The following is a 144,179-nucleotide window of genomic DNA, read 5'->3' on the forward strand; positions in this document are numbered from 1 at the left end:
ATATCATCATCTGACAAGGTAAAGGAAGTGACAGCTGCATTGCCAGTAACAATATAACCCTGCAGAATATATAACTTGGCAATCTTTCTCTGCCCTTTCATCACAACGAGGGAACCTTTGAAAATCTTCAAAACCCCTCTTTCAGCTGTGTATTTGTACCCTTTTGAATCAATAGTACTCAACGAAATTAAATTTCTCTTCAATTCTGGAACATGTCATACGTCACTAAGTGTTCTGACAACTCCATCAAACATCTTAACTTTAATTGTTTCAACACCTGTAATTCTACATGAAGCATTATTTCCCATCAAAACAACACCTTCAGACACTGTTTCGTAAGTTGTAAACCAATACCGATTGGAACTCATGTGGAAGGTGCAGCCCGAATCAACGATCCACTCCTCGCTCACTTTAGAATTGTTGACAGAAGTGACTAGAAGTTCACCATCGTTGTAGTCTTCTACAACATTAGTTTTACCAAAATTTTCTGGTTGTTTTCCATTTTGATTCGCAGCCTCCCTTTTGATCTTGTTCTGTAGCTTATAGCACCCAGATTTAATGTGCCCTTTCTTCTTGCAGAAGTTACAAGTTTTACCTTTGTTTGAAGACTTCGATCTACCCTTAAATTTACCGAAAGGATTCCGTTCATGTGTCATTCCACGATCATCATCAGCATTCTGATCTTGTCTTCCACAAACAATAAGACCTTCTCCCTGAGAGTCGATTTTAACCACAAGATGTTTCATATTATCAACTGTGAGAGAATCGTGGCTACATAAAATCGTATCTCTAATGGTTGAATAAGACGGGGGCAACGAACAAAGTAGAATCAGCCCTAGATCTTCCTTATCATACTGAACCTCCATGGCCTCCAAGTTTGAGAGAATTTCTTTAAACACTGTTAAGTGTTCGTGCACAGATGTACCTTCCTCCAAACGATGAGCATAAAGACGCTGCTTCATATGCAGCTTGCAAGTTAGAGTTTTCGACATACATATTTGTTCCAACCTCTTTCATAATCCAGCGGCGGTCTTCTCCTTCATCACATCCTGCAAAATTTCGTTAGACAAATGCAGATGTAACTGTGTTAACGCCTTTCGATCCTCGCGCTTCTTCTCTTCCTCCGTTAATGTTGAAGGCATCTTATCTACCCCTAACAGGGCTTCCTCTAAGTCTATCTGTGCAAAAACTGCTTGCATCTTTATCTGTCACAATGCGAATCTGGTGTTGCGATCCAACAGCAGAATTTCATACTTTAAAGACGCCATTATCATGATTGAGATGAACAACCTAGAAGCTCAGATACCAATTTTTAAAAAATAGAACGTCGGTAATGACAATTTATCGCAAAGAAAAAGAGAGAGAAAAATAAAGAACACACAGATTTTACGTGGAAACCCTTTCGAGAAAAAAACCATGGGCAGAGGAGAAGATAATTCACTATGTCGAATTCGAATAATTACAAGAGGAGTAACTATGTCTATTTATAGGCTTGTAAAACTATATTCTAATAGGAGTGTAGTAAGATTGAAACACATTATTCTAATCAATATCAAATAGATGGAGCTTAATAAGGTTTAAAAAATCTTATTCTAAAATAAATTAAAAGAAGTGTAGTTCTATATGGATTTTATTTTTATTTTATTGTACCAATATATTTTATTTAAATAATGATTCGAACCACTTCATTCTAACAAAATTAAATTTGACATTATGGAAAAAAAAATATACGAGCATGACTCGAACCGATCATCATATAATACGTAAATCGATAGGAGGCAACACGTACCCATTGTTTTTGCATTGCCAAATGCCTAAATATGGCCAAAGGCTTTAATGCTCTTCTCAACACGTTGTTGCCAAAATTTTTAGCCTTTGCTAACGTGTAATTGATTCAGTTTCGTACTTAAGTAAATGCTAAATATTGCAATACTTGCTATTAGGATTAAAAGAAGGGTATGAAATAGAGATATTATTTTTTTAATAGTTTAATATTATATTAATAGTTTTATTTTAAATTTTAGAATTTTTATTTAGATTTAATTTTTTTAAGATGAAAGTGTTAAAAATTAATATAAAAATATTGATGTGATATTAACCTATTGAAAAAAGAATACAGATGACGTGGCGTCAATTTTTCATACTATCTATAACTTTAAATGACATAAGTAACTAAAAGTACTACTACTTTAACTAGTCAAATATTTAAAAATATTTCCTTGATAAATCAAGTGCTCTCACAAATCCAGTTAAAGCTGAGCTTAAAGTAGAAAGATAAAATCCAAAAATAATTGAATATAGATACTCCAAATATAGTACTTCCATTGTTTGAGTGTTTGATACACTGCTCGCCCTCAACATAAACAGAACACTCACCAAACCTAATTGGTTTTGTTATTTCAAATCTCTGAAACTATTTATAATGGCTTGACAATGTCATTAAAACATATATAATTCGTGTCGGATGAGAAAGTGTCTAAAAATCCTTCACCTTTATCCACAGTTCGACGATTGTTAGTTCCTCACCAGGACCGATGATGTTTTTCCATAAAAACTGGCTATGAAAATTAAATACCAACCAAATCACCACCAACATGACCGAACATGCATGCATGTTCCATATGTTGTTTTAAACCTCAAACGACACCTGGTCCACAAAATAGTCCATGTGTTTGCTTCTTCACCGAACTATATATATTTATATAATATCAAAAACAAAACAAAACCCGACACCACGAAATCCATGCATGTCATTCACTAGTGTACCAAATATGTCTACAAGCGTTACTACCGGTACCACCTTTCTTCTTCTTTTTCTCTTAGCCATGGCTACTGCCACCACTGGCTCACATTTAGAACAAGTTACGGAGGTGGTTCAAATGGCTAGGACCATGGTGGTGCAATCTAGGAACTTGGCTAAGGCTTCGATGAGCTTGTATGGGTTGCACAATACTATGCATTATCATGGTATGGGTTTGGCTGATTGTATTAAGTTGTATGATGAAAGTGAGTCTAGGCTCTCGGTTTTGCTATCCTCTCGAGGGTATACTGTCGATGATGCTCGGACGTGGTTGAGCGGCGTGCTTGCGAACCATCGGAGTTGTTCGGAAGGGTTGGGACAGAAGGATTTTGGGATTCAAGAACATGGACAGGGTCGAAATTTGACGAGTTTGGTTAGTGCAGCTTTGGCATTGTATACAATGCATGGGAAGGAAGCTGTTGTTGAGCAAGGTAATTTCTTTTAACTAATTAAATATTTGATAAATAATAATCTTAATAATATTTATAAAATATACCTTAAGATTTTTGCCCTTTAGATAAAATTTTGATTCGATGTAAGATAATATTAATAATTCGAAAATTTCTTTAGGTATAATCCATCTCCCTCAAGAAACTCTCACTAACTTTTAAGTGGGTTGAAATAAATTCATTGGTAATAAAATAAAATGTAGATAAAGTTATGTACTTTGGGTTTCGTGATTCATGCATCAATTATGGTGTTCATTTTTTGGTTAAATTGTGGTTTTAATCCCTTCACTATACTTAAAATTAAATTAATCAATAAACTAATACCGTTAATTACTCTAATTAAATAAAATACCAGCGTGGGTTTTTTCCTTAAAACACCCCTTTCAAAATACTAGCATTAGCTGGAAGGTATTTCTCGAATTAAATTATCTTTTCAAAAATAATTTAACATTTAAATTTTCAATGAAAAGATTAATTTATTTTCATTGTTTCCTGTACTTTGGCATGAAGTATTAGTCTTTAAATCTGGTTAACTATTTGGATTAACTGAATTCAAAAAATTTAAATTTTCCTTTTGCATAGAAACCTACCACTTACTAAATTACCTATTTGTTTTGTTCTCGACAGAGCTAATGCATAGACCACGACTCGGTGGGAAACTTTTAACATCATGGAACCCAACAACTTCAAAGGCTGATTTTGTCGTGTCAAAAGATGGCTCCGGCACTCACAAAACGATCAATGATGCGGTGGCCGCCGTTGCTAGGATAGGTAACAACCGTCGTCCAAGGGTAATCATTTATGTGAAAGCAGGGGTGTATAATGAGAAAGTAGACATTGACAAGAACCTTAAAAACATAATGTTGGTCGGCGATGGAATGGACAAAACAATCGTAACTGGTAACCGAAATGTTCCGGATGGTTCCACTACTTATGGCTCCGCAACATTCGGTAAGAAACTCGGGTTCAAATTTTAGATTTGATGATATTGATGGGTTTAATTCAGTTTTTTGTTTTTGTAGGTGTTTCCGGGGATGGTTTTTGGGCACGGGACGTGACATTTGTGAACACTGCCGGTCCGCATAAACATCAAGCTGTGGCATTAAGGGTAAGTTCGGACCATTCTGTGTTCTACCGCTGTAGCATCAAGGGTTACCAAGACAGTCTCTTCCTCCACTCGCTGCGACAATTTTACCGAGACTGTCACATACACGGCACAATCGATTACATATTTGGTGACGCCTCGGCCGTGTTGCAAAACTGCGACATCTTTGTCAAAAGACCGATGGACCATCAATCCAACATGGTAACGGCACAAGGGAGAGACGATCCCAACGAGAACACAGGGATTTCAATTATGGAATCCCGAGTGAGGCCAGCACCCGATTTCGATTCGGTCAAGCATTTGTTCAAGAGTTACTTAGGTAGGCCATGGAAGAAGTATTCAAGGACGGTGTTCATGAAGACGGACCTTGACGGTTTGATCGACCCCAAGGGATGGAATGAATGGAGCGGCAGCTTTGCGTTGTCAACGTTGTATTATGCGGAGTATAGGAACACAGGGAATGGTGCTTCGATCGGGAATCGAGTGAAGTGGCCCGGTTTTCATGTCTTCAACCGGGCCGAAGAGGCTAACCCTTTTACGGTAAATAGGTTCATACAAGGAGAGTTATGGATTCCGGAGACTGGTGTGCCTTTTAATTCAAGGCTTTAATTTAATGGTTTCTTATTGTAATTGTTAATGTTTTTGTGATGTGATAATAATGGCTTTAACAGTTTTAATCTAAAAATTATAGCTAAAATATTTTATGGGTTAGTTTGTATGTTATTTTAGTATTATTAATAAAAGCTTAAGAGATAATTGTGATTAATTAAGAGTTGAAGTTTAAATTAATTTTATATATTTTATATAAAGTTAAAATATGTCGTAAATACTGTTAAATTTTTAATCTTGTGATATTAATTCAATCAATAATTTAAATATAGTATAAATATAAATAGATAGTAAGACCCGATAGCCTTGCCAGTAACTGTCAAAGTGTAAATTTACTATTATATTAACATGTAATTTTTTAAAATTTGAAGAAATTACAAGATAATTTTACTATTTTGGGGACAAGATTACCCCCTACCCCATGTTGCAGGATCAATATACTGGTCACTATACAGACCAATATAATTAGATGAGCAACCCTCTGAGTAAACTCTAATGCTCCTAAAATTTATTATATATCTTGTAGAATCATCTAACCTCTAAACCCAATCTATCTTCCTATATAAGCCATCTTCAAATCCAATTCATCAAACACAATCAACACATGTATTCATCAAACACAATCAACACATTTTTTCTACAAAATAATTCAATGTAACTAAATTACTAGTAAGTTTACGTTGTAACTAAATTACTAGTAAGTTTACGTTTTAGTTACTTTAACTTTAAAAAATTACAAAATGGTCACTGAATCACTCAAAAGTTTTCATTAAGTCACTGTGCTGTTAAGTGTGTTTTTTTAAGTCTAACTTGTGAGTTTCAAGCGACGATTCAACGATCAATACGATAGATCAATGCTCATCGATGAGTAGAAGAATATGGTTTAAATCCATGTCAATCTGATGATCAAAGAAAAAAGTTATTTGGATTTTGGTTTGCAAATTCGTGACGGTCAAAGTTGTTTCATGAAAAATAGTTGAACTATATAAAAGAAGGAGAATAAGAGCTTTCTATTGTTGCAGACGGTGCAAACAGATAAGGTCATACAACAACAATTTTAACAACCCAATTACTTATATGAAAACTTTTAAATAATTTAGTGACTATTTTGTAACATTTTAAATTATGTGGCCAAAACATTAATGCACCCAAAAATAAAAGAGAAAACAAAAATAGAAAAGCCGAAGATAAAAGATAAGCCCAAAAACTATGAATTTTGAAAGCCCCAATTCCAAAAGCCCTAAAAGTCTAGAGCCTTATCTTCCTTGAGCCGACAATTAGGTATTTTTCAGACAAGATTGTACATTTTGGGCTGAAATTTCAATTTTTAAGTTAAACTCGATCGCTGGCAGATAAATAGATTGGGGAGAAATTTTATTAAGTTTTTAGGGATTTGTTTGTGGAACCCAGATTCTTTATTACTATAAAAGTTTAACCCTAATTTTCTCAACAAAAAAAATTCCCCAATTTATTTTTTCAATCACAAACAATTCAGTAATAGTTTATTGGTTCTTTCCTTTTAATTTATTTTTGAATTGAACCGGGTGGTTCAATCTTATACATAAGGTCCAATGGCTGGTGGCTCTGATGCGGCGGAGACGCTTTCATGTGCTCGTTGTAGCAATCCTGCTAGCCTTCAGTATGTTATTGTTTTCGCTTTAAAATATTATCATTTTTAGAATATCAAATTTTTTGGTGTAATTAACATTGGGTAGTTTTCAAATTTGTGAGATATTTTGAATTAGCTTGTAATTGGTTTATAGTGATTTTAAAAAAAATATATTTTGAGCATAAAAAAATGTGAATTGAGCTGTGTTTGGTTAATAGTGATGAACTTTACAATTAAGCTGAATCCGTTTGTTAATGATATAGCTTATTATCTGTAGGTGTCCTAAGTGTGTGGAGTTAAAGCTTCCTCGTGAAGGTGCTGCCTTCTGGTATGTAAATCCTTTTCTTGTAGATTTTTAATTAGTCCCTGTACTTTTCAAAAATTAAAATTTCTGTCTGATAACTGTTAAATTTATTAAGTTATGCTATTTTCAAAATTTAATGCGGCAAACATATGATGGTATATTAAATATTGTGTTAGCTTACTATTTCCACATAGTACTCTTTAAAAATCCAGTTAATGAATTAACGATTATCATTTATGTTAGTATTACAATATCAAAATTCAAAAGTATAGGGACTTAAATGATCCAATTGGAGAATATGATCTAAATCTACAACCCTATACATAGTACAGCACTAGCAATTGAATTTATCCAAATAGATTTAATTGTTACTGTTTGGGTAAGGACTAGACTAAAATTGACTAATTTGAACATCAAATTAAAGTAGGGACTAAATCCACAAATTTCACAAAGTATAGGGACTAATAGAAGAATGTAGCCCTTTTCTTCTTTAATGGTATTGTTTTTATTGACAGCACTCAGGATTGTTTCAAGGCTTCTTGGAGCTCACACAAGCCAGTTCATTTGAAGGCAAAGCTGTCTTCACTTGGTACAGATGGTGCTGGTGGACAAAACTCTGATTTAGCTAGTGAGGATTGGCTATATTGCTTGAGGAAAGGACAAAGTCGGACTCCGAAACTTCCTCCTTTTAATTGGACTGGGTACTTGTCTAAGATTGTAGTCCCTCTTTTACACTTTCTTTTTAAGCTTGGGTCCTTGTTATTTCTGATTTTTATTATTATCTTCGTTGTTCAGGTCACTTAGACCATATCCCATATCTGTCAAGCGTAATGTACCTGCTCACATTGATAAGCCTGATTGGGCTAATGATGTGAGTATTTCGAAATCAGTTCGTGTATATGGAATACTTATTAGCAATTGAGTGGGAAATTTGTTGATGAGCGACCTATTCATGAACAATTAACCTTATTTTCTCTCTTCTTTCGTGTTGGTTTTGCATTTCTAAGATATTTCTGTTCTCCTTTCAATGCAGGGAGTTCCAAAGGTTGAGCCGAACAGTGATTGGCAACATCGTGTTGAGGTAAGTTTATGCGAGTGAAATCTCTTCTTAAGCCTTAGAGAACTAATAATAAATACTTTATATGCTCCTTATGATTTTAGCTTCTTCCTTTTTTCTTATTAACTTTTGGTGTGTCTGTATGAAGATCAAGACTCCTGATCAAATTGAGAGAATGCGAGAAACATGTCGTGTAAGTTCCATCTTCCACTTGATTTTGTTTTTTGATTCACAGCCCTTTGTTCAATTTTTAGTTATATCCAGTTTTCTTTGGAATTGATTTTTAATTTTTCCCGAGTTATTTCAAGATCTCTTGGTGTTTAAATCTCTATTGCTAGATTGCAAGGGAGGTTTTGGATGCAGCTGCTCGAATGATCCGTCCTGGTGTAACAACAGATGAAATTGATCGAGTGGTTCATGAGGCTACTGTTGCTGCAGGTTTGAATGAACTTTCATTTTGCTGCATGTATTTGTGATTGTGCATCTACCTGGTTTCACCTACCTGGTTTCGCTTTATATGTAATCTCTCATGCAGGAGCTTATCCATCACCTCTCAATTATCATTTCTTCCCAAAGTCTTGTTGCACGTAAGTACTTCTATACATATTTGTTGAGTTTCTGGAGATTATTCTATTGATGGTAGAAATACCATGGAGGCCCCTGTACTAGGAGTCGGATTGTATTGTGCCCCCTTTACTCAAAAAATGGGCAAATTAGTCTCTGTACTTTAGATAAAAAAGCAAATTGGTCTTTTTTATTAAAAATTTCATCCATTTGTACGGTTAAAAACTGGCTTGATTGACAGAATAACCAGTCAGTGACATGTGGCATGCCACGTCTACCTCATGCTGACGTATAGGGACCAATTTTTAACAAAAAGACTTTAATCTAACGTACATGGACTAATATGCCCATTTTTTGAGTAGAGGGGGCAAAATGCAATCCAACTCCTAGTATAGGGGCCTGCATGGTACTTTTACCTTGTTGATTAATTAAAACATATTTCGTTTTCTTTTCCAGGTCAGTTAATGAAGTTATATGCCATGGGATTCCTGATGCAAGGTATTAGCTTTGTTCTAATTCTAGAAACTTTTACAGTGGTTACATTCATCGGTGGTATTTATCATTTACTAAGATGCGCTTGAACTGAAATCGGGTTGCCTTAGGAAACTGGAAGACGGTGATATTATAAATGTTGATGTGACTGTTTACTATAAAGGTGTTCATGGTAAGAATCTTCTCGTTTATATAATTCCAATGCCACATAGTGAAGCTCCGTACTTGATGAAGGATTGACTCATCGTGCAGGCGATTTAAACGAAACATATTTTGTGGGAAACGTAGATGAAGCATCTCGTAAGCTGGTACAGTGTACATACGAGTGCTTAGATAAAGCAATATCTATTGGTATGTGATTCATAGTCTTTTTTGTCGATGAGTTTTACATATTGTAATCTTTGCAATGGGATAGAGACTTGATTTCTGATAAATCTATTTTGGCACTCGAATTCCAGTTAAGCCTGGAGTGAGGTTTCGTGATGTTGGAGAAGTTATTAATCGCCATGCTTCAATGTCAGGGTTATCTGTGGTAATGTGTAAATTTGGTATATGCATATATATTCCGGTTCACATATCATCTCGATTACAGTTTTTGTTTACGTCGTGCTCTATCATCTTTTGTTACTATAGGTGAAATCATATTGTGGCCATGGTATTGGAGAGTTGTTCCACTGTGCCCCAAATATTCCCCATTATGGAAGTATCCTTATTAGATCAAGCTTCGCAAACCTGTTACATTTTATTTTTATGTTTAACTGTCCTAAATGCTTCATGGAAAATCGTGGTAAAAGTACCATGAGGGTCCTTGTACTAGGAGTTTTGCTCCCATTCACTTAAGCAAATTAGTCCTTGTACATTAGACCAATGAGCAAACTAATCTTACGTATAAGGACTAATTTGCCCATTTTTTGAGTAAAGGGGGTAAAATGCAATCCGGCTTCTAGTATTCCATGGTACTTTTATCGAAAATTGTCAAGACATTTAATGATTCAACTGCTTATGTAAACTGTTTCTTTTATCTGCTGCTTCTCTTAACCCGATCAGGAAATAAAGCCGTTGGGGTAATGAAAGCTGGACAGACTTTTACAATTGAACCAATGATTAATGCAGGTGACTCCCGAAGTTTAATACTTATTGACCACTTATAAATTCTTTTGTTTTACTCACTATGTCGATGGATTTTTGTCTATAGGCGTTTGGCGTGATCAAATGTGGCCTGATGGGTGGACTGCTGTGACAGCAGACGGCAAACGCAGCGCTCAGTTTGAGCATACTCTTTTGGTAACCTTCCATTTTCATTTCCATTTTGTTTGCTTAATGCAAGTAAAAGTACCTTAGAGGTCTCTATACTAGGAGTTAGATTGCATTTTGACCTTTCTACTAAAAAAAGGTAAATTAGTCTCTATATGCTAGATCAAAGAGCAAATTGTTTTTTTTTTTTGTTAAAAGTTTCATCCATTTGTATTGTTAAAAATTAGCATGGTTAACAGAGTAATTAGACAGTGACACGCATGTGTTGACATATAGAGACCGGTTTTTAACAACAAAAATGGATGAAATTTTTATCAGAAGGACCAGTTTGCTGTTTGATTTAATGTATAGGGATTAATTTACCCATTATTTTAGTATAGGGGGGCAAAATGCAATCTATTCCTAGCACAGGGTCTCCATTGTACTTTTACTGCTCTATGCATCATAGGTAGAGCTGCTATTTTCAATAAACATTCGGATTATGATCGTGTTCCTAGGGAACATTCTTGGTTGTTTTGCAATAATCTAATGATCCATGATTCCATTGGTGCAATCTTCTTCAATGCAGGTAACAGAAACTGGGGTCGAAGTTCTTACGGCTCGGCTACCATCATCGCCGGACGTGTTTCCTTGGTCAAACAAGTAATCTAATCTCAATTGTCCCATAAAATAATAGAACCCCAAGTTAAGTTAAAATCTATACATTATACTTATGGGCAAGAGATTATGCAGTGTACCCAATTTGGGGTACTCTTCGACCCTTTTTTGTTGAATGAGAGAAGAACCATACCATTTTCAATTTAAGCTTTTAATGGCAAGTTTTTAGTGTGTGATCATGTGTAAAATGGATTCATTCCCCCCTAGTTTTCTGTTTGTAACAAAGGATGATCATAATTTGGATGATGATGATTTGACGTTTGTAGACCATTATAAATTTTTCAGTTCTTTTCTACATTAATCAAGTTAGTTCACCTCACATACATATATCTCTATATAGATATATACTTTTAAAATAAGTTTTGATTGATGACATTAATTTAATTGAGTAATTACTAAAATATTTATTTATATACAAAATAAGTTACTTTATTATAAAGGTGTTTTTGTCTTTTTATGTTCTTTCTATATAAAGTCAATAATAATTCAATTACTTTAAACATTTAATTTTATCATTTCAACTAAATATTTATTTGACTTTTCATTAATTTTAATAAATATATTTACTATATAATTTTTTACTGTCCCATAATCTAGATTTCACTGTATATAAAATATATTCTTGAATTTAATAATTTTTTCAATTTTTTATCCGTATCAGTGTTGAAATTTTGCAACTTTTTGGAATTTGGCTACTTTTTAACTTAATCTTTGAATATTTTTTCCATTTCAGTTATTTTTCCCAATTTAGTTCTTTAATTTGAATTTAATAATATGATACTTTAGATTGTGTTTTATTATCATTAAAATGTTTAAAATTTTATATAAACTTTAAAAATACAAAAAATATTTAAATTATTATAATAAAACTTAAAAACTAAAAAAAAAAATTTGACGGTATAATAGAACCTTAAATGTCTTGTAATAAAATTTAAATTTAAGGATCAAATTAGAAAAATTTATAAAGTTCCAAGCTAACATGGACACAAAATCTTTTATTTGGCATTGTAATGTTGGTCCAATTAAATTTAAATTATATACTTTATAATAGCATAATTTTTCTTGAGGCGGCTAAGGTTTAAATAATTTTGTACAATATATTGGTTGGAAAATCGAGTTTAGATAATAGAACGAAAAATAAATTTAAGGAAAATTAAAGTTTTAAAATGAAATTTCAAAAAAGAAAATTAGTTGTGATATCTAAAGTAATATATACTTAATCAAAATTGTACCTTCTCGATTTATCTAAGATGAACACTTCAACCAAGTAGTCTTCTTCGTTATCCCCAAGCTCACATCTACCGACTAGTGGGGTAATTTTGTAATTTCTCTAAACTTTTGGACCAAGTTGTAAATAAGAAAAATATCTCTTTATATTGACTCAAGGCTTTCTTTATAATGAGAGAGTTTAGATAATTCAACTATTATTAAACTTAATCAATTTAATATTAAATTTTATTAAATTAATAGAATATTTATCTATAAGATAAACATTAAATTTAACTTAATATTAAGATAATCACTCTAATATTAAATTAATAAAATTCTATTAAGATAAGTATTAAATTTAATTTAATATTAAATTTAATAAAATAATAATATTTCTTAAATAGTTAATCTGAAATCAAATTCTTTGGTTGAGTCCTAATAGGAGTGTAATTCTTTCACTGCTCAATCATCGAAGACCCACACTGCCGCCAACCATTTTCCGGCCACAGGAATGCCACCTTCGTAGTCGCCAGCACCCCGAGCTAGTTCGGTTTCTACCAGTTAAATTTGGGCTAGTGACGACCCGACCAGTTCAGTCTAGCCACCGGTTGGACCATCGACCTGGTTTCACATAACAGGCCCAGTTTGATCGATTTTTGGATCTTGGTCTCGGTTTTGGGCTCCCGAGCTCATTTTACGATCTCAAGTCCAATTTTCAAGTTCAATTACCCATTAAACCAATTGTCTGACTTAAAAAGTTAATTTTCAAAAATATTATATTAATTTTAATTAATTTGATTAATTTAATTGTACTTTATCAAAATTAATTTTCCCAAAAATCACTTAGATTTTTCAAATTAACTTTTCAAGAAATTTTTTAATCAATTTCTCTAGTTGAACAATTCTTACGACTACCCAAGTTAATTCCACATCGAATAAATTGACTCAATTAAATTATTTCCAAAGTCGTAAAATTTACTTCTAATTCAAATGTAGTCCAGTCGAGCTTTTGTTGAGCTAGCGGAGGAACCAATCGGACATATAACATTAGGCTCTAGTAATTACAATTATGTTCAGAAGCATCATTTCGATTATTTACTATTACTTAATCATGAAGTCAATTCACAAGAAGTAACATGATTGAAAATTCCTTAATGTATACTATAAACAAAAGCAATTCATCCAATTGCTTTGTCCAATTACCTCGTCATGTATGTGTCACTCTTATATTTCCTTTGAGTTAAACACATTTACTAAATACAATTCTATTTTATCTCATTGTCACCATTGTGTCTTCTTAATAATTAATATGATCACTGTCAATAAATGAATGTGATAATTTGCTCGTTCAAGAACTAGCAACCCGTGACCAGGTTCCATATTTATCAATCCACACAATGTCAATGAGAGAATATTGTTAACTCTTTATGAGAGGATATCGTTATCATACACAAGTCATGTACTCAACATTCTGACTATCGGCTCGACCATCTTTAGAGCATAAGCCTCCACTTATATCAAAGCACATGAGTTATATACACATGTTCAACGACTAACTCAAAATTTAGGTAAATCACACCATGACTGTCACAAGCGAATTAATCCACAAACGAATTCAGAATTAATTAATTTTGGATTCAATTCAATGTATCATTTTGCCAATGAATACATCTATGTCTTTACCCGTGGAGTCAACTGTTCAGATAGCCAAGACTAGCCATCTCTTAAATTGAAATTGTAGACGACATAATAATCCTTCTCAATATTTGAATCAAATACTCATTTTGATTCTTTTACGAGATTACGGACTCGTATAAATTATCTATTAAAATAAGTTATCTTTCTCGTAATGTAAACATTTTTATAATGTCTTTTATCATCAACTTGAACTTAGACAATCAATAAACTAACATATACTTGTTACAATTTTACTATGCATGCAAAATATGAAAGAAAGAAGTACAAAAGACATAACATTAAAATGTAAAATTTATTCATCGTTTAAGTACATAAAACAAATAATTACATGCTTATTATAATATAGACACGTTTCCCAACATATATATTAATAACGAATTTAGATGGATGCTTCAAAAATTATATCGTTGACTTTTAAATTGAGGGGTTTTGATTTGGTAATCTTTTCATAAACATAATTGCAAATTTTAGGGACTAAAAGTTATATTAACCCAAAAAAAGTTGGTGCCCATGTACTTTGCCTTCTCTTCCTCGAATATATCAACTGAAGTCATTTCGATCGCCCTTTCACCAACCTCACTCAACTGAGTCGACTCGATCAAAAAACAACAATGGCCTCTACTTCATCTCTCACTCTGTCTCAAGCTCTCCTAGCTCGAACCATCTTTCCGATGGGTTCACCCAATCCTCCGACTACCGTGTTTCACTTCCCACCACCACTTTCTCCGGTCTCAAGCTCACTACCCCGCGCTCCCGTCGAGTCCTTCCCACGCGCTTAAACCGGAGTCTCCGAGTCCGTTCCGCTGCCGTGGAGACAATCGGCACTCCCGCCGAGACTTCCTTATTGGAAAAATCAGTCAACACGATCAGATTCTTAGCTATTGATGCTGTCGAAAAGGCTAATTCCGGTCACCCTGGGTTACCCATGGGTTGTGCTCCGATGGGTCACATTTTATACGATGAAATCATGAGGTATAATCCTAAGAACCCTTATTTTCCTTTTGTCTGCTGGTCATGGTTGTATGTTGCAATATGCTCTGCTTCACCTTGCTGGTTATGATAGTGTTCAGGTAAAGCTTTTAAACTTTGTATCCATGTCCGATTCGGTGAAAAATTGGATTTGGGTTTATTTCCTTTCAATTCTTTTTAATGTTTTGCATTTAGTACGGTGTAACGTGTAATTGAGTACATAAACTTTTATTTGTTTATGAAACTTGAATTAAATTGTGTTTCATATATATATATAAATTTATTTATTTATTTTCATATCGTATTAATAAAAAAAATTATATAATATATTAATATAATTTCCTACTTGATAATATTATTAGTAATTTGTGAAAATAGGATAAAATAAAAATTTTATTTATAAAATTGTGCCAAACTAAAATTCATATATACATTAGTTTTGATATTTATCTCTAAAAAATTGAAAAAAGAGTTGATTATTAGATTAAAGAACTAAACTTTACAGTTATTGGATTATGTTGTAGGAAGATGATTTGAAGAATTTAGAACACCAAGACATCCTGAGAATTTTGAAACACCTGGAGTTGAAGTTACAACTGGTATGTTAGAGGTCAAATTATGTTTTGGTCCCTCTACTATTAAGAAGTTTGTGATTTAGTCTTTGGAATTTGGTTTTCGCCTTTATAATATCATTTTGTTGGAAGCGGTGATTGTGTTTTTAAGAAAAATTCATATCAGTATTTTGTATAATTAATGATATTATAAACATAGAGGGACAAAATAGTACATGATTAAAATATAGGGCTAATCACAAATTTGAGCATAATAAAGAGATCAAAACCACAATTTGATACTATGTATCATATTGACATGGCATATATATATTGTTGGAAGTGTTGATTAGGTTTTAAGAACAATTCATATAGTTAAAATGTATTTAACTATTTGGATTAACTAACGATATTATAAATATAGAGGGACAAAATTATACCAGATTAAAATATAGGGACTAAAGACTAAATACTAAATTTGAGCATAATAGAGGGATCAAAACCATAATTTGATTGTAGGTTATACTTAAAAGTTATTATATATATAGAATTTTGTCAAGAAACATGTCATTGTCATAGACTCATACTATAAATAAAGCAAATGCATGTACTTATGTCACGGGGTTAGAATTTTAATCTCACAAACCGCGCGACTTTAGGTGATTTCTTTATTTCGAATCTACCTAAGTCAGTGCAACTCTCACAAAAGTGAGAATTCTTGCAGAAGTTCTTTAAGACATCGAAATATAGCGGAAGCAAACTCGAATCGAAAGAGCAACGAAGAACAAAAAAGTCAAAGGAAAATGATGCACACAAGATGTTTGAGTAGATGCTCTCAATATATTCTTTAGCTTAAAAAGAATTAAGTAATTACAAATGAAGGGAGTGCATTTATTTATAGTTGAGCTCCATTAGATCCAACGATACAGATTAAATTACATTAATTGTTGAGATTAGTTCTCATCTACAATAAGAGAGTCCTAAGGGATTTAAATTCTATGCATGTTCATTTTTTAGGATTTAAAATAATTATCTTGGTAAAATACAATTTACTAGAGTGGTTCAATTCAATTAGGATTCAAGTAGATGAGTCTTGAGTCTTTTCCACGTGATGGGTCGGTCCTGACGAGCCGAATGACCCTAAGGGAACATGAAGTGTCTAAAATATGCGCATTAGTTATGAGATCCTTTGCGCGACCCATGACATTCTCCCCTACCTGTTCTCGCAACTCCCTCATTGCATCATCGGAATGGAACTGGCCCATCTTCTCTTGGAATTATCATAGAACCTCAACAGGTTCCAAACTAGCCTAACTGTCGGGAAGTCCCTTCCATTGTACGAGGTACTCATGCCTCGACTTGTAGTACTTCCGTCAGATTACTCAGTCTGCTATGATGCACCCAACATCACAATTGTAGGAGATCTTTACTCCTATTGGTGCTCGTTCGGACTTGCTTTGATTTAGATCTTCTTGATCCTCATGGAAAGGCTTAAGCATATTGACATAGAACACCGGATGGAACTTGAGTTTTGCTAGCAACTCTAGTTTTTAGGTTACCTTGCTTGCACTTTCAGAATTCTGAAAGGTCCCTCATACCGTCACACAAGCCCCTTGTGCAAGCTAATGTGACACAAAATTAAGTGTTGTTTAGCAAGAACTGAGTTACCAACGTGATATTGTACATTTCTGTGATTCTGATAAATCCATTTCTTGTTGTGCTTACTTGCCTTATGTAAGCAAGCTCAGGCTAAGTCATTATGCTTTTGCCAGTCTTTAGCAAATCAATAAGGTACTAGATTTGGTCATTCGTAACGAGTCGCAACAACATTGGGTGTCAGTGATTGTTGCCCCATCACTATCTCGAAAGGACTCTGATTCGTGGCCCTATTCCGCTGCAAGTTATAAAAAAATTTGGGCCACATCAAACAACTTTGACCAGTCCCTCTGTGTGGAATTCACATAGTACCGAAGATAAGTCTGCAATAAAGCATTTACTCTCTTAGTTTGCCCATCAGTTTGCAGATGCATGATAGTAGAAAAGGTCAAGTCTGACCCCATCAACTTGTACAACTCTATCTAGAATCGATCACTGACAATAGATTGTGGCACCCCCAATATTTCACCACATATCTAAGGAACAAATGAGCTACCTCGTCAGTAGGGCACTCATTGGTTGCTAGAATGAAAGTTTCATACTTGGAAAATCTGTCAAACATAACAACAATACTTGCAAACCATCAGATTTAGGCAAACTAATAATAAAAACCATGGATACACTCTCTCATGGACGTTCCGGAATGGGCAAAGGCTGTAATAAATCGACTGACGTTTTCAACTCTATCTTGTCTTATTAGCACACTAGACAAGTTTTCATATAAGTCTCAACATCATCACCCATATGAGGCCAATAATAACGGTCCTCAAAAGAGCCAGAGTGCAGTGTCTACTTAGATGGCTAGCTCGAGTCATGACACTACTTTATGACTTTCTTGTAGTTTCCCATATTGAAGCACATAAAGATGATACCCCTAACTGTACAACAAATCTCCCTTGAGCCAAAATTGTATTGTTTTCCCTTTTTTTGGTAAGTTCTATCAATGTTTTGGCTGTGGGATCATTGAACAATCCCTCTTTAATGCGCTTTAATAAAAAGTTATCTGGTTGGTTGATTGCTGCAAACTCCATTTTTTAGCTTAATGCATTAGCCATTACATTGGATTTCCCCGGCTTATATTCTATGCAGAAATCAAATTCCGTCAAGAAAACCTACCAACGAGTTTGTTTGGAGGATACCTTTTTCTGAGAAGAAAATAACCATTTTCCACATTGTTTGTAAAGACCATGAATCTGAAACCTAGCAAATAGTGTCTCCATGTGTGCAAACAATGCACCATTGTGGTCATCTCTTTCTTTTGAATCGTGTACCACCATTCAGTATCATTAATACTCCTCTAATAGAATAGTTTAATGCATCCGTATGCACCTTATACGATTTGGTATAATCCGACAACGCAAGCACAAGCTTTTTTATCATCACATTTTTCACTTGATCAAAGGTTTTACGAAATTGTTCATTCCAATCCCATATCTTACTGTTCTTCAATAGGTCTGTCAAGGATGCGGTGATTTTGGAGTAGCCTTGGATGGAGCGTCAATAATAGTTTACCAACCAAGAAAAGATCACAACTCAGTTTCCTTGGTTGGTGGTTCACAACCAGCAATTGCCTAAATTTTTTCATTGTCCATCCAGACTTTTCCACATTCCACAATGTGGCCTAAGAATGGCACCTCGCGCTGAGCGAACGAGCATTTATCCTCTTTGAAAAAAGATAATTCTCTCGCAAGGCTTGGAACACTTCCCTTAAATGCTCCACATGTTGCTTAAGTAACTTGATGTAAACCACAATATTGTCAAGGTAAATAGCCACAAAAAAATCTAGAAAAGGTTGAAGTACCTTATTCATTAGGGTACAAAATTTTGTTAGAGCATTGGTTATTTTGAAGGGCATAACCAAGAACTCATACGAGCCATAACACATCACGCAAGCTGTCTTTAGCTCGTCCCCTTCGGCTACCTTGACTTGGTGGTACCCAGATCGCAAATCTAACTTGGTAAACCATATTGCACTTCCCAATTGATCAAAGAAATCTATAATGAGATGAACCGGGTACCTATTTTTCATAATAATCTTGTTTAATGCCCATAAATCAATGCACAATCTTAATAACTCATCGTGCTTTTTCTGAAACAAAATCGATGTACCAAACGGGGCTTTAAATGGTCTAATGAACCCACAATATTTTCGTAAATTTTTTAACTTTAGTGGAGAAATACAATATGGGACCTTAGCTGACGAGCTCAGATTGGGCATCAACTCAATCTTGTGACCCACCTCCCTCTTAGGTGATAATGTTTTGGGCAACTCGGCAGCCATCACATCCTAAAAAAACTTTATAATTGTACTATTTCCTTCGAAATTTCATTAATAGACTCGATAAAATCGTCGACTTTCAAGGTTTCTAAGTATGAAACTTCATCTCTGCATACCTATTTTACAAACTAGATTATCGATAATACCTTGACTTCCATACCCTTCTCTCGCTTAATTGACACTACACATCAGTGACATAGATCCAGAATGCACATGCAATCAACAAAAGGGACAAGAAGTGCATTAACTCGATCAAGGAATTTTAATCCAACCATAAAGTCATTATCATCAAGTGGTATTACCTTGATAGTTTCCTTTTCGGTCCAACTGCCAAGTTAAAGTTCAACTTATTTTGCAACACCCATTATTGGGACCCTTTTGGAACTCATTGTCTCAATCTACCCCAGTTTTCCCTCAAGCTTGAGGCCAAGATTCTAAGTAGACTCTTTAGACATGAATAGATATAAAGCGTTTGTGTCCACCAGTGCATTCAATCTTCCACCTGCCACCATGATGTCTATAAACATCAGTTCCTTTTGTTTACAACCCTTCTTGCCTTCAACAAACTCATGATTGAGTTAAACTTCAACTGTGTTTTTTTTTACTCATTATCTTCTTTGATGGCAGAAACATAGATCGTTTCAGATAATCCCTTACCATATGTGAACCTTTATAAATGAAGCATTTCAATAGCCTCTTCTTCTTTTCCCATTGCTTATCAAGTTTAGCTTTTGAACCGTTTGGTTCTTACCGTCGTCATTCCTTGTTAGTCTATCTTTTTCTCCCTCACCATTGCTTTTTGGTTTGAATTTGGGCTTGGAAGACTCAAATCTTTCTGACTTCTTAGTACCTGGCTTAAGAAGCGACTCTGCAACGGTCATGGTTTTGGTAAGTTCCTCGACTCCATGTCTTTTCAATTTCTGTTTAACCCACGGTTTTAACCTATCCATGAAAAAGAAGATGTCTTCTCACTCAAATCAGTAATTTGGAGCATCAATTCACTGAACTCCATATATTCCTGAATTGTGCCATGTTACGAAGATCAACGCAACTTAACCCAAACCTCTTTCTCCCCATATTTGGGGGTAAAATTGCTCCTTGAACTCTTTTTGGAACTCCTCTCAAGTCTCAATTTCGGTCTCAACTTGCTTTTCATCTGTGGACCTATGACACCACCGTAGAAGAGCGACATCAGTAAAATATATGAAAGTAGTATTTACCTTAGCATCATCTTTCTTGATACCCATGATACAGAAGTATTACTACATTTCTCATAAGAAGTTGTCCACTTCCCTTGCGAACATTATCCTCTTAAACTTTTTTGATTTAGGGATATTAATCTTATGGCTTAATGTCGCATTCAACACCCTTTTTCTTATAGCAACTCTTCACACCGTGAGCTCCCCCTTGAGTTCCTCGATCTTTGGGTTCAATGTTGTCACTATGGCTTCAAGAGCATTATTCTTTTCAATCAGCTTATCCATAAAATAGTGTTAAAAAGCGCTTGCAATGTGTCCACATTGAAACTAATGCCCTCTGTAAATATTCATTGAACTGCTATTTTATCGGGTCTAACTCCTCAATGTGTGTCTTCATTACCTCGAACGTTTCCTTCACTTCCCCCATGGGTTCCTCAAGATGGACCACATGACTTTCCAAAGTCGATAGCATATCCCTTGATTTGCTTCGTTTCTTTCCCCTCTCATGGGTTTTTATTGGGACATTCTACTCATCTGCTCCTTTTGACATTTCAACGTTACCTTCGTAACCTTAATTCGGATACCAACTATCACAGGACTAGAAACTTAATCTTGCAAACCATACGACCTTAGGTGATTTCTTTACTCCAAATTTGCCTACGTTAGCCTAGTTGTCGAAAAACTAAAAATTCTCATAAAAGTTCTTTAAGGCACTAAAATATAGGAAAAGCGAACACAAACCGAACGAGCAACAAAAAATAAAAAAGCCAAAGGAAAGCGATGCACACAAGATGTTTGAATAAATGCTCTCAATATATTCTTTAGCTCAGAAAGAATGAAGTGATTACAAATGAATGTGAGACTCCAGATTTAATGGTACAGACTAAATTACATCAATTACTGATATTAGTTCTCATCTACAATAAGAGTCTTAAGGGATTCAAATTGTTTACGTGTTTATCATTTAGGATTTACAATAATTATCCTGATAAAATACAATTTACTGGAGTGTTCCAATTCAACCAGGATTCAGTAGATGAGCTTTGAGTATCTTTCAAGTGATGGGCCAATCCTGACGGGCCGAATGACCCTAAGGAAACATGAAAGGTCTGAAATATGCGCATCAGTTATGGACTTCTTTGCGCGGCCCGTGACACTTATATGTGGCATATTTTCTTTTACATACAGGTCTTCTTGGTCAATGTATTGCAAATGTTGTCCAGTTGGCTCTAGCCGAGAAGCACCTAGTTGCTAGGTTCAACAAGCCTAACAATGAGATTTTTGACCACTACACGTATGATTACTTTTCGAGTTCTTACTGTTCATTGTGTTATGATATCTTCTATGGATAATAAATTGATATTTTTTTTGTAGGTATGCTATTTTAGGTGATAGTTGTCAAATGGAGGGTATTGCGAACGAAGCTTGTTCGCTTGCCGAACATTGTGGACTTGGAATGCTTATAGCTTTCTACGATGACAATCACATTTCACTCGATGGTGACACTGAAATTGCCTTTATCGAAAATGTTGATGAATGTTTTAAGGGGCATGGGTGGCATGTTATTTGGGTCAAGAATGGGAATACTGGTTACGATAAGATTCGTGCTGCTATTAAGGAAGCAAAGGCTGTCAAAGACAAGCCCACTTTAATCAAGGTTAGATATTATCTAGATGCTTGTTGAGTTTATAGTTGGAATTAAGGTCGTAAAAACTATCTTCCTATTGTTCTTTGCAGGTGACAACCACCATTAGTTATGGATCTCCGAACAAGGCAAACTCGTACAATGTTCACGGTAGTGCATTGGGTGCCATGGAAGTGGATGCTACTAGGAAAAACCTTACGTGGCCACACGAGCCATTCCATGTACCCGAAGATGTTAAAAGGTAAAGAGATTTGTAGATGTTTCAATATATACATTTGATTATGTTTTCTTGTTTGGTGTTCGAAACTTTTTTCCTGTATTTACAGGCATTGGAATCGCCATGTCCAACAGGGAGCTGCCCTTGAAGTCGAATGGAATGCAAAGTTTGCTGAATATGAGAAGAAATACAAAGATGAAGCTGCAGAGCTCAAATTAATAATCACTGGTGAACTACCAGCCAAATGGGATAAGCACTTCCAGTGAGTAACCCTCTTATTGTCTTGAGTCCTGAGTCCCGACTAAATTTAGTCAAACACTTAAATTCTTAGACAAATCTTGTTTCGTATGTAAAATGAGCCTTTTTTTGTTTACAAATTTTCAGACATATACTCCGGAGAGCCCGGCTAATGTTACCAGAAACCTCTCTCAACAAAATCTCAATGCTTTTGTAAAAGTACTCCCGGGTTTTCTTGGTGGAAGTGCAGACCTTGCTTCTTCCAACATGACATTACTCAAAATGTATGGTAATTTTCAGAAAGTCACCCCCGAGGAACGTAATCTTAGGTTTGGTGTTAGAGAACACGGAATGGGAGTCATTTGCAACAGCATTACATATCATAGCCCCGACCTTATTCCGTATTGTGCTACTTTCTTCGTTTTCATCGATTACATGATAGCTGCTATTAGGATGCCTGCATTGAGTCAAGCCAGAGTTATTTACGTTATGACACACGATTCCATTGGTAGCAGGGAAAATGGACCAACCCACCAACCAATCGAACACTTAGCTAGCTTTCGTGCAATGCCTAATGTTTTCATGCTTCGTTCAGCTGATGGAAACGAAACTGTTGGTGCATACAAAGTTACTATCCTCAATAGAAACACACCTTCCATTATCGCACTCTCTCAACGAGAACTACCCCAACCATCTAGAACTTCCATCGAGGGGGTCGAAAAAGGTGGCTACATTATATCAGACAATTTTTCAGGAAACAACCTCGACATAGTCCTAATCGGAACTGGTTCTGAATTGGAAATTGCTGTTAAAGCTGCCAACGAACTAAGGAAGGGCGAAAAAGCTGTTCGGGTCGTCTCCCTTATTTCTTGGGAACTATTCGATAATCAATCAAACGCCTACAAAGAAAGTGTTTTACCATCTAGTGTATCATCTAGGCTAAGTATTGAAGCTGGATCAACTTTCGGGTGGAAAAAGATTGTTGGATTGAAAGGGAAGGCAATTGGAATTGATTGGTTTGGGGCAAGTACACCGACAGGTAGATTATACAAAGAATTCGGTTTAACACCAGAGGTTGTTGCAGCTGCAAAGGAACTTTGCTAGGCATTATTAGGTGCTTTTTGTGGCTGTTTTTGTTTTTAATAATAAAAGGAACCATCCAAATTTCTTATGTTGCTTTTATGATTTTATATGTTTATGAATTTGTAATCCCTCTTTGAACTATTTTCAATTTGTTGGTGTCATGAGTTAATTAGATACTAACTTAATTGATAAATTATTAAATGAGTTATTTTATAATAAAGGTATTTTTGTCTTTTCATATTCTTTTTATATAAAATCAATAATAATCCAATTATAATGAGATTTGAACTCTAAACGTAATATGTTTTAAACATTTAATTTTAACATTTCAATTAAATATTCATTTGATTTTTATATTAACTTTTTTTTTGAAATTTTCAGATTGGGCTTTTTATTAATAAAATAATAAACAACATCTGTTCAAAAAAATTATACCTAAACTTAAGAAAATGACCCAAAAATATTAATCCAAAAAAATTGATACCTAAACCTAAGAAAACGACCCATTACAGATGGCCATAGTCAAACAAATATCTAGATATTATTATGGGAATCTCTAGAAACGACACTAAATGCGTCGATCCGTTGCCCAATCAAAATTTACTGAAATCTATCTTCTCCTCTTTATGTCATTTCAATGTCCTTTTGACGATTTCAATTTTCAAAACTTTCCTTGTAAATCGCTTCATTTTCTTTTTTATTTTGAAACTTTCTCTCTTCCATTCTTCATCTCCTGAAGCTTTCCTAATCTGGTTCGTACACCCCATCATACCTTGTTTGATCTTCAGCATACGCAGGGACCTCCATTTCCAGGTATATTTCCTCTCTTCTTCTTAGCGTTTCTTTTGCAAGAATATGTGCAAGATTGTTCGCAGATCTTGGTGTAGGTTGAAATCTGATATTATTTAAGCCTTTTATTTTCTGTTGGATATCATAAATATATGCCCCTACCAGTGATCGATCTTGACCCTTTGTGTTGCATTTCTTTATTATTACGAGGGAATCTCCTTCAAAGATAATTGACTGCCATCCCTTTTTCGACTCCTACTTGGACTGCTTTCCAACGGGCTATTGATTCAGCAGCAAGAGCAGAGGATATGTCTTTGTGGATTTCTGAACAAGATAAAAGAACTTTTCCTTCCGCATCTCTGGCCACAATATCTGAAGCTGACCGGTTCTGGCTCTCATTGTATGCACCGTCAAAGTTAATCTTGATGAAATCCAACTGTGGGTACCTCCATCTTTTGTTTTCTGTTATTATTACTGGGTCTCTTTTTTCAAAACCAGTTAGCTCAGTAATGTAATTGTTTATAAAATTTGTAATTTCCTTTCCATTTCTGACTTTTTCTTCGTGTACTCTTCTGTTTCAATCTCATCATATGGCCCAAAGTGTGCAGCAGAAAAGGTGACCTTGACAAGGGTTGAGCTGCTCAAACACCTAGATAAGCCACTGTACAAAGTCCGTGTTTTGATTCATCATAATATTCTGAAATGATAGTGTTATCCATACTTCTACTGTAACAGGGCATTCTCGAAATAAATGGTTCATTGTTTCAGCTCTTTCTTCACATCGGGGACAATTTGTGTTGACTGCTAGCTTCCTGTGCTGCATATTTACCTTTGTAGGCAGATAATTCCTTGAAAGCCTCCATATTGTAACCTTTATTTTTGTTGGTAGATTCAGGCTCCAAAGTTTTTTGTAGAATTTTCTGTAGATGGTTTGTAAAGCATAAGCTCTAGGATTTTCATCCGAACTCTGTAATAGTTTATAGACACTTCGGACCGTGAATTCACCCGACATTTCACCTCCCCAAATGAGAAAATCTTCATAAGGTGTTCGTGCCAGAGGGATTCGAAGGATTCTTACAGCGTCTTCTTCTGTGAAGGTACTATTTATCAGCTCATTTTTCCAAAGTCTATTATTACTGTCGATCAACTCATTAACTTTGGACTCGCGCATAGAATTGATCTCTGTTGATAATTTAAAATTAACTGAATTTGGAATCCAAGCATCATTAATAGATATACTAGTACCCGTACCCACCCTCCAACATTGTCTTTTTGTCAATAAGGCTTTAGTTGCCTAAATACTTTTCCACAAGTAGGAACAAGAATTTCCTAAATGGGAATTTAAAAAATGGTCATTTGGGAAATATTTGGCTTTAAATACTTGCGTAACAAGAGCATTCTGATTATTAATAATCCTCCATCCTTGTTTAGCTAGTAATGATATATTAAATTGAGCCATATTCTGAAAGCCCATACCTCCTTCCTCTTTAGGACTACACATTGTTTCCCATTGGCACCAATGAATTCCTTTCTTACCTTTACCTTTTTGCCACCAGAATCTAGCAAACACATTTTCAAGCTCCCCACATAGCGATTTTGGTAGCAGAAAACATGTCATAGCATAAGTTGGTATTGCTTGAAGTACTAATTTTATGAAAACCTCTTTTCCCCCATGAGATAGAAATCGTGTACTCCAATTTTCAATCCTCTGCTTAATCTTGTCCTTGAGGTTCTGAAAAGATTCTTTCTTTTGCCTTCCTACCATATTTGGGAGTCCTAAATATTTCTCTATATTTGTCGAGCGCCTTATTCCCATTTCGATCGAGATGTCCTCTTTATCCTTTTCCACTATATTAGAGCTAAAGAAGATCGTGGACTTATTATAATTCACACATTGACCGGAACAAGTCTCATACTCCTTCAAAATATCTTTTAAAATCCTTGTTCTGTTCTTTGTAGCTTCACCAAACAAAATGCAATGATCTGCAAATAGTAAGTGTGAAATTGTCGGGCTCCTTCTACTAGCCTTAACTCCTTTTATCAAACCCTCTCTTGTTGCAATCCTAAGTAAGGAAGAAAGTCATTTACTACAAATCAGAAAAAGAAAATGACTAAGTGGGTCACCTTGTTGAAGTCCTCTAGTAGGTTTGAAAACACTGCCTTTCCTCCCATTGGTCCTTTAATAATGCCAATTCAACTCTATCGTAAGCTTTACTCATGTCCAACTTTATTGCCATGAATCCTTTTTTCCCCGTTCTCTTCTGACGTAGTGTATGTAGAATTTCATAGGCTATCAACACATTGTCTGATATTAGCCTTCCTGGAACGAATGCACTTTGAGCATTATCTATACATCTTCCAATAAATTCCTGAAGACGATTGGCAATAATTTTGGCTATAATTTTATATATAACTGTGCATAGACTAATGGGTCTGAAATTAACAAGATTTATGGGATTAGAGGTCTTCGGAATAAGTATAATCTCAGTTAGGTTTAAACCTTTGAAATCCTTTCCGTTATTCAAAACTTCCAAGCAAAAGTTTTCAATATCTTTACCCACAATATGCCAATATTTTTAAAAAAATAGTGTCGGAAAGCCATCATAGCCTGGTGCTTTGGTGGGTCCTATTCTTTTTACTGCAATAAAGATCTCTTCTGCCGTATATTTTGCCAAAAGGGTTGTGTTGATGTCCGAAGAAATGCTATTATTAATGCATGTTAAAAGGTGGGATAGATTTCCTACTCCGTTAGTCGAAAATAGATTCTGAAAATAATTCGTTGCAGTCTCATTTATTTCTGATTCCTCAAAAATTTCATTTCTATCATCTGTATCCAACCTGTTTATTGTGTTGGTTCGTTTCCGCATTGAGGCATGTTTATGGAAAAATGCCTTATCCTTATCCCCTAGCTTAAGCCAATTGGCCATTGCTCTTTGTTCCCAATACATTTACTCTTTATCAATCTCCACATTCAGATGAATTTTCGTATCAATTATCTGCGCCATTATATCATCATCTCGTTCTTTCTCCATTAAATCTCCTAACTCCTTTGTGAGTCTTTCCGTCAACCCCTTTCGTATCTTCTTTATTGATTTTTCCCATTTTGACAGGTTGATCTGTAATTTTTCAATCTTTTCAAAAATAGATCCATTTGAGGACTCTCATGATTTCTTGATTTCCTCTTCAATCGATTCCTCTGTGGTCTACCATGCTTCAAATTTAAAACTTGGGATTCCTTTGAATCTGCTTTCATTAGTTGTGCTGATTAAAATGGAATAATGATCTGAAAGTGAAGACGTTAAATGATGTATCTTGCCTCTTGGAAAAAGTTCCATCCATTTTTCATTCGCAATACCCCTATCCAGTCTTTCTCTAATATTCGTTTCTGGTTGATTCCCTCTCTCCCATGTAATCCATGCTCCCGAGTAGCCCACGTCTATAAGTTGGCAATCTTTCAAGATTTCACGGAATCCTGCCATCCTTTTCTCCTCCCTCGGCTGGCCTCCCTTTTTCTCAAATGAGTACATTATTTCATTAAAATCTCAATTCACTAGCCAAGGGTGATCTTGTTCCTAACCCAAAACTCTTAGTAAATTCCATGAGGCATTTTATTTTGTGAGTAAGGTGACCCATAAAAGCCTGTGAATCTCCATTCATTATTAACACATTCTTCTTTGATCAACACATCAATATGGCTTGTTGAGAAAGTTTTAAGATTAACCTGAACCTCCTCTCTCCATGCTAGGCAAACCCCTCCTCGCGTACCCACTATTCCTACATCAAACCCATTTATAAAACCACACATCCTCCTTATTTTCTCCATACTTTTTCCATTAACTTTAGTCCCCATGAAGAAGACCAGTTGGGGATTATTTTGCTTCAGTAAAAACTGAAGTCTTCGTACTGCCCGTGGACTCCCCAATCCACGGACGTTCCAGCATATAATTTTCATTGCGTCCGGTCGGCTTGCCTTTTGGCAGCCGCCGATCTATTCTGATTGGGATTTTCTACCAACGAAATGGTTTCAACCTCCCTTATAAAATCCTGTCCACCATATCTTATCCTTTTAGTTGTATCTTCCCGAGTCTCTTTTGAACCGTAATCATCATATACAATCTCTGCCAGTTTCCTTTTTTGCGATTTACTTTCTGCTTCATAATATTTCGTCATTCCCATTGATTCAATTCTTTTCCAACTTGCTTTCCTGACTGGTTTCAGTATATCTTCATCTGTTTTACTTTTCTCTATTTTTTCCTCATTGCTTTCAACCTCATTTTGTATCTTTATCCCTGTTCCTGTTGCTGTCAACCAAAAATCTTCTTTTACTCCTTGTATCTTATCACTTCTTTTTTCACTATATGACTGCGCTTCCTGATTCTCCTCAATATTTCCTATATACGAACATTATGGTTGTAGTTTTTTTGATAGAGCATTAAACTTTAAACTCTCCCCTCCAACCAAATTTAATTCTGCTTTTAATGCCAAAGAGAAAGGTGGATCTTCTCTAATTCTGTTTTTTTCTGCAGGAATTATTTCCAAGTATTCATGGAGACAATGCCTCAATCTACCACACCCAAAACAGAATGTCGGTAGCTTTTCATACTTGAATGGGATCCAAAATTTATTCCCATTACCTATTGAAACAAATATACCCCTACGAAGGGGTTTCTGCACATTTAATTTAATTCTAAGGCGACATAACTCACCATTGATTTCAGATCTGAGAACGCCTCCAAAAGTGACTCCTATAGCATGCAAAAGATATTTTTTTATCAAATTCTGGTAGGCATGGCCCAATTTTGATCCAAAAAGAGGATGAAACAAGCCTGATTTGATCTCTCTCCATTGGTTTAGTCAATCGATCAAAGATAATTAAGTTTTTCCTGAACAACTAGGGTTGACCTTCCATAATAGTTTGTAAGTCTTCCTCCAATTCAAACACTATCAAAAAAAGGTTTTGCCCTACCGATTGAATCTCAACTTTTTTCTTTGTTTTCCAGATACTTTTCATCTGCGCCTTGAAGCTATCCAGATTGTAGGATTTCTTTGTCCAGACAGTAAAGATCAAAGTAGGTTTTCTGTTTGGTTCCACCATCGAGCTTTTAACCGATAATTGAATAAGTTCCTCTGCTAATAGGGAGATCTCGTCTCCCCCAAACCCGTCGTTGCCACCACTCTCCATCATCCCAAGCCGCAACAACCACTGTTTTCGCTAGGATACCAGGGATAGCACTCTTGGCTACTAGGGTTTATTTTTATATTAACTTTTAATAAATATATTTACTATATTATTCTTTTTACTGTTTCATAATCTAGATTCCAGTACATTAATATATAATTTTAAATCGATAATTTTTTCAATTTGATTTTTCAAATTTTTTATTCATATCAGCCTCAAAATTTGGAATTTTTTGGAATTTGGTAACTTATATTAACTTGGTCTTTAAATTTTTATTCATATTAATCTTGGAATTTAATTACTTTTTCTTTTCAATTTTATTCTTTAATTTGGATTTCGTTAAATTGTGTTTTTCGTCACTTAAGATTTTAAATTTTTATATAAACTTTAAAAATACAAAAAAAATTAAATTATTATAATAAAACTAAAAATAATAAAAGAAAACATGGCCACAAAATTAAGAATTAAGCTGAAATAAATTATCAAATTTTAGGGTTAAATATCACTTTATATAATATTTAAAATTTGCAGCAAAATTTGAAGAAATTATATAAAATTATGCAGTTTTGCAAGAAATATTGAGAAAGAGAAAATGTTGGTCATCTTCTTTGACCAACACCACCGAACAACCAAATTGAAATTTCAACAACCTTTTCTATGATGCCATTATAATGTTGGTCCAATTAAATTATAATTATTTACTTTATAATGAGGCGGCTAAGCTTTAAATAATTTTGGTATTACTAACCAATCTAGATGCTGCTTTGACCCTTAGATTGGGGGGTTTTGATTTGGTAGAAACAGATTGCTTTAGTAAAGCGGAAGTTAGAATATTGTTTAGGGACCAAATTTGAATAATAAATTTTTAGAGAGACTGAAAGAATAATTTTATTATTTCATAAATTTGTAAAGGTTTAAAAGGGTAAATATATTAAAAGGCAAGGCTTTACTTCGGACGGAAACTCATCTCTGCTTAATTATATATATCATCTTTAAATTCTTATTATTTTTCGATTTAAGGATTTAATGTATAAATAATAATAGGAATTAGGTTTTAAATTACTTTTAAACTTACAATTATTTTAATTGAGTTTTAGTATATTTATCTATTGTTTTTAATACGTAAGAATTAAAATTGCTTATGTAAATATATTCGTATTTAAAATTTGATTTATGTGTTTAATTTGATAAATTAAATTAATGAAAAAGTTAACCACTAGCGTTAAAATGAGATTGTAAGGGTCTCTCCTACCTTAACTAGTGGTCGAGAGTTGGATCCTTGTCCTGGGTATGGAGCAGCTTTAAAACTCGTTGTCAACATTTATCCCGTTAAAACTCGTTGCTCTAGTAGAATAAAAAATTTAATGAAAAATTCCATCGATGTAATATTAATATTTCAAATATTAAATTAAAATGTTTTTAAATTTAATAATTTGGTGTGATTAATTAAATAAAATGAATATAATTTACATTTCGAAAGAATTAATTAGGCTTGAAAGATAGCTTAGTGATAAAAATGGGTTAATATAACTTTCATCCCCTAAACTTGGCAATTAGGTTCATTTTAGTATTTGCACTTATTTTTTTTGGTTCACTTAGATATCCAAACTTTACAATTAAATCCATTTTGGTAAGTACAAAAGTTTGATGAGGCAGCACAATCTCAAATGGCCACATCATCAATGATGGAATCCAGATCAAAATGGACTTAGCTGTCAAGTTTAGGCACTAAAATGAACCTAATTGCTAATTTTAGGGACTAAAAGTTATGTTAACCCAAAAAAAGTTGGTGCCTATGTACTTTGCCTCCTCTTCCTCGAATATATCAATTGAACTCATTTCGATCTCCCTTTCACCAACCTCACTCAGCTGAGTCGACTCGATCAAAAAACAACAATGGCCTCTACTTCATCTCTCACTCTGTCTCAAGCTCTCCTAGCTCGAACCATCTTTTCCGATGGGTCCATCCAATCCTCCGACTACCGTGTTTCACTTCCCACCACCACTTTCTCCGGTCTCAAGCTCACTACCCCACGCTCCCGTCGAGTCCTTCCCACGCACTTAAACCGGAGTCTCCGAGTCCGTTCCGCTGCCGTGGAGACAATCGGCACTCCCGCCGAGACTTCCTTATTGGAAAAATCAGTCAACACGATCAGATTCTTAGCTATTGATGCTGTCGAAAAGGCTAATTCCGGTCACCCTGGGTTACCCATGGGTTGTGCTCCGATGGGTCACATTTTATACGATGAAATCATGAGGTATAATCCTAAGAACCCTTATTGGTTCAACCGTGATCGTTTCGTCTTGTCTGCTGGTCATGGTTGTATGTTGCAATATGCTCTGCTTCACCTTGCTGGTTATGATAGTGTTCAGGTATAGCTTTTAAACTTTTTATCCATGTCCGATTTGGTGAAAAATTGGATTTGGGTTTATTTCTTTTCAGTCCTTTTTAATGTTTTGCATGAACTGTGGTGCAATGTGTAACTACTACATAAACTTTGATTTGGTGTAATTATACATATAAAACTTGAACTTGAATTGAATTGTGGTTCGTATATATACATAAATACATTCATTTATTTTCATATTGGATTAATATAATTGTTTGTGTATATAATATATCAACATAAAATGGTGCTAATTCGATAGTGTTGTTAGTGATTTGTGAAAATAAGATCAAATCACAATTTCATGTGTAAAATTGCCCCAAATCATAGTCCTTATATGACATTACACATTATAGTTTTGATATTTATCTCTAAAAGAATTGAAAAAAGGTTGTTTATTGGATAAAGAACTAAACTTTACAGTTATTGGATTATGTTATAGGAAGATGATTTGAAGAATTTTCGTCAATGGCAAAGCAGAACACCAGGACATCCTGAGAATTTTGAAACTCCTGGAGTTGAAGTTACAACTGGTATGTGAGAGGTCAAATTATGTTTTGGTCCCTCTGCTATTAAGAAATTTGTGATTTAGTCCTTGGAATTTGATTTTCTGCCTTTATAATATCATTTTGTTGGAAGTGGTGATTGTGTTTTTAAGAAAAATTCATATCAGTATTTTGTATAATTAATGATATTATAAACATAGAGGGACAAAATAGTACATGATTAAAATATAGGGACTAAATCACAAATTGGAGCATGGCAAAGAGATGAAAACCATAATTTAATACTATGTCATCATACTGACATGGCATATATATATTGTTGGAAGTTTTGATTGTGTTTTTAAGAAAAATTCATATGGTTAAAAGTTATTTAACTATTTAGATTAATTAATGATATTATAAACATAGAGGGACAAAATTATACCAGATTAAAATATAGGGACTGGAGACTAAATACTAAATTTGAGCATAATTGAGGGATCAAAACCATAATTTGATATTATGTTATACTTCTGCAAAAGTTATTATATATATAGAATTTTGTCAAGAAACATGTCATTGTCATAGACTCGTACTATAAATAAAGCAAACATATGTACTTATATGTGGTATATTTTATTTTACATACAGGTCCTCTTGGTCAAGGTATTGCAAACGCTGTCGGGTTGGCTCTAGCCGAGAAGCACCTAGCTGCTAGGTTCAACAAGCCTGACAATGAGATTGTTGACCACTACACGTATGATTACTTCTCAAGTTTTTACGGTTCCTTGTGTTACGATATCTTGTATGGACAATAAATTGATCTTTGTTTTTGTAGGTATGCTATTTTAGGTGATGGTTGTCAAATGGAGGGTGTTGCGAACGAAGCTTGTTCGCTTGCCGGACACTGGGGACTTGGAAAGCTTATAGCTTTCTACGATGACAATCACATTTCGATCGATGGTGACACTGAAATTGCCTTTACCGAGAATGTCGAGGAACGTTTTAAGGGGCTTGGGTGGCATGTTATTTGGGTCAAGAATGGGAATACTGGTTATGATGAGATTCGTGCTGCTATTAAGGAAGCAAAGGCTGTCAAAGACAAGCCCACTTTGATCAAGGTCAGATATTATCTAGATGCTTGTTGAGTTTATAGTTGGAATTAGGGTTGTAAAAACTGTCTTCCTCTTGTTCTTTGCAGGTGACAACCACCATTGGTTATGGATCTCCAAACAAGGCAAACTCGTACAGTGTTCACGGTAGTGCATTGGGTGCCAAGGAAGTGGATGCTACTAGGAAAAACCTTGCGTGGCCACACGAGCCATTCCATGTACCCGAAGATGTTAAAGGGTAAGGGGATTTGTAGAGGTTTCAATATATGCATTTGATTATGTTTTCTTGTTTGGAGTTCGAAACTTTCTCCCCGTATTTGCAGGCATTGGAGTCGCCATGTCCAACAGGGAGCTGCCCTTGAAGCCGAATGGAATGCAAAGTTTGCTGAATACGAGAAGAAATACAAAAATGAAGCTGCAGAGCTCAAATTAATCATCACCGGTGAACCACCGGCCGGATGGGAGAAGGCACTTCCAGTGAGTACCCCTCTTATTGTCCCGAGTCCTGAGTCCTGACTAAATTTAGTCAAACACTTGAATTCTTAGACAAATCTTGCTTCGTATGTAAAATGAGCCTTTTTCTGTTTGCAAATTTCCAGACATATACTCCGGAGAGCCCCGCTGATGCTACCAGAAACCTCTCTCAACAAAATCTCAATGCTCTCGTTAAAGTACTCCCTGGTTTTCTTGGTGGAAGTGCAGACCTTGCTTCTTCCAACATGACCTTGCTCAAAATGTATGGTAATTTCCAGCAAGACACCCCTGAGGAACGTAATCTTAGGTTTGGTGTTAGAGAACACGGAATGGGAGCCATCTGCAACGGCATTGCACATCACAGCCCCGGACTTATTCCATACTGTGCTACTTTCTTCGTTTTCACCGACTACATGAGAGCTGCTATTAGAATGTCTGCATTGAGTCAAGCTGGAGTTATTTACGTTATGACCCACGATTCCATCGGTCTCGGGGAAGACGGACCAACCCACCAACCAATCGAGCACTTAGCTAGCCTCCGTGCAATGCCTAATGTTTTCATGCTTCGTCCAGCTGATGGAAACGAAACTGCCGGTGCATACAAAGTTGCTATCCTCAACAGAAACACACCCTCCATTATCGCACTCTCTCGACAAAAACTACCCCAACTACCCGGAACTTCCATCGAGGGGGTTGAAAAAGGTGGCTACATTATATCAGACAATTCTTCAGGAAACAACCCCGACATAATCCTGATCGGAACTGGTTCTGAGCTGGAAATTGCCGCTAAAGCCGCCGAAGAACTAAGGAAGGGCGGAAAAGCTGTTCGGGTCGTCTCCCTTGTTTCTTGGGAACTCTTCGATAATCAATCAGACGCCTACAAAGAAAGTGTTTTACCATCTGGTGTATCAGCTAGGGTAAGTATTGAGGCAGGATCAACTTTCGGGTGGGAAAAGATTGTGGGATCGAAAGGGAAGGCAATCGGAATCGATCGGTTCGGGGCAAGTGCACCGGCTGGTAGATTATACAAAGAATTCGGTTTAACACCAGAGGCTGTTGTTGCAGCAGCAAAGGAACTTTGCTAGGCATTGTTAGGTGCCTTTTGTGACTGTTTTTGTTTTTAATAATAAAAGGAATCATCCAATTTTCTTATGTTGCTTTGTGATTCTATGTGTATGAATTTGTAATTCCTCTTTGAACTATTTTCCCATAGTTTTTGCATCACTTGTTGCTGCTTTAAATGCTTCTATGTGGGAAAGAGTTGATAATTTTGCTTTTAAAAAAAAGGGTTAATATTACTTTTAGCCCCTGAGTTTCACAATTGGTTCCACTTTGATATTTAGGAACTTGCCAACTAAGTTTTGACGTTGTAGCACTCTAGTTTTTATATTTGTCATGTTAAAATGGACTTAACTATCAAGTTCAAGTATCAAAATTGATAAAAAATAATAGATACTAAAGTTGACTTAATTATCAAGTTCACTACTAACAATATTTTTTCCAAAGTTCAAATTTACATTATATCAAGTAATTACATTGATTATGTGATTGTAAAAGTATCAATGAGGTCTTTGTATTAAAATTTAGATTGCATTTTGCTACATCTACATAAAAATGGGCAAATTAGTCTTTATGACGTTAGATCAAAGAGTAAATTGGTCTTTCTATTAAAAATTCATCCAATTTTATTGTTAAAATTAGTCTTTGTACATCAAAATAGGATACATGTGATATGTCAAATACAACTGTCTCGATTATTTTATCGGTCATATCAATTTTAATAGAAAAATAAAATTTTTAAACAAAATATCAATTTATATAAAGGACAACTTACCTATTTTTGAGTTAAAAGAAATAAAATAAAAAGAATATCCCAATATAAAGTCACGATACTTTTACCACTACCAGCATAATGAAGCAAACTTTGGTTATTTGCACGCTTTAAAAATTAAACAATTCCCATATCTACCTACCCACCCGCCCACCCACCCAAATCTCAATCTATAAAGATGTCGAAAATTAAAATTAAAATTAAAATTAAAATAAATCATAAAAAAACTGGGATCTAAAATGAATCCAAATTAAAATTGGGGTTATATCAATAGTACCTGTAGTGTGGACCCATTAAGACAACAATTAAAATTGAGGGGGTTTGGTGAAGCTAATTCCCACACCAACCCCATTTTCTCTTAGCCTTCAGATTTTGGTTGTTGGTGAAAAAACCCTTCTTCCACTCAATTCAATCCAACAACCACCATCACCAAAAAAGCTTCCTTTTTTAATCCCAAAAACTCCATCAAATCTCAATTTAAAGAAATAAAGTTACAAACTTTGTTTCTAAGAGAAAAGTGAGTGTTTGAGACAGAGATGGCAACGCAGGTTGGCAAAATCTACAATGGAACACAAAAAACATGTGTTCTTCCCAATGTTTCAAAAACCCAGAATCCCAAACATGTTCCTTTTGTTTCATTCAAATCAAATCTCAATGGAAAGACAAGTTCTTGGGGTTTGGTTGTGAAGAACAATGGGAAATTTGGGTCAATAAAGGTTCGGTCTTTGAAGGTTTCTGCTTCAACAGCAACAGCTGAGAAACCATCTAGAGCTTCAGAGATTGTGCTTCAACCAATTAATGAAATTTCGGGTACTGTTAAGTTACCTGGGTCTAAATCATTGTCTAATCGGATCCTGCTCTTAGCTGCTTTATCTGAGGTATGTTGATTTTCATTGGCTAAATTTTGGTATTAGTCCTTCTACTTTGCGAAAGTTATGGATTTAGCCCTTTAATTTCATTCGAATTTGTCAATTTTAGTTTATATAATTTGAATCCTTTTGGTTATATTCAATTACTAGCACATATTCTCTAAGGGAGGGGGCAAAATGAAAATTTCCCATATAGCTCCTTTTTAAGTTAGTATAATGGTAAAATTTTACTTTGGTCCTCAAATTTTTTTATTCATTTCTGGTCCCTAAAACAATTTTCTAGCATTGGATCATTATAACTCCTTATGCTTTTGAATTTTGAAGTTTCCACATTGGTTAATACTTGGATTTTTAGCTAGTAATATGTAAAATAACAAATTGATATAGCATTACACGAATGATAATATGTTTGTAGCTTTAGATTTTGAAAATAACTTTATAAATTTAGCAGTTACCGAAATTTAAAAAAGAGTAAGGCTAAAAATGACCAAATTAAAGTACATGGATTAAATTCACAACTTTCGTAAAAGAGAGGGATTAAATTCAAAACTTGGTAATGCTATATCCTTATATGTTTTTAATGTTTTGTTTGATATGTAGGGAACTACTGTGGTTGAAAATTTGTTGAACAGTGATGATGTTCATCACATGCTTGTTGCTTTGGGTAAACTTGGTCTGTATGTGAAACATGACGGTGAAAAGAAACAAGCCATTGTTGAAGGTTGTGGTGGTCAGTTTCCAGTCGGAAAAGGTGAAGGTCAAGAAATCGAGCTTTTCCTTGGGAATGCTGGAACCGCAATGCGACCACTTACTGCCGCTATTACAGCCGCCGGTGGCAATTCGAGGTCTGTCCCTATAAGAAAATCATGTTTCATGGTCAATGATTCCTTATGAATGACAGTAGCTTTTGATAGGGTAAAAGTATCATGGAGGCCCCTATACTAAGAGTTAGATTGCATATTGTTCGGCAAATTAGTCCCTATATATTAGATCAAAGAGCAAATTGGTTCTTTTTGTTAAAATTTTTATCCGTTTTTACTGTTAAAACCGGCGTGGCAGGGACTAATATTCTAGAAGGCAAAATGGATGAAATTATTTAACAGAAGGACTGTTTTGCTCTTTGATCTAGCGTACAGGGATTAATTTTCTCATCTTTTGAGTAGAGGAGGCAAAATGCAATCCTACTCTTAGTACAGGACCTCCATGGTACTCTTACCATTTTCATAGTCATGGAACTATATATGCTTATATGTTGATGCTCTTTGTTTTGTGTATCGGTTTTGAGTTAATGGATATATGTTACATGTCTCTCTTTAGCTACGTACTTGATGGCGTACCCCGAATGAGAGAGAGGCCGATCGGGGACTTAGTTACCGGTCTTAAGCAGCTCGGTGCTGATGTTGATTGTACTCTTGGCACGAATTGTCCCCCTGTTCGTATAGAAGGAAAGGGTGGTCTTCCCGGGGGAAAGGTACGGTTTAAATCATTTTTGTTATGTTCAAGTGCTTCTAGTGTTGTTGCCGATATTCACGATATTTTTTTGTTTTGGGTCATTTTGCAGGTGAAACTCTCTGGGTCTATTAGTAGTCAATACTTGACAGCTTTACTCATGGCGGCTCCGTTGGCTCTTGGGGATGTGGAAATTGAGATTATTGATAAACTTATTTCCATCCCATATGTTGAAATGACAATAAAGTTGATGAAAAGGTTTGGGGTCACTGTGGAGCACACGGATAGCTGGGATCGATTCTTTATCCGAGGAGGTCAAAAGTATATGTAAGTTTCTAAATGTGCACTCACTTGCATGGCTGGAATGGTCTCGGACGAGTAGTAAAATTTATAAATCTTTCAGGTCTCCCGGAAATGCTTACGTTGAAGGTGATGCTTCGAGTGCCAGTTACTTCCTTGCGGGTGCAGCAGTCACGGGTGGGACTGTCACGGTAGAAGGATGCGGAACAAGTAGTTTACAGGTACTTAGTGAAGTATTGTTCCCATTGTTATGGCCGTCTTTAAGGCCTACCTCGAATTCCATCACTATATAACTTGTGCTTGTTCTTTTGTTTCGATTTAAGGGTGATGTAAAATTTGCCGAGGTTCTTGAGATGATGGGTGCTAAAGTCACCTGGACCAAGAATAGTGTAACTGTCACCGGACCCCCAAGAAATTCCTCAGGGAGGAAACACTTGCGTGCTATTGATGTCAACATGAACAAAATGCCAGACGTTGCTATGACTCTTGCTGTTGTTGCCCTTTACGCCGATGGTCCAACTGCCATAAGAGATGGTATAATCTTGCTTTTCAAATCGAACCCGAAAATGTCTTCGGATTAAATTTAATATTTACCTTTCCTAAATAACATCGTCTTTGGTTCTCTTCAGTGGCAAGTTGGAGAGTGAAGGAGACCGAAAGGATGATTGCTATATGCACGGAACTCCGGAAGGTAGTTTTGATCTAGTTTTATGCTTAAAACAATCCCACTACGTGATACTAATCCGGGTTTCTTCCCTTAACTATATCGGTGCAGCTTGGAGCAACAGTCGAAGAAGGGCCGGATTATTGCGTGATCACACCACCAGAGAAATTAAACGTGACAGCAATCGATACTTATGATGATCACCGAATGGCCATGGCATTCTCTCTAGCCGCATGTGCTGAGGTTCCGGTTACCATCAAGGATCCTGGTTGTACCCGGAAAACCTTCCCTGATTACTTTGAAGTTCTCGCTAGAGTTACGAAGCATTGAATGACTCTTACTTTAGAGAAAGCTAGAAAAGCACGAGAGATAGAGGTTTGTACCACCGTCCTTAAAAATCATAGGATGAAAGGCAATCAAACCTCGTCTTCGATGTTCCATCTCGTAATCTGATAATTCCGCAATCGGCAGCTCGGGTTTATTACCGTTTCTTCCTAGATAATTTATTTTTCTACTTGTAATGAGTGAGTAGTTGGTCTTTGGTCGCTGTCATGAAGACTGTTATGTTAAACAATATTTGCTCAATTAAGAATTGATTCTTTTTTGCTACTAGTAGTACTATAATTGAGTGGCATAATTGAAATAAATTATGTTGAGTTGGGTGGTAAATATCTCGGTTTCGATTTTGAATTTTGTGAATGGAGAAAATAAAAGTTACAAAAGTTCTTTCATTTGATGTTCGACTTAGCTTGACTTTGAAATAATTGAACTTAAATATTAAAGGATTTTAGGCAAAAAAAAAAAAAAAGAGTTAACAGTAAAAGTATCATAGAGGTTATTGTATTAAGAGTTAAATTGTATTTTTCTCTCTTCACTCGGAAAATAGGCATATTAGTCATTATATGTTAGATTGAACAGTAAACTGATCATTTTGTTAAAAATTTCATCTATTTCTATTATTAAAAATTTGTCCATGAATGTTAACAGAAGGTACGCGTGTACCTCTTTAGTTATTTCATCAGCTATGCAAGTAAAAATGAATAAAATTTTTAATAGAAGGAATCGATTTACTCTTTGACTTAGTGTACATAGATTAATTTAGTATCTTTTAGTAAAAAGAGGAAAATGGTTCGAGCGTACTTTTACAAAATGGAGTTAACTGGTTTTGGTTTAGTTTACTAATATATTTTTCATCAAAGTAATATATGCAGTTGTTAATTTTACCAAAAATGACACAGGTTTATTTCTAATTTGATTTACCTGATTAATTAGAGCAGTATATTTTCACTGATTAATTTAAGTTAAATCAGTTTCTGAGGCATGAACTTGATAACTTTTTTCACTTCTTATCAACAACAACAAAAGAACATATCCACAACCCAACCACCATCACATAAAAATGCTTTTTTCTTATAATCCGACAACTCTTTCAATTTCCTGTCATTTTTGCTTCAAAAACGGTTGGTGTCTTTGACACAGAAATCGCACAGGGTAGCAAAATCTACAATTCAACCCAGAAAACATGTGTTCTTCCCGAACATGTTCCTTCAGTAACAGCTTCAGAAATATTGATACAACCAATTAATGAGCCCCGGGTCAAAGTCTCTCTCCCATAGGATCCTGCTTTTAGCTGCTTTATCCGAGATATGTCGACTTTCATTTAAGTTATTAGGCTATTAGTAATGTTGACACCATTTTTTTTGCTAAAACGGGGTCGACTTGAATTTTGAAAATAAAAACAAAAACGGGAATTGCCACCAATCTTTTTTTGATGAGGTGTGATCGGGTCACCTCGTAAAACAATTGTTTTTAATAAACGATTTAGATTTTATTAAAACAACGATTTTGGTCCACGAAATTCAAAAAAACAGGTTCAGAAGTCGATTACGCACGAGGAAGGGTTAGCACCCTCGATACGCCCAAAATTGGTACCTAGTTGATTACTTAATATCTTGGTGTCGAAAACTAAAAACTCGAAAAGAATTTAAAAATACGATCCCTCTTTATATTGTTTTATTTTAAAAATTACTTCGAATAAATCAAAATGAAAAATGCCTTCTTATCTCGAATTAACAAGATGTCACATCCAGTAGGTTAGGACACGGCACCTCGTATTTTGAGAGTAAACTTGCCTTTTATTTTTTTTATTTAAACCTCATTTATTTCAATTTTCAAAGGATATTCGGTCATTTAGGTTTAACGCGAAAAAGATTCAAACCCAGTAAGTTAGGGCATGACTTCTCGAATTTCCAAATACGGAATATTGCCTTTATTATTGAAATTTTAAAAGGATATTTGGCTACTTGGTCGAACGAGAAATCGAAACCCAGCGCGTTAGGGCACATTTCCTCGAACTTCCAAACTCAAAATATTGCCTTACTCAGAAAAATTTCATTTTTATGTATGGTGTTAATATGCATAACAAAACGATAATGAATACGACAAGTTAAGCATAAATAATACAAACAATCAACAAAAATGAAATAAATAAATATAAGAGACGAATCAATCACATAACAACAAGTAAATAAATGAATAGAATTAAAATATCCTTTTGAAATGATAATAAACACATAAATAAGTAAATAAATAATAATAACAATAAAGAAGATGAATAGAATTAAAAGATGTGAAACGACATATGGATATTTATGTGGACAATTTTATAAAATAAAAAAATGTGTATATATGTATATCATAAAATATATGTCAATATTATATAAAAATATATGTATGTATGTACATATTTTAAAACAATAAAACATAAAAATGTATATTTAGGAATTATAAAATATATGTATACGTTATAAGAACGTATATATGCATATATATTTTTAAAATTATAAAGTATAAAAGGCGTATGTATATACATATATATATGCATATAGATTATAGAATATAAACATATATAAGTATGTGTACTAATTAAAAATGTATGTGTATTATAAAATGTATGCATGTATATGTATATGACAAAATCTGAAGTTAAAAAAATATATATATATAAATAAATAAGTAAGCAAATAACATTAAATAAAATATTAAATAAAACTGATTTTTAAATATGTATATTTATAAAAAAAATAAAAAAACTTGAAGTTTAAAAGGCCGATGATCGAATTGAAATCAGACTAATAATTTGGGGCCAAATTCGCAAATAAAAGGTCCAGGGGGCTGAAATGAAGCACGCGCAAAGTGCGAAGGACTGATCGGGCAATATGACCAAGTCCTGAAGTGCAGCATTTATGCGCGGACTACATTGGAACATGCAGCAAATTTGCGGAGCCAAATTTAAAAAAATAAAGAAACAAGCAGAAGGATTAAATTAAAACAAAACAATAATGTGGAGGGATCAAGGGCGCAAATTATCCATCCAAGCGCAACACGCGGATCACAGCTATGTAGCGGGTTAGAGCCAATGAAACGACATCGTTTCGACGTCAATGCACTTTGTGCAAAACGGCGCCGTTTAATAATATTATAAACGCCAAATTTCTTTTTTCCAACCCCATTTCAGTCATTCTGTTTTTAAAAAAAAGGAAAAAAAAATCTTCCATTCTCTCAACTCTTCCCCTTCTCCGGTCCAAGGCTCCGGCGAGCATTCGTGGTGGCTCCGCCATAGCGCCACCGCGCTGGAAGGCGGAAAACGTCCGAAATCTTTTTTTTTTCAAAAAAAATCGTTCCTTTTACACACAAACCCGACTTGGGTATTTTTTGAACTAAAATGAGAGGAAAATGAAAGAAAATGGCCTTTTGGCCTCGCCGTTTCTCATCTTAACAAACCCCGAACGAAACCTTAGTGGCTCCGGCGACTCGTCGAACGGAGGAGGCCTCCAACGACGACGCACCGCGAGGAGCAGGTATTTCAAAGCCCTTTTCTTATTTCTAGTTTCCTATTCAAAATAGATTTGTAAAAAGACAAAATAAAAAGAAAGAAAAACAAATAGGAAACAATAAATGATTTTAATCAACCTTTCTGAATTTCTAATCTGTTTTTTGATTTCTTTGTGTGCGTTCGTAAAAAAAGTTACAACGAGAACACTTTGGCTTTTATAGCCATATTACAACGGTTTGATTTCAATTTTCTTTGTCGTTTTGTTGTTTGGCTATTTTCTTCTGTTGTGTGAGGCTCATTTTGCAGGTGGTGTCAGAGGGCGTTAGACGCATGGGTGGCCGGTGATAGGCGAGCACTGGCGGTAGTGGGCATGCGTGGAGGCTGGCGGCTGAAAAGAGTTAGGGAGGCTAGGGTTTTTTTGTTTTGGCTGAAAAATTTTAAAGTTTGTGGGCCAGGGTTATGTTTAGTTTGGGCTTGTAAAAGTTTTGGGCTTGTTGGGTTTTTATTTATGTTAGCCTGGGCCCGGGCGAAAATTGGGTCTTACAGCTGCCCCTATTTGCTCATTGTCGTGTAACAGGAATGGAGCAAAGACTGAGAAAGACCAATTTTGCCCTGTCTTGCTGAGTCTTGACTTCTTCGGGTGTTTCTGTTCTTCAGGTAGCCTCCTTCCAGTCCACTGTGTGTTGTTGCTTTGATCTACTTCACGGCATCTTTAGAGAGATACGACTTCAATCTATTCTGCTGCAACTCCATGGGGTGAGATTTATGGTTTTAGTCTGCTCCACTGTAACTTTAGGGAGATAAGACTGGATGCGATCTGCTCTATTGCAACTTCAGAGAGATAAGATCTGTGGTTTTCATCCGCTCCACCGTAACTTCAGGGAGATAGGATTGGTAGCTTTCGTCTGCTCCACTGCAACTTCAGGGAGATAAGACTTGATGTGATTTGCTCTACTACTGCTTAGGGAGATAAGATCTGGTTTCTTTCGTCTGCTCCACTACTGCTTAGGGAGATAAGACTTGATGTGATCTGCTCCACTACTACTTAGGGAGATAAGATCTGGTTTCTTTCGTCTGCTCCACTACTGCTTAGGGAGATAAGACTTGATGTGATCTGCTCCATTACTGCTTAGGGAGATAAGATCTGGTTTCTTTCGTGCGCTCACTCTGCTTAGAGATAAGACTTGATGTGATCTGCTCCACTCTCTGCTAGGGAGATAAGATGTGGTTTCTTTTATGCGCTCCACTCTTGCTTAGGGAGATAAGACTTGATGTGATCTGCTCCACTACTACTTAGGAGATAAGATCTGGTTTCTTTCGTCTACTCCACTCTGCTAGGAGATAAGACTTGATGCGATCTGCTCCACTCTTGCTTAGGAGATAAGATCCGTGGTTCTGCTCTGCTCCACTCTTGCTAGGAGATAAGACTTGAAGCGATCTGCTCCACTCTCGCTAGGGAGATAAGATCGTGGTTACATCTCGCTCCATTCTTGCTAGGAGATAAGACTTGAGGCGATCTGCTCAACTACTGCTTAGGGAGATAAGATCTGTGGTTCTGTCTACTCCACTACTGCTTAGGGAGATAAGACTTGAGGTGATCTGCTCCACTACTGCTTAGGGGATAAGATCTGTGGTTTTAATCCGCTCCACTGCAATTTCAGGGAGATAGGATTGATTTCTTTCAAATTGACTGCAATGTCGGGGAACAAGATTCGCCGTTGTAGCTTCAATCTGTTCCACTGCACCGCCAGGGAAGTAAGATTTGCCGTTGCGGCTTCAATCTTTTAAATTGCAATGTCGGGGAAGCAAAATTCATCGTTGTAGCTTTAATCTGCTCCATTGCATCATCATGGAAGTAAGATTCCCGTTGTGGCTTCAATCTTTTAAATTACAATGTCGAGGAAGCAAGATTCGCCGTTGTAGCTTTAATCTGCTCCACCGTATCGCCATGGAAGTAAGATTCGCCGTTGCAGCCTCAATCTTTGAAATTGAAATGTCAAGGAAGCAAGATTCACCGTTGTAGCTTTAATCTGCCCCACTGCATCGCCAGAGAGATAAGGTTTGATAAGATCTCTCTACTGCAACTTCAGAGAGATAAGATCTGTTTTCTTCGATCTACTTCGCCACCAGTATGGGAAGACAAGATCTGCATCTTCGATCTACTCCGCCACTAATATGGGAAGACAAGATCTGCATCTTTGATCCACTTTCTACCAATATAGGAAGACAGGACCTGCTATCTTCGATCTACTTCACGTCAATACATTAAGACAAGATCTGTTTTCTTCGATCTACTTTACCACCAGTATGGGAAGATAAGATCTACATCTTCAATCCATTTCCTACTAATATAAGAAGACAGGACCTGCTATCTTCGATCTACTTCACGCCAATACATGAAGACAAGATCTACTTTCTTCGATCTACTTCGCCACCAGTATGGGAAGACAATATCTGCATCTTCGATCCACTTCCTACCAATATAGGAAGATAAGATCTGCTTTCTTCGACTTTGATCCATCCCACGGCAATTTCAGGGGTATAGGATCTGTTTCTTTGATCTATTCTCTGGGGAACATGACCTGCAAAATCCATTTCATGGACCTATTTATGCCTAGTGTTTAGGATGTTATGATTAGAATGAATCAAATGCTCCTAACTAGATGTGTATGTATGATATTTACATGGAATGATATTTGTATGAATGCAGAATGTCATGAGAATGATCCATTTTAATGTTTGGGTTGTCATTCCTCTTTGTTCATTTAGACTCTATTACCAACACATCAGAATGCCATCTTGCTCGGCTAGTAACACTCATCTCTCACTTAGCCGGATTGCCCCCACTGTAATCTTTAAAGTTCAATCCGTTGTAATCTTCAAGGTTAAATCCACGGTAATTTTGGGACATAAAATTCGAGCCATCTTCCTCCCGCTGAGTATAAGATCTAGCTCTTTCTCAATCCTCTCCCACTGCCATTCGGGGATATAGGATCTGAATCTCCTTGGTCTCCTACACCATTCTCAGGGTGTCGCACCAAATGTTTATCCATAAGTGAAAGATTCTTTTCTCTGAGAAAACCTCTTCTTATCACTCGGTGATCATTGCTTGTTTATTCATTGAAGCCTCGTAACCACCACGATGTCTTGTCATTTTGTTCAATCTATGTTTGGACAATAAAATCCGAAAGGATGGTCTTAATTTAGACTTTTCCTTTTTAGACATTTTGATCTTTAAACTTGGTGTGTTCCAAACAATAGTCCTGTTTCAGGTTCCTATATTATTTAGAAGCCTTCAAAGTAATATGCAGAACTCCTTCTGCTTGAATATTCAGTTCGTTAATCGTTATTTCAATGAAAAATGCTCGAAAAAGATTATCAAACTGGACAAGATGAAATTTTGTCGAGAGCAAAGCTCGAAATGAAATGAATCAATCAAGATAACAAATTTTGCTAAAATACAAAATGAGAATAGATTAATCAAGAAGGCGTATTTTGTTAAAAATACAAAAAAGAAATAAAATGGAAATAGGTGCCCCAAATATCGTAGTATGAGCTTCTCTACCCCAAACTTCTTGAGGACCCTTTTGAACTTGATATGTGTTTAGAAGTCCAAGAAGACTTTGTTGATTCCCCAAGATGTAGCATCCCTCCTTCTTATTAATTCGGATAGGACAAGACTACCGCATGCCCCACCTTCGATCAAAATTTGAACTGCCCATTCCTGGGTTTTCAATTCAAAACCCCTTTGGTCTCAAGGCGCCCTTTGTGGGTTTTCACCTTGACCTCTCATTTTCTTTTCTTTTTTCTTTTCTTTTCTTTTCTCTTTTTGTTTCTTTTTTTTCAAGTGAAGTATTTATTTCCTGAATTAGAATTCTCAAGATTAGGCAGGTTCTTGCCATCCATCTTGGTCAATATCAATGCTTTTTCAGATAAGACCTTTCGCATAAGGTCCTTTTCAGTTTGGCGTCCACTTTCTTCTGAAGTCTTTTTGTATGGGAAGGATCTTCTTCGATATCAGGTCTTTCCCAAGGAATTTTCTGGGGCGAACCTTTTTTGGTAAGCTCGCATCATTCGATTTTGGTACATTTGACCATGACGGATAGCTTTCAACATTTTCTCTTCAATAAACTTTAACTGATCATATCGGGTTTGGATCCATTTTGCTTCATCCATCTTCAGTTCTGACAAGTCTCGAAGGGTAGGAATATCAACTTCGATGGGTAAAACTGCCTCTATTCCATATACTAATGAGAAATGAGTTGCCACGGTAGAGTTTTTTTTATTTTCTTATTTTTTGTTTTCATTTTTTTTGCTTTTTGCCTTCCCCCCTTTTTTTGCCTCCACTGAACTGTTCATTTTGGGGCGACATGGTGTTAATCTTGAATAGACTACAAACTTCTGATGTCGTGCGGTTGTTCAAATTTAATGCATTGTCTAATATGATCCTTTTTGGCATTCCATATTGACATATGATTCTTCAAGAAATTTGTTAATTGTCAGCTTTGTGATATCGGCATATGAAGCAGCTTTTACCCACTTAGTGAGGTAATTGACGACCATAAAGATGAATTGATGATCGCCAAAACCTTAGACGAGATTGGCTTAATGACATCCGTACCCCTCATAAAAAAAGTCTATGGAAAAGTCATAACATGAAGAGATGAAGGAGACACATGAGTCTTGTCTCCATAAATTTGGCACTTGTGGCATTTCTTGGTATAACTGATGCAATCCTCTTCCATGGTGGACCAGCAGTACCCATATCTCATGATTCACTTGGCCATTGCAAAATTAATGCATGTGTTCCTCAGATACCCTTATGGACATTTTCTAATACTTTCTTAGCCTCAACAGCATCCACACGTCTTGGCAGCTCAGGTATATCTTGATCATGCGAAAACATCCTTGAATTCTTAGAGTAACTTAATGACATCTCGCTTTGTCTTTGCTGTGATACATGTTCCGATCTTCACCTCTTTCTTTTCTCCTAAGCTCACAATCTCCGTTGATTTTTTTTGTAAGGTAGGATCTGTTTTTCGACTTGCTCTACCATCCTTAACAAATCAGGAGATAAGCTACAGTCTCAATCATCTTCAAAGTCTTGAGGTTCCTCTAGACACATATCTTGCTCAACAGAAAGTTTTGAGTCAATAGCAATGTCGCTCATATCATTGATATCTGGAGCTCTGTTTTAGGGACGAAAGAATACTCAAAGAGCTTAATGAATCAAAGGATAATTATTTGTGTGGTATGAGTATGAATGAAATGGAAGGAACAAACGAATGTTATCCAAAACAAGACACAAAGATGCATTTCGTTGAAATAAAGAATAGTGGACATGTGCCTTTTCCACAAAAAGATTTTCTATTGCTCCCAGGCTTAGAGCAATAAGAGTGTTCCCAATATTACTCTGAAATGGTCCTAAAAATACAAGAATCTCCTCTACAGTCCAGCTATTTAGAACGCCTCTAGGGATGTAGAAACAAATTCCTGATGATTCTTTTGTTTTTGTTTGTTTTTCAGTTTCTTCTTCAAAGGTACAAACATCTTTCCTTCCGAACCAATGGTATATTCAAAGAATTCCAATTCTTTATCATCCATCAGGCTTTGTACTAGAGTTCTGAACTCTTGCGCTTTTGGATTTTAGGAAATTTATTGTATGCGATGAAATGTAATGTTGATGCATAAATGCGAAAAGAGACGTTGATTCTTGGTTCAATTCTATTAGAAAAACTTTACTAGAAAACAAATCTCTTTACATAAAGTGGATATATATACGGTTTTGCCCTCATAGGCGGAGACCTTCGATCCCCTTCTTCATTCGAGTGTTTAAGATAAATCTCACAAACTTTTCAAAAGGGATGTCTCTTCTATCTCCTTTTTGCTTGATCCGGGCCGCGGCTCGTTGCTCACTCATCCTCATGATGCTTATTGGCTTCTCTTTACGAAAATTCAGCGGCTCTCGAATAATCTTTGTCATCTTGAATCCTCGGGCAACGGAGTAATAGTCGTGTAGTCTTCCATTAAACTATCATCATTCTCTTATCACATTTTCTTGGACTATGTTCGGACAACCGTATTATCATCCGCTTTATCAAAAAACTCATTTTCTTATGACAAGCTCTCTATTTAGCAACTGAACGTGAATCAACACCTCTTTTTTTATGATGAAAATGCAATGCAATCATAACCAAAAAGACAACAGGTTAGTACAAAGCAAAAGTAAGTAAGAATAAATAGAACACCTACTCGGGTGACCACTAGGGGTTTGAAGTGGTTCTTCCTAGGGTGGGCTCTTAAGGTTCACTATATGAGGTTCGGCTCTAAAGCGAAGGTACCCGAACCAGTAGATTCCTCGATCCTCACCCATTATAGGCTCATATGGATCGAGTTCGGTTCAGGGGAATACATTTCCCTATGGCTGTACAGAGATGAAAATCTCACGAAGACATGGGTACGGATGTATCCCGAAAGTGATTCACTATCCTATGCGGAGGTGAAAACCTCACGAAGGCGTAGTTTCTCACTCCCACTTAAAAGGGTAAGATCGAACGATCATGTAAATGCAATATGTAAAAACTATATCGAGACTTAAACAAATAAAGCAGATATAACAAAAAGTTGCAGACTATGCCTAATTTTCCATTTTCGACAAAAAGACAAAAAGTAATCAACTTGTGGCTTGACTCTCGTGTACCTCCCCAGTGGAGTCGCCAAGCTGTTGACATCATTTTTTTGCTAAAACGGGGTCGACTTGGATTTTGAAAATAAAAACAAAAACGGGAGTCGCCGCCAATCTTTTTTCGATGAGGTGTGATCGGGCCAACTCGTAAAACGGTTGTTTTTAATAAACGATTTAGATTTTATTAAAACAACGATTTTGGTCCACGAAATTCAGAAAAATAGGTTCGGGAGTCGATTACGCACGAGGAAGGGTTAGCACCCTCGATACGCCCAAAATTGGTACCTAGTTGATTACTTAATATCTTGGTGTCGAAAACTAAAAACTCGAAAAGAATTTAAAAATACGATCCCTCTTTATATTGTTTTATTTTAAAAATTACTTCGAATAAATCAAAATGAAAAATGCCTTCTTATCTCGAATTAACAAGATATCACATCCAGTAGGTTAGGACACGACACCTCGTATTTTGAGAGTAAGCTTGCCTTTTATTTTTTATTTAAACCTCATTTATTTCAATTTTCAAAGGATATTTGGTCATTTAAGTTTAACGCGAAAAAGATCAAAACCCAGTAAGTTAGGGCACGACTTCTCGAATTTCCAAATACGGAATATTGCCTTTATTATTGAAATTTTAAAAGGATATTTGGCTACTTGGTCGAACGAGAAATTGAAACCTAGCGCGTTAGGGCACGTTTCCTCGAACTTCCAAACGCAAAATATTGCCTTACTCAGAAAAAATTCTTTTTTATGTATGGTGTTAATATGCATAACAAAACGATAATGAATAGGACAAGTTAAGCATAAATAATACAAACAATCAACAAAAATGAAATAAATAAATATAAGAGACGAATCAATCACATAACAACAAGTAAATAAACGAATAGAATTAAAATATCCTTTTGAAATGATAATAAACACGTAAATAAGTAAATAAATAATAATAACAATAAAGAAGATGAATAGAATTAAAAGATGTGAAAAGACATATGTATATTTATGTGGACAATTTTATAAAATAAAAAAATGTGTATATATGTATATCATAAAATATATGTCAATATTATATAAAATATATGTATGTATGTACATATTTTAAAACGATAAAACATAAAAATGTATATTTAGGAATTATAAAATATACATTATACGTTATAAGACCGTATATATGCATATATATTTTTAAAATTAAAAAGTATAAAAGGCGTATGTATATACATACATACATATATATATATATATAAATGCATATAGATTATAGAATATAAACTTGTATAAGTATGTGTATTAATTAAAATGTATGTGTATTATAAAATGTATGTATGTATATGTATATGACAAAATCAAGTTAAAAATATATATATAAATAAATAAGTAAGCAAATAACATTAAATAAAATATTAAATAAAACTGATTTTTAAATATGTATATTTATAAAAAAATAAAAAAACTTGAAATTTAAAAGGCCGAGGATCGAATTGAAATCAGACCAATAATTTGGGGCCAAATTTGCAAATAAAAGGTCCAGGGGGCTGAAATGAAGCACGCGCAAAGTGCGAAGGACTGATCGGGCAATATGCCCAAGTCCTGAAGCGCTTGACATTTTTTGCGGACTACATTGAACATCTGACAAATTTATGGGCCAAATTTAAAAAAATAAAGAAACAAGCAGAAGGATTAAATTAAAACAAAACAATAATGTGGAGGGATCAAGGGCGCAAATAATCCATCCAAGCGCAACACGCGGATCCCAGCTATGTAGCGGGTCGGGTCGCGGGTCAGAGCCAATGAAACGACATCGTTTCGACGTCAATGCACTTTGTACAAAACAGCGCCGTTTAATAATATTATAAACGCCAAATTTCTTTTTTCCAACCCCATTTCAGCCATTCTGTTTTTAAAAAAAAGGGAAAAAAAATCTTCCATTCTCTCAACTCTTCCCCTTCTCCGATCCAAGGCTCCGGCGAGCATTCGTGGTGGCTCCGCATAGCGCCACCGCGCCGGAAGGCGGAAAACGTCCGAAATCCTTTTTTTTTTCAAAAAAAATCGTTCCTTTTACACACAAAACCGACTTGGGAATTTTTTGAACTAAAATGAGAGGAAAAGGAAAGAAAATGGCCTTTCGGCCTCGCCGTTTCTCCTCTTAACAAACCCCGAACGAAACCTTAGTGGCTCCAGCGACTCGTCGAACGGAGAAGGCCTCCAACGGCGGCGCACCGCGAGGAGCAGGTATTTCAAAGCCCTTTTCTTATTTCTAGTTTCCTATTCAAAATAGATTTGTAAAAAGACAAAATAAAAAGAAAGAAAAACAAATAGGAAACAATAAATGATTTTAATCAACCTTTCCGAATTTCTGATCTATTTTTTTGATTTCTTTGTGTGCGTTCGTAAAAAAAGTTACAACGAGAACACTTTGGCTTTTATAGCCATATTACAACAGTTTGATTTCTATTTTCTTTGTCGTTTTGTTGTTTGGCTATTTTATTCTGTTGTGTGAGGCTCATTTTGCAAGTGGTGTCAGAGGGCGTCAGACGCATGGGTGGCCGGTGATAGGCGAGCACTGGCGGCAGTAGGCATGCATGGAGGCTGGCGGCTGAAAAGAGTTAGGGAGGCTAGGGTTTTTTTGTTTTGGCTGAAAAATTTTAATGTTTGTGGGCCAAGGTTATGTTTAGTTTGGGCTTGTAAAAGTTTTGGGCTTATTGGGTTTTTATTTATGTTAGCCTGAGCCCGAGCGAAAATTGGGTCTTACAAGTAAGTTTATGTTTTGTTCATTCAATTTTAAAAGTTATAAAATGATCACTGAACAAATCGAAAGTTTTTATTTAACTCATTCGTTGTTAAAATTGTTATTGTATGATCTTGTCTATTCACAATGCCTGTATTAATTGTAGACTCTCATTCTCCGGTTCAATTTTTTTTCATGAAATATCTTTGAATGTCCAAACAACTTTCTTCTCCTATTTCTAGCACTAACCGTCAGATCAACTTGGATATAATGTATGTTATTCTACTCATTGATCGGTATTGATCCACCATCACTTAAACTCGCTAATTGGACTTTTTAGAAAAAGGATAATTTAACAACACAATAACTTAAATAAAATTTTTTGAATAATTCAATGACCATTTTATAACTTTCTGAAGTTGAGTGATCAAAACATAAATTTATTAGTAGTTTAGTGACATTTTTTTCCAATAAAATTTGATAATGCTATGATTTTTAATGTTTTGTTTGATATGTAGGGAACTACTGTGGTAGACAATTTGCTGAACGGTGATGATGTTTGTAATACCCAATTTTAAGCCTGGGCCCAAATAAATAAGCATCAAAAAATAAAACAATGGCCCAAATACATTTGGCCCAATAAGGCCCAAGTCAATAAAGCCCAAACTATTAATCCTAGCCCAATTACAGAGTGGCCCAAAAAGTTCAGCAGAAACCCTAGGCAGTTTGCCCAGCGACACACACATCCTCACGCCGCAGCAACCGTCCCATTGCTCCCCGTTCTTGCTCGCACGTCCAGTAGCCTCTCACAAAGCACGTTTTCCCCACACACATGCAGCAAACGATCAATAATAGCAGGAAATATGGCAAAAACGTAAGTGGGGGGGGTTTGGGTTTGTTTTTTGGATTCGACTATAAAAAGGCCAATCAATCTCTGTAACGGGGTTAGAAAATTTTTGTACCGAAATCAAGAAAGAAAATAAACAGGAAATTTTTTTTTTGAAGGTGGGTTTTTATTTTTTTCTCTGTTCTTTTACTGCTTTTTTAAAAATTTATTTTGGTTCTTTTCTTTTGCTTCTAAAAAACAAAAATAAACGAAGAAAGGGAGGAAAGGAAGACTTACCGTTGAAAGAGTCGTTGGGTGTCCTCTTTTCGCCGTTATATTTACTAATACATTATACTTATACATTCTTTTTTAAATGCATTAATATATTTTAAATGTATTTTATCATTGCTTTTTATGACTTACGTTTTTTTTCTCTCATATCCATATACATATTTGCTAAAATTATTTATATATTATTCTTATGTATACACATAATTTAAATTAAAATATTTGTTCCATATCGCATTGACATTTTTAACATATTTTTCAAATACATTTTGATTTTGTCAAAATATTAAAATCATTTTTATGATTCAAAGGTTTTCAAAATAATAAATGATATTCAAAGTTAGGGATTTTCGAGGAAAATTGAGCCCTAACGTATTGGGTTCCGATTTTCTTTGTTAATTCCAAATAACCGATAATATTCGTTATTTAAAATATATAAGTAAAAATCATTTTTGGGAACTTAATTTGTTATGTCCTAACGTATTGGGCATGACATAATTGCTTCCTCAAAATGAAGATTTACTTATAAAGCAAAAGTGATATTCAAAATTCGGGGATTTTAAGAAATTGTGCCCTAACATATTGGGTCTCAATTTCTTCGCATGACTTGAATAATTGATTATCCCTTTCAGATTTCAACATTTGAGTTTAACAAAATCTTTTTAATTTTCGACACCAAGACATGAAATAATCAATTTGGAACCGGTTTTTGGGCGTTACGAGGTGCTAATCCTTCCTCAAATGCGTAATCGACTCCGAACTGCTTTTCTCAAAATTCGTAGACCAAAATCGTTTTTAAGGTGAGCTGATCACACCTCAATCAAAGATCGGTGGCGACTCCAATTTTTGTTTTTTTTAAAGTCGATAACTAAATTTTTGTTTTCAAAAAAATGGTTTCGACAATGTTCATTACATGCTTGTCGCTTTGAAAAAACTTGGGGTGGATGTGGAGCATGACAATGACGAGAAACGAGCTGTCGTCAAAGGTTGCAGAGGTTGGTTTCTGGTAGAGGATATGGAAGGTCAAGAAATCAAGTTTTTTCTTGGGAATGCTAGAACCGCAATACGGCTTCTTACCGCTGTTATTGCTTCCGCCGGTGGTAGTTCAAGGTTTGTCCTATAATTTTAATAATGTGGAACTATATGCTTTATATGCTGATGTTTTTTCAAATGCATATACGTTACATGTTTATTTAGCTACATTCTTGATGGCATACCCCGAATGAGAGAAAGGTCGATCGGGGACTTAGTTACTGGTCTTAAACAGCTTGGTGTTGATATTGATTGTACTCTCGGCACGAATTGTCCCCTTGTCTATATAAACGGAGAGGGTGGTCTTCCCGGGGGAAAGGTACGTATGGTTTAAATCGTTTTCGTTATATGGTGTTGTTACCATTTATGATGTTCCATTCTGGGTCCTTTCGTAGATGAAACTCTCCGGATCTATTAGTAGTCTATACTTGAGTGCGTCACTCATGGCAGCTCATTTAGCTCATCGGGATGTGGAAATCGAGATCATCGATAGATTGATTTCGAGTCCATATGTTGAAATGACCATAAAAGTGATGGAAAGGTTTGGAGTCACCGTGGAGCACACAAATAACTTGGACCGATTCTTTATCCGAGGAGGTCAAAAGTATAAGTAAGTTACGTAGCTGCAAAATCCCGTACTCAGTTTCGATAAATGTTGCGAAATCGATAAATCTTTCAGGTCTCCTGGACATGCTTATGTCGAAGGTGATGCTTCTAGTGCAAGTTACTTCCTTGCTGGTGCAGCAGTCAGGGGTGGGACTGTCACGGTAAAAGGATGCGGAACAAGTAGTTTACAGGTACTTAGTAAAGTGTTGTTCCCGTTGTTATGGCCGTCTTTAAGGCATATCTCGAATTCCATCACTATATAACTTCATCTTTTTTCCTTTCGATTTAAGGGCAGGGGTGGAGCCATGTAGAGACCTAGGGGGGTCATGCCCCCAAAGTTTAATATTTTTTTTTCAATTTAGTCTTTTATAAATATACTATGGCACTCCCAAAAATATAAACAGGCCTTCTAAAGTTTAAGATTTCTGTAATTTTTTCCTTTGTATATATGTTATAGCCCTCCTAAAAATATAAGTAGGCTCTACCAATATTTTATAGTATTAAAAATAATATTAAAATTTATTCTTGATAAAAACAAAGGTAGAATTTTATTAAAGAAACTAAATTACTCAATGATGACTGTTGAATGATATTTTGTTAAATAATAATTTAATATTTTACTTAAAATAATAATATTTTATAAGTGATATAATAATATATATAAAAAGAAAAGAAAAGATGAGATTTTATCATTTTCTCCTTCATATTGGTGCCTAGCAAGAAAAGAAAAACAATTTCTTCATCATTTTTCCTCCAAATTTTGAATCTTGGAAGCTAGTTTTACATATATGTACCAATAGTTTTTATTTTATTTTATTAAGTGTATTAAAAGTTGTCATTAAAGGATATTGATAGAAGCTTATAAAATTAAGTGAAACGTATATGTTTTTGGATGGAAAATAATTAGGAGACAGTTTCTAACTTGCTAGAAATGTAAAAATGAAACAAAAATAGCTAGATAATGTCATAGTAAGTTTCGGCCAAAGTAAAGGGGAGGAAGAAAACATTTGCCATTTTGTTTAAAATTATGTCAAATGATAGCTTATGAAGCAGTGAGCATTCTAGTGAAAACAAAATAAAAAATGGTTAGCCGAGTCGAAAGTTATGTGAATTTCGGATTAGGAAACTTAAGTTGTCAACTTGATAAACCATGTATATACAAGCTTGTCATTAGTAGTTGATTTACTTAGTATTTAAAATATTATGTTTGAATTGAAAACTATGGTTTCAATTATAAAGTTAGTAAATTCTTGATTTTAAGTTGAATTTGAATATTATGATTTGAATGGTTGAACAAACTTATGTTTGATTAAAAGTAAAAATTTTATATTATGCTATTTATGATTTGAATATGAAATGATAGAACGTCGTACGCTTTTAAGTAATGATATGTTATTTCTTCTTAATTGTTGGAATATTGCTTCTTTTGAATTGATTTTTATATGTTTAAATCGATTGTCATGTTGGAATACTGCTTCTTTTAAATCGATTATTTATATGTTTAAATCGATTATTATGTTGGAATACTGCTTCTTTTGAATCGATTATTTTTACATAGCACGTCTAATTTTAACTTGTACTCCCACAGATTAACATCCTCGCTCCGTCACTGTATTAAGGGTGATGTAAAATTTGCTGAGATGATGGGTGCCAAAGTCACCTGGACCGAGACTAGCGTAACTGTCACCGGACCCCCCCAAGAAATTCATCGAGGAGGAAACACTTGCGTGCAATTGATGTAAACATGAACAAAATGCCAGATGTTGCTACGACTCTCGCTGTTGTTGCCCTTTACGCCGATGGTCCTACTGCCATAAGAGATGATATAATCTTGAACATGTTATAGTATAGGGTAAACTACACTAATAATCACCCAACTATTAGTGAATTTTTTTTTTTGTCATCTAACTATTCAATTTTGTTTTTTAATCATAAGCAGGCTAATGATGGTAACTTTTAAAATTGGCATAATAGCAATTTTAACCCTCAACATTTATAAATTATGTCAAATTAGTCTTGATTCTAAAAAAATTAACCCTCAACATTTACACATTGTGTAATTTTTTTCTTTTGTAGTTTTGATTTTTTGTGACATTGAGGATTAATTTTAAAAGAAAAAAATTATTATCTTAAATTTTTAGTATTTCTATTTTTTTATATTTTCAATCAAATTTAATTGATAAATTTATTTTTTAGCTTTTTAGATGAAAATGTCGCAAAGAAAGCAAAGCGCAAACAAAGATCAAATTATACAATGTGTAAATGTTGAGGTTAAATTTTTAGAATCAAGACTAAATTAACACAATGTATAAATCTTTGAGGTTAAAGTTACTATTATGCTACTTTTAAAAGTTGTCACCGTTAGTGTTGATGAATAAAAACATAAAATTAAATAATTGAGTAACTATTTTATAATTTTTCATATTTGAGTGACCAAAATGTAAATTTACTACCCTTTAGTATATATGAATAGCATAAATAGGAGACCTTTTGTAATAACATCTTCTTGGGGTTCCTTGTTGGCAAGTTGGAGGGTGAAAGAGACCGAAAGGATGATTGCTATATGCGGAGGCTGCGGAAGGTAGTTCCGATCTAGTTTTATGCTTAAAACAATCCCACAAGTGATACTAATTCGGGTTCTTCCCTTAATTACATCGGTTTCATATTGCAGCTCGGAGCAATGGTTGAAGAAGGGTAGGTTTATTGCGTGATTACTCCACCGGAGAAATTAAACGTGATGATGAATCGATACTTCGATGATCACCGAATGGCTATGGCATTCTCTCTAGTCGCATCGCGGAGGTTCGATTACCAACAAAGATCCTGGTTGCACTCGGAAAACCTTCCCGAATACTTCAAAATTCTCAAGAGGGTTACGAAGCATTGAATGACTCTTTTACTAGTACTAGAGGAAAAAAACATGAGACATAGGTTCGTCTGCCGCGATTGAACCATGCCTTTGATGTTTGTTATATAATTATAATAAAAATAACCCAACTCGTGGTCCAATCGATTAATTCCCTATATAATAAAATTCTAAAGAACTTCTTTGGGGACGACAACGAGACATTCCATTTTATTATCTCTATTTCTTCACTAGAACTCTCTCCCCTCCATCGGTTGATACTTTGTATCAACAATTAGTGTGGTGGAGGTGGATCGAACACGTCAAATAATTTCAAAACCCATACCCTTCGATGCCATCGACGGCTATGGATCAACAACTTTCTTGCCATTGAACCCGTTATTAGTGCATGCATGCAACCAAACCGAGCCATCGGACACCGGCTCCATATCGTCTACCCAAAGCACAAGTAAAACGCCACCATCGTTCCACAATCCCTCTTTGCCGTAAACCAACAAAATAACCGTTACTTTCCTCCATTAACCACTGAGAATCCCGTGGAGACTCTTCCTCATCCACCCCCAAAACAACGGTTTGTCTAATTAGGGATTATTTTTGGAGGCTTTAAGTGATTCCTGCTTTTTGGAAAATTGAGCCCTAACGTATTGGGTTCTGATTTTCTTTGTTAAGTCCAAATAGCCGAGAATATTCGTTATTTAAAATATATAAGTAAAAATCATTTTTGGGAACTTAATTTGTTATGTCCTAACGTATTGGGCATGACATAATTGCTTCCTCGAAATGAAGATTTACTTATAAAGCAAAAGTGATATTCAAAATTCGGGGATTTTAAGAAATTTTGCCCTAACGTATTGGGTCTCAATTTCTTCACATGACTTGAATAATTGATTATCCCTTTCAGATTTCAACATTTGAGTTTAACAAAATCTTTTTAATTTTCGACACGAAGACATGAAATAATCAATTTGGTACCGATTTTTGGGTGTTACGAGGGTGCTAATCCTTCCTCGTGCATAACTGACTCCCGAACCTGTTTTCTCAAAACTTGTAGACCAAAATCATTTTTAAGGTGAGCTGATCACACCTCAATCAAGGATCGGTGGCGACTCCAATTTTTGTTTTTTTAAAGTCGATAACTAAATTTTTGTTTTCAAAAAAATGGTTTCGAGAGTCGAGCCAAAAATTGATTATTTGGTGTCTTTTTTGTCGAAAATTTAAGTTATTTTTTTCATGATTTCCTTTTGCATTCCTTGGTTTTCATTGTTTACTTGACTGGCTTAGGTCTTTTAGCTTATTTGCATTTTGCATCTCATAATTGGTCGTTTTTACCCCTTTAAGTGGGAGTGAGAAGCTAGTCCTTCGTGAGGTTTTTACCTCCGTATAGGATAGTGGATTGCTTTCGGAATACATCTGTACCTATGCCTCCGTGAGACCTATGTCTCCGCATAGTCATAGGGAAATGTATTCCCCTGAATCGAACTCGTTCTATATGAGCCTATAATGGGTGAGGATCGAGGAATCTACTGACTCGGGTACCTTTGCCCTAGAAACTAAACCACATATAGTGAACCATAAGAACTCACCCTAGGTAGAATTACTCTTAACCTTATTAGATGCCTAATTAGGAGTTTTTACTATTTTTTTAGTTGTACTATATTTAATTGTTACTGACTTTTTTATGTTTTACTCTGATTGCATGGCATTACCATCACATGGCATTTCATTTTAAAAGGCGTTGGTTCGTATTAGATTGCTAGATAGAAAACTTATCATGGGAAATGGGTTTCTTGATAGAGTGGAGGATAATGCGGCTGTTTGAACTTGGGCTGAAATCACACAGCGCGAAAAAGGTGATAGCTTGGCCGAGGGGTACATATCAAAATTATGGGACTTCACCCGTGTCAGCGTAACCCAGAACAACTTGTAAAAGTTGAAAGAAATTTGAGAGCATTGGAATGATGAGGTTAGACAGTTATTTTATTCAAATTATGGGGATTTACCTTATTTGCTTGATATGAAGGTGGATAAGCGTCTTTTTCGAGCTCTCGCACAATTTTGGAATCCTGCCTATAGTTGCTTCACGTTCGGGAAATTTGACTTGGTGCCTACAATAGAAGAGTATACAGCTTTACTTCGGTGTTCGAGGATTCAAGTGGATAAGGTTTACTCGAAAGCTGTAAATGCACCGACCTTTTTGAAGAGGCTGATGGGTAAAACCGGGATGAGTGAACAGTGGGTTACGGCTCGGATCAAGCAAAAGGGAGATAGCAAGTGCATTCCTTGGAAAAATTTGAAAGACCTCATTCAAGCGCATCCCGACATGAAGAAGAAGGTAGATATCTTTGCCCTAAATATATATGGTAAGGTTGTGTTCCCTAGGGCTTTGGGGCATGTTTATGAGGCGGTTACTGACTTATTCGATCGGCTTGATAATAGAGTTACACCAGTCTCGATAATTTTGGCAGAAACCTTCCGGTCATTGAATGCGTGCCGGCGAGAGGGAGAAGGAAGATTCATTGGATGTGCGCAGCTCTTACTTGCGTGGTTCCATAGTCACTTTTGGAAGGTCCATAAGGTTTCGTATCGGGTCTTCTCTGACAATTATTCACCATTAAAAGAGATAGTGGCTACACCGAGGAGGGATGACATCTCGGAAGAGAAATGGATGGCTATTTTTCAGATTTTACAGGAGGGGTATATCGAGTGGAGAGCTCCATGGTTGATTCCGGACGAAATCCTATATCGATGTGGAGATTTTTATTGGGTTCCTTTGATCGGGATTTGGGGAGACGTTGGTTATGCCCCATTGCTAGCGTTAAGGTAATATAGGTCGAGACAGTTTGTGCCTGTAACTCAGGGTTTAGCCGAGTGTGAATTCTCATATAAAGGTGAGGGGTATAAAAGGAGAATTCGTGAGATGGTCAGTGCATGGGGTCAGACTCGACGAATGAAAAGGTTGGCTGTGGGTCCAATGACAACTCCAGAGTATAGCGAATGGTGGGTTAGGAGGATTAATGATAACATTTCTGGATTTGGGTCAGAAAATAGTCAGTCAATAGAGGAGTATCTGCATGTTGTTCTTACTGAGCTAGAAATCATAAAGTAGGACTTTGAAAAGAAAAATACAGAATTAGAGAAGAAAATAGAGCAACTAGAGGAAGAAAAGGGGAATTTGAGACTATATGCGGATGTTCAAAAGCTCAAGGCTGATAAACTGAGAAAGGGGAAGAATAAGGCTGAAGAAGATTTGGACAGTTTGAAGATGGATTACAAGAAGCTGCGTCTGTCCATGAGAACTGCCGGGCTCGGAAAGACTTCAGAGAAGTGGCGTAAAGAGATTCGAGAAGAAAGAAATAGGTCAGACCGGTGGGAAAGAAAATTCCAAGAAGTGCAAGCACGAAACGAAGCATTAGAAAAGAGCTTGTCAAAGAGCCAAAAAGAAAAATGAGAACTAAAGGATAGAGTCGTTGAGTTAGAAGGGTCCCTCCGTCAACATAGAAGTCGAAATTCTGTAATAGAACTGAAAGCAAGCCTGAGTAAGATCGAAGAAATGAAGGGTAAAATAGAAGAGTTGGAAGCAGCATTACGAAGTTGTGAGGTTCGGATCGAGCATCTAGAGGCAAAGGAAGGTCGTTAGAATGAGCAGCTTCATTATTTCCAAGATCAAGTCAGAAATAGGGATTGCGTTATGGGAGAAGCTGTGGTGTAGATTCGTGAAGTGGCAAATCACTTGCAAACTTTGGCGGTACAAGCCGACACGTTGAGCGTAAAGTACGAGCTAGAGTCAGATCGAGGACAAGAGTTAGCATCGTTGCTTAAAAAGATCAAGGTCTTAAGTATTAGGGCAAAGCCATATTTGTAGCCCATTCTATGTAAAGAAATTTATTTTCTAATAAAGTTTTTCTGAAAGTAATTGAAATTAGAATTAACGTCTTCTCTGCATTCATTTTCATACATCGCATTGCATGCATTAAAAATTATCAAAGGGTTCTGATTAATCAAAATCATTCCTCAGTTAACCTGGAATCTAACCAGCCAACTCAGCACAGTTACGGTACATGAGCGAGATTAAGAAGTATGGACCAAAGGTTGGAAAAGCTCGAGTAGTTTCAAAAAGAAACGCAGGATCAGCTTCAGCAGGAAATGAAGGAACAATTCGAGAAGATTCAACCAAGTTTGATGGATAAAATGGAGGAATCCCAAGGAAGTATGATAACCCAATTAACTCGGCTCTTAACTGGCGGAAAAGATAAGGGAAAGAGTCCTGTAGTCAATATTGAGGAGGAATGTGAGGATGGACTCCAATATCCTCTAGGTTTTACTCCTTTACATGTGCAGCCTCAAGTTGAGGTTTTCCCACGCAAATCTTCTATTACAATTAGACCTCAGCAGTTTCAAGCCGATGCTTCAAGGTCTATGAATTTCCAAGCCGGGTTAGGTTCTAGTCCTGAGAATAATCCCGCCAATCCTATTGTTCCTGATTTCGATGAAGCAATTGAAAAAGAGAAAGCAAAAGAGGAATTACCAAAGCAATTGGAGGAAAGATGGAAGTGGATTGAGGAGAAGTTTAAAGCGATGGAAACTACTGAGATGCCATGGGGTTGATGCTAAAGATTTAAGTTTGGTACCGGATTTAGTGCTCCCTTACAAGTTTAAAATGCCGGAATTTTAGAAATATAATGGAACCACTTGCCCTGAAGCCCACATTACTATGTTCTGTAGGCGAATGACTGGGTATGTCAATAATGATCAGTTATTGATACACTGTTTTCAGGATAGCCTCGCGGGGGCAGCGTCTAAATGGTATAATCAATTAAGTCGTGCTAAGATTAGCTCCTGGAGGGATTTAGCACAGGCTTTTATGAGGCAGTATGGGCATGTGGCGGAAATGGTTCATGATAGGATCACTTTACAGAACATGGAGAAAAAGTCGAATGAAGGTTTTAGACAATACGCTCAGAGGTGGAGGGAGGTGGCAGTGCAGGTCCAACCACCGCTCCTTGAAAGAGAAATGACGATGCTTTTTGTTAATACACTGAAGGCCCCTTTCATCACACACATGTTAGGAAGTGCCACGAAAAACTTTGTTGACATTGTCATGAGTGGTGAAATGATTGAAAATGCTGTAAAGAGTGGGAAGATTGATGTTGGAGAGAACAATAGAAGGCAAAACTCAAAGAAAAAGGAAGGTGAGGTAAACAACGTGAATACATATAGCAAATCGATTACGGTGAATCAGCCCAGAAAGGTAGTGTCTAGTCAGCAGGGTTCATCAAAACAGGAATCTGGTGCGAGGCCTAATACTGAGAAGCCACAGTTCACACCTATTCCTATGTCATATAAAGAGTTGTATCAGAATTTATTCAACGCGCACGTTGTTACCCCATTCTATTTAACCCCTTTACAGCCTTCATATCCTAAATGGTATGACGCAAATGCACAATGTGATTACCATGCAGGAGTTACGCGGCACTCCATAGAGTATTGTACTGCTTTTAAAAAGCTTGTTGAGAAGCTCATCACGATGGGCGTTGTCAAGATAGATGATTCATCAGGTACGGAAAATCTCTTACCCAATCATACTGATGCTAGGGTAAACATGGTGGGTGAAAGTACAGGGAAGAAGGTCAAGGAGAATATTGCTGAGGTAAGGATCCCTTTGAGGAAGGTTTGGAGGGAAATGGTAAGAAGAGGCTTGATTGTTTCGGATGTGGTGGAGGGTGATAAGACCCAAAATTATTGTGAGTTCCATCATGAGGTGGGACATGAAATTCAGGGATGTGAGAAGTTCAGAGCTCTGATCCAGAGCATGATGGATAATGGAGAAATGGAGTTTTTTGAAGAAGAAAGAAAAGAAAATATATGCGCATCGGAGTCAGAGATGAGGATTCCGAAGATAATCATCTCGCGCCCTAGGGTTACTGACGTTAGGGCACAAATGACACCAAAGATTGTTATTCAAAAGCCGGCGAAATTTTTGTATAAGGATAACAAGAAGGTCCCCTGGAATTATGAATGCGAGGTAACGGTTTCAGGGAAAGAAGTTTCAATTAGTGTTGAGAAAGAAAACCAAAAGACAGGTTCTTATACGAATACCGGAGAGTACTGTGGTCGGATAAATGCTGAAATAGAATCGGTAGAGAGAAGAAGGTTGAATTAAGGTCATTGATTAATTAGCCGATAAGGGAAGAAGAGGCTACTGAGTTCTTAAAATTTCTGAAACATAGTGAGTATAGAGTGGTAGAGCAGCTGCATAAGCAACGAGCTCGTATATCTGTGTTAGCTTTTCTCATGAATTCAGAGGTACATCGAAATGCGCTGATGAAGACGTTAAATGAAGCATACGTGGCAAGTGATATTTTTGTCAACCAATTGGATCGGTTGGTCAACAATATAAGCGCTGATAATTTTATCTTCTTTAATGATGACGAGATACCATCTGGAGGTATGGGGTCCACTAAAGCTCTGCACATTACTGCTCGGTGTAAAGGAAGCATGGTGTCGGGAGTTTTAATTGATAATAGGTCTACATTGAATGTACTGCCTTTATCTACTCTTAATAGGCTACCTGTGGATAGCTCACATATGAAAACATGTCAAAACATGGTAAGAGCATTCGATGGAACGAAAAGGAAGGTTTTGGAGAGAATTGAGATACCGTTGCTGATTGGCCCAAATACTTATGAAGTAGATTTCATTGTAATGGATATCAAGCCTTCATATAACTATTTATTTGGGAGACCTTGGATACATTCGGCAGGGGCTGTGCCTTCATCGCTACATCAGAAGTTAAAATTAGTGTCAGAGGGACGGTTGGTGACAATAAATGCTGATGAGAGTATTATCGCATCAATAACTAGTAATGCACCATACGTGGAGACCGATGAGGAGGCGATGGAATGCTCTTTCTGATCTCTAGAATTCATAAATGTAACATTTATTATTGAGGGGAATAGAATTCCAGTACCAAAGATATCCAAGACTACAAGAATGGGCCTTCAATTAATGGTGGGAAAAGGAGCTGTACCAGGAAAAGGATTGGGAAGAAATCTGCAAGGAGGGGTTGAAGCACCGGTGATGAAAGAAAAGTTTGATCGTTTCGGTCTGGGCTATAGACCAGATGTAAAACAAAGAAGAAAGGAAATGGAGAGAAGACAGGAGAGAAGAAAGACACGCCTGAGTGGAAATAAAGTTAAGTGGGAGCCTATGGCTTTTCCTCACATATCCAAGACTTTCATATCAGGAGGGTTTATTCATCCAGAACGAAGAGTGCTTGAAGTGAAAAATGTTGAAGAATTGCTGGGAGATGCCCACATCAATGCCCTAGACACAGTTGAAAGAGAGACTTGGCCAGAGATTCGCCCTTACGAGCCTGGAAGTGATCTGGACAATTAGACTGCGGAAGAGATTCCTGTAGTTTTTAGAGCTTGTTCAGAGTAAATATACAGAACATCCTTGTCGATTTGACTTAAAATATAATTTCTTTATGGATTAGGCATATCTTGGATATTATAATTTCAATAAATATACTTTTTCGTATGCATTTTTGAGCCAGTATTCTTTTTTCGAGTAATTATTCTTTTATTCTTTTTTCTACATCATTCTTTATTCATTTCATAATCCTATTTTGTTCATAAATTCATATATTCTTTGTATATCCTTTGGCACCTATCATAGGTCCCCAGATATTAATGATATGAATGACGCTGGTTCAGACTCAGAATCACCTTTTGAACGAGACGGGTGTTTAGAAGGATCATAGAATTTTGAAGATGACGTAGACTGTGATGTATCTCCGGACTTATTGAGAATGGTAGAACAGGAGGATAAGCAAATCTTACCTCATAGAGAATCATTGGAGATTGTGAGTCTAGATGAGAGAAAAGAGGTAAAGATCAGAACTGACGTTTCGGCCAAGACAAGGCAAGACATCATCAAGTTACTCCTTGAATTCAAAGATGTCTTTGCATGGTCATATCAAGATATGCCTGGGTTAAGCACTGATATTGTAGTGCACCGTCTTCCCATAAAAGAGGATTGCAAGCCAGTTCAACAGAAGCTCAGAAGAATGAGGCCTGACATTGTGCTAAAGATAAAAGAAGAAGTCAAGAAGCAGTTTGATGCTGGGTTCTTGCAAGAGGTCAAGTATTCAGAATGGGTAGCTAATGTTGTCCCTGTCCCTAAAAAAGATGGGAAGGTGCGAATGTGTGTGGATTACAGAGTTTGAACAAGGCTAGTCCAAAAGATAATTTTCTGTTGCCTCACATTGATACTTTGGTAGATAATACTGCAGGTTATTCATTGTTTTCTTTCATGGACGGTTTTTCTAGATACAATCAGATAAAAATGCATCCAGAGGATATGAGAAAGACTACATTTATCACCTTGTGGGGAACATTCTGTTATAAAGTGATGCCCTTTGGATTAAAGAATGCGGGGGCAACTTATCAAAGAGCCATGGTAACTTTGTTTCATGACATGATGCACAAGGAGATTGAAGTTTATGTTGACGATATGATTGCAAAGTCCAGAACAGAAGAGGAGCATGTTCAAGTTCTGCGGAAATTATTTTTGAGACTAAGAAATTTCCAGCTCAAGCTTAATCCAACCAAGTGCACCTTTGGGGCTAGATCGGGGAAGTTTTTGGGCTTCATAGTCAGTGGGAAATGAATTGAAGTTGACCCAGACAAGGTCAGGGCAATACGAGATTTACCTCCACCGCTCACTTAGAAAGAAGTACGGGGTTTTTTGGGAAGACTGAATTACATTGCTCGGTTTATTTCACAACTGACTGAGAAATGTGATCCCCTATTCCGTCTTCTAAAGAAGCATAATCCGGGCGTATGGGATGAAGAATGCCAGAAGGCTTTTGACAAAATAAAATAATATTTGTCTAATCCTCCAGTGCTATCACCACCTAATCCGGATAGACCATTAATATTGTATTTAACAGTATTCGACAATTCCATGGGGTGCGTGTTAGGCCAACATGATGAGACAGGGAGAAAGGAAATGGCAATATACTATCTCAGTAAGAAATTTACTGATTGTGAAGCGAGATATTCGGCTATTGAAAGGTTATGTTGTGCTTTGGTTTGGACAACTCGAAGACTACGGCAATATATGTTGTATCATACGACATGGCTAATTTCAAAGTTAGATCCCTTAAAGTATATGATGGAGTCGACTGTTTTGAATGGGAGGATGACTAGATGACAGATCTTGCTTTCTGAATTTGACATGTGAGTCAGAAGGCTGTGAAAGGGAGCGCAATAGTTGACTTTTTAGCTAGCAGAGCTTTGGTGGATTATGAGCCTTTGAACTTTGATTTCCCAAATGAGGATTTGATGTATGTGGCAAACACTGAAGAAAATCCCCAAATGGATCAGGTGTGGAAGTTAAATTTTGATGGAGCCTCAAATACTATGGGTAATGGAATTGGGGCAGTCCTAATATCTCTAAGCAGAGATCATTATCCTTTTGCTAGCAAACTTGATTTTGATTGCACGAATAGTATGGCATAATATGAAGCGTTCATTATGGGCATTCGTGCAGCCATCGAGCGTAAAATCAAAGTGTTAGAAGTGTATGGGGATTCTGCACTAGTGATATATCAACTCAAAGGAGAATGGGAGACAAGGGACTCTAAACTGATCAGTTATCGAAAGATGGTTCTCGAATTGATAGACGAGTTTGATGACATTACTTTTTGTTATCTTCCACGAGATGAGAATCAGATGGCTGATGCATTAGTTACTTTAGCCTCTATGATCCGAGTGAATAGGTTAGAGGATATGAAGCCTATTCAGATGAGTGTTTTTGAAACCCTGGCTCATTGTTATAATGTTGAGGAAGAGGAAAAGGATGATCATCCCTGGTATTTGAATGTATTACGATATATAAAGAATCGTGAGTATCCAGATCAGGCAACGGAGAATGATAAGAGAGCACTGAAAAGATTGGCTATTGACTATGTTCTAGATGGAGAAATCCTGTACAAAAAAGGGAAGGGTCAAGTACTGTTAAGATGTGTGGACGCAGTGGAAGCTAGAAAAATTTTAGAAGAAGTCCATGAGGGTATCTGCGGAATACATGCAAGTGGTTTCACAATGGCCAGGCAGATCATGAGATTTGGGTATTATTGGTCTACTTTGGAAAGGGATTGCATCAACTATGCTAAGAAGTGCCATAAATGCCAAATTTATGGTGATAAAATGCATGCGCCTCCTTCACCTCTTCATGTTATGACTTCTCCATGGCCTTTCTCTATGTGGGGTATGGACGTCATTGGGCCAATATCGCCAAAAGCTTCTAACGGGCATCGCTTTATCTTTGTGGTTATTGACTATTTTACTAAATGGGTGGAAGCTGCTTCATACGCAAATGTCACGAAGCCAGCAGTTAGCAGATTCTTGAAAAGGGAAATCATATGTCGGTATGGAATGCCTGAGAGGATCATATCTGATAATGCATTGAATTTGAACAATAGTGCAATAGCGGGGGTCTGCAGTCAATTCGGGATCAGACATCATAACTCGTCACCATACCGTCCAAAGATGAATGGTGCAGTAGAAACAGTCAATAAGAATATCAAGAAAATTGTGGGAAAGATGATCGAGACTTACAGGGATTGGCATGAGAAATTACCGTTCGCTCTCTTTGCTTATAGAACGTCTGTAAGGACGTCGACTAGGGCAACACCTTTCTCTTTGGTTTATGGCATGGAAGCCGTTTTACCTATTGAAATAAAAATTCTTTCTCTCCGGGTATTATCTGAGTTGAAATTAGATGAGTCAGAATGGGTTCAATCTCGTTACGATCAATTGAACTTAATAGAAGGGAAAAGGCTAAAAGCTGTTCGGCATGGGCAGATGCATCAAAAGTGGATGATACAAGCCTATAACAAAAAGGTTCGTCTCAGAGAATTTAATGAGGGGGAGCTGGTGTTGAAAAAGATCCTTCCTATACAAAAGGATTTTAGAGGAAAATGGATGCCAAATTGGGAAGGTCCATATGTTGTAAAGAAAGCCTTTTCAGGGGGTGCTTTGATTTTGAGTGAGATGGATGGCAAAGAACTGCCAAACCCTGTAAACTCGGATTCATTTAAGAAATACTTTTCTTAAAAAAAAGAAGAGAGAGAGGCCAATGTGAAAACCCGTAAAGGGCACTTTGAGACCAAAGGGGATTTGAGTTGAAAACCCGGAAAAGGGCGGCTCAAATGCTGATCAGGTGACGTATCCGGTGATCTTGCAATGATTGAATCAGTGGAAAAGGGACGCAACATCTTGGAGCATCGACAGTGTACTGTAGATCTTCTAAGCACATGTCGGATTCAGAGTGGTCTTCAGGAAGTTTGTGTAGCGAAGTTCAACCTGTGATATCTGGGGTACCTAGTCTTCATATTATTTATATTGACTTTCTTATTCTTGGAATACTTTATTCTTTTTCAAGATATGAGTTAATTCCTCTTTTATTCTCAATATTATTGATGATTTATTCATTTCGAGCTATGCTCTCAATTCAATTCTATTTATTCATTGTTTTATTCTTTTGGCAAAGCATGTTGCATTAGAATAACGATTAATGGACTACTAAAACTTTTACAAAGGAAATTTTGCATATTACTTTGGAAGTTTCTAAATAATATGGGAACCTAAAACAGGATTATTGTTTAGAATACACCAGGTTTAAAGGTTGAAATATCTGGGAAGGAAAGGTCTAAATTGAGACTATTCCTTCAGGTTTTGTTGTCAAATCATTGATTGAACAAAGTGACAAGATGGCGTGTTGGTGACAAAGCGTCAACGAACAAGCAAGCAATGATTACCTTGCAATAAGAAGAGGTTTCCTCGGAGGAAGAAATTCTTCATTTGTGCATAGGCATTTGGTATGATGCCTTGAAAACAGTATAAAGGACCAAAGTGCTTCACATTGCGATAAGAGAAGATTGAGAAGCCAGATTTTTTTCTACCCTTGGGCTACAGCGAGGGAAAGAGGGTACAAATACTGCATCCCAGTGGATTGAACTTTGAAGTTCACAGTGAGGGGCAATCTGATCAAGCGTTTCTTTGGAGATGCGAGCTGAGCAAGAGGACGTTGTAGTGCGTTAGTGATACGGTCTTAATAAACTTTGAGTAATGACAACCTGAGCAGGATCATTCTCGAAATATTCTACATTCATTCAAATATCATTCATACATGTCTAGTTAGGAGCATTTGATTCATTCTGATCATGACATCCTAATCACTAGGCATAATTAGGTTCATAGATATGAATTATACAGGTCATGTTCCCAAGAGAACAAACCGAAGAAATCAATCCTATCTCCTTGAGGCTGCAGTGGAGCGGATTGACATACGGATCTTATCTCTCTGAGGTTGCAGAGAGCAGATCACATCAAGTTTTATCTCCCTGAAGTTGTAGTGGAGCAGCCTGAAGACCTAATTCTATCTTCCTTGGCGTTGTAGCGGAGCAGATTGAAGTCACAACGGCGGATCTGGTTTCCTCGACTGCGCAATTTAAAAAGATTGAAGCCACAACGGCGGATCTTACTTCCCTAGTGGTGCAGTGGAGCAGATTGAAGTCACAACGGCAGATCTGGTTTCCCCGACAGCGCAATTTAAAAGATTGAAGCCACAACGGCGGATCTTACTTCCCTGGCGGTGCAGTGGAGCGGATTGAAGTCACAACGACGGATTTGGTTTCCTCGACAATGCAATTAAAAAGATTAAAGCCACAACGACGGATCTTACTTCCCTGGCGGTGCAGTGGAGCAGATTGAAGTCACAACGGTAGATTTGGTTTCCCCGACAGCGTAATTTAAAAGATTGAAGCCACAACGGTAGATCTTACTTCCCTGGCGGTGCAGTGGAGCAGATTGAAGTCACAACGGCAGATATGGTTTTCCCGACAGCGCAATTAAAAAGATTGAAGCCACAACGACGGATCTTACTTCCCTGGCGGTGCAGAGGAGCAGATTGAAGTCACAACGGCAAATCTGGTTTCCCCGACAGCGCAATTAAAAAGATTGAAGCCACAATGGCGGATCTTACTTCCCTGGCGGTGCAGTGGAGCAGATTGAAGTCACAACGGCAGATTTGGTTTCCCTGACAGCGCAATTTAAAAGATTGAAGCCACAACGATGAATCTTATTTCCTTGGCAGTGCAGTGGAACAGATTAAAGTCACAACGGCGAATCTTGTTTCCCCGACATTACACGGAGTGAATTGAATCACCAGATTTTGTACTTCTGAGGAATGCAGTAGGTTGGAATGAGGCTACCTGAAGAAGAGGAGCTTCAAGGTCCAGCATGACCGGGCAAAATTGGCCATTTTAAAGTCTTTGCTCTGTTCCCGTTACACGACAACGAGCAAAGAGGGGCAGCTCTAATACCCAATTTTAAGCCCGGACCAAAATAAATAAGCATCAAAAAATAAAACAATGGCCCAAATACATTTGGCCCAATAAGGCCCAAGTCAATAAAGCCCAAACTATTAATCCTAGCCCAATTACAGAGTGGCCCAAAAAGTTCAGCAGAAACCCTAGGCAGTTTGCCCAGCGACACACACGTCCTCACGCCGCAGCAATCGTCCCATTGCTCCACGTTCTTGCTCGCACGTCCAGTAGCCTCACACAACGCACGTTTTCCCCACACACATGCAGCAAACGATCAATAATAGCAGGAAATATGGCAAAAACGTAAGTGGGGGTTTTTTTTTGGGTTTGTTTTTTGGATTCGGCTATAAAAAGGCCAATCAATCTCTGTAACGGGGTTAGAAAATTTTTGTACCGAAATCAAGAAAGAAAATATACAGGAAAATTATTTTTTGAAGGTGGGTTTTTATTTTTTCTCTGTTCTTTTACTGCTTTTTTTAAATTCATTTTGGTTCTTTTCTTTTGCTTCTAAAAAACAAAAATAAATGAAGAAAGGGAGGAAAGGAAGACTTACTGTTGAAAGAGTCGTTGGGTGTCCTCTTTTCGCCGTTATCTGGTCGGAAAAGGGAAGAGACTGGAATGGCAGAGGGAGTGCAACGGCGTGATTGAAAAATGGCAGAGGAGTTTTTTTTTAGGGATTGAAATGGGTTTTATTGGCTGTAAATAGAATGGGGTTTTATTTATGGGTTATTTATGTTTTTAATCCTTTTTATTTTTCCATCATTTCAAAATCATGATTTTTATTTTTAAATTTTTCCATGAAAATTTTAAATTGTTTTATTTTAATCCCATTTAAACGCAGTGTTTAAGAGGTTTAGGAGAATTTTCCTTTTGGGTCCTCTCACTGTTGCGCGCTTTTTAATTTGCTCCCATTCTCGTTTTTTTATTCTTTGAATTCAGCCTTTAAATTTTATTTATTTTCAACCTAATCCTTCACTTGTTATTTTAAATTTTATTATTATTATCATTATTAATGCTGTTTACTAGTATAATTATTACTATATTATTATTGTACGTATATATGTGCGCATATATATATGTTAATATATATGTATATTCTAAATGTTTTAAATACTTATATGTAGTACGTATATATTTTATTATCATATCATGTTATTTTTATAGTTTATATAATTTTATATACATTTATATTTTTTATGATATTTATATTTTCATGTTGTATAATTCATATGTTTATACATTATTATAACGTGTACATGTATTTTGCATTCCTTTCAAGGCTATTATAAATATTTTCCATGTTTTTATATTTACTAATACATTATACTTATACATTCTTTTTAAATGCATTAATATATTTTATATGTATTTTATCATTGCTTTTATGACTTACATTTTTTTCTCTCATATCCATATACATATTTGCTAAAATTATTTATATATTATGCTTATGTATACACATAATTTAAATTAAAATATTTGTTCCATATTGCATTGACATTTTAACATATTTTTCAAATACATTTTGATTTTGTCAAAATATTAAAATCATTTTTTATGATTCAAAGGTTTTCAAAATAATAAACGATATTCAAAGTTAGGGATTTTCGAGGAAAATTGAGCCCTAACATATTGGGTTCCGATTTTCTTTGTTAATTCCAAATAGCCGAGAATATTCGTTATTTAAAATATATAAGTAAAAATCATTTTTGGGAACTTAATTTGTTATGTCCTAACGTATTGGGCATGACATAATTGCTTCCTCGAAATGAAGATTTACTTATAAAGCAAAAGTGATATTCAAAATTCGGGGATTTTAAGAAATTGTGCCCTAACATATTGGGTCTCAATTTCTTCGCATGACTTGAATAATTGATTATCCCTTTCAGATTTCAACATTTGAGTTTAACAAAATCTTTTTAATTTTCGACACCAAGACATGAAATAATCAATTTGGAACCGGTTTTTGGGCGTTACGAGGGTGCTAATCCTTCCTCTGCGTAACTGACTCCCGAACCTGTTTTCTCAAAATTCGTAGACCAAAATCGTTTTGAAGGTGAGCTGATCACACCTCAATCAAAGATCGGTGGCGACTCCAATTTTTGTTTTTTTTAAAGTCGATAACTAAATTTTTGTTTTCAAAAAAATGGTTTCGACAATGTTCATTACATGCTTGTCGCTTTGAAAAAACTTGGGGTGGATGTGGAGCATGACAATGACGAGAAACGAGCCGTCGTCAAAGGTTGCAGAGGTTGGTTTCTGGTAGAGGATATGGAAGGTCAAGAAATCAAGTTTTTTCTTGGGAATGCTAGAACCGCAATACGGCTTCTTACCGCTGTTATTGCTTCCGCCGGTGGTAGTTCGAGGTTTGTCCTATAATTTTAATAATGTGGAACTATATGCTTTATATGCTGATGTTCTTTCAAATGCATATACGTTACATGTTTATTTAGCTACATTCTTGATGGCATACCCCGAATGAGAGAAAGGTCGATCGAGGACTTAGTTACTGGTCTTAAACAACTTGGTGTTGATATTTATTGTACTCTCGGCACGAATTGTCCCCTTGTCTATATAAACGGAAAGGGTGGTCTTCCCGGGGGAAAGGTACGTATGGTTTAAATCGTTTTCGTTATATGGTGTTGTTACCATTTATGATGTTCCATTCTGGGTCCTTTCGTAGATGAAACTCTCCAGATCTATTAGTAGTCTATACTTGAGTGCGTCACTCATGGCAGCTCATTTAGCTCATCGGGATGTGGAAATCGAGATCATCGATAGATTGATTTCGAGTCCATATGTTGAAATGACCATAAAAGTGATGGAAAGGTTTGGAGTCACCGTGGAGCACACAAATAACTTGGACCGATTCTTTATCCGAGGAGGTCAAAAGTATAAGTAAGTTACGTAGCTGCAAAATCCCGTACTCAGTTTCGATAAATGTTGCGAAATCAATAAATCTTTCAGGTCTCCTGGACATGCTTATGTCGAAAGTGATGCTTCTAGTGCAAGTTACTTCCTTGCTGGTGCAGCAGTCAGGGGTGGGACTGTCACGGTAGAAGGATGTGGAACAAGTAGTTTACAGGTACTTAGTAAAGTCTTGTTCCCGTTGTTATGGCCGTCTTTAAGGCATATCTCGAATTCCATCACTATATAACTTCATCTTTTTTCCTTTCAATTTAAGGGCAGGGGTGGAGCCATGTAGAGACCTAGGGGGGTCATGCCCCCAAAGTTTAATTTCTTTTTCAATTTAGTCTTTTATAGATATACTATGGCACTCCCAAAAATATAAACAGGCCTTCTAAAGTTTAAGATTTTTGTAATTTTTTCCTTTGTATATATGTTATAGCCCTCCTAAAAATATAAGTAGGCTCTACCAATATTTTTATTGTGTTAAAAATAATATTAAAATTTATTCTTGATAAAAACAAAGGTAGAGTTTTATTAAAGAAACTAAATTACTCAATGATGACGGTTGAATGATATTTTGTTAAATAATAATTTAATATTTTACTTAAAATAATAATATTTTATAAGTGATATAATAATATATATAAAAAGAAAAGAAAAGATGAGATTTTTATCATTTTCTCCTTCATATTGGTGCCTAGCAAGAAAAGAAAAACAATTTCTTCATCATTTTCCTCCAAATTTTGAATCTTGGAAGCTAGTTTTACATATATGTACCAATAGTTTTTATTTTATTTTATTAAGTGTATTAAAAGTTGTCATTAAAGGATATTGATAGAAGCTTATAAAATTAAGTGAAACGTATATGTTTTTGGATGGAAAATAATTAGGAGACGGTTTCTAACTTGCTAGAAATGTAAAAATGAAACAAAAATAGCTAGATAATGTCATAGTAAGTTTCGGCCAAAGTAAAGGGGAGGAAGAAAACATTTGCCATTTTGTTTAAAATTATGTCAAATGATAGCTTATGAAGCAGTGAGCATTCTAGTGAAAACAAAATAAAAAATGGTTAGCCGAGTCGAAAGTTATGTGAATTTCGGATTAGGAAACTTAAGTTGTCAACTTGATAAACCATGTATATACAAGCTTGTCATTAGTAGTTGATTTACTTAGTATTTAAAATATTATGTTTCAATTGAAAACTATGGTTTCAATTATAAAGTTAGTAAATTCTTGATTTTAAGTTGAATTTGAATATTATGATTTCGAATGGTTGAACAAGCGTATGTTTGATTAAAAGTAAAAAAAAATTATATTATGCTATTTATGATTTGAATATGAAATGATAGAACGTCGTGCACAATTTTAAGTAATGATATGTTATTTCTTCTTAATTGTTGGAATACTGCTTCTTTTGAATTGATTTTTTATATGTTTAAATCGATTGTCATGTTGGAATACTGCTTCTTTTAAATCGATTATTTATATGTTTAAATCGATTATTATGTTGGAATACTGCTTCTTTTGAATCGATTATTTTTACATAGCACGTCTAATTTTAACTTGTACTCCCCCAGATTAACATCCTCGCTCCGTCACTGTATTAAGGGTGATGTAAAATTTGCTGAGATGATGGGTGCCAAAGTCACCTGGACCGAGACTAGCGTAACTGTCACCGGACCCCCCAAGAAATTCATCGAGGAGGAAACACTTGCGTGCTATTGATGTAAACATGAACGAAATGCCAGATGTTGCTACAACTCTCGCCGTTGTTGCCCTTTACGCCGATGGTCCTACTGCCATAAGAGATGATATAATCTTGAACATTTTATAGTATAGGGTAAACTACACTAATAATCACCCAACTATTAGTGAAATTTTTTTTTTGTCATCTAACTATTCAATTTTGTTTTTTAATCATAAGCAGGCTAATGATGGTAACTTTTAAAATTGGCATAATAGCAATTTTAACCCTCAACATTTATAAATTATGTCAAATTAGTCTTGATTCTAAAAAAATTAACCCTCAACATTTACACATTGTGTAATTTTTTTCTTTTGTAGTTTTGAGTTTTTGTGACATTGAGGATTAATTTTAAAAGAAAAAAAATTATTATCTTAAATTTTTAGTATTTCTATTTTTTTATATTTTCAATCAAATTTAATTGATAAATTTATTTTTTTAGCTTTTTAGATGAAAATGTCGCAAAGAAAGCAAAACTGCAAACAAAGATCAAATTATACAATGTGTAAATGTTGAGGGTTAAATTTTTTAGAATCAAGACTAAATTAACACAATGTATAAATGCTGAGGGTTAAAGTTACTATTATGCTACTTTTAAAAGTTGTCACCGTTAGTGCGCTGATGAATAAAAACATAAAATTAAATAATTGAGTAACTATTTTATAATTTTTCATATTTGAGTGACCAAAATGTAAATTTACTACCCTTTAGTATATATGAATAGCATAAATAGGAGACCTTTTGTAATAACATCTTCTTGGGGTTCCTTCAGTGGCAAGTTGGAGGGTGAAAGAGACCGAAAGGATGATTGCTATATGCACGGAACTGCGGAAGGTAGTTCCGATCTAGTTTTTGCTTAAAACAATCCCAGCAAGTGATACTAATTCGGGGTTCTTCCCTTAATTACATCGGTTTCATATTGCAGCTCGGAGCAATGGTTGAAGAAGGGCCCGATTATTGCGTGATTACTCCACCAGAGAAATTAAACGTGACAGTAATCGATACTTCTGATGATCACCGAATGGCTATGGCATTCTCTCTAGCCGCATGCGCGGAGGTTCCAGTTACCAGCAAAGATCCTGGTTGCACTCGGAAAACCTTCCCCGAATACTTCAAAATTCTCAAGAGGGTTACGAAGCATTGAATGACTCTTTTACTAGTACTAGTGGAAAAAAAACATGAGACATAGGTTCGTCCCGCCGCGATTGAACCATGCCTTTGATGTTTGTTATATAATTATAATAAAAATAACCCAACTCAGGGTCCAACCTGATTAATTCCCCTATATAATAAAATTCTAAAGAACTTCTTTGGGGGGACGACACTCAGACATTCCATTTTTATTATCTCTATTTCTTCACTAGAACTCTCTCCCCTCCATCGGTTGATACTTTGTATCAACAATTAGTGTGGTGGAGGTGGATCGAACACGTCAAATAATTTCAAAACCCATACCCTTCGACGCCACTGACGGCCATGGATCAACAGCTTTCTTACCATTGAACCCGTTATTAGTCTTTGCATGCAACCAAACTGAGCCATCGGACACTGGCTCCATATCAGTCTACCCAAAGCACACCGTAAAACGCCACCATCGTTCGACAATCCCCTCTTTGCCGGAAACCAACAAAATAACCGTTACTTTCCTCCATTAACCACTGAGAATCCCGTGGAGACTCTTCCTCATCCACCCCCAAAACAACGGTTTGTCTAATTAGGGATTATTTTTGGAGGCTTTAAGTGATTCCTGCTTTTTGGAAAATTTCCATGCTCCGTACTTCACTTCATTTTCCAGATAAGTCTTACTCTCTTTTTATATATAAGGATGAAATGCTGCAATTTTGTGAATTTACGGAATTAATCTCATGCGCAGTCTCACGGGTTCTTTTAATGTTCCATTGTATCTGAATTGTGGTCTTATGATCATGATTTATTAAAACACAATAATTCTTGCTTTCTAAATGCAGAAAATTTCAGTTTTAAAGCTCAGTTACTCTAGCCTGGAAAAGTGCATGACTTTATGTTGCAATTAAAAAAAAAGGGGGGGGGGGGTTGACCCTTGTTATAATTAATTAGGACTTGCATGTCATTTGGGTAGAAAGGTTGGAATAGTGGCTATTGCTGGCTCTCTGTCCCCTGTATAAAACTTGATTTTTGCCATTTCTTATTTCTTCTGCATGTACAGGTTTGAATCTAATTTCCCCCAATCTAGAAAACTCACTAGTTGTTCTACTTCAATTTCCTTCATCCTTGTTTTCATGCAACGCTTATAACTAATATTCACAATATTTTTCCTTAATTATCTGTATCTGGATGAGTTATGTAATGATTCTTAAAACCCCTTGATGAACAATTTTGTCTGATAAAATCCAAAATCAAGTTCTCCTTGAAATCCCGGCTAGATGCCATGCCTTAATTTTCAGTGGGCTAATTTAATTAGAAAGGTTAAGAAGAACAAACATCCAAGCTAGGAATAAGCAGGTGAGATGCTGCAATCTTTTTTAATATATATATATGTTGAGTGTTTTTGCTTTGTGTCTTCTTAGTGGGGAGAATTGGGTTATTTATATGATACGATTACTATTTATGGAATTGAAGTTCTAGGTAGGCTCCATACGTATCGACACGGATGCTACTCTAGACTTAACACATGTTCACCGGTCTAGGTGCTCGCTGGTTCATTCGTTTGGCTTCGTGCCCTGTGCTCACAAATACCTAGGATGTGCGAAGTGAGCTCGCGAGCCCCTTAACGACTCCACCTGGTGGGATCCAAATTATGTTTACTGTTTGTAGTGTTCAACATTGTTCCCCATAGTGTTTGACGCTATGTTTACTTAGAATTGAGCTTTAGGCGTATTAAAGTTTTGGTTTACAAATTGGGACAAAGTCTGTATGTCTTTTCTTATACAAACATGCTTGGCAATTAACACTATTTTTGCAGGATGAAAGAAGCACTCGGCAACCAACTAAGTTCTTCATACCTCTAGCTTCTATGTGCAGTTTTTACATGCAAATGATCCTTGAATTCTGAAGTTAGTTTGCACATATTCATCAACATTATTTATGGCATCTTCGATAGCAATTCGCTTGATTCATCCAGGCAAACTAAAATCCATAACATAGGGACAACAGTTGTGGATGTTGATAAGTTTAGCAACAAGTATTATGAGAAACTTGGGGACATTCAATATGGTTAGTTTCGGTATCCCCTTTTTATATAATGTACATGTTGAAAATGCACCTTCGGTTCCAAACACTTCATTGGATATTTATATTACGAGTGTCATTTTTAAGGTTCACCTGATATTCATATCGCGGTTGTCATTTTTACGGTTCCACTACATCAAAACAGGCTTTTAGCGGCACATTTAGTGGCGTTTTCATAAAAAACGCCGGCAAAAATCGAGCATTCGCGGCGTTTTGATAAAAACGCCGCTAAAAAGAACCATTAGCGGCGGTTTTAAGAAAAATGCCGCAAAAAACCAAAGCCCAACGACGTCGTTATCCTACCTTTTGGGTCTTTAGCAGCGTTTTATTAAGAAGCGCCGCTAATGCTGTAGGCTTTAGCGGCGTTTTTGAATAAGCGCCGCTAATTCTATGGGCTTTAGCGGCATTTTTGTAAAAGCGCCGCAATGCTTTGGCCTTTAGCGGCGCTTTCTAGAAAAGCGCCGCTAAGGACATTTTATCTTAACTAGTTTATTTATATTAATTAAATAAAATTCAATTTATTTCTAATTGAATATTTAAAATCTTCAAAAAAAATAATAACATGTGGAAATAATTTGAAATAAAATAAATGAAAATTTAAAATACTATTATTTAAAATAATTTTAAAGTTTTTTGGGTACATGATTACTGATTGTTTTTTAATTTATATATTAAATAATTTCTTATATAATCGTAAAAGAGATAGTATTAATTTTAAAATATTGAATTAATTATCACTATAGTTTAGGGTTTTTGGTTTAGGGTATATATATGATTATTAATTTAAGATTTAAGGCCGGTTTAGGAGTTATTATTTTAAGGTTAATGTTTAGGGGTTAGGAGTTAGACGTTAAGCGTTAATAGTTAAGGATTTAGGGTTTAGGGATTCAAGGGTCAAGTTAGGATTTTGGGTTTAGATTAATTAGTTTTTTAATTTATATTTTAAATATGTTTTTATATAATTGTAAAAGAGATAATAATAAATTTGTTTAAGGTTTTTGGTTTAGAGTATATGATTAATTTAAAATTTAAGATCGGGTTAGGAGTTATTATTTTAAGGTTTAGGGGGTATGGATTTAGGGATTATGGTTTAAGGGTTGGGATTTAAAGGTTTGGGATTTGGGGTTAGACGTTAGGGGTTAAGAATATGATTTAGGTTTTAGGTTGAATTCAGGGGTTGGGTTAGGGTTTTAGGTTTAGATTAATTAGTTTTTTAATTTATATTTTAAATATTTTCTTATATAATTATAAAAGAGATAGTAATAAATTTGTTTAGGGTTTAGGTTTAGGGTATTAATTTAATATTTAAGGCCAGTTTAGGAGTTACTATTTTAAGGTTTATGGAGTATGGATTTAGGGATTAGGGACTAGGGATTATGGTTTAAGGGTTGGGATTTACGGTTTAGGGGTTAGGGGTTAGACGTTAGAGGTTAAGAATTATATGATTTAGGGTTTAGAGATTCAGGGTCAAATTAGGATTTAAGGTTAATTAAGGGTTTAGTACTTAAGATTTATTAAATGATAAAATTTTATACAATTAATTAATGCTTTTATATTTAAAAAATTTAATCTAAACCATTTGATATATTTAAATATTAGTTTAAATAGAATTAATAAATAAGCTATAAAAGTAATAGATTGATATATATATATATATATATGAATATTTAGGTATAATTATTTATTTTGGATATATAGGACCACATTATAAGAAATAAAAAACATTAGCGGCGTTGGGTAGAAACGCCGCAACTATGTACCCATTTTTTTGAAAACGGCGTCGTATCCATTTAGAAATTTAATTTAATTTGTGGCGTTTTTTGGGAAAACGCCATAAATATGCATTATAATTTATCAAAACGGCCCCGTTTCAGAAGAGGAGTGTAATTTATTAGTGGCGTTTATGCTAGAAACGCCGCAAGGATGTATTAATGTTTTTCAAAACGTCACTGTTTCACTTCAGGACTTGACATTTTAGTGGCATTTTTCCGGAAAACACCGGAAATATGGATTAAAGTTTCTTAAAATGGCATCGTTTCTTTTCAGTAAGTTAATTTTTAGTGGCGTTTTTGCTAAAAACGCCGCAACTATATATTGAAGGTTCTTAAAATGGTGCTGTTTTAGAATTTAATTTTGGCAATTACGCAAGACCACATTATAAGGAAAAAAAAACATTAGCAGCGTTTGGGTAGAAACGCCGCAACTATGGACCCATTTTTTTCAAAGCGGCATCGTATCCATTTAGAAATTTAATTTAATTTGTGGCGTTTTTTGGGAAAACGCCATAAATATGTATTATAATTTCTCAAAACGGCACCGTTTCAGAAGAGGAGTGTAATCTATTAGTGGCGTTTATGCTAAAAACGCCGCAATGATGTATTAATGTTTTTCAAAACGTCACCGTTTCTCTTCAGGACTTGAAATTTTAGTGGCGTTTTTTGGGAAAACGCCGGAACTATGGATTAAAGTTTCTTAAAACGGCACCGTTTGTATTCAATAAGTTAATTCTTAGTGGCGTTTTTGCTAAAAATGCCGCAAATATATATTGAAGGTTCTTAAAACGGTGTTGTTTCAGAATTTAATTTTGGCAATTATGCAGGACCACATTATAAGGAAAAAAAAACATTAGCGGCGTTTGAGAAAAAACGCCGCAACTATGTTCCCATTTTTTTCAAAACGGCGTCGTATCCATCTAGAAATTTAATTTAATTTGTGGCATTTTTTGGGAAAACGCCATAAATATGTATTATAATTTCTCAAAACGGCACTGTTTTAGAAGAGGAGTGTAATCTATTAGTGGCGTTTATGCTAAAAACGCCGCAATGATGTATTAATGTTTTTCAAAACGTCACCGTTTCTCTTCAGGACTTGAAATTTTAGTGGCGTTTTTCGGGAAAACGCTGGAACTATGGATTAAAGTTTCTTAAAACGGCACCGTTTGTATTCAATAAGTTAATTCTTAGTGGCGTTTTTGCTAAAAACGCCGCAAATATATATTTAAGGTTCTTAAAACGGTGCTGTTTCAGAATTTAATTTTGGCAATTATGGAAGCAATAGCGGCGTTTTTTCCCTAAAGCGCCGCAAATCTGTATAATTTGTCTAAAACGGCACCGTTTCTTTACACGTTGTTAAACATCAGTTTAAGTCTATCGATTTAGTATCTGAGAAAGAAGGAAAAGAAAAAAACACAGAGTAAGGCAGAGTAGAGAATCGAAAGGAAAAGAAAAAAACAGAAAGACCAAAATACAAAGAAAAAAAATCAGAAGAGAACTCAGAAATCAAAAGAAACAAAGCAAGAGTTGAATCGATCTACACTCTGTTATCAAAGCTGCGGAATTTTTGTTTTAAAGGTAACCCTTTTTCCCTCAATAATCGATCTACATTTAGGGTTTTCTTTCAATCAAATTGGGGATTTTTTTAATCGATGGTTAATCTTCTTTTTTTTTCTTTTTGCATGTTAGGGTCGATAATTTTGTAGAAAAAGTTATGCATGTTAGGGTTTGTACTCCATTTGTGGGGATTCTATTTCACGGTTTATTAGTTTAATTCACGGTTTAACTTCTAAAGTATACCTATTTTCTTATTTTGGTATCTAATTATTTTGGTATACTCAAATTTCCAATTTGGTTTCCATTATTTTTATTCGTTTGAATGTCTTTGACCATTCCTTTAGCTAATCTGCAGCAAAACGTTAATATTGTTAGTGGCTTTTTTAAGTGCAGGACACAAAAGGGAAAATCTAGCTAAATTGAATCTCAAAATAATAATGAAGTTATTATTATGTTTATTGAAACCCAAATTTCTATGTATTCAACTCAACAAGTGTTAGAATGCTGCTGCAGATTAAATTTCTATGTTTATTTTACTTGGATTTTGAGTGATCCACGATTGTGGAGATAATGGAATGTGTATGCCTTTTTAAAAAAAATCATATATTTGAAGAATAATATCTTGTATTAATTCTTGGATTTTGTTTTCTAGTTTGTTTTCTAGTCTGTTTTGCGAGATTTTCTGTTTTCTGTTTTGCAAATAGCTGTTCTGTTTATTTGTCTTGTTTTGCGATAGCAAAATATATTATTTAATAATAGATCTTTTTTATATTTAGTTAAATGTAACTAATTATATCTTGTGGGTTATGAGACTCAATAATAGATCTTTTTATATTTCATCTGAATCAAAGTTGTTAAATATTTGATATTAATATTTGGTATTAATAATGAAGTGAATTTGATATGGAAATATTTTATACTGATAATTCGAAGAAATATAGAGTCTGCTCGCATTGGTCTTTATGTATTGTTGTGATTGTTGTCATAATTAAATTTCAAATTTAGATTTGAATCTTACTTTAGTTAAATATTCTTTTGTTTCCTTCATTATTTTTTTTCTGTTTTGTTGGTACTAATTTACTTGTATGTCTGTGTTTTTTTTTTTGCAGAAGTTTGCTTCGAAGTTGAGGAAATTTGAGGTATTTAATTATTTTTATGTTTCCCTAGATAGCTTTCTTAAAAAAAAACACCTCCCAATGTTTAAATTTCGGATTTGATTATATTTTAGCTTTATCGTTTAATTAATTTTTTTTAGTTTTAGAAGGGAGTTTTAATTTAGATTTTTGGTTTTAAACTTTGTGGGTATCGGATTTAATTATCATCTTTGCTTTATATGTTGCTAGCTCAATTTGCGTGTAACTTTGCAGTTTATTACATAATTGCGAGGTTTAAATTATGATTGTTATTTTGTACATATCATTTACCCAAGAAAGAAAAAATTACATAAATTATTAAAATTGATTATAATTCTTAAATCACTTTTTATATTTGAGTAATTGAATAAATTATGGGCGATTAGTTTATTCGGTTTAATGTGAATATATAACCTATATTTCAATTTTATTGTCAATAAATTTTATAATTTTAAAATAATTCTAAATGTTATTTTAAATATTAAAACCTATATTTTAATATATCACCCCATATATGGTATGGATATATATCCTACATTTCAATTTTATTAATAATGAATTTTATAATTTTAAAATAATTATAAATAAGATACATAAAAGTGAAATACTTACATAATATAAACTTATACATAAACTTGCATAACTTACATAATAACATAATAACTTACATAATACATAGCCTACATAACTTACATAACTTAAATAACTTACATAATACATAACTTTGATAACTAACATTATACACAACTTACATAATACATTACTTACTTAACATACATAGCCTACATAACTTACATAATACACAACTTACATAGCTTACATAATACATAACTTACCCGTGTAATTTATTGTCAACGTCAGACTTCAAGAATTAAGATATGGACCGATCTTGGATGAATTTGTCAAGGGTAAGCAACGGTTATCGAAACAGAGTTGACTTTTCTAAATTTTGCATTTCAATATGCAAGCCAAGAGAACATGATTCTTTGCCCGTGTAAGAAGTGTGTCAACATAAACTGGCATTATCGTGAAGTTGTATACGAGCATCTAATTGTTGATGGGTTTGTTCGGGGTTATAAAAAATGGCTTTTTCATGGAGAATGCCCACCTAGTACCTCCTCTTCAACGATGGATGTATCTTATCCTGGTACTGCTTACCATCAGTCTGTAGGAGGGGATGACATGGAAGGTATGTTGCGGGATGCATTTAATATGCACAATCATGGTTTTCAGCCGTCATTCCCATTTGACTTTATGGCATCTGATGATTGTAATGTTGGTGCAAATGCTTTTACTGAACCGGGAACAAGTGTACCTCATAAAGAGCCGAATGCAGAAGCGGCGAAGTTCTACGCGCTACTTAATGAGATGAAAGAAGAACTATATGAGGGATCGAAATTTTCAAAAATGTCTTTCTGCATTCGTCTTTTTCAGTTAAAATGTTTGGGAGGGTGGACCGGGAACTCATTGACAATGCTGTTAGAGTTTTTGAGAGAAATGTTTCCGTTTGCAAAAATCTCTCAGTCATGCAAAGATATGAAGAAAATGATAAAAGACTTAGGTCTTGGGTACAACAAAATCCATAGTTGCCCGAATGATTGCATGTTGTATTGGGGCGATCGGAGAAACCAACAGTGCTGTCATGTATGCGGTGAATCCCGTTGGATAAATAGAAACAAAGAAGATGGGAACGACGATGAAAATGATGCACAACCAAGAAAGAAGCCGGTTAAGATTTTACGGTATTTTCTACTGATACCAAGGCTTCAAAGGCTTTTCATGTCGTCGAAGACAGCAGAGTCAATGACGTGGCACCATGAAGGACGAAACGATGATGGATTACTAAGGCATCCGACAGATTCTTTAGCTTGGAAATCATTTGACAATAAATTTCCAAGCTTTGCAAGCGATCCCAAGAGTGTGAGGCTTGGCCTAGCATCTGATGGATTTAATCCTTATAAGATCATTAGTAATGCATACAGTACTTGGCCAGTAGTGCTTGTTCCTTACAATCTGCCTCCGTGGATTTGCATGAAGCAATCTTCCCTTATCTTATCTATGATTATCCCTGGAGAGAAAGGGCCCGGGAATGATATCGACATTTATTTACAGCCACTTATTGAAGAGTTAAAACAATTATGGGCTGGTGTCAAGACATACGATGTGCTGAGAAAGGAAAACTTTAATTTAGGTGCAGCTTTGATGTGGACCATTAATGACTTCCCCGCTTATGCCAATTTATCTAGTTGGAGAACCAATGGTCGTTATGCGTGTCCTTGTTGTGTTGCACAAACATGTTCGCAATGGTTATACAATAGGAAGAAGTTCTCTTACATGGGGCATCGTCAGTGGTTACCGGAAAATCATAGATTTAGATTTCAGAGTTCGGCATTTAACGGTACTGAAGAGTTCAGAGAAGCTCCTTCGCAGACAAGTGGATCTGAAATCTTGTCAATGTTGGAAGATTTGAATTTCAGTTATGGGAAGATGAATCAACCGGCAAACACGCAAAGAAATAGAAGATCAAATGATGAAGCTGATGATAACTCCGATGAAGAGGATGATCCTAATGAGGTTGACTTGTGGAAAAAAAAGAAGTATTTTTTTGAGTTGCCTTATTGGGAGCACCACCTTTTACAACACAATCTTGATGTTATGCATATTGAGAAAAATGTCTGCGAGAACATTGTCTGTACAATTTTGAATGTAGACGGAAAATTAAAAGACAATCTTCAGAGTCGACTTGATTTAGTTCAGATGGGAATTCGACCTGATCTTCATCCGAATCCACTTCCGAATGGTAAATATCGGTTGCCGCCTTCTATTTTCTCAATGTCGAAGACAGAGAAAGAAGTGTTCTGCATGGTGTTGAAGGATATAAAGGTTCCAGATGCGTATGCATCTAATATATCTTGATGTGTTAGTGTTAAAGATCAAAGACTATATTCGCTAAAATCACATGACCATCACATCTTGATGCAAGATTTACTGCCAGTTGCTCTACGATGTTGTATTTCGAAGAAGGTGACGTCTTGTATAATTGAACTATCCAATATAATGAAAGCCATTTGTGGAAAAGTTTTGGATGTTCAAGAACTTTAAAAGGTACAAGATCAAGCCGCTTTAACTTTATGCAATATGGAGAAAATCTTCTCAACTTCCTTCTTCACTATTATGGTTCACTTGATAATCCATCTCCCGCATGAAGCAATTCTTGGCGGACCCGTTTTCTATCGATGGATGTATCCCATAGAAAGGTGTTAATTACAATTTTTAAAATTTTCCTTCATTCACCTATATGCCTTTAGTTACAACTTTTGATAATGTTGTATATCGTGTTTAGGTTCCTATCCAAATTAAAGTCTTATTGCCGCAACAAGCGTTATCCAGAAGGATCGATTGCTGAAGGCTACTTGGCAGAGGAATGTATGACCTTCTGTTCAAGATATTTGGAAGATATTGAAACAAGGTTGAACAGACCAAATAGAAATGTTGGACTCACGGATCATAACTTTGCCGATAATTATTTGTTTCAAAGTTTTGGAGAACCAATCGGTAAAGTTGAAATTGCAGAATTAGATAATTTATCGTGGGTACAAGCACATCAATATGTTCTGTTTCACCACGAATCAATGGAACCTTTACGCAAGTAAGTTCTAGAAATTTGATAAATATTCATCAATTAAAAATTGTTAATAGTCTAACAAACTGAATATATTTTTAACATAGTGAGTACAAACAAATATTGAGATCTCGTTCGCGCTCCCGAAGAACACAACATCGAGATATCAATAAGTTGTTTACAAAATCTTTTCATGAATGGTTAAGCCAAACGGTATGTAATTGGAGCTTTCACCGACAAATAATAATATTTACTCAAAATATTTTTAATTACTCAGTTTACTTTCCATTCAATAGGTTTGGAGTGGGAAGAACGTCACCAACGAAGTTAAATGGCTTTCCCAAGGTCCAAATTGGGTGGTTAAAAGATATAGTGCGTTCCTCATCAACGGATTCAGATTTCATACAAAATATCGCGAGAGATTGAGGAGAACGCAAAATTGTGGAATAGTAGTTAATTCCTAAATTACAAGTTATGCTAGTGCTAGGGACAATAATCCTGTGGAGGGAAATGTGGAATATTTTGGACTTCTTATCGACATAATTGAGTTGGATTACTACGGCAAATGGAAAGTTGTCTTATTTCGAGGTGATTGGGCTGATGTTAATACTGCACGTGGAATCAAGCAAGATCAATTTGGTTTCACAATGGTAAACTTCGCTCGATTGATTCACACAGGACAACAATTGATTGATGAGCCGTATGTATTTTCTTCTCAAGTCAAACAAGTTTTTTACTCAAAAGATCCAACTGATGAGGGTTGGTACGTTGTACTCCGTAACATCCCTAGAGACTTGTTTGACATGGGCAGTGGAAGTAGAGATGGCATTGACGACAGAACACAAACTTTGCCATTTCCAGAACAGAACTTAAACGAAAACATCCCTAGTACTAGGACACAATTTCAATGGGTCCGCCAGGATACGGATGAAGATATTTACGAATTATAAAATGTAGTAAGCTTTTACGATTATCTAATTATATTTACGGATGAAGATATTTCAACTATTTTATATGTGATATTATTGTTGTAATTGTATACTAAGTTTTCAACTAATTTATTTGTACTGCAGAGAAAATGCCTAGAAGAAAAGTGCGAGAGCACCGCATTGTTCAAGGTACTCCAAACTCGGCGGAAACAAACAGCACTGAACAATAGACTGCTATTGGATCTTCGAATGTTCCGGTTACACCCGAGGAACCTATAGAAGTTCAAAGTAATTTAACATTTAATTTACATGTGTGTTGACTTCTTGTTTATTTTTTTTAATTTCGTATATTACAATACTTTTATTTTTTAGTTGAAACTGGTGGGACGCGGAGAGTTCGCGGATGTACGGTACTGAGCGATACGAGCTAGATCCAGTCGAGCGTGTCCAAGTATCCAGTAATAGCTTTGGTCAGCCTGTTGGATCAGAAGCTCGCATTTTAGCAGGATACATGGGCATTCTAACACGGAATGCAAATATCTTACCAATTAATTTTGAGTCATGGCATAAAGTGCCCGAGAGTAACAAGAACCAAGCTCTTGATAACATTAAGGTAACAAAATGTGTATGTCATTTATAATCCTTGGGTTTAAGTTTCGTTTACATTTACTTTCTTAAGTTGTGTTTTTTGTAGGCGAGATTTACTCTAGAGGTCTCCGATGCTTATGTAAAGAAGGCATGGGGAAAAAGATGGAGAGACCATAAGAGCATTTTAAAGAAAGACTATTTTAAGACAAAAACAACACTCGTCGAGAGATTACAAAATGTCCTGCCGGGAATGCTGAGGTACTAGTGGGAAGAGGTCGTTAGATTTTGGACTTCGAAAAAAGGTGAGGTATTTGTAACTTATAAAATTTTGTAATTATTTTGGTGTATAGTATTTACTAATTAACCTACTAATAATAGTAGGCAGAAACAAAAATTCACTCACACAGCTGGGTCAAAAAGTTTTGCGTGTGTAGCTCATGCAGAGGTATTTTGAATTTTTTAATATTGGCAGATATTTATTACTTTCCATCAATTAATATTTTTACTATTGTATTGTAGGAACTGTCATCCGGTCAAAAAGTTGGACGCCTTCAACTTTTTGACATTACACATAGGAAGAAATATGGAAACCCTATGACTCTTGAAGCTGCAGAAATTATGGTACGTTTGCTTAATACTATTTCACTTGTTTTAATTATTTATAGTGTTTATTTTCTAATGGTTTATTTCATTTATTGTAATGCAAATATTGTTAAGTTATGTTGCATTGGGTTTTTTAATATATATTGCATTCCTAACTATGTGATTTATTTTTTAGGAAAAATTAAAGGATAAAAAGGCGGAGTACGAAGCGATTGCTTCCAGTTATAGTTCTGTTCATATTGGCGACATTGATAACCGGATTATCACTGAAGTTTTGGGTCCTGAAAGGTATGGTCGGGTTCGATTTCAAGGATCTTTTGTTAACCCATCCCAATATTTTGAATCTAGCTCGTAACAATATATGCCTTCGGGGAGTCGAGCTGAAGCTGAAGTTCAGAGGTTAAGAGACCAGATGGCTTAGATTCAAGCGGCAACAACTGATCAAATTACACAACTTAAAGCGGAGGCAACATCGAGAGAAGCTGAGGTTCAAAAAAGATATGAAGAACTCCAGCTACAACTTAAAGCAGATGCAGCAGCGAGAGAATCTGAGGTTCAACGAAAGTATGAAGAACTCCAGCAGTAGCTTAAAGCAGATGCGACAGCGAGAGAAGCAGAGGCTACAGCGAGGGAAGCAGAGGCTACAGCGAAGGAAGTAGAGGCTACAGCGAGGGAAGCAGAGCAGCGTAAAAAGTTCGATGAACTCCAGCAGCAGCTTCAGAGTATGATGAAGATGTTTCAGTAGTCGCAACTGTAACACCCCTTACCCAATACCGTTGCCGGAGTCGAGCATGAGGCGTTACTTGACTTAACTTATCTTGAATCATCTGTCGTTTTATCATCAATTTTGGGTCATCATCCTGTAACTCCCGAATCCGTTGAAAGAACACGGGTTTAGCCTTTAATTCTGCTAGTACAAAATCATCCTCATTAATAGATAAATGAGCATTCAATGCCCGTAGTGCAAATAATGATGATTTTCGACTAAGTGCATCTGCTACGACATTTGCTTTCCCTGGGTGATAGTCAATGACAAGATCATAATCTTTCAGCAACTCTAATCATCGTCTCTGTCTCAAATTTAACTCTTTCTGAGTCATTAAATACTTCAAGGTTTTATGATCAGTATACACGTAACATTTCTCACCATATAAGTAGTGTCTCCATATCTTCAAAGCAAACACGACCGTTGCCAATTCCAAATCATGTGTAGGATAATTCTTCTCGTGCAGTTTCAATTGTCGAGAAGCATATGCCACCACTTTGCCTGACTGCATAAGTATACAGCCCAACCCATTTAGTGACGCATCACTATAAACTACAAACGGTACACCCGATTCTGGTTGAGTCAATACTGGAGCCTCTGTCAACATCTTTTTCAACTGATCGAAACTCCGCTGACATTCATCTGACCATATAAATTCAACATTCTTTTGTAGTAATCGAATCAACGGTAAGGTAATCATTGAGAAATCTTTGACGAATCGGCGATAATAACCTGTCAATCCTAGAAAACTCCGCACTTCAGTAACATTCTTCGGAACTTTCCAATTTACCACTGCCGCTACCTTACTTGGATCCACTCTTATTCTATCAGCTGATACAATATGACCCAAAAACGCAACTTCATGGAGCCAAAATTCACATTTGCTGAATTTCGCATACAACTGTTTCTCCCGCAAAGTCTGTAGTACAATCCTTAGATGTTGTACATGTTCGGACTCAGTCTTTGAATAAATCAATATATCATCAACGAACACAACCACAAATCTATCCAAATATGACTGAAAAATTCTATTCATCAAATCCATAAAAGCAGCAGGGGCATTGGTTAAACCAAATGGCATCACCAAAAATTCATAATGACCATATCGAGTTCAGAAGGCAGTTTTAGATACATCACACTCTTTAACTTTCAACTGATAATACCCGGATCGAAGATCTATCTTGGAAAATACTGCAACACCTTTCAACTGATCAAACAAATCATCAATACGAGGCAAAGGATATTTATTCTTTACTGTTACCTTATTCAACTGTCTGTAATCTATACACAGTCTTAAAGAACCGTCCTTCTTTTTCACAAACAAGACAGATGCACCCCAAGACGACATACTCGGTCTGATGAACCATTTATCTAATAACTCCTGCAACTGCGCCTTCAACTCTTTTAACTCGGCTGGAGCCATTCTGTACGGTGTCATTGATATAGGATTTGTTCCGGAGATCACATCAATTACAAATTCAACTTCTCTATCAAGTGGTAGACCAGGTAACTCTTCAGGGAACACGTCAGGAAATTTATTCACCACTGGCACTTGTTCAGGCTTTAAATCAGAACCCCGAGTATCAAGGATATAGGCCAAGAATGCTTCGTTGCCTTTGTGTAATAACCTCTGAGCAGAGAGAACTGAAATAATTCTGACTGTATCACCCATATTTTCTGACCCAACTGAGATTATATCTCCTGTTTGACATTTCAAACTGATCTGTTTATCACGACAATTCACTACCGCATCATGTCTCATTAACTAGTCCATCCCCAGAATAATGTCAAATTCTCGGAAGGGTAACAACATCAAATCAGCGGGAAATTCATAGCCTTTCACTTTCAGTGGACAATTACGACATATCAAATTAACCATTATACTTTGACCTAATGGATTTGTGACTTTCATATCAAATTCAGTGGACTCAACAGATAATTTCTTTTCAGATGCTAACATAGTGCAAATATATGAATGAATAGATCCAGGGTCTATCAATGCATAAACAATAACAGCATAAAGATAGAAAATACCAGCAATTACATCAGGAGCCGTAGCTTCTTCCCTTGCTCGAATGGCGTAGGTACGTGCTGGTGCTCTATTCTCTCATCGACCAACTGATTCCCTCGTACCCGAACGGGTAGTCCCTGTAGCACTGCTCTGGCCTGAACGTCTACTTCTTTGGGGAATGGTTCTCTGTATCTCTTTCTGTTCCACTTCATCTTTTTGCAGCCGGGGACAATCTCGAATAAGATGATCAGTAGCCCCACATTTATAACAAGCCCCCATCTTAGTCCTGCATTCTCCGAAATGATATCTTCCACAATATTGACACTTAGGCCGTGAAGCATTTTGAACACTGCTCACACTTGCTGCAGGTCTATCGAATACCCTGAAATCAGATTGTCTTGGTCTATCTCTGCCCGATCTCCCCGACACTGATGTAGTTCGACTAATTTCTTCTCTAGATTTCTTCACTGGAAAATCTGAAAATGACTTAGAAGCACCTCTTTTGAATGGCTCTTTACTTTTCCGATCCCGCTGTATTTTTCTGTTGTATGCTTCTTCGAGCTTTTCAGCACGGTCTGATAGAACAACGAACTCTCGTATTTCATTACCCCCAATCATCATTCTAATTTCATCATTTAACCCTTCTTCAAACCGGATACACATTTCTTCTTCAGTAGGTACAATGTCTCGGGCATATTTGCTGAGGTAGACAAATTCTCTTTCATATTCAGCCATTGATTTATTTCCCTGCCGTAGGTCGAGAAATTCCCTTTTCTTTTTATCCAAATACCGTCTGCCCACATATTTCTTCTTAAATTCATTTTGGAAAAATTCCCAAGAAATTTTCTCTGCCGGAACCACAGCCTCGATCGTCTCCCACCAACTATAAGCTTCTTCTTTCAACAGAGACACAACACATCTCAAATAATCATTTGGTGAGCAAGCCATTTCTTTAAAAATTCTTATCAAACTCTGTAACCAATATTCAGCTTTGACGGGATCATCATCAGTCCTTCCCCGAAATTCTTCGGCTCCAAGTTTTCTAAGCCTTTCCAATGGAGAACGCTTACTAGATTTAGTCGTTGTAGGAGGTGGAGGAGCAACCGGGGGTACCACCGATGGAGTAGTAGGGGGAGGAGGCGGCTGAGCCTGATTTCTTTCTTGCATCATTTCAGTATACCACTGAGTCATAATCCCATGAATCATATTCTTTAATTCTTGCTCTCGCATTTGGGAAATCGGAACATCACTAATTGTTCTTTGTTCAGAATTTTGTATTCTACTGTTGACTTCTTCTTGCTCAGTACGTTCAGGTATATCTAACATCTTTATAATCGAAGAATATCTATAAAAATAACGAAGATTAGATCAGATCATACACATCACACTATCACAGATTTATATAGCATGTATTTCTAAACACTTTACACTTCACACATATTCCGAGAACCGGCTAAACCTGGCTCTAATACCAATAAAATGTAACACCCCTTACCCAATATCGTTGCTGGAGTCGAGCATGAGGCGTTACTTGACTTAAATTCAAAGTTTGGGGCATAAAAATTTACTTTCAAATTTAATTTCATCATTCATAATAAAGTTGTCCACCTGCGCAGCATTCACTAAAATAATTATAATTCAAGCTACAAAACTCAAAATTTAGATCCGTAAATTTTCCCTGAAACTAGACTCATATATCTATTTACTATAAATTTTTCAGAATTTTGTTTTATCCAATTAGTACATTTTATTAGTTTAAATATCCCTTGTTTCACTGATCGACTATCCTGACCACTCATCACTAAAATTTAATTATATCTTATTACGGACTTCATATGGTGCTTAAACTTATTTATACTGAAAATAGACTCATTAATAAATCTATACATATAAATTATAACTCATAATTCCTTCTGTAAAATTTTTAATGAATTTCTAAAGTCAGAACAGGGGACTTCAAAAACATTCTTGCCCTATTTCACTAAAATTCAAATATCTAAAAGTATATAATTCTTTTGCTTACTCTAATTTGTTCATGTGAAAGTAGACTCTTTCATCTTTTATTTCATATCTCACTAAACTTCTAATTCTATTTCCACTATTTTTGGTGATTTTTCAAATTTACATCAATGCTGCTGTCCAAGAACTGCTCCATTGCAATTTTTAAAAAAAATTCAATATAACCCCTTTATAATTGTCTAACCTTCCCTGCAAATTTCAAATTACAACCAATTCCAGTATTTCATCTATTTCATTTAAATACTAATGAATTTCAACCAATCAACCATTTTAAACTAAAAACATGTATATATTTCGATATCTAACACAACCATAACATTCAAATTTACTTTGCATACTTAGTCATTCATTCTATTACTTTTTACTTCAATTCCCTATACATGCCATATAAATCCAAAAAGTTGCTTAACATAATCTACCGGAGTATATCTGGATAGTGTGATTCTTGATGTAGATCCAATCCCCCGAATGTATAAATACGTTAATCTACAAAAACAATAAACACACACATGTAAGCTTATAGAAAAGCTTAGTAAGTTCATAGGCATAAAACATAAATCTTACCAAACACTTGTACACTTATACAATATACACCATTACTAAATTTACCTGTCAACCACAATCTTTGGTGAGTTCCTTGGTATAAACTCACTACTACTTATTCTTTTACCATGATTCCTTTGGGCCCATTTGTCACTTACCATCCTTGATCAAAATTAAGGAACGGTCACGGAAAATTGAGTACTTCACTTTCACTTTGCCATAGTATAACTATGGTCTTACGTATGATCATTTATCATTTGTCCCTGATCAGATAAGTATAGCACTTATCACTTTTTCACTTGATCAGATAAGTATAACACTTATCACTTTTTCACTTGATCAGATAAGTGTAGCTAAAGCTACCACTTATCACATTGTCTCTTGATCAGATAAGTCTAGCACTTATCACTTTTTCACTTGATCAGATAATTGTAGCTAAAGCTACCACTTATCACTTTATCTCTTGATCAGAATTACTCAAATCCGGCGTTCCGCTGAATTTGATCATTTATTCGATTTTCGCATTTTTATTTTACTCTCTTTTCAACACTAAATACATTTCATCGTACATTATATAATTCATGAAATTAACATTTAATCATTAAATTTCAGCCATATGAACTTACCTGGGTCGATTTGCAGAATTTGTAAAAGTTCAGGGACTAATCAACTACTTTTTCTTTTCCTCGGCTTGCTTCGAGTTCTCGATCTAAAATAAAAATTTATTCATTCATCAGCATATAATTCTATTCTAATCCATTTCACAATTTATGCCCTTAAATTTTCGAAATTACACTTTTACCCCAAACTTTATAGTTTTTACAATTTCATCCCCACTCAATTAACCCCTCAATTGATCTAACTTTTCTCAATCAACACCTTTTCCAACTATTTTAGACTACTATATAGCCTTTCATATTCAAAACCGCAACACCAAACCCTAATTCCTAACTTTTTCACAATTAGGTCCCTAAAATCAATTTCTATCAAAATTACTTTAATAGAATCATCATATAACAAAATCAAAGCTTTAATTCCATTCTTATTCATCATAAAAATTCAGTACTCATCAATGGTAACTTTCAAATCAGCCATAAGAGCAATAACTAATGAAACAATTAGTTGGACCTAATTGTAAAAGTATCAAAACCACGAAAATTAGAAGAAATAATCAAGAATTAAACTTACATGATTCAAATATATGAAAAACCAGCTTGGAGGGACTCTTCAATGGCGTTTTTTGGCTGATAATTATGAAGAGAATTTTATTTGTTAACTTTTACAAAATTTCCAATTTTACCCTTATTACATCACTTTTCCAGATTTTTCTTGCCCAACCGTCCAGCCCATATAGTTTGGGCCTAATTTCCTTTTAAATCCCTCATTTTTAATCACTTAATCTATTTAATCACAATTTAACAAATTTTACACTATTTTCAATTTAGTCCTTTTTAGTTAATTAACTATCCAAACGTTAAAATTTTCTAACGAAACTTTAATACCAACTCAATGCCACTCTAAAAATATTTCTAAAAATACTTATGGCTCGGTTTAAAATCTTTGAGGTCTCGATACCTCGTTTTCAATTTTAATTATTTTAATATTTATTCCTAGTACACTATTCACTATTTCAAAAAATTTCCCAACTTCACATTTACTTATTCTCACTAAAGTAACAATATTTTCTACTCATTTTTCAGATTTAGTGATCTCGAATCACCATTCCAACATCACTGAAAATTCAGGCCATTACAGCAACAGCCGCCGTCTTAGACTATCGTGTAAATATACTTCAATTTTGACTTTTAATTATCATTTTAACTTTTAACATTTTTGTAAGAATAATGCGAATTTTATTTTATTTATTGATATTTATTATATTATTTGTTTAATATATAGATTTATTACTTTTGGCTGGTTTAGATATGATTTCTTCTGATTTATTTTTACAGGAGGGCTGAAAATATAAAAAAATTTATTTTACAAATCTGCCAAATTTAGTGGCGTTTTCGACAAAAAGCGCCGCTAAAAGATAAGGGTATTTAGCGGCGTTTGTGGAGAAAGCGCCGCTAAAGCTAAGGGTCTTTAGCGGCGTTTGTGGAGAAAGCGCCGCTAAAGATCAGGTTCTTTAGTGGCGTTTGTGGTGGAAGCGCCGCTATAGATCAAGGTCTTTTGCGGCGTTTGTTGTAAAGCGCCGCTAAAGGTCTTGGTCTTCAGCGGCGTTTGTGCGAGAAGCGCCGCTATAGACCAACACCTTTAGCGGCGTTTATTTCTAAAAACGCCGCTAAAGTTAGCGGCGTTTATTTCTAAAAACGCCGCTAAAGTTAGCGGCGCAGTCATTAGCGGCTTTTGTTGTGGCGCTTTTCAAAGCGCCGCTAAAAGTATTTGCGGCGCTAAAAAACGCCGCTAAAAGCTTGTTTTGGTGTAGTGTTCGCTTAGTATTCATATTGCAACCTTCAATGTTTTAACAGTTCGCTTGATATTCATATCGCGGTTTTCATTTTTACGGTTTGCTCAATATTCATATCGCGACCTTCGATATTCTAACAGTTCGCTCGATTTAAGATCGCAACTGTCATTTTCACGGTTCGCTGATTTTAACTTGATTTTTACAGTCATTTTCTAAGCTTGCTAATTTCTTCGACAAGGTGAGGGACAAAATTTTACTTATGAGAAACACGGTTCGCGGTATTCTGCAAGACAATTTTTGATTCCTATGCTACACTATTGGACAACAAAATTTGCTTGATAAAGTTTCAAGTTAAAACCTATATAGTATGCCCCAAATTACACACTTCACAAGTTCACAAGTGTAAGCTTGTCTTAAAAGAATTCGACCTGATTAATCCCCTTATATAATAATATTCTAAAGACCTTCTTTGGGGGACAAACACTTAGACATTCCATTTTTACTATTTTCTTCTTCTCTACTTCTTTACCAAAAACTCTCTCCCCTCCTTTTTCACATCCGTTGATATTGTGTATCAATAATGTTCCATCTCGTAATCTAATAATTTACACTTGGTAGCTCGGTTTTATTGCCATTTCTTCCTAGATAATTTTATTTTTCTACTTATAATCACTACACCAGAATAGGCCTTTAGCGGCACTTTTAGCGGCGTTTGCAACAAAAGCGCCACAACAAATCGAGCATTAGCGGCAATTTTGTCAAAGCGCCGCTAAAGGTAGACCATCAGCGGCGATTTCCAAGAAGTGCCGCTAAAAATAGGAATTAGTGGTGTTTTATGCAAAGCGCCACAAAAAACCTAAGACCAACGACGTCGTTTTTTGCGATTATTAAACCTTTAGCGGCGTTTTTATTTTAGCGCCGCTAATGTCCGATCTTTAGCGGCGTTTTTATCTGAGCGCCACTAATGCTCTGGCCTTTAGCGGCGTTTTCTCTAGCGCCGCTAATGCTCGTATCTTTAGTGGCGTTTTATCGGCGCCACTAATTCTCGGCCTTTAGCGGCATTTTTTTCTAAGCGCCGCTAATGTTAGTATCTTTAGTGGCGTTTTAATCTGAGCGCCACTAATGCTCTGGCTTTTAGCGGCGTTTTATAGGTAAGCGCCATGAATGCATTTACCTTTAGCGGCGTTTTTTTTAAACGCTAATAGTAACAAAAATCTAATAAGTTGAAATAATTAATATTTTGTTCTATTTATTATATAGTGGTACAATTTACATTTAAATTATAATTAACAAATAATATTGATTAATACAAAATTTTGGATTAAAGAGAAGTCGTATATATATATATAATAACTAACTATTTATTACCGATTTTCAATCACAGTTGATTTAAACTACTTTACGAGAGAAAATATATTAAATATATATGGCTATAGCAATAGCAGATGTAAAAATATCGATACTTAAGTTCAAACATGATAAAACTTATATTTAGATCGATCCATACGAAAATTATTGTCATAAAGATAATTTGCTACCATATTTCAACTTTGTACAACATTTTTCATATATATATATATATATATATATATATATATATATACATATATAACTTGTTGTTTAATAGATTTTCACTATATTTTGTGATTATTAAAGAATATTAATTTAGGGAATTTTTTGGGTTTGGTCGGGGGGTTTAGACGGTCATGATAGGGTTTCTTAATAAGAGGTTAATATTAATTAGATTGATTAATTTTTACGGTAAATATATATATGTTCTTATATATTTGTAAAATAAATCCAGTTAGAGGAAATTTAATATATTGAAGTTTAGTATAGTTTATATTATAAGTAATAGATATATATATATAATAGCCTTTACCGGCGTTTTAGTCAAAAACGCCACAAATATTGCAATATACGACGTCGTTCCATGTTAGGGAATCAGTTTTTATTGTGGCATTTTATAGGGAAGCGCCGCTAATATTCTTGAAACTCTGTCAGAACGGCGTCGTTTCAGTTGAATGATGTACTCTATTAGTGGCGTTTTTAGGGAAAACGCCGCAAAGATGTCTACAATTTTGTGAAAACGTCACCGTTTCTTTCTGTAGTTGAAAATTTAGTGGCGTTTTTTCCCATAGCGCCGCAAAAGCACATGCAATAGCGGCGTTTTTACGCAAAACGCTGCAAATGTGACTTAAAATTAATTTAAACGGCCGTTTCTTTAAAAGGCCATTTAACCCGTGTCCTCATCCTTTACTGAACTTATTATCGAAAAAATGCATTTTCTATACCAAATTTTATAATAAAAATTATTTTTATATAAAGAGACAAAATTTGTATGTCATGTTTATTATAACAAATTTCATCTATTTGTTAAGAGGACATTAAAGCTTCATACGAAAATTTTTCATAAAGATAATATTGCTTCCTTATTTCAACTTTATACAACATTTTTAACTACATATATATAAGTTGTTGTTTAATAGATTTTCACCAAATTTTTTTATTATTAAAGAATATTTAGGGAATATTTTGGTCGATGCATGGCATTTTAAGGAGTACGGGCCGGTATATATGAATTTAATGTTTGGTATTTATGGTTTAGGAGTTAGGGGCTAGGTTATGCTTTAGGGGTTACAGACGTGAATTTAGGGGTTAGGGACAGGGTTAATTAGGGTTTAGGGGGGATTTAAGGGTTACAGAGGTTTTAGGGGTTTGGCTGGGGTTTAAGGTTTCTTAAGAGGTTAATATTAGATTGATTAATTTTGGAGGTATGACTCTTATATGTTCTTATATATTTGTAAAATATAGATCCGAATAAATTTAATATTAAGATGAGTTTTGAGTATAATAGGTAGATGATCACTTTATGCATGTAATGCGTAGCTACATAAATGGAATGGTTAATATGAAGATTACAAGGTTAATTTATAATTTGAGACTTGTTAAATGATACAATATAACTAATAATAATAGTTATAACTGGCAAAACATTTAACCCAAATTAACGGCCATTTGATATATTTTTACTTATATATGGATATATATGAATATATATATGGATATATATATAGTTATTAATTATTTAATGTGTAAATATAGGACCAAAATAAAATTGGTATAAATAAATAAACAAATAATTAAGTTAGTAATTATTTATTTGTTAAATAAATTGGTAATTAATTAATTAAAAGTAAGACAAAAAAATAAGAGTTTTAGCGGCGTTTCTATATAAAAACGCCACAATTATTGCAATATACGACGTCGTTCCGTGTTAGGGAATCAGTTTCTATTATGGCGTTTTATAGGGAAGCGCCGCTAATATTCTTGAAACTCTGTCAGAACGGCGTCGTTTCAGTTGAATGACGTACTCTATTAGTGGCCTTTTCAGGAAAACGCCGCAAAGATGTCTACAAGTTTGTGAAAACGTCACCGTTTCTTTCTGTAATTGAAAATTTAGTGGCGTTTTTTCCCATAGCGCCGCAAAAGCACATGCAATAGCGGCGTTTTTACGCAAAACGCCGCAAATGTTACTTAAAATTAATTTAAACGGTGTCGTTTCTTTAAAGGCCATTCAACCCGTGTCCTCATCCTTTACGAACTTATTATCGAAAAAAATGCATTTTCTATACCAAATTTTATAATAAAAAATTGTTTTATAACTAATAATAGTTATAACTGGCAAAACATTTAACCCAAATTAACGGCCATTTGATATATTTTTACTTATATATGGATATATATGAATATATATGGATATATATAGTTATTAATTATTTAATTTGTAAATATAGGACCAAAATAAAATTGGTATAAATAAATAAACAAATAATTAAGTTAGGAATTATTTATTTGTTAAATAAATTGGTAATTAATTATTTAAAAGTAAGACAAAAAAAGTTGTCTTATTTTAGCGGCGTTTCTATATAAAAACGCCGCAAAAGGTATCATTTACCGGCGTTTTAGTAAAAAACGCCACAATTATTGCAATATACAATGTCGTTCCGTGATAGGGAATCAGTTTCTATTGTGGCGTTTTATAGGGAAGCGCCGCAAAACTCACATAACTTTACTTAAACGGCGCCGTTTCTTCAGAGGACAAATTAACTTACATCTGCCTCCGTCCTCCAATTACAGCAAGAGGTAAATTGCAGAGAAATTAGGTTTCGAAATTTTCTAAGTGTCGAAAGGGGAGAAAACTTATCACGGAAAATACAAAGGAAAGAAAGGTGGTCGGAGTCGATCTTGAAACAAGGTGGGCACAGCAGCAAGATTTGTCGATTGAATAGGTAAGTCGTTTCTGTTCTTTTTCGATTAAATTTTGCCATTTCTTGGTTAGTCTAAGTTATTTGGGGTTTTAGGGTTTCGATTAAACAACATAATTTGTGGGGAATCATTAGATGATGGGGAATAGGTAAGCCGTCTCTCATCTTGGAACTGTGAGGAAATTTTCCTCAATTTTACTCATGGCTTCGCCATCCCTTCTTTTTCTTTTAGGGAAGAAAAAAGGGGAATTTGTTTGATGGCTGAGTGGGTGGGTGGGTGGGTGGATGATGGGATAAAGTTAAGCCGCTACTCTGATTAATTTATTTAATATCTAAAAAATTTAAACTTTTAATTAACAAATAAATTCTAATTGAAACAAGATGAATCTGAAATCATGCTGTTGGACATGTTTATAAAAAAATGCCTAGGTTGGTTCAAATTCGCATGATTTTATCACTTAAAAACAAAGAAAATTGGTTCCCTTTAAATTGGGAACCTTATCTCCACTTTGCCCGTGTATGAAATTTAAAATTGTTGTATGCATTGTTAATTTGTATTGCAGACTGGTTCCCTTACAACGTTAATATAAAAATAACATAAATTTATTCTTCAGAAAATGGTAATTCTTTTTATGAAAGGTCTTGATACTATGCCAATTTTTATGGATTCCATCCCTTCATTATAATTTGATCTTTTCCACTTTTCAAGTGTGTATTTTTAGATTTCTATGCCAATTTTTTCACCAATTCTGCCAAATAATTTGCTGTGACTTATTTCTTTTTAAAGATGGGGTGATGTGATACTAATACAAAATTATATTTTCTAATTTGATTATAATTAGATTATAATTTCATTATAATGTTTACTCAATGTAGGAATCATTAGATGACGGGGAATCATTCTTCATAGGGTCATTAGAAACTAATCCCCAAGTCTAGTTCTGTTGCAATGCATCAAACTCAACTTTCATTGCATTTTGTCACTTAGAGTGTTTGTTGGCTTGGCCAGTAGCTTGAGGAGTGTTGTTTGGATGAAGAAGAGCCATGAGATCCTTACAAAATGTCTTCTGAATGTTATTTGGGAATAGGTTATCATTCGATTTAATGGATTTAATTACTGTCATGTTATTTTGGGAGAGGAATATATATGTTCAATTTTGGGAACATGTTATTTTGGGTACAGTTATATGTGTTCAATTTTAAACCTCTAATATCATCTAATTCACTGTCATGTTTCAACATATATTCCTCTATATATTTTCATATATATGTTCAATTTTAGTTTTTTAGTTTAGCTAACTTTGTGAGTATAAACTCCTGCTTTTTTTTAGTTTTTGGCTTTAATTACTTCGCTTTTTCGGTACTAATGTATTTCGTCTTTTTTGCGTGATTTGCTTGAATTGAGGCAATTTAAGGTATTTATTCCTATTTTCTCTATTTAGGTTTCTTATAAAAAAGTCAAATTGTTAAATTTTTTTCTTATATTTTAGTTGTATAGTTTAATTATTATTTTCATTTTTAGATGGGAGTTTTAATTACCATTTTACCTAAATTTGCATTTTACTTTGCGACTTATTACATTATTTGATGTTTAAATTTTCGCTCAAGATATTCGGCAAAGGCAATTGTTTTAAACTATTAAAATTGAATACAACTCTTAAACAACTTTATATATTTGAGTGCGTGTCCAATGATGGGCTTAATCGTTTTATCGGTTTAGCATTTATAAATCATCGATTTCAATATTATGTGTTGCCATTATAAATTTTATCGAAAATTAATGATTAATTATCGATCTTAACTTACATAATGGGAATTCGTTAATGATTAATAATCTTTTACATACAAATAAATTTGTATATTTATTTATATTTTCTATTAAAATAAAAATATACTTTTTGAAATATATTTATTCAGAATGGCAATTCAAAGTATTATTTCTTTAATAACAAAATTGTTTTCATAAATATAAACAAATTAATTATATCTTGTAATTCAAGTCAATTTTTTTTACTAACATAATTTGTTGTTTGAATTAATAAAAGCTACAAAATATACATCATATCGTAACGATCTTTGAATTTTCCGAGATTAAATCTACAAAATTATATTTTAAATGAAATGTTTTCAAAGTTATATTTTAAAACATCTTTGATATATATATTTATATACAGTTTTAATATATTAATTAAAATTATATTGATATATTTGAAAAATTTAAAGCGTTTATAAATCATAATTTACATACATAACACATAGCCTACATGACTTATATAATACACAACTTAAATAATTTAAATAACTTACATAATATATAACTTACATTCATAACTTACATAAACTTATATGTTACCTTACATAATTTGTTGTGACTTATTTCTTTTTAAAGATGGGGTGATGTGATATTATACATAAATTACATAACTTAATTAATTAATATTATACATAACTTACATTAATATTATACATAAATTACATAACTTAATTAATTAATATTATACATAACTTACATTAATATTATACATAAATTACATAACTTAATTAATTAATATTATACATAACTTACATTAATATTATACATAAATATTATACATAAATTACATAACTTAGTTAATTAATATTATACATAACTTACATAACTTACTTAATTTGCATAATAAATAACTTACATAACTTACATAATACATAACTTATATGACTTATATAACTTACATAGCATAATTTTCATAATACACAACTTACATAGTTTTCATAATAAATAACTTACATAATACATAACTTACATAGCTTAATTATACTTATTCCTAAATCCTAAACCCGTGCAATTTATTGTCAAGATTAGGCTTCAAGAAATAAGAAATGGACCGGTCTTGGATGAATTTGTCAAGGGTAAGCGACGGTTATCGAAATGGAGTACAAACAGTTCTAAATTTTGCATTTCAATATGCAAGCCAAGAGAACATGATTCTTTGCCCGTGTAAGAAGTGTGTCAACATAAACTGGCATTATCGTGAAGTTGTATACGAGCATCTAATTGTTGATGGGTTTGTTCGTGGTTATAAACAATGGTTTTTTCATGGAGAATGCCCGCCTAGTACTTCCTCTTCAAAGATGGATGTATCTTATGATAGTACTGCTTACCATCAGTCTGTTAGAAGGGATGACATGGAAGGGATGTTGCGGAAGCATTTAATATTCACAATCATGGTTTGATCGTTGCCACCGACTTTGTGCCATCGATGATTGTAATCTCGGTGGAAATGCTTTTACCGAACCCGGAAGAAGTGTACATCATGAAGAGCCGAATGGAGAAGCGGCAAAGTTCTACGCGCTACTTAATGAAATGAACGAAGAACTATATGAGGGATCGAAATTTTCAAAAATGTCTTTCTGCATTTGTCTTTTCCAGTTAAAATGTTTAGGAGGGTGGACCGGGAACTCATTGACAATGCTGTTAGAGTTTTTGAGAGAAATGTTTCCGTTTGCAAAAATCCCTCACTCATGCAAAGATATGAAGAAAATGATAAAAGACTTAGGTCTTGGGTACAACAAAATCCATAGTTGCCCGAATGATTGCATGTTGTACTGGGGCGATCAGAGAAACCAACAGTGATGTCATGTATGCGGCGAATCCCGTTGGATAAATAGAAACACAGAAGATGGGAACAACGATGAAAATGATGCACAGCCAAGAAAGAAGCCGGTCAAGATTTTACGGTATTTTTCTCTGATACCAAAGCTTTAAAGGCTTTTCATGTCGTCGAAGACAGCGGAGTCAATGACGTGGCACCATGAAGGACGAACCGATGATGGACTATTAAGGCATCCGTAGATTCTTTAGCTTGGAAATCATTTGACAATAAATTTCCAAGCTTTGCAAGCGATCCGTGGAGTGTGAGGCTTGGCCTAGCATCGATGGATTTAATCCTTACAAGATCATGAGTATCGCATACACGATTTGGCCGATGAGTGCTTGTTCCTTACAATCGCCTCCGTGGATTTGCATGAAGCAATCTTCCTTATCTTATCTATGATTATCCACAAGAGAAAGGGCCTGTGAATGATATCGACATTTATTTACGACCACTTATTGAAGAGTTAAAACAATTATGGGTGGTGTCGAGACATACGATGTCTTTGAGAAAGGAGAATTTTAATTTACGTGCAGCTTTGATGTGGACCATTAATGACTTCCCGCTTATGCCAATTTATCCGGTTGGAGTACCAAGGGTCGTTATCGTGCCCTTCTTGTCCGCACTAAACATGTTCGCAATGGTTATACAATGGGAAGAAGTTCTCTTACATGGGGCATCGTCGGTGGTTACCGAAAAATCATAGATTTAGATCTTAGAGTTCGGCATTTGACGGTACTGAAGAGTTCAGAAAAGCTCCTTCACAGACAAGTGGATCTGAAATCTTGTTAATGTTGGAAGATATGAATTTCAGTTATGGGAAGATGAATCAACCAGCAAACACGCAAAGAAATAAAAGATCAAATGATGAAGCTGATGATAACTCCGATGAAGAGGATGATCCTAATGAGGCGGACTTGTGGAAAAAAAGAAGTATTTTTTTTGAGTTGCCTTATTGGGAGCACCACCTTTTACGACACAATCTTGATGTTATGCATATTGAGAAAAATGTCTGCGAGAACATTTTCTGTACAATTTTGAATGTAGACGGAAAATCAAAAGACAATCTTCAGAGTCGACTTGATTTAGTTCAGATGGGAATTCGACCTGATCTTCATCCGAATCCACTTCCGAATGGTAAATACCGGTTGCCGCCTTCTATTTTCTCAATGTCGAAGACAGAGAAAGAAGTGTTCTGCATGGTGTTGAAGGATATAAAGGTTCCAGATGCGTATGCATCTAATATATCTCGATGTGTTAGTGTTAAAGATCGAAGACTATATTCGCTAAAATCACATGACTATCACATCTTGATGCAAGATTTATCGCCAGATTGCTCTCACGATGTTGTATTTCAAGAAGGTGACGTCTTGTATAATTGAACTATCCAATATAATGAAAGCCATTTGTGGCAAAGTTTTGGATGTTCAAGAACTTCAGAAGGTACAGGATCGAGCCGCTTTAACTTTATGCAACATGGAGAAAATCTTCCCACCTTCCTCCTTCACTATTATGGTTCACTTGATAATCCATCTCCCGCATGAAGCAATTCTTGGCGGACCCGTTTTCTATCGATGGATGTATCCCATAGAAAGGTGTTAATTACAATTTTTAAAATTTTCCTTCATTCACCTATATGCCTTTAGGTACAACTTTTGATAATGTTGTATACCGTGTTTAGGTTCCTATCCAAATTAAAGACTTATTGCCGCAACAAGCGTTATCCAGAAGGATCGATTGCTGAAGGCTACTTGGCAGAGGAATGTATGACCTTCTGTTCAAGATATTTGGAAGATGTTGAAACAAGGTTGAACAGACCAAATAGAAATGCTGGACTTACGGATCATAACTTTGCCGAGACTTATTTGTTCCAAAGTTTTGGAGAACCAATCGGTAAAGTTGAAATTGTAGAATTAGATGATTTATCGTGGGTTCAAGCACATCGATATGTTCTGTTTCACCACGAATCAATCGAACCTTTACGCAAGTAAGTTCTAGAAATTTGATAAATATTCATCATTTAAAAATTGTTTATAGTCTAACAAACTGAACATATTTTTAACATAGTGAGTACAAACAAATATTGAGATCTCGTTCGCGCTCCCGAAGAACACAACATCGAGATATCAATAAGTTGTTTACAGAATCTTTTCATGAATGGTTAAGTCAAACGGTATGTAATTGGAGCTTTCTCCGACAAATAATAATATTTACTCAAAACATTTTTAATTACTCAGTTTACTTTCCATTCAATAGGTTTGGAGTGGGAAGAACGTCACCGACGAAGTTAAATGGCTTTCCCAAGGTCCAAATCGGGTGGTTAAAAGATATAGTGCGTTCTTCATAAACGGATTCAGATTTCATACAAAATATCGCGAGAGATTGAGGAGAACGCAAAATTGTGGAATAGTGGTTAATTCCTCAATTACAAGTTATGCTAGTGCTAGGGACAATAATCCTGTGGAGGGAAATGTGGAATATTTTGGACTTCTTACTGACATAATTGAGTTGGATTACTACGACAAATGGAAAGTTGTCTTATTTCGAGGTGATTGGGCCGATGTTAACACTGCACGTGGAATCAAGCAAGATCAATTTGGTTTCACAATGGTAAACATTGCTCGATTGATTCACACAGGACAACAATTGATTGATGAGTCGTATGTATTTTCTTCTCAAGTCAAACAAGTTTTTTACTCAAAAGACCCAACTGATGAGGGTTGGTACGTTGTACTCCGTAACATCCCTAGAGACTTGTTTGACATGGGCAGTGGAAGTAGAGATGACATTGACGATAGAACACAAACTTTGTCATTTCCAGAACATAACTTAAACGAAAACATCCCTAGTACTAGTACACAATTTCAATGGGTCCGCCAGGATACGGATGAAGAGATTTACGAATTATAATGTAGTAAGCTTTTACGATTATCTAATTACATCTACGAATGATGATATTTCAACTATTTTATATGTGATATTATTGTTGCAATTGTATACTAAGTTTTCAACTAATTTATTTGTATTGCAGATAAAATGCCTAGAAGAAAAGTGCGATCGCACCGCATGGTTCAAGGTACTCCAAACTCGGTGAAACAAACAAAGACCTTGAACAACATCGCTATTGGATCTTCGAATGTTCCGGTTACACCTGAGGAACCTATAGAAGTTCAAAGTAATTTAACATTTAATTTACATGTGTGACTTCTTGTTTGTTTTTTTTTAATTTCGTATATTACAATACTTTTATTTTTCAGATGAAACTGGTGAGACACGGAGAGGTCGCGGACGTATGGTACTGAGCGATTTATATGACCTAGATCCAGTCGAGCGTGTCCAAGTATCCAGTAATAGCTTTGGTCAGCCTGTTGGATCAGAAGCTCGCCTATTAGCAGGATACATGGGCATTCTAGCACGGAATGCAAATATGTTGCCAATTAACTTCGAGTCATGGCATAAAGTGCCCGAGAGTAACAAGAACCAAGCTCTCGATAACATTAAGGTAACAAAACGTGTATGTCATTTATAATACTTGGGTTTAAGTTTCGTTTACATTTACTTTCTTAAGTTGTGTTTTTTGTAGGCGAGATTTGCTCTAGAAGTCTCCGATGCTTATGTAAAGAGGGCATTGGGAAAAAGATGGAGAGACCATAAGAGCACTTTAAAGAAAGACTATTTTAAGACAAAAACAACACTCGATGAGAGATTACAAAATGTCCCGCCGGGAATGCTGAGGTACCAGTGGGAAGAGGTCGTTAGATTTTGGACTTCGAAGAAAGGAGAGGTATGTGTAACTTATAAAATTTTGTAATTACTTTGGTGTATAGTTTTTCCTAATTAACGTACTAATAATTTCATAATGTAGGATCGTGAAGAAGTTGGAAAAAAAAAGTAGGCAGCAACAAAAATTCACTCACACAGCTGGGTCGAAAAGTTTTGCTTGTGTAGCTCATGCAGAGGTATTTTCAATTTTTTAACATTGGCAGATATTTATTACTTACTTACATTAATATTTTTACTATTGTATTGTAGGAACTGTCATCCGGTCAAAAAGTTAGACGCCTTCAACTTTTTGACATTACACATAGGAAGAAAGATGGAAACCCTATGACTCCTGAAGCTGCAGAAATTATGGTGCGTTTGCTTAAATAATACAATTTCAATTGTTTTAATAATTTATAGTGTTTATTTTCTAATGATTTATTTCATTTATTGTAATGCAAATATTGTTAAGTTATGTTGCATTGGGTTTTTAATATATATTATGCGTTCCTAACTATTTGATTTATTTTTAGGAAAAATTAAAGGATAAAAGGCGAGTCTGAAGCGATTGCTTCCAAGTGATAGTTCTGTTCATATTGACGACATTGATAACGGATTATCACCGAAGTTTTGGGTCTGAAAGGTATGGTCGGGTTCGATTTCAAGGATCTTTTGTTAACCCATCCCAATATTTTGGATCTAGCTCGCAACAATATATGCCTTGGGAGTCGAGCGAAGCTAAAGTTCGAGGTTAAGAGACCGATGGCTCGGATGCAAGCGACAACAATTGAGCAAATTACACAACTTAAAGCGGAGGCAACATCGAGAGAAGTCGAGGTTCAAAAAGATATGAAGAACTCGGCTACAATCGAAAGCAGATGCAAAGAATGAGAGAAGTCGAGGTTCAACGAAGTATGAAGAACTCCAGAAGACTTAAAGCGAATCTGGCTGAAGAAGAGAAGCAGAGGCGGCAGCGAGAGAAGAACAGGTTGTAACGAGGGAAGCAGAGCAGCGTCAAAAGTTCGATGAACTCCAGCAGCAGCTTCAGAGCATGATGAAGATGTTTCAGCAGTCGCAACAGCCGCCGTCTTAGACTATCGTATAAATATACTTTGATTTTGACTTTTAATTATCATTTTAACTTTTAACATTTTTGTAAGAATAATACGAATTTTATTTTATTTATTGATATTTATTATATTATTTGTTTAATATATAGATTTATTACTTTTGGCTGGTTTAGATATGATTTCTTCTGATTTGTTTTTACAGGAGGGCTGAAAATATAAAAAATTTTATTTTACAAATCTGCCAAATTTAGTGGCATTTTTGGTCAAAGCGCCGCTAAAGATAAGGGTCTTTAGCGGCGTTTGTGGAAAAAGCGCCACTAAAGATCATGGTCTTTAGTGGCATTTGTGGGGAAAGCACCGCTAAAGATTAGGTTCTTTAGTGGCGTTTTGTGGTCGAAGCGCCGCTATAGATCGTGGTCTATTATGCGTTTTAGGAAAGCGCCGCTAAAGATTAGGTTCTTTAGTGGCGTTTGTGGTCAAAGCGCCGCTATAGATCAGGGTCTATTGCGGCGTTTGAGAAAAAAGCCGCTAAAGACCTCGATCTATAGCGGCGCTTCTAGCACAAACGCCGCTAAAGATCGTGGTCTTTAGCGGCTTCCACTAAAGCGCCGCTAAAGGTCTTAGTCTTCGGCGTTTGTGCTAGAAAGCCGCTATAGACCAACACCTTTAGCGGCGTTTATTTCTAAAAACGCCGCTAAAGTTAGCGGCGCATTCATTAGTGGCGTCTGTTGCGGCGCTTTTCAAAGCGCCGCTAAAAGTATCTGCGGTGCTAAAAAGCGCCGCTAAAGGCCTAAAAAAGTGCCGCTAAAAGCCTGTTTTGGTGTAGTGAATGTGTGAATACTTGGTGTTTGATCCTTGATATTTCATATGCAACAAAATCTCTCAAAATTTGAGCTTACATTTATGCTTAAATTGAGGCTACATTTTTTAAAATATAATATTAATATTTTAATAATGTAAATTAAAATACTTTAGAAATTAAGAATCAATTTAAAATCTAAGCTAATTATTATAAAATATTTGGTGCAATTTATAAAATATGAACAAAATAAAGATTATAGATCGGGTTTATTTATTTATTTTAGGTCCATTTTCATCAAAGATTCTTAAACTATGTTTCAATTTTTAAATTAATATTAAAATTCTAAAATTTTAATTGAGTCTTTAAAGTATCAATACCATATCAATTAAGTTTTTCATCAGTCTAAATATTAACATGTTTATACCTATTGCATGGATAGATTGAATTGATGTGTTAAAAAGAAGAAGAAGAAGAAGAAGAAGATATAATTCTTCTAAATTTAAATGACACTTTTTAACACGTCATACTGAATTTCTCCTTACGATAGGTACATACGTGTTTACAATGTGAATCTACATCTTTTAAATATGCTTTACATCATATCAAAACCAACATTTAAGGATTAAGTTGATAGAAGAATTAATTTAATGGATACAATACCAATACTTCAAGGATTGAATGAAAATACTTTAAAATGTAGGGGCCAATTAAAAAACTCGAACGTTTTGTGAAGTAATCCTTTGTTAGATGTCGTATTTTTTATTTTTTATTTTTCAATTCAAATCTTAAATTCAAATATATTAACTAATTATTGTTTCCAAGTTGCAATTAAAACTATGCTTCAGCTTTCAAGCATTCTGAGGTAAGTGAAAGGCAACAGCTTGTCAGCTTATGAGCAATTTATTTTAATTATTTTGGGTTAAAGTATCTAGGAGGTCCCTGTATTATAGGGATTGAATCAATTTAGTCTCTATTATTAGATAAATTAATTTAATCCCTAGATTATAAAAAAAAATCAAATAAGTCTAAATTGTAATAGAGCTAACATTTACTGTATAAAAATGTCTTGAAATTTATTTATTTTTTCAATTGCAATTCAATCCTAAACAAAATATTTCATTTACGAACCATAAAAACTTTAAAATATTAACTCCGTTCAACAATAATTGATATTTTTTAAAACAATAAATGTTAAACCTATTCCAATTTGACCTTAATTAATTATTTTTAATAGTACAATGACAAACTTTGATCTATTTAATAGTAGAGAGACCTAATTAGGTCCCTATAATAGAAGGACCTCTCGATAAACGCACCAATTATTTTAATTTTTATGTTTCGATGACATCAGCCTTAATAAATCGAGTCAAGCTAAGTTCAAGCCATGCTTTCTTTTTCCGAGAGAGTTTGCAAGTACAAATAGAGTACAATCACGAATATACATATTCGAGTAATTACAAAGTAGTTATAAACTAATTCAAAGCACAAACAAATTAAAAATTAAAATAATCCGAACTAAAACGATCGATAAAACTAAAACCGATGTAAGATAATAAAGCTGGAGGATTTAATTTTGTAAATAACAAAAACAAACATAATATAGTTTTTTTTTTATTTGGATAAAATGAAATTCTTATTATATATAGTGCAAGTAGAGGGGGGCATTGACCTAGGAAAAAGTCATTTTCATGTGTGACGACAAATTGTGCCCTTGAAAACTATATCCTATCGTAAGGGTTTTTAAATAAATATAATTTCATGTTGTCAAAATAATAAAAGACTTTTCTTGGATTTGCTTTTTAAATATGTAAGCTAATTACATCATAAAAAAAATATTTTTTTTAAAAATTGAGATTGTTATGGTGTTCGCCATTACCCTTTACTCCAATAATGATAGTTTGCATAGTTCGTTTACATGAGTTCGCATGTGATGGGTTCAACACCTAGAGAACACGTGTTAATTTGAGGATAGGGTGTGTGTTGACATGCATGGGAGCCTGCCTAAAACATCACATAAAGAAATTAACCTCCTTCGAAAATATAAATTTTTATACATCAATTGTACGTAGGGTTATGCATATAATAAAATCAATCAATATAATATATTCATTATTTCAACTTATATAATTTCTTTAATGTAATTGTATGCTATTTGAGCATATACAAAGACCTATTCAAAACTATACGTATTTTAATGGTACAATTAGTGAATCGATCCCTTAGTTTTAAGCTGTAGTACTTCCGGATTTTGACTCTTCTTTTTTCTATTTTTCTTTATCATAAGAATTGAGAACTTGGAAATATACTTAAAATTGATCTTATCTATTCCTTCATTGGGTGCTCAAAGTTTTGCTTTCACCAAAAAGAAAAAAGAAAGAAAATGTTTATATAATTCATAAAATATTATAAATAATTTTAGTCTTGCAAGACTTTTTAAAGTAATTTAAATAATTATTTTGTTTAAATAAACAGATAAAAATATTAAACTCACACATGATGAAAAATTAAAATTTTGCATTCCGAAATTCTTAACAGTAAACGAAAACTTTATCCACGCGTTGATTTAATATTGAGGGGAGGTCAATTCTTTCCATATAAGTCTTTTAAATGTCGTTATTTTGAAGTCGGTGGATCTCTCGACGAGTTGATATTATCTTCAGGTCGAGCTAATATTTTTTTCCTTTACTCTACAGGAAGTCCGAACCAAAAGTAGGAGTCACAAAGCGAGAGAATGTCTCATTGGATCAGGTGCATGGTAAGAGAACGTAAATATCGTGCGCTTAGTAAAATTTAAACTATTGCCCCTTATATGACTTTAAAGGGAATATATGCTACCCTTGACAAAGTTAAGATTCGGGAGATAAAACCTAAACTAGACTTGAAGACAATATCAATTCGTTGAGGAATTTATCAACTCTATACCTTCTTTCGATATTTAAAAATCTTTCATGGTGAGATGCATGCATCTCCACCATCTTCGTACGTTGAACCCCCCCCCCCTTTTTCCTGTTTAATTATTAATAATAATCATAGACCAAGTTGAAGTTTCCGTACGTACAAATTTAGGGTTCATGAGGAATCAATTTTTCTCAAAGTCAAATGAACAGCGCCCATAAATACGGCCATTAAGCCTCAACTTGCTTATCGAATAATAAGTACTTACTATATATGTGAGTCTTCGTTCCAATATATATTATTTATTACTTTAGGGATGAAGGGAGGGATAGGTAGGGGCCTGGCCCCCTCTAAGATGAAATACCGTTGCTTTTAGTCCCAAAAATTATAAAATTTTAAATTAATATATAGTAAAAGTATAGTTTGGGCTCAAAAAAATGCTAGAATTTCGGTTTAATCATTTTGAAAACCATAAAAATATAAATTAATACAATAATAAAAATACATTTTAACTCTTATAAAATGTATAATTTAGTCTTGATCCCTTAAAAAATTTTGACTTCCCTCTGCTATACTTACATTGTACATGTGAATGAACTTTATTTGTAACAGTGAAGCTCTTTTAAAAAATTCTCAATAATTATCTAGTTAAAATCAATGAACAAAAAATAATTTAAAAATCGAAACAAAATCATATTATAATTTTTAAAATTAAAATAAGTTTTTATCATTTAACAAAAATCAGAGCCCTTACTGAACTTCACTCCCTCTAAAATAGAAAAATTTTCATTTAAGCCCTTTAATTTTTAAAATTTAAATTAGTAAAAGTAAAATTACATTTTGACTCCTAAAATGATAAAAATTTAATTGAATAGGCTATTAAAATGATGAAAATACATATTCTTACATAGATAGCTAAAATCAAACCCAACAAAACCTCTCAACTTGTCTATCAAATTGACTGTGTTGGAACAAAAACCTACGGTTTTAAGTTAATTAAAGCTTATAAAAACAATATTAATGTTTTGCAACTTGTCGGATTAGACTGTTTTGGAATCTCTTTATTATTGGAAGCATGAAATTAATTAATTAATTAGTTATTTATATTTATTATATCTAAACTATTTCTTGATTATTTATATTGAATAAATTTTCTAATGATATGTAGTACAAAATCTATCATATCATTATAATTTTTTTATTTTACATATAAATAAAATATTAAATTTTAATTATATTTTTATTGGGCAATGCTAAAAACAAAAAACAAAAATTAGCTTAAGTCAAAAAGAAATCAGAGGAATAAGACAAACATTAGAGTTGACTAAATAAAGATTGTACTTACGTACGATATCAAACACTTAGTGACTAAAATTTTTTTATGAAAAGTTCACATTTTTTATGGATCACAATATAAAAAAATAAGTTGTGAGGTCATTTAGAAATAGATTAATTAATTGTAAGGTGAATTTATGATTTTGGTCTTTATTGGTAAAAATACTATGAACGCTCTTGTACTAGGAGTTGAATTATATTTTGTCCCTTCTACTTAAAAAAATAGATAAAATAGTTCCTGTATATTAGATGAAAGAGCAAATTAATCATTCTGTTAAAAATTTCATCCATTTTTACTATTAAAAATTAGCCCTTATATATCAACATAAAGTACACGCAGGCCCGACCCTGGGGGTTGTTTGAGAGTGCAGCCGCCCAGGGCCCAAGGCTGAAAGGGGCCCAAAAAATATTTTTTCAACTTTTAATGTGAGAAAAAAATTTAGCTCAACCTCATGATTTGATTTAAAAAAATAAAATAAAATTCCAGCTAGTGAAAATTTTTATTAGTGTTGATGATTTAGACTAAGACATAATATTAAGAAGAAGAAGTAAATCCCCATTTGTTGAATATAGTATAGGGAGTAATACTACAATTTTACCCAAATTAAAAATTTGAAATTAATAATAACAACAACAATGCTAAAGCTACATATTACAGGGCTTTAAATTTACAAATGTCAACGGCTTCACAAAAATGGCATCACCTTCACCACTTTGCATGCATTTATAAGCTGGACCAATCTCAAATATTACACAAAATTTAAAAAACAAAAAAAGAAAAGTGTAAGAGAATTTGAGGAAAACGATGAAGCTGGTTTGGTCGCCAGAAACAGCTACAAAAGCTTACCTAGAAACTGTTAAATCAGTAAGTTAAATTTCATATCTTTTTAATTATATGTTTTTCTTTTTCTTTTTTTGATTTTCTGTTTCTAATATATAGATTGCTTTGCAGTGTCGTATTTTCAACGACTCCGGAGTTGCTGAGTTCTTATCGGCGATGGCGGCAGGTTGGAACACGAAGCTAATCGTCGAATCATGGTCATACGGTGGTCCTGTAGCTACAAGCATCGGCCTCGCCGTAGCAGCCCGTCACACGAGCGGTAGGCACGTGTGCATCGTCCAAGACGAACGATCGAAATCGAGCTACGTTGAGGCCATGGCGGTGGCTGGGGTGCCGTCAACAGTGATCGTCGGTGACGCGGAGGAAGCTATGGAAGGGTTATCGGGCATTGACTTCCTCGTCGTTGACTCGAAACGGAAGGATTTCGCTAGGGTTTTGAGGTATGCTAAATTGAGTCATAAGGGTGCGATTTTGGCATGCAAGAATGCATGTAGAAGGGCCATTTCAGGGTTCAGGTGGAATAGGGTGCTTGGTAAAGAAACACGTGTCGTGAGATCAGTGGTTTTACCTGTGGGGCAGGGACTGGATATTGCTCATATAGGGGCTGATGGTGGTGTTGTGGGGTACAAGAACAGTTCTAGCCGTTGGATTAAACATATCGATCAACGATCAGGAGAGGAGCATTTTTTTAGAGGCTAATTTCTTTTTTCGATATTTTTGGTCCTTTTTTGTAAATATCAATAATTAAAAGAAAATTGTTAATTTAGTGATTAAAACTTATAAGTATATTTATATTTTGTATTTAATCAATAAATTAACATTTTTTTATCATTATTAGAAGATTAAATGGGCACTAGATTTTAGAACAAACATGTGTTAATGAATATGTGTTTGAGTATCAAATTAATAGAATTTATAAATGTGTAAGGTTAAAAATGTTGAATTATTATATCAATTTAAAAAATATCATGTTATCATTTTTTTACAGAAAAACAAGCCCAAAATTACCAAGAATCATGAGGATAATCCATGTCAAAAGAAAAGTACAACAATTCAAAAGCGGCCACTCTATTACAGTTACAATCCACCTATTCGACCTCGGCTTTAGTGAACAGCTCAATCAATTCCCTCGCCTCTTTTGAAAATGACTTTGTCGAGATTGAAAGACCGAGCGAGCCTAAGGCCTTCAAAAAGAGCATCCAGCTCTCATAAACTCATCCTTAAAGACCACACAACACCCGATAACAAAACCATCAGAATCTCTAATGATAATACCAAGCCCCGTCTTGTTATTCATCACCGAAGCATCCATATTAATATTAACAAAGCTATTCAGAGGTTTCTCCCACTTATAAGCTCTAATCGGCTCAAGAGACAAATTATGGATGCGAAAATCGTCACTGAGCTTCCGCGCCTTATCCCACACCAATCTAGCTTCTTCCTCCACACCTCTAAACACGACATTATTCTAACTATTCCAAAGAGTTGTAATAAAGTCTTCAAGGCCTTTTTTATCCAAGTAACGCATAGTGTCTTCAATCCAATCATTACACCGATCAAACTCTTTCACAAGCAGCCAGTTATCAAAGCCACCGACCATGAGAACATCACGCGCTTTCGAGCAGTCTTTTAGCGTATTGAGCACCGTTTCATCACACGCACCGCATCTAGGGCAATTTCTTCTTGCATTACGATTGATGGAGGAAATCTTGACATTTGTAGGAAGCAGCTTATGCCCAATCCTCCAAGCGAAAACATGAATCTTAGGGAGAACCCTCAATTTCCAAAACAATCTCCAAAAGAACCGGTGCGGCCCATAACCAATGTTCGTAAGCAACAACCATGAGTAAGTCAATTTTGTTGTATAAAAGTCGTGGATATTATGGAACCAAATTATTCTGTCATTCAGACCACGCAAGGTAATGGGAATATTACAAATTTTGTTGCCCACAAAATTGCCATATAACTCGCAAACCCGATCCCTATTCCAGCCATAACAACTATTTAGCTAAAGGTCCCGCACTACTTTTTCCGGAATAGAATCCTTCGGGTGAGCCAACGAGCCCCTCAAAACCCCATTTATCGAAGTCTATACAGATGCTATAACCATCGCCCACTTGCTAACCAAAACCATCAACAAGGGCTTTTGCCGTCGTCGCAATACTAGTCCAAGTAACAGAAGGCTTGTCGACACGTTTGGGGTGGAATAAGTCGCCATTCGAGAAATATTTCGAACAAACTTGATAACATAGAGACTCTGTAATAGCCCGATTTCGACCCTAATCGGACATAGTGGTTTAGGGACCACAAATCCGAGTCCGGAAAAAATATTTTAATAATTATTTTGTGTGTTTATTATGTGTGATTTTAATTGTGTGAAATTTTCATGTTTTAATTTTGTCGTTTGAGTGACCGATTAAAGAAAATGGTTTAATCGCGTAAAATGAAAATTTAGGGGTTAAATCTAAAAGTACCTAATTGTTGTTGTCTTTATAAATTGGAGGTTTGAAGATGCAATTAGGCCAAAAAGAAGATAGTGGGTGGCAAAGGACAAGTATAACCTTGTTATATATATATATGTTAGTTTATTATTAAGGTTAAATAGGTAAACTAATTAATATAACTAATATATGTTAAATAAAACATAAAAATAAGATTATTATCATCTTCTCCTAGTCGAATTCAAACAAAAGAAAAAGAAAAGAAGCCTAGCAATATTCGGCCATGTTTAAAGCTTGATTAAGGTTAGTTCTTTGTTCGGTTTTTGATAATTTTTACGTTTTTGAGATTGTTACTTCGAATGCTTCAAAAACCATGTCTTAATTTTGTGAATTGTAGAAGATTTTAAAATGTGTCATTGATGAATATTTGAGTTTTATGATGTTAGTTGATGAAATATGAAATATATGTGTTAGATTAACATGTTTTGTCTTTGAATTTTTGGTAAATTTGAGTAATTAGGGCTAAATTGTGAAAATAAATTTTTAAGGGACTAAAATGTGAAATAAATGAAATGTGTGGACTTGTATGACCACAAGGAACATTCAGCCCAGCATGGTGTGTACAAATTTTGTGTATTTTGTGTTTTATGCAATAGGGACTAAATTGCAAAAAGTGTAAAATGTCAAGGGCAAAATGAAATTATATTTGCCCATTTATGTGTTTTTGGACTAAATTGAATGGAATTATATTTAAATTAGTTTATTTTGAATACATTTAGATCAAGAACCAAAGAAATCGGAGTTGGATCGAGGAAAAACCAAAGTTGTCGATTAATCGCCCTGTTCCGATTTTCATTGTCCGAGGTAAGTCTTTTAGCAATTAAACGTTGTTAATTTAGAATATATATGAGTTATATAAGCTGAATTTTATTTGTATGGATTTCATATACATTAGCCAAATGTATGTTTGTTAGTAAGATTTGAGTATAAATTCGATTTTTGTTGAGATACGATGATTGAGAAGCTTTATACGAATCTTAAAGCATATTTAGAATTTCTTATATAAGAGTTATGTGTAAGACTAATTTTGTATCAGTGAAATTAAGGCTTTGTGCCTAGCAGACTTATTGCTGGTGAATTATTTCAGACTTTATGTCTAGCAGGCTTCATGCCGGTGTACCGAATTTCAAGCTTTAGGCTTAGCAGGCTTCGTGCCGGTGTATCATTTCAATACTCGTGCTCAGTAAGTTTTAAGTTGATGTGGTACAAAATGAGATTGAGGAATTAAATTAGTCAGGTATGTGATGCTTCATTACCTATTTGATAATTAAGTAAATAATTTGGTTGGTTATATATATAAAAAAATTATACATATAGCTATTATAAGTAAATGTGTATATATAATAAGTATATTCGGCATTATGTCAATTATAGGAAAATGTTTGGAAGCTTTTGTAATATCAAATTGCTATGGCTAAAATGAGTTGAGATAAATGAATGTAATGGTAATGTTATTATATGTATATTTGACTTTGATAAATTGCCTATGAAAATATATTTTTTATATGTTTTGCTTAAGGCTTACTAAGCTAAGTTAGCTTACTTTGTATATTTATTTGTCAATGTTTTATAGATTTTTGGAGGTCGTTACGTGCTCAGGGATCATCAGTGAAGTGAATCACACTGTCGACTATTTTCGGTACTTTTAAAAATTTCATTTTGAACTTATGGCATGTATAGGCTAGTAAGTATTTCGGTTTGATTTTGGTTGTGTACATATAAAGCCATGCAAAAATGACTTATCTCTTTTTTGTTTGACTTTGGTTTTGGTATTTGGTAAAAAGATATAAAATGGAGGTTCTACTTACTTATATTTGGATATGGTATATTTTTTTATGCTAGGTATATATATATAATTTGTATGCATTTGAGTTAGATTGTTATGAGTTGAACTAAATGTCTAATGTACATGTATTGGAGGATATTAAATTGAATGTGTGTGTATGAATCGGTTTTAGTAAGTATACCGTATGTGTGCATGATATGTTTGATTTTGATAGGATACGATTTCGGCTATAGGTTGTAGTTGAAAGCTTGATTTTGGTCTTAATATTTTTGAGTAATTAGTTTGAAAAGATGCCGTTATCTATGTATATTCGGCTAGGTTATGAACTCTTAATTACATGCCTATTAAAAATTGGTTTTTAATAATTTGACCTTGGCTTATTAGATATATGAAATATAGTTGTTAAGTTTATGTTTGATTTGGTGGAAATGAATATCAAATTAGGTCATGGTTTATATTAGACATTGGAGTCTTAAATAATGTTTGATTTGAAGTTGTAATTACCGATAATATCCGGTATTGACACTTATATTATATTGATGATTTGGTTATAACTCAATTGATATAACGGTAATTGTGGCTAAAGATTATAGTATAACATGTTGTATGTATAAGTGTGTGGTAATGTTCGATTTTAATGTTTTGCTTAGTATATCTATGACATGTAATTGTAAACTTATATTATAATGATAGTTAATTACTAAAATGGTTTGGTTGTTTAATAAGTAAAATGTAATAGTGGGTTATGTTCGGCCTTAGGTGTAGTTATATATTTGGTTATAAAGTGCTAATATATTTGAATATAAGATGTATTAAAATGATGAGACATATATGGAGTGGCAATATTTCATATTTGGGTATGCTAGTTGATATAAATTAGATTTTGTTATAATATTATATAATTATATTATGGATTAAATAATTTGTATGCAATGATGTATTATGCTTAAGTTAGCTAAGTGGTTATTATTATGAAATGTAAATGTTTTAAATTGGCTCAAGTGAAATGGTTGCTTTATTACAAATTTAGTATTAAGCAAAAATGTAGGTTGTCATGAATTAAATATAAATTTGAATATACCTAGATTATTTGAGTTTGTTTATGGTGGTAAGTTTGTAACATTGTTTGTTTGAATGGTTTAGTATATGTCAGTAGAATTGACTATTAAGCAATGAACATGATCTATTGTTTATATATGTAAGTTCAAATTCGAAACTTTAAAATAGAGTGATTGGTAAGTTATGAATAGTCCTTTAATTGATCTGTGAATATTTAAACTCTGATAATGAATTTAAAAGTATAGTTATTACTTGGCGAGTTAATGATTGTGGTAAAACACGTTTTGTTCGGTAAGGCCCTGTAACCCTAGTTCAACGATGAATAGTGGTTAGGGGTGTTACAGACCTTTTATGTGACAAGAGCTGCAAGACTTGTCTCCCCAAGATAGCCAAATTAAACAAACGAAGATCTCTAGAACCAAGCTCGCCCATCCCTTTAAGCATGCACATTTTGTCCCATGCGAGCACCACCCAACCACAACCCTTGTTCTTACTAGTCCACCACCAACTACGGACTTTGAAAACATTTCGTCCAAAGTGCCCCTGGGAGCAAGGAAGACAGACATGGCATAAGTAGGTAAAGATTGAAGAATAGATTTTATAAAAACTTCTTTACCACCGTAAGGAAGTAAACACTTGGACCAGCTATTAATTCTATTGGAAAATCGATCCAAAATGTGTTTAAAAGCACCCATTTTCCTTTTTCCAATGAAAAGAGGAAGACTGAGATAATCGTCTAAAATCTCCACCACCCGCATACCCAAAACACTGCCAAAGAGCTGCCTTTGGGTCTCCTCCATATTCAAACTAAAAAACACCGTAGATTTCGAGAGATTAATTTTTTTGACCCGAAGCACTTTCGAATTTTCGAAGGATGTCCACAACATTCTCAACCTCCTTGGGCCCATTTTTCACAAAAAGCAAAGCACCATCAACAAAAAATAAATGGTTGATTCTAGGGCCATTTTGACTAGCCCGAATACTGCACAATTGTCCACAACATTGGGCATCAAAAAGCATACGAGAGAACACCTCCATAAAAAAGAGGAAAATGTAGGGAGAGAGAGGGTCCCATTAGTGAAGGCCCCTCTCGGGGATAATTACCTTAGAGAGGGTCATATTACACTTAATAAAGTACTTAACTATACGGACACATCTCATAACCATCACGACCCACACATTGGAAAAGCCCATTCCGCGCATAACCTTTTCGAAAAAAATCTCATTCCTCCCTGTCATAAGCCTTACTCATGTCGAGCTTGATAACAAAACCTTTATTCGGCCCATTCTTAGAACTTTGCAAATAGTGAGTTAACTCACGGGCAATCAAAATATTGTCGTGGATCATTCAGCCAGGGCTGGCTAATGCATAGAGGTAGAACATCTTTTAGTTTGTTTGCCAAAACCTTATAAATCATTTTAAAAATAACCCGACATAAGCAAATGGGCTAGTAACAAGTCATGTCATTGGGATCTTTAACCTTTGGGATAAGGACCACCGCAGTATCATTGGTATCCCGATACTCGAACAAGTATGCCATCTAAAAATAAAGCAAACTTGTTAGAACATATTTTCATAAAAAAAATTTCTTGATCCAATTTTTAATTTTGTTTTACTTATTTACAAGTGGGAACACATGTGTTTGTTGACCTACTGATTCTAGAAATGACATCTTGTACAGTGCCCAGGACTGCAACAGTATCAGACACCTATCTATATCTTGTGTTTTTTGTTTTATTATCCGACAAAGCTCATGATACAACGTTACTAATACTGCTATGCTCGAACTATACGAACGGGCAACATCCAAATAAAAAAATAGGGATAAGTACATCAAGTGGACTTTATTATTATTTGCGCCCGGCATAAGTACCCCCTATCAGCTGTAATATATATGCCCGAGTAGTGCACATCTTCTCCCACTTAGTGGCATTGCTCGACAAGGTTTCGAAATTTTCCTTCAACCAGAAAAATTTCAAACTCGCAAATCTAGCTTCAACATCACTGAACAAGTGTCGAAGCAAGTGATAGTAGAGTGCCACAGGTTTGAACACTTTACTTGAACCCATGGCCGCATTACTGTCAACTGGGAGCTCGAGCTGTAGTGCAACATTTTCTAGGGTGATGGTACACTCCCCACACAACAAATGAAAAATATGGGTCTTCAGGCGTCACTGCTCAACCAATGCGGATATTAAGTCGACCCTCAACTCAAACATCTGCAGCAATGCCGCTGATACAAATCCGGCGGCATCCAAGTATGGCATAACCCGTTCACCCGGCCGGTAGCTTGGACCATGGACACCCGCCCTTAACACACAATACTCACCCTAACCATATTAAATTATCACATTAGTTAAAATCTTCCAACTAAATAAAAAATGGCATGCAACTTTATAAATATACTAGTGAATATCAAATAACAAATTTTTTTACTGGTACATTAATCATCCTTGTTGTACGATCATTTACTCTAATCAAAGAACCCATTTCAATATCTGCACAAATAATAAAAATTTTAATCATCAATCGAACAAATAAACAATATACAAATAACGAAAATAATTTTTAGTTTATGAAAAGACTAAATTGTAAAGCTTAATTGTTAGTTTCGTACATTTGGGACCAAATTGAATAACATGCAAAAACTATTATAAAATTTTAGTAGGAATAGAAAGGAGGCAATCCTTAATGAATAAATGTGAAATTGGATTTTAATCCGAAACTAGGAATTTAAAGTTATGTTTGTCTCGGGTTTAGGGATTAAATTGAATAAATTGTAAAATATGCATGAATTGGTAATTATTTTTGAATTGCCTAGAAATTTATATTGATATATGTTTTATGATTGTACATAGCTAACATCGACGCTTGGCCATCAAGAGGGAAAACAAAAACGAGAGTTGTTGACAAATGAAACATAGTATGATTTAATTTATTTGTGTTATTTGGTATGAATTTGTGTTGATATATACTATATGATATGATAAAATGATGTATTAGTGATGAGATTAAAGCACAATATATGGTTATGATGTTTATTGATTCAGTGTTACCTTGTTAACGAAATTCGAGTATCGTCAAATTAGTCGGCATACCCTAGATAAAAAACCATCATTGCCAAGCTATTCGAGATGGTAGAATGTGTATATAGTGAGAGTTATTGTTGTCGAGCTATTCGAAATGGTAGAATATTTATATATTGAATGACATCGTTTTTTAGCAATCCATGATGGTAAGATAGGTAAATTGTGAGAACTATCATTATCGGGCCATCCGAGATGGTAAAATGTAAGAATAATGAAAGTCATCATTGTTGGACCATTCGAGATGGTAATTTATTGAATAGCGCGAACCATCATTGTCAGACCACCCGGGATATTATAATGAGTCTTGGTAGAAAAAGTCATCATTTTCGGGCAACTCAGGATGACAATAGTAGTATATAAGTTATGGAATGTTAATGAATTGGTATAATATGCTTATATGTGAGTTAAGATGGTATGTAAACTACTATATGTATCAGATGAAAATGAGCCCTAGGGGCAAAAAAATACGAATGAGTCCATACACTCCAGAAAACAATTGAACGATAGGTTAAACGATATATTGGTGTTAAATGAGAATGGAGTTGAATGTATTGAAATTGGAATTGGTTTAAAGATAGGTAGTGGATAAGTGACTTGAATTGATTTTACTATTGTAATAGTATGCTCAAATGTGAATATGTTAATAGTATTATTTGGCATCATAGAACATGTTTATTTCGTGCACAGGTTCAGATACCCTTAAGTCCCGAAAAAATGAAGTTAGCATCCAAACCGCATCCACCAAATCAATATAGTTTGTATAGTTCTCTTCTGTGTCTAGGCTTTAGTTGTTCAAAGTTTACATATGATCATTCTAAGCTATAATGTTGTAAATTTAATGAAATGATTAATGTTTATGTATAGAGAAGTTGTTAATGGCTTAGAATCTTTATGTTTAACATGTTTGTATATGTAAATGGTTGAATTGAGGTCTTAAGACCAACAACTTTGTATAGGTTTTATGCTTGGGATGTTTGAATAGGTATGAATTGGACATTGATGGAATTCAGGGGTCAAGTCGCAACGATGTACTCCCAATGTCGTGACAAGAAATAGTTTAAGGCTCACATTGCAACGACGTAGCATCTCACGATGACCCAAGTCAGTGAGTTGTGTTGCGATGAGGAAACCCTGAAGTCGCAATGTCAACCTGTAACTTTGTATCCTTTACAATTTGATCCCATTTCGACTCCGGGTTAGCAGAAGAGATTTTGTAAATTTGTATAAGACTCAGAAATGATTATGTATTGTTTAATACACGTGTTTTACTTGTATTTGATTATATAATGATGTTGAATTGTGTATTATTGATTGTAGTTGCTCCGAAAATGAATGTGACACTTTGTAGCTCGATCCCGACAATCGGGTCGAGTATCAGGGTGTTATAGAGTACTATGAAATGTTGGCATTTTGATTTGAGCCTACAAATACGTTTTTACCATGCACAAATGGACTCCAAAACATATTTTATTTCATTTCAAAACCATGTTAATCACATGTGGTGGCTAAATGAAGATCGGAGATCGACGTACCTTTATTAGATAAAGCTTATGCTTATCATTTAGCCTTTATCCCGGGTGATTTATGTACTAATATTATTAGATTTATCCAGCTTTATCTTAGGATAGATTTCGGAGGTTACTTATACATAATTATTATGTTGTTAAAGATGATTTTATCTCTACTTGGATTGATCTGATATGTTATAAATAGTCAACTATTCACATATGGAGATTCATCTTCCGGGGTTGCTTGTGTTGCATTTGGTTAATTTATTTGATGTCGACTTTTACTTGTATTTTGTATTCTTTTCACAAGTTTTATTGGACAATATTAAACTGTTGTAAGTGAGGTTATTTGGGCGAGTAGTTGTAACAAGTTGAGACTAGCTATTGGGGCTGCAATTGCTTATTGTGTAAAGATAGATTAGGTGTAATACCCTGAAAATTACTACAGTAAGAAAGTAAGATAATATCCTTGATATTAGATATTAGATAAAGCTTATGCTTATCATTTAGCCTTTATCCCGGGTGATTTATGTGCTAATATTATTAGATTTTATCCAGCTTTATCTTGGGATAGATTTCGGAGGTTACTTATACATAATTATTATGTTGTTAAAGATGATTTTATCTCTACTTGGATTGATCTGATATGTTATAAATAGTCAACTATTCACATATGGAGATTCATCTTCCGGGGTTGCTTGTGTTGCATTTGGTTAATTTATTTGATGTCGACTTTTACTTGTATTTTGTATTCTTTTCACAAGTTTTATTGGACAATATTAAACTGTTGTAAGTGAGGTTATTTGGGCGAGTAGTTGTAACAAGTTGAGACTAGCTATTGGGGCTGCAATTGCTTATTGTGTAAAGATAGATTAGGTGTAATACCCTGAAAATTACTACAGTAAGAAAGTAAGATAATATCCTTGATATAGTAAAATAAGGAAATAAAGTGACAAAAAGGGTAATTTTGAGTTATGTCAACATTGGGAAGTATATTATGACATATTAATTCAAGAAAGGATTAAATAGCAAAAATGAGAAAAGTTTTGTTGCCCAAGAGTAAATACTCAAAATTTGAGGGGTTAAAATATAAATATGAAATAGTTGAAGGACCAATAGTGTAAATATTTTAAGGGTGGAATAATCTAGAAACTAAGGAAAATAGATGAATTTGGACCAAATTGAATAGGTGAAAAATTATGAGAGACTAAATCACAATTTTACCAAATTAAGTGATGACTCAAGGATGAAATCTTAAAAGATCATAAAGGGCAAAATGGTCAATTAGAAGAAAGAGAAATCTAGAAGATAATGATGATGTTGGAGATATTTTAGTTTAATTAAATAAATAAATATTAGTTTATTAATATTTTAATTTAATTTTAAATGATATTTTATTATTTTATTATTATTCTATTTAGTCTATATATGGAAGGAAAGATGAAGAATCATCATCAACCTCCCATGCATTCCAACGTATGAGGAGAAAAGAAAGAAAGAAACTTTTTTTTCTTTACAATTTGGTCCTTTCATCAAATACTCACAATTTTCACTTAGAAATCAAAAGAATTTCCATATCCATCAAGAGAGAAAGATAACAAGGAGACTATGAGGAGCTAGAATATCAAGTTAGATTCAAGAAAGAGAAGTTGGAGGAGAGAGAAAATCAAGTTAAAGGTTGAAACTAATAGGACAAGGTAAGAACATCAAGATTTCAATATATTTTTAAGTTTGATATTATTGAAAAAGTATGGAAATGATGTTATTGTAGAGTTTTCTTAACTAAGGTCTTATGTTCTTGATATATTAGTGAAGGGAAATAAGAGAAAGTGATGGGAAATATTATAGAGAAAAGAATAAGGAGGTTTAAACTTAGTAATCAACATCTTGCATTAAAACAGCTTTTGGATAGCAAGCAGTAGTCTAACATTGAAAAATTCAAAAAGTGACCAAATTGCATGAAATGAATTGTTTTATTATTTAAATTAATAAATTAATGAAATATTAATTTAGATCAAGATTGGGTGGAAATTGAGAAAATAGAAAATTACCAAAATATCCCTAAATTATGGTATTTCGCAATTTAGCTCGGTAAGTTCGTATGAATTATATTTTGTATAATTTTAATTAAAGTGAATGTTATTTGGTGATGAATATTATATAAATATGTTTTTTAATATTGGAATTGAAATATTATTGGTAATATGTATAATTATTAGATGCATTGAAATGATTATCGGAAGCTCAATTGGGTTGGAAGTTTGTCGGAGATATATCACACTATCCATTGGTTCTATCGATAATTTTGGATGATTTTATTCTAGTTATAATGGCATGTATAAGTTAAATTGTCCAACGTTAGCTCATTAATGTTTTGATTTTGATTGGTTATAAATATGAATGCTTAATGAAATGAAATGTCTGTAAATTAATTTGTAAACTCCGGTAATACTTTATAACCCTATTCTGGCAATGGATACGGCCTAGGGGTGTTACATTGGGTTTTAGCCAATAGGTGATTGAACCAATTGTTGAATAAACCATTCACTAAGCAAGCTGATTGAATCAATTGTTGAATAAACCATTCACTAGCTAGCTATTGGGGCTGCAATTGCTTATTGTGTAAACCATTCACTACGTTAACAAACTTTGTGTGCATACCTCTTTTTACTATCTCTATTTCTTTTCTGTTAATTTCGCTGTTCAAATCCATATCTAAACACCTATTTAGTCAACACTTTGAACAAGTGGCAAATTGACTAATTTTTTCAATTTTTTTCATCTATAAAAAAATGTATATCTCACCATTGCTCTTTTATGTTGTTTGTTGAAGTACAAAACTTAAAAAGAATAAAGTAACACTTAGTCCCTGAACTTGATAACTTTTTTCAGCTTGATCATTGGGCTTTTTTTTGTCCATATCAGTTTAGAAACTTGGCAACTTTTCCAAATTTGGTTCCTAAATTTGGATTCCATTAATGTATTGTAATGGCCCAATATTGCTCGGCGCAATAGATAATAAAAAACCAAATACCACAGTTTATTAAACAGTCCAAATTACAAACAATTTCACCTAACCCAATTTGCCTAGACTCTAGCCCAAACCTAAACCTGATTCTAAGCCCAGCAAACCCCTTAGCCCAACAAGCCCAAACCCAATTAAAGCCCAAACTAAACGACCAATCCCGAAACCCTAAGGTTTCTAAATGCTTCAGCGCCAAAGAAGAAGCAGTTTTTACGCCTTCTTGCGCCAAGAAGAGAGTCAGATCTCTGGCGTCGCTACTTCGTGCCAGTCCACGCGCCTTCTCAAATTGTACTTGCAACCAATTCACACAAACAAACAGCAAACAATAGCAGCAAAATAACATAAAAGATGAACGGATTAGGTTTTTATTTTTCTATTTTTTATTATTTTTATTTTCTTCTGTAAATCTGGCTATAAAAGAGCCATTAGGAATATTGTAAAGGGGTTACACACATTGAATCCAAAAAATAAGCATTATAAAAAAGAGACGAACAACAGTTTTTAAGGAGGTGATTTCAGATTTTTTTTAATTTTATTTTCTTTCCTCTTTCGCTTCATTTTGGTGCACTAGATAAAATCAAAGCGAGAAGATAGAGGGCTGAGAGTCACCTATTGCTTGAATGCTGTTTACTCCGCCCTAATCGGAGTCGAATAAGTGTTCAAGGAGCCTCTGAACGGCTGAGGGCATGAAGCGGCGCAGAGTGCTTAGGTTTTTAGTTTTGTTTTGTTTTCAAATAGCAGATTAGATCTAGATTAGGTTTTTATTATTTTTATTTTAATTATTCATACGACGCCGTTTAAAGGTGGCGGCCCGCGCGGTGACCCGACCCGGGGAGGATCCGCGTGTTTCGTGAGGATGGGTTATTTGCGCACGCGGTCCTTCCGCGTTTCTAGCGCACTTAAATCCAGTCTTTTTTTTTCTTTTTAAATTTAGCCTCTCGATTTTCTTTTGTTTCATTTTAGTCCAATGCAACGCTGCGTTTTGATAGGGCAGGGAATATTTCTGTTTAGTCCTCCATGTTATTCGCGCATTGCACATTGGCCCTTATTTTGTTTTATTTATGATTATTTCCCTATTAATTTCGTTTTAGTTGCAATTTAATCCTTTTGTGTTATTTGTTTCTTTTTAATTAGTTTAATGTTTCCACCATTATTATTATTATTATTATTATTATTATTATTATTATTATTATTATTATTATTATTATTATTATTATTATTTTACTTAATCTTATTATATAGATCCTTTTATTTTATTATATGATATTATTTTATGTTTTTATGTATTATTACTTATTTTCATAAATATTTTATTATACACATTTTATATTATCTTAGTATAACTTATATATATATATATATATATATATATATATATATATTTAACTTCATATGTGTAAAATATACGTTTAGCTTCAAAATTTTTCATAATAATATCTCATGTTTTTCCATATATATATATATATATATATATAATATTGAATTGAATTTAGTATACATATGTATATATAATGATGCGTTATTAATTTCAAATTGTAAATTTTACTTATTTTTATGCATAAATATTTTATTCCTTTTAAATTTGCTATTCTATCTTAACTACTTTAACTTATATATATTATGACTATATATATTATTATTTACATTAAGATTTTTTTACTTATAAATCAAAACATATATCAATTTTAAAAATTATTCACCTTTATTTTCTTACAATTTTTTCTTTAGAATTTACTTAAACATTTTATTTTTAGTTCCACTATTAAATTGTTTGAAATTTTTATATTAATTATTTTTAAAATTTTGTGTATATATATTTTTGAATCCTAAATTCATTTTTATTTTATTTTGTGAATACATTTTATTTCCTTTTAGATTAATAATTCTTGAATGTTAATGTCGATATTTACATGTGATGTGAAATTATTGTATTTATGTGTATGGTATTTGTTTATTGATATTCATTTATTATTAGTGTTTATTAACTTATATTGTGGTTTATGAATTATCACCTCGCGTCGTGCATTATTATTCCATTGTGCTTTATTCGTTCAAAAAGTCGTGTCTAATATGGTTTAATATCAAAACCGATTTATTCAAAAACTTTCAAGATAATGCAAAGTTCGATATTTGGAATCTTCGAAAGAATTGAGCCCTAACGTATTGGGTTCCAATTTTCGTCGATGAATCTAAATAATCGAAGATTTTCTTTAATCAAAACACATAAATAAAAGCTCATTCTCGGGAATTCGATACGCCGTGTCCTAATGTATTGGACATGACATGTTGATTCCTCGATATGAGAATTTTTAAAATAATAATAAAGGCAATATTCGATATTTAGGAATTTTGTGAAATCGAGCCCTAATTTACTGGGTTTTGATTTTCTCATTTGACCCAAATGATCAGATATCCTTCTCAAAAATGCATAGGTTTTAAAAGTTAGGAGATAAACTTAATTTTGGGGATTTAAAATATTGTACCCTAACTTACTGAGTGTGACAATTTATCTCTTTGAAATAAGTGAGGCTTATCATACAATTCATTTTATTCAAATTTTCTTTCCAAAGGATTGTATTTTAAAATCTTTTCAAATTCTCGACACTAAGACATTAAACAATCAATTCGGTACCAATTTTGGGCGTTACGAGGGTGCTAACCCTTCCTCGTGCGTAACCGACTTCCGAACCTATTTTCTCAAAATTCGTAGACCTAAAATTGTTTTAAGGTGTACCGATCACATCTCAATAAAGGATTGGTGGCGACTCCAATTTTCATTTCATTTTCAAGTCGACAACTAAATTTTTTGTTTTTCAAAAAATGGTTTCGACATGTATGATGATGTTAAGAAAATATGCCAAGTTTCGAGACTAATATAGACCCAAAAAAAAAAAATTCAAGTACCAAAGTATAAAAAGTTAACAAATTCATATACCAAATCTTACTTTGTCCCTTATATTTATTCCACTAACCATGTATAATTTTATATACTTTCAACACATCTAATATTAATGCATAATATAAAAGTGTAAGTGCTAAAAATAAGATCTAGAAAAGATGGATTAAGAGGAGTCGAACAACTTGTTTACATAACATCCAACTTGTTCCAAAAAATAACACAGAGCCAGATGGGGGTAATTACATTACATGTTGGTCAATATATTATATAATTTATCTACAACTTGATGATGAACTTTTAATATTATTAGAAACTAAAAACATGGTGAAGTGATCCTAAAAACATGTTCCTCACCGGTCCATTTATCTATTTTAACAACCCACCGGCTTCTTTTTCTACTATTAAACCCATCACCGGCACCTTTCCTCGTCGGAGCTTTTCTGTTCACCAGCAAACCATCTCCGATGGGCAAAAAATGGGTCTTAAATTCATCAACATTGTTCCAACCATGTCCTTTATGAAGGGCATTGTACCCTACAATAAGGGCACCCCTATTATGCTTTGTACCCTCTTGTGCTGCCTTCAATACTTCCTTGTGACCGTCGATGTTGCAATCGATGAGCACGAAATCGGCAGTCTCGTAATCGTTTAGGACCATTTTGGCATCTCCGATGACGAAGGTTAATGACCCCCCGTAGTTGCCTAATGCGGTTTTCGATGCGACATAATCATCAAGACTATTCAAGATGCATACTACTTTGCCGCCAGTTTGACGTGCCGCAGCGATTAAAGCTAGCGCGGTAGATCCTGCTACGCCGGCACATGTCATTACCATGAGCTGCGCGTTGTTGCCCGCCGCCATTGCGGATATGAACTCCGATACGTCTGGTTCTTTGCCTCTTTTCCCCTATAAAACAAAACACATCCAAAATAAGTACGTACATACATACATAGCATCAATGGACTAATGTGGGTTTTGGTTACCATTTTCAATGCTCGGAGATAAGCTTTGGTGGCGTTCTCAGCAGACCAAAAAGCCATATTGTGTTTTGCTTGAAACTTGAATAGTTGAAAGTATATGTTTGGTAACCCATACATTTGCCATTGGTTTTATATATAGAGAGGGGTACAATTACTATTATTATATTTGCATGAGGTAGGTTCTTAAGAGATTCTTACATGACAGCTCCATAATATTTTTATATAATATTCATCCCTTTTACTATCCCAACTTAATTTTATTCCAACCGAGATGATATTTAATTAAACCCTCTCGAAAAAAGATGATTTTAAAAGTTAGAAAAAAATTACACTATCACTTATTTTAACAATTTATTGATAAGTATTAAATAACCAAATCTTATATAAAAATATGAATATATCAAAATTTAGATAAAAAGGTCATTAAACACGTATATCAAAATTAATATGCAATATCCAATATCCCCCCCCCCCCAATGGGTATGGGGCAAAATGAAATGTTAGTAGCTCAAAACTTTAAGACATCATTATATATGGTATGGAGCAGTTTGCAGCCATATTCATGTCCTGTCATGGGGATAATGTCTTAGCCCACTTGCTTATATAGATTATACTTAAAGTCATTAAATTCTTATTAAGTCTATGTTCTATTTATTTAACTTCGAAAAGTTACAAAATAATTATTAAAATATTCAAAAAATTTCATTTAAGTTACTGAATTTTTAAAATTGTTGTTGTATAGCCTTCTTTATTCTCACTATCGACATCAATCAAAAGCTCACATTCTCTTCTCTTCTACAATTCAATTTTTTTTTCATAAAACTTTGAATGTTATGAATCTACGAACCAAAATCCAAACAATTTTTTCTCTAATATCTGGCATTGATAGTCAAATCGACTTAGAGATAAGATAAGTTCCTCTACTCGCAATGGGTGTTGATCTACTATACTAATCATTGAATCGTCGCTTAAAACTCACTAGCTGAACTTTTAAAAAAAAACTTAATAGTCCAATGACTTGAATAAAAACTTTCGAATAGTTCATGACAATTTTGTAACTTTTTGAAATTGAGTGACCAAAACATAAACTTACTAATAGTTTAATAACTTCGGATGTAATTTTTCATTTTGAAGTTCATTTATTAAATAAATCAAACACGAACATAACATATTCAATTCATTTATGTATATAAACAAACTCGTTTTTATTCCTTTAAAGCACTTTTTATAAGTTTTATAAAATTTCTTCATTTAAACCTATTGGTTGAAGCTAAATTCATCACAACCCTACAACATTGGGGAAGCTTGACAACCTAGAATATATCGAAAACCACTTACAGCCCACAGTGTTGAATCTATTTTATAACATAAATCTTGTCTGAAAATCAAGATCCATGTACAAAAAAATTAATGAATAAAGCAAATGATCGCAGAGAAAGAACATGTTGTAGGCAATGGCTCCCACATGCTGCCAACAAGTCCCTGGAACAGTTGCCCCCACCAGTCGTGAACCAATGGTTCTTGTTTATAAATTTGTGACCTTCCTAGATATAGCTCAAATCCTAGAAATTTTGAATCATTGGAATTTGATTTCTACTTTACGCCATTCCCAAAGTATTCAGCTTTTAAGTGAAGAGTTAATTCCATTACAAATCCTTCAACTATGGCTTAGATTTCAAATCGGTCCTTAAGCTTTAAACGTTTTAGTTGTGTACTTGATATATCGATATTGTATCAATCAAGTTATTTCGTCAACCTTTTTGTTAATTTGGCATTAAATGTTGGTTCAAACTAGCATGAGCATTTGATGCAAGTATGTGTGTAATTTTAATGATATTGTACAACGATGAAGTCAAAAATTTTATTTGGGGAGCTAAAATAAAATTGTAAAACTTTGAAGTGGTGAAGCTAAAAATTTTATTCTAAAAGAGCTTAGATTATAGAATTAATTTTTATGAAGGGTCAAAATTACAAATTTTCTATATATTTGAATGGTTAAGATGTTCGATTATAGACACCGTATGCTTATTTAACATGTTAGATCCAAATTGCCCATACGGTAGATACACACGTCAATGGCAAAGCTAAGAGTAGGAGCCTTGTCTCTCCTTGGTTAAATTATATAATTCTCTTTTTAGTCCCTCTTAATTATTAAAAGTTCAATTTTAATCCTTTTTAGCTTCGATCAAATGAAAAAAAATGTATTTTTTTGGCCCTTACAAAAATTATTTATTCAATTTAGATCATTTTAACTCGCGATTCTTTAGCTTTGCTCCTCTACCTACCCAAAAAAGAATTTTAATTCTCTCAATCCCCTTAATATAAGATTTCCAATTTCATATTTAATACATGTTTACAATTTAATCCACATACTTTAAGAATGCTCCACATCGTATCCTAATTAACATTTAATGCTTAAACAGATGATTAAGTTGTTGAAAGAAACTGATCGATTCTTTCAAGACTTAATTAAAACGTTTTAAAGATCAATAAAATTTTAAATTTTAAAAACAAACCTCCAAGTTTGCTTAAATATTCCCACATAAATAAATTAGCTTCACCGGCCAAGAGAATAAATAATATTATTAATAATGGAAAATTAATTTCAAAAATGGAAATTTTGATGTGCAAAACCAATCAAGTTGATATTTTTTAATAATAATCCCCAACAGCCAACACTGGAATCTAAGTAAGATTATATTGTTTGTTTTTCTCAGGCAAATGCATTGACAATCACAGCCTACCCATGATGTTTGTATTGTTTTATGGCCTCATTTCCAATTTTTTTTCTTTTTTGGGGGGATTCTTGAAAGGTTATTTTACTTGTTTCTTTCTCTGTGTTTTATTTGTCTTGTCAGTTCTGTAAACAGTTTCCTTTGATCTGCATGATTTGTTTGTTGGGGTTTAATGAGAATTTTTTTAAAAAAAAATTGGGGATTTAATTGAACTTTTTTGAAATTATGAGGCTGTAATGAGAATTTCTAGAAATTTTAAAAGAATTTAATAGAATTTTTCAAAAATCCTATGGGGTGTAATTGAAATTTTCAAAAAGTTTCAAAAGAATAATGAAAAAGAAAAAAAAATGGGGGAGGGGGGTCTCCAATATTTGGTGGTGCGGTTATAAGAAGGCAAGTATTCAAAATAATTAAATTACTCTCTTTTTTTTCTCCAAATCGTTTGCTTCTTATCTTTTCTTTTACTCAGCGGTAGTGTCAGCTTTCGGGCTGACTATCACTTGCTTTTTTCCTCTCCCATTAACCCTTTCTTTCTTTTTTATTTTTATTCACTACACATGTCTTCTCTCTTTTCAGTTTGTACATCTATATTGTGGGTATTTTTATTATCTCCATAAGTTGTAATAGACAAATGACAGTGTCTGTCGTTTGCTAAAACTCCACTGACCACCAGTAGTTTTTCTTAGAAAGTGGGTGACTATTCGTCAACTTCTTAATTTGTTTTTGTTTTGAGAGTATTTTAGAATAATAAATGATTTCACGTGTTGATTTAGACTCATATTGTCTTAAGTTTTATATGTTTTTTGTTTGTTTAATAAGTCTTTAGTTTTAAAAGTTTTTATATGCTCTTGTAGCACATATTTTAGTCTTGCTTATACATGTAATCTTAGGGCCAGTTCTTCATTGCTTTTGAGAAGTGCTGTGGAAAACTACTTTTAAGAAGTGCTTTTGAAAAATTTGAGTGTTTGGTATTGCTGTCAAAAAGTATTTTTGAAGAATAAAATGTCCATTTTAGACATGATATTATAAAGTAACAAATATGTATTTAAATAATATTCAAATTAGTTAATATTATGATATTTTAGCAAAAATATAAAAATAATTTATTATAACTTATTGTTAATATTTTAATATATAATATTAATTTTAAATATTTCTAAGTAATCCATATTAATTATTTATTAAAGTTAATCGAATATATAAACTATATTTAAATATTTAAATATAATAATTAAATATTTGTAATTAGATATTGACACAATTGTATTATTATAAAAATTATTTTTATTTTTAATTAATGCTTTTAACACATTTGTATTGTTTTATTTTAAAATGTATTTAAATATATATTAACATAACATAGAAAACATAAACTTAACAAATTAAAATATTACATATATTTGGATTGAAGTTTTAAAAAGGGATAATATTTATATACCAAATATAAATACTAAAAATTTTACAGTAGCATTTACAAATTGAATATAACGTGCACTTGAGTTGTAAATCTAGAAAGTGTTTGTCAATGGACTTGCCTGAAAAGCTAAACTCGAAGAAGCCAAGGAAAAATGAAAGTATACTACGCACAAACAACAGATTCAGTGCAAAATTTCCACTGGCGGCCAATTGTGAATGTCAAAATATTTGATTCTTATGCATGGCTTAATTCTCAAACTTATTGAGCTCAAAAACAATACTTTGAATCAACAAGAAAATGGCAGCTCTGAATCGATGGCAACTCTCATCAAACCATGTATGTCATGCCCACTTGCAAGATATTCATGCGAGGTACACTCATATTTGCTGCACCAACTCGACAGTTTCTCCACAGGAACGCGTAGAAGTAGTTTATGACGAGTTTCTTGATGAAAAGGGAGTTCTTTTTCGCCCTCAAATCTCCATGTGCCAAGAAATAAGTAAATCCTAAATCTATTGCTTGTCGCAGTACTGATAGCTCATATTCCAAGCCTGGGTCTTCATTCTATTATACCAATGTCCAGTATATTAAATATAAAGTTTATCCACAACAGTAATTTACCAAATAACAATCATATAAATAATCACATGCCATAAAGAGAACATCAAAGCTTATAACATATAGTGAAAGGATTCTTATCTACAACTAAAGTGGTTATAACATCAAATCTTATTTTCCACAAGCTATAAACTCTAGACGATAAGGTATGTTCCTCTGGAACAAATTGAAGTCAAAAACCCATCACAGAAGGTCTGGGATTTGCTTCCAGGAACAGAAAAAGAGTGGTCTATTGAGTCTATCTTTGAGTTTAGAGTCAGACAATTAGTTAGGGATTATGTTGTCTTGAGTTTACTATAAAGTCATGGAAATTCCATTGTCATATTCCTACTTTCTTCTCTCAACTACTACTATGATGCTTCAGGGGATGATTCACAGCACAAGGGTAAAACCATGAGTTTATTTCCTTGTCATTCCAATGCTTCAGAAAATTCTAGCAATCTTCCTCCGATATCCGACCCTCTTTGGATTCCTATCCCTGTCCCTAAGTTCCTACTGTAAACCTTAAAAAGCTGTATTCTATAAGCAGGAAGGCTTCTACAAATCTACCCTACATCAAAAACTGCTTTCCCACTATAAGTGATGGTAAGTAAGAATCATACAATCGACGATAACTTCAACCAAAATGAAACACAGGCATGGTATCTTTCATTATGTTTGAAACGCAAAGCATAACTTCCTAAGTCCAAAGAAAGCTGTTAAAGTTCTACTGGTTTGAATGACATTCTCCATTTTAAAACCACTGCACATATATATAGACACAAACAAACACATTTAGATAAGCAACTACAAAGAGCTATCTGTCTAATCTAATGGCAATATCACTTAACTGAATTAATCATACTTTTTTCCTACTAAAATTTAAAAAAAATCCAAAAAATACAACAATTTTTCGTGCATAAGAAAGAAAGTATGTTTCATTCATTCAAAAATAACAATAATTGTTAAATATTCAGAGATTCATTGCAAAATCCAACCGTTGAATGTGATTTTATGATCATTTATATAATTAATTTTCAGTATCGAAATATCAACAATAGATTGGAGAGCTTGAATTCGAGTAATTAGTAATGTTTCTTATCGTAAAGCTAAACGTTAGAAACAATTAAAAAGAACATCATCAAAACTTTAAAATACAAAAGATACAGAAAATTCAGCAACGATATGAAATTTGGATACGAATTTTGATTTAGTCTATATTTCTTCTATTTTTATCAACTAAAATAGTTTGGAAGAGTTACAAAGCGGTAAAGCAAAAGAGGCACAGAGCAAAGCAGCAGCAGAGGCACAAAAGCCAGAATTTTCCCTCTTTTTTTTTTCTATTGGAAGAGTGCTTTTGGAAAGTAACTAATAATTAAAGAGAAGAAGAAGAAAACAAACTCACCTGTGGAAGAGGAACAAAGAACAGGAAACAGCTTTCACAGCGAAAATGTGAAAAAAATGGGTATAGAGCTTTCACAAAAAAGGAAAGAACGTTTTTTTTTTTTGGGGGGGAGGGGGGAGACAGGTTAATTTGGTCAATTATCAGCCAAAAGCACTTCAAGCTTTTTAGATGGTGAAATTTTTAGCTTCTTCGTCCGGAGAAAATGACGTTTAAATGGTGAATTTTTTGAGGAAATGGAGGCCGTTCTTCATTCATTTTAAGAGAAAAAGACTTTTTATTGCAAAAGTCCTTCTAAAACGTAAAGGAGAACGTGGCCTTAGTTTTACAAGTGATTTTATGGATGATTTTATTGTCATCCTCTCTAGTTTGATGAATGCTCGATTCTTTTGTCGATTTTTGCTCACCGCATTGGACCATCCAGGACTGATTTCCTTATCATATTAAGTGCTTGCAATCACTCAAATATGTCATTCTTGAGTTGTGACAAAGCCAATTGTCAATGTGTCATAATGTTCTATTGATGTTGAGGCTAAAGCCTTTGTTGTGTTGATGAAGCTTGTCATTCACCATCTACTACGAGTGTTTGCTATTATTTTCTCTCTGAATTGTATGGTTCCATTTATTGAATGAATTAATAAATTTACCTTTTAAAAAAATAATTAAATTATTTTCTTAGTTTTTAGAAATTTATAGTTTTATATAGGGATGTAATCAAGTCAAAATTTGGAGTTCAATACTCGATTTGAATTCGATCAAACTTCTATTTTTAAGTTTGAATTCGAGCTCGATTAAGATCATTTACCAATTTTTGTACTCGAGCTTAAGCTTGACTCAATAATTAAGTTCAAGGTTAATAATATATATTAATGATTTAATAATATAAAAATATAAATAAAAAAACTCGACAAGGCTTGCAAGCCATTCAAATCAAGTATTACTAAACCCGAATTCAACTTGACCGATAGCTCTAGCTCAGCTTGATAATTACCAAATCAAGTTCAACTTTTTTTAAAATTGAACTTAAGTAACTTGTGAGCACCGGTATATCATTTACACCATTAGTTTTATCTAAACTTTTTAATACAAAATTCATGCCACATAAAATTATAAACTTAGCGGCAAAACTCTTGCATAGAGCTCCTTATTATACCTATTCATGGACTGGCTCGGTTCCAAAAAAATTCAAACCCAACCTTAAAAAGCTCATTATATAGTTCAAAAAGTAATAAAATATTAAAAATATATATTTGTAATATTTAACTTAACTTCAAGCTGAACTATAGAAACGCTTTATCCAAACCCGACCCGTAAGAATTAATTCACTAGACGTGGCTCAAATTTTTAAGTGATCTCCAAATTTGAAATTAGTACCCTTCTATTAGAGTAATTGTCATATCTTGGGTGGTTTAATATAAGGTATAATTAACACAACCCCCATATTTAATGGATTAAACTAATATGATACTCAATAATATATTAATGCTATTAATGTTGCCGATTGAATCTTAACTCGATTGGTATGGACATTGTTGCTGAAGCGCATTATCTTCCTATTTATGGGTTGAAGAGGAACGGTAGGTAATTCTAGGACTTTATCAAAATAGCATATATGATCAGAACATATAATATGATTATTAAAAAAAATAAACAGACGACATTAATACAAGTACAAAAAATTCAAGCAAATTTGAAATACAAAACCATTTTCTTCTATATTTTCAGTCAGCATGTACAAATGTCACATGAAAACGAACAGTTAGAGCCGGAATACCTGTACAAAAACAAGGAAGCAATGTCGGAGGGCTTCCTGTATCTAAAATTACAAGAAAATTTATCCAAGTTTCCCGGTTGTGGACTTTTTAGAACTCCTCGGAATCAAAATCAGGGTTCGATGGGAATTCGAGACCCTGAAGTGCTGGAATTCGTCGTAAATCCTCGTCCGAGTAAGCTGGAATGAACCAGTATCGCTTGTCTGTTCCAAACACCTGTATATATACAAGCACCAAAACTTGAGAACAACGAAGATCGATGACAGTTAATACAGCATACAGACCAGCTATAAAGAATGCAAACTCCAGGAAAGCTTACGGAAGCCATAAGGACTTGTCAAACAAAGATAAAAAAGTTAACCTGTTCAAAATTTTTCTTTCGGCCTAGGTCATAACGCCATTTCGGAGTAGTTTTCTTCTCATATGCCTGTTCGAAATACGACCAAAGAATTTTTTTTCAGTAAATGCTAAGTCTATTTATATTGCATTTTAGTCCTATAAAGGGAGAATACACCACGTATCCAGCCGAAAGATGGACCAAAATTCTCGTTAGGATATTCAGTTGATGTGCTTGGCGTTACAGCATTTGAGTTTTTTCCGAAAATGAATAGTTTCACACGTGTACGCACTATTATGACACGGTAATAGAATTCAAATGAATACAATACCTCAATAGTTGTGGTGTTAGCGGACACCAAAGATACGTGCATGATCAAAAACCCAAAGACACTCAATGCAAACGCCAGATTCAAAACTGTGACACGAGAAAATTGTAATACATTAGCACATGGTCAGGAAAAAATTGTTGAACAGGTTAGAAGAAAACTGGCCGAGCAACCCGTACCGAAGGACAGAAAAGTTGTAGCAAGGGTGGCAGTAGTTCCGGGAATTTCTTCATCGCTAAAGAATGCTAAGAAATGAGAGAATAAGGCCAACGTCACAAGACTTGTCTCGAGGAATGTGTAGAACTGCATCGAGGTTTAAAATCGAAGTCAAACGAACAGCAAGCAAACAGAACCATTACTTCAACCTATGTTACAATCAAGCAACAAGCCAGAAAAGAAACACTCGGCAAGCTCGATTTATGCATTTTGAAAATAGTAACGACAAAACTGATATAGATAAAGCAGGCATACCAAGAACAGAAGGAAATACTTATAATTCAATGCACCAACACAATTGACAACCCATACACAATGATGGTCCATCTTTAGCACACACCGCCCACCTAAAACCGATCATCATGAACAACGATTTCATAAGCAGATATAAAAAGAAACGGAACCGATAAATCTCGAACGTACAAACAGAACAATGATGGCAACGAGGTGGTTTAAACTGGTTGCACTTCCAACAATATCGAATCCTTTGACTTGACAGGTCCGGCTGCAAACCGTCAAACTCCGACTCATTCAATGGGTCAACCTCCCCTCTTTCCTCATCCGAAGCCGGTTTCCAGTTAGGCGGCACAGTACCGGAATCAGTCAAAACGACAGTGAAGTAACTCCATAACAGCAAAACCAACTGCAGAATCCCATCAAATTTCCAACATTTAGACCCAAATCATACATTCTTCGAAGGTTTAGGGTTTAAGTTTTTAGGGTTTCAGGTTTGATCCGATTACACTAATCACAATCCCCAAAACCCAATTTATTAATTTAGAATCTAAAATTGGAAACCCTAAATCTAAAAAAGGGGTCCAAAAGGAAGCGTGTGGTTCAAATTTAACCCAAGCTTATATTTTTAGCAATTAAAAATGAAATTTTTACAGATTCATAACATCTAAACACAAAAAGGGAATAAAATTTAAGACCAAACTCAAAACCCCATCATAAAAAAAGGATTTAATTTTAGGGATTTACCAAGAAATGAAATAAGATCAATACAACAACAGCAATGAACGAGTGAAGGCCACCATCGAACAAAGCAGGTCCGTAATTGGTGAAAACGACGGCGTAATAAGTGACACCGACGACCCCTAAAACCAACAGGATCATGATCGAGCCAAGGCCTCTCAGGACCGTACAAAACTTGAACACGTTCCAAGCCATAGTTGTTCCAGATCTATGCATAATACCCAGACAATAAAATTACAAAACAAGAGACAAAATTGATCTTTTTTCCGGGTTTCTTTTTATGGTTCTGACAACTGCTTGAAAAACAAGTGAAAAATTAAGGTTGTCTTTGAATTATTACTTAGAGAACAAGGATGATACTGGAATAAGAACAAAGAAACAGGATTTTTTTAAAAATTTTGCTCTGAGATTTTTGGTATGAAAATAAGAAATCTAGTTTAACCTAGAGTTTATGGGATTTGTGATTCCAGATAAGTATGGAATCCATGATACTATACAGAAGACGAGAGAAAGAGAGAGTGAGTCAGTGAGTCAGTGAGTAATAAAAGCAATATTTAGTTCCTTTGCATTTTCTGGTAAATATATCCTTCTAGTCCTTCTTATTTTTACAATTGATCAACTTGGTCCCGATGAGAAAAATTGGAGCAATTTAATCCTATCAATTTCAAATGTGAGCAATTAAGGACAATTAATCAATGTGTTTATGTTTTCTGCCAACTATACATAAATTTGATTGGTATTATAACAAATTTAGCTCTCATAATTTACACGCTCGTCAAGTTGGTAATGATTTTATAAATTTAACTTGCAACATTTGTGTAAATGTGTAAATGTTTAGGCTAAATTTGTTATTTTTTTAGAAACAATACTAAATTGACAAAACATGTAAACATCAAAGGGTTAATTTTTTATTATATCAATCAAAATTATGTACAATCGATTAATTGTCCTTAATTGCTCGAAGTTTTTAAAGGGATCAATTTGCTCAATTTTAAAATTTTGAGTGATTGAGAAGTCTTTTACCCATTTTTAAATGGGTAAACTACATCCAATGTCTATAAAATAATAGAATGTTTTGGTCACTTGGCTTCAAAAAATTACAAAATGATCATTGGACTATTTAAAAGTTTTCATTTAAGTTACTAAACTATTCAAGTTTTTATTTAAGTCATTAGGTTGTTAAATTTAAATAAAAATTCAAATAGTGAGCTCCAAGCAATGATTTAATGATTAGTATAGTAAATCAAGATTCATCAACAAGTAAGAGATCATACCTTAGATCTAAGTTGATATAATAATTAGTGTCACAGATCGAAGAAGAAAGTTATTTGGATTTTGGTTCACGGATTCGTGACGTTCTTTCATAAAAATAAATAAATATTGTAGAAGAGAATGGGAAGTAGAGCTTTTGATTGGTTAAAACTAGAGGTGTTCATAGGCCGGGCGGCCCGGCCCGGCCCGACTGCCCGCCCAAAATATGGGAGGGTTTGAGTAAAAATATAGGCTCGAAATATGGGCTTGGGCAAAAAAATGAGGCCCGTTTAGAAAATAGGCCGGGCCTCGGGCACCACTTTTTTGGTCCGGACCCTGCCCGAACATAATAAATATATATTTTTTATTTTTAAAAATATTTTAAAATAATTTTTTTATTTTTAAAATATTTTTAAAATACTTTTTTTAATTTTCTAA

General features: G+C 34.4%; 8 protein-coding genes, 2 long non-coding RNA genes and 3 pseudogenes across 11 annotated transcripts; 10 read left to right on the forward strand and 3 right to left on the reverse strand.

Moving 5' to 3' along the window:
• Positions 1-2,740: 2,740 nt before the first annotated feature.
• On the forward strand, positions 2,741-5,065 carry LOC105763787 (probable pectinesterase/pectinesterase inhibitor 36). Its single transcript, XM_012582137.2, has 3 exons — positions 2,741-3,231; positions 3,877-4,200; positions 4,272-5,065. The coding sequence occupies exons 1-3, from the start codon at positions 2,748-2,750 to the stop codon at positions 4,961-4,963; spliced, it is 1,500 nt and encodes a 499-aa protein (XP_012437591.1). The 5' UTR covers positions 2,741-2,747; the 3' UTR covers positions 4,964-5,065.
• Positions 5,066-6,274: 1,209 nt separating this feature from the next.
• On the forward strand, positions 6,275-11,221 carry LOC105763788 (methionine aminopeptidase 1A). The gene is made up of 16 exons (XM_012582138.2): positions 6,275-6,602; positions 6,850-6,900; positions 7,392-7,577; positions 7,672-7,747; positions 7,910-7,957; positions 8,082-8,126; positions 8,272-8,371; positions 8,469-8,520; positions 8,954-8,995; positions 9,100-9,161; positions 9,242-9,340; positions 9,448-9,521; positions 9,623-9,692; positions 10,037-10,102; positions 10,185-10,273; positions 10,812-11,221. Exons 1-16 carry the CDS (start codon positions 6,535-6,537, stop codon positions 10,887-10,889), a joined length of 1,206 nt encoding a protein of 401 aa, XP_012437592.1. The 5' UTR covers positions 6,275-6,534; the 3' UTR covers positions 10,890-11,221.
• A 3,156-nt stretch (positions 11,222-14,377) lies between these two features.
• Positions 14,378-23,880, forward strand: LOC105763794 (transketolase, chloroplastic-like; annotated as a pseudogene).
• Positions 23,881-24,275: 395 nt separating this feature from the next.
• Positions 24,276-29,148, forward strand: LOC128035417 (uncharacterized). The gene is made up of 2 exons (XR_008191902.1): positions 24,276-25,528; positions 28,958-29,148. It is a non-coding gene; the product is annotated as an uncharacterized LOC128035417 (long non-coding RNA).
• Positions 29,149-31,434: 2,286 nt separating this feature from the next.
• On the forward strand, positions 31,435-35,309 carry LOC105763791 (transketolase, chloroplastic). The gene is made up of 7 exons (XM_012582140.2): positions 31,435-31,983; positions 32,440-32,530; positions 33,134-33,239; positions 33,321-33,603; positions 33,684-33,832; positions 33,918-34,071; positions 34,194-35,309. The coding sequence occupies exons 1-7, from the start codon at positions 31,507-31,509 to the stop codon at positions 35,151-35,153; spliced, it is 2,220 nt and encodes a 739-aa protein (XP_012437594.1). The 5' UTR covers positions 31,435-31,506; the 3' UTR covers positions 35,154-35,309.
• A 926-nt stretch (positions 35,310-36,235) lies between these two features.
• LOC105763792 (3-phosphoshikimate 1-carboxyvinyltransferase 2) lies at positions 36,236-39,790 on the forward strand. Its single transcript, XM_012582144.2, has 8 exons — positions 36,236-36,777; positions 37,369-37,613; positions 38,086-38,239; positions 38,330-38,544; positions 38,621-38,738; positions 38,841-39,051; positions 39,147-39,208; positions 39,293-39,790. The coding sequence occupies exons 1-8, from the start codon at positions 36,436-36,438 to the stop codon at positions 39,509-39,511; spliced, it is 1,566 nt and encodes a 521-aa protein (XP_012437598.1). The 5' UTR covers positions 36,236-36,435; the 3' UTR covers positions 39,512-39,790.
• A 711-nt stretch (positions 39,791-40,501) lies between these two features.
• Positions 40,502-58,068, forward strand: LOC105763793 (3-phosphoshikimate 1-carboxyvinyltransferase 2-like; annotated as a pseudogene).
• A 4,705-nt stretch (positions 58,069-62,773) lies between these two features.
• Positions 62,774-64,959, forward strand: LOC105762137 (uncharacterized). Its single transcript, XM_012580045.1, has 2 exons — positions 62,774-64,197; positions 64,284-64,959. The coding sequence occupies exons 1-2, from the start codon at positions 62,774-62,776 to the stop codon at positions 64,957-64,959; spliced, it is 2,100 nt and encodes a 699-aa protein (XP_012435499.1).
• An 8,644-nt stretch (positions 64,960-73,603) lies between these two features.
• LOC105762139 (3-phosphoshikimate 1-carboxyvinyltransferase 2-like) lies at positions 73,604-77,241 on the forward strand (annotated as a pseudogene).
• Positions 77,242-115,731: 38,490 nt separating this feature from the next.
• LOC105763796 (uncharacterized) lies at positions 115,732-116,696 on the forward strand. Its single transcript, XM_012582145.2, has 2 exons — positions 115,732-115,886; positions 115,974-116,696. The coding sequence occupies exons 1-2, from the start codon at positions 115,827-115,829 to the stop codon at positions 116,559-116,561; spliced, it is 648 nt and encodes a 215-aa protein (XP_012437599.1). The 5' UTR covers positions 115,732-115,826; the 3' UTR covers positions 116,562-116,696.
• Positions 116,697-131,910: 15,214 nt separating this feature from the next.
• On the reverse strand, positions 131,911-132,798 carry LOC105762423 (uncharacterized). The gene is made up of 2 exons (XM_012580229.2): positions 132,715-132,798; positions 131,911-132,637 (listed from the first exon to the last, which is right to left on the reverse strand). Exons 1-2 carry the CDS (start codon positions 132,769-132,771, stop codon positions 132,044-132,046), a joined length of 651 nt encoding a protein of 216 aa, XP_012435683.1. The 5' UTR covers positions 132,772-132,798; the 3' UTR covers positions 131,911-132,043.
• A 4,059-nt stretch (positions 132,799-136,857) lies between these two features.
• Positions 136,858-139,136, reverse strand: LOC105763797 (uncharacterized). Its single transcript, XR_001124428.2, has 2 exons — positions 138,866-139,136; positions 136,858-137,427 (listed from the first exon to the last, which is right to left on the reverse strand). It is a non-coding gene; the product is annotated as an uncharacterized LOC105763797 (long non-coding RNA).
• A 1,415-nt stretch (positions 139,137-140,551) lies between these two features.
• On the reverse strand, positions 140,552-143,009 carry LOC105763798 (probable protein S-acyltransferase 14). Of its 2 annotated transcripts, XM_012582146.2 has the most exons (7): positions 142,497-143,007; positions 141,939-142,158; positions 141,771-141,862; positions 141,479-141,602; positions 141,303-141,388; positions 140,996-141,061; positions 140,552-140,850 (listed from the first exon to the last, which is right to left on the reverse strand). In XM_012582146.2, exons 1-7 carry the CDS (start codon positions 142,704-142,706, stop codon positions 140,725-140,727), a joined length of 924 nt encoding a protein of 307 aa, XP_012437600.1. In that variant the 5' UTR covers positions 142,707-143,007; the 3' UTR covers positions 140,552-140,724. The 2 variants fall into 2 exon arrangements, with proteins under 2 accessions (XP_012437600.1, XP_012437601.1); XM_012582147.2 differs by lacking the exon at positions 140,996-141,061 and having other exon boundaries at positions 142,497-143,009.
• Between the last annotated feature and the right edge of the window lie 1,170 nt (positions 143,010-144,179).

This window comes from Gossypium raimondii, chromosome 12, assembly GCF_025698545.1.
Source record: "Gossypium raimondii isolate GPD5lz chromosome 12, ASM2569854v1, whole genome shotgun sequence".
NCBI classification, from domain to species: domain Eukaryota; kingdom Viridiplantae; phylum Streptophyta; class Magnoliopsida; order Malvales; family Malvaceae; genus Gossypium; species Gossypium raimondii.

What these genes read in the sequence shown, in the direction of transcription:
- LOC105763792 (XM_012582144.2), top strand. Translation starts at nt 36,436, where the DNA reads ATGGCAACGCAGGTTGGCAAAATCTACAATGGAACACAAAAAACATGT. An exon ending in TCTTAGCTGCTTTATCTGAG is followed by an intron (nt 36,778 to 37,368) that starts GTATGTTGATTT and finishes TTTGATATGTAG; the next exon opens with GGAACTACTGTGGTTGAAAA. An exon ending in GCCGCCGGTGGCAATTCGAG is followed by an intron (nt 37,614 to 38,085) that starts GTCTGTCCCTAT and finishes GTCTCTCTTTAG; the next exon opens with CTACGTACTTGATGGCGTAC.
- LOC105763788 (XM_012582138.2), top strand. Translation starts at nt 6,535, where the DNA reads ATGGCTGGTGGCTCTGATGCGGCGGAGACGCTTTCATGTGCTCGTTGT. An exon ending in CCTCCTTTTAATTGGACTGG is followed by an intron (nt 7,578 to 7,671) that starts GTACTTGTCTAA and finishes TTCGTTGTTCAG; the next exon opens with GTCACTTAGACCATATCCCA. An exon ending in TTCCCAAAGTCTTGTTGCAC is followed by an intron (nt 8,521 to 8,953) that starts GTAAGTACTTCT and finishes TTTCTTTTCCAG; the next exon opens with GTCAGTTAATGAAGTTATAT.
- LOC105763791 (XM_012582140.2), top strand. Translation starts at nt 31,507, where the DNA reads ATGGCCTCTACTTCATCTCTCACTCTGTCTCAAGCTCTCCTAGCTCGA. An exon ending in CTGGTTATGATAGTGTTCAG is followed by an intron (nt 31,984 to 32,439) that starts GTATAGCTTTTA and finishes ATTATGTTATAG; the next exon opens with GAAGATGATTTGAAGAATTT. An exon ending in GTACCCGAAGATGTTAAAGG is followed by an intron (nt 33,833 to 33,917) that starts GTAAGGGGATTT and finishes CCGTATTTGCAG; the next exon opens with GCATTGGAGTCGCCATGTCC.
- LOC105763798 (XM_012582146.2), bottom strand. Translation starts at nt 142,706, where the DNA reads ATGCATAGATCTGGAACAACTATGGCTTGGAACGTGTTCAAGTTTTGT. An exon ending in CTAACACCACAACTATTGAG is followed by an intron (nt 141,062 to 141,302) that starts GTATTGTATTCA and finishes TATTTCGAACAG; the next exon opens with GCATATGAGAAGAAAACTAC. An exon ending in GAAAGAAAAATTTTGAACAG is followed by an intron (nt 140,851 to 140,995) that starts GTTAACTTTTTT and finishes GTATATATACAG; the next exon opens with GTGTTTGGAACAGACAAGCG.
- LOC105763787 (XM_012582137.2), top strand. Translation starts at nt 2,748, where the DNA reads ATGTCATTCACTAGTGTACCAAATATGTCTACAAGCGTTACTACCGGT. An exon ending in GGAAGCTGTTGTTGAGCAAG is followed by an intron (nt 3,232 to 3,876) that starts GTAATTTCTTTT and finishes TGTTCTCGACAG; the next exon opens with AGCTAATGCATAGACCACGA. An exon ending in TTATGGCTCCGCAACATTCG is followed by an intron (nt 4,201 to 4,271) that starts GTAAGAAACTCG and finishes TTGTTTTTGTAG; the next exon opens with GTGTTTCCGGGGATGGTTTT.
- LOC105762137 (XM_012580045.1), top strand. Translation starts at nt 62,774, where the DNA reads ATGACTGGGTATGTCAATAATGATCAGTTATTGATACACTGTTTTCAG. An exon ending in GAATCGGTAGAGAGAAGAAG is followed by an intron (nt 64,198 to 64,283) that starts GTTGAATTAAGG and finishes TAGTGAGTATAG; the next exon opens with AGTGGTAGAGCAGCTGCATA.
- LOC105762423 (XM_012580229.2), bottom strand. Translation starts at nt 132,771, where the DNA reads ATGGCTTTTTGGTCTGCTGAGAACGCCACCAAAGCTTATCTCCGAGCA. An exon ending in ATCTCCGAGCATTGAAAATG is followed by an intron (nt 132,638 to 132,714) that starts GTAACCAAAACC and finishes TTTGTTTTATAG; the next exon opens with GGGAAAAGAGGCAAAGAACC.
- LOC105763796 (XM_012582145.2), top strand. Translation starts at nt 115,827, where the DNA reads ATGAAGCTGGTTTGGTCGCCAGAAACAGCTACAAAAGCTTACCTAGAA. An exon ending in ACCTAGAAACTGTTAAATCA is followed by an intron (nt 115,887 to 115,973) that starts GTAAGTTAAATT and finishes ATTGCTTTGCAG; the next exon opens with TGTCGTATTTTCAACGACTC.